The sequence below is a fragment of the Ambystoma mexicanum genome, chromosome 1q (assembly GCF_040938575.1).
Source record: "Ambystoma mexicanum isolate Mex_15411 chromosome 1q, UKY_AmexF1_1, whole genome shotgun sequence".
NCBI lineage: Eukaryota > Metazoa > Chordata > Amphibia > Caudata > Ambystomatidae > Ambystoma > Ambystoma mexicanum.
Window position 1 is genome coordinate 795381509 of NC_090922.1, and position 144179 is coordinate 795525687.

Below are 144179 nucleotides of genomic sequence, written 5' to 3' on the forward strand. Positions count from 1 at the left end.
TTGAAGGCATCGCGCGCCCCCCCATGCATGTGGACGCGCCCCCCAAAGGGGGCGTGCCCCACAGATTGAAGACCTCTGGTCTAAGGTATCTTATCTTGACTTCAAAGTTCAATCACTCATCTGTTGTTTAATTTTGTCTGTGTCGCTTGCCACATACGCTTCATACACTGTTCTCTTGCAACCTTGGCTTCAACACAGACCCGCCTGGTATCAGTCTCTTCAACTCACTGGGTGTGCTGACTTCACTGGCGCTGCTTTGTTGTATGAGCCAGGACAGTAACACAGCAGCAAGCGATTCTCCCCACCTTGACTATCGTTGCAGGAGAGCCCCGGGTACCTCTGACACACAATGCAGGATTCTTCAGACTTGATTCTGGTCTTACGTTTCCTATTCATGAAGGTTCATTCGCATTGTATTAAACTGCTGTAGAGGAGGTCCCAGATATGACCTGCACCCCTGCCCCCCATTGCGAGTTGCCAGGAAGGTACTCGCCGTGGTACGTGATGTATGAGGAGAAAATAAACCAACAGAGAGCCACACTGGGACTCTGCCCCTTGTACGTAAGGAGATCAATACCGGTTGAAGCAGCCATAATGCGACAACCCTGGGAAGCACGATACCCTATCAGACAGCCATACCAGCCACTGATACGGAATGAGGAATACCTGCACACGGTCCACAAGGAGACCCCTAAAGCCATAATGGAAGGCCAATGAAAATAAACCAAGGGCCCGAGCAGCCCCGAGAACAAACAGACGTGGCTACTGAAAGCACGAATGACAGTACCGCAAGGATAATGATAATGGATGCAGGGGAGAGACACTGTTAAAACATAAGAGAATGGTGCCATAAGGCGAGATGGAAGCAACCGCCCTGTTGAATGTGTGTAAATAAGCTTGAAATGCAAGAAGCTAAGAAATCGATACTGCTTGCAATGCCTAGTAGGAGAGTAGAGCAGCAAGCGCCAACCATATATCTACCTCAATACTGCACAATGTATACGTGCGACTCCATTTTGTGAAAGCAGAAATGTACCCAGGCGGCCAAAGGCCTGACAGGCTGAGTTTAGAAACCCAACAAAGACCAGAGAAGGAGCAGAATCTAAACTCAAAAAAGAGAGGCTTATGCCGGGGAGATCGAGGTCAATTAGAGAAGGGGAGGTGAGCATGAGCTCACGAGACTCCAACTACAGAGAATACCAGCCTGCCCGTGAAGGTCAAGATAAGAGAGGCCCATGCAGGTGGCCAAGCGCACACAGAATTAAATGCACAAAAGGTTGGAAGCTGAAGCAGATTCACGGTGAACCAACACGTGACCAGACAGGCGCAAAGATGTACCACAGCCTGATGTCATCCAGAACCAGAGGGTGCCATAACTTTTCCTGATAAGAGACTACAGATCCGAGGCCATACCCAGCCAACTAATTGACACACAGCCCTAAAACACTGATTGATGGAAGGGAAGAAGGGTGAATCTTCGGGCACTAGGCACCTGGGTGTCTACTCTAAAGCTGCTAATTAAAATGGAGATTTACGTTTGGGGGTGTAACTTGCCCAATCACAAGGGACCATGTAATCTAGGGTCCTATAGACACTGTAACCAATGAGACGTCGTACTTGTAGTGACGTCAATCACGTGTGGTGTAGAGTAAAAGGCGTAGATGCCCACCCGATAACAGTTATCCAATCCACTTTCGTTATTTCCATATACAGATATAGCACCTATACTTAAGTTACCTTTCCCAATCAATTGTATTGCATGATGACTTTTTGTAGAATTAGACGTCAATTATGACGGATTTTGCCGATAAAAGAGGCTGTTGGACTAATGTTCAGGGAAGTCGGGGTGAGGCAGGTGATCGCGATGCTGCTGATTCCATTCACTGATGTATGTATCATTAAACAGACTTCCCTTTGCCAATTGATTGAGTCCTGATTATTGGATCTTGCCGGAGTATGTGAATCCTGCACTCTGTCCTCACCTGGTGCAGCTATCTTGTATAACTAGTTTTCGAGGGTGAGTGCTGACCAATGGGCCTGTCAGTAATTTCCTCTCCTCGTCAACACTTGGTAGCGTGAGGATGGTTTCGGCCATCGATTATAGATTATCGATTGATATAGTATAAGACACCTTTAGACCGACGGCACGAAGTAACTCTGGGCCTTCGGTTACATCACAAGTCTATTCGCTATTCCGGCTGAGTAGGCTGAGAAGCTCCCCGTGGACAATGATAGTGTAATCATTCCCAAAAAATCTGCAGTGGGTCTGCCTTTCCAAGCATAACCTTTCTCATTCACACGGGCAGCGGATCGGACGAAAACCATAAAAGCAGGAAGAGGAAGGGGCGGTGATCCTGAAGTTCCAGAGAGGAAAAGAGGCAATCGGTGAGTGAAAACAACTAAAATCGTTACCTTGGCAAATGTCTTATAGGCCTTAGAGTAAGAAGGGGAAAGGTAACAGAGGGTGGTGGAGAAGATTAATACAGTTAAAAGTAGGAAAGACTGTAGAGATATAAAGGGTAAAAACCCAGGCACCTGAAGTAATTGGGAGGAATACTGGGGGGGACCCGAGAAAAAAACTGTAAGGAATACCGGGGGGGCTCCCGAGAAACAAACTGTAAGGAATATCGGGGGGGGGGGCACCTGAGAAAAAAACTGTAAGGAATACCGGGGCGGCACCCGAGAGAAAACTGTAAAATTCGCCTTGTTCCTGCGCTTTAAAGAGTGGTCAGAAGGAACTTGAACCCAGAGCCCACAGAGGGGGGACTTTAGGCTACGATGACGTTTAAAGACTTCATAAAGGGGTTAGTTCAAATCCCATGACGGGATAACAATTAGAAGGCAGGTATACGTATGACCAGCTGGTGTCCGTCTAGTCTGTCAAGCGTCTGTCCTATATGTTCTGTGTATGCTGAATGTGGAATTATTGTGTTATTAATTGATGGCAATGTATTTTTTGCTTTACGCGATTCTATAAATGAGAGGGAATTGCCACTGAATTGATGTGTTTTGAGTAAAACTGTTGGTATAAAATTTTGCTGAAAAATTGGATTGGAGCTCGCGTATGTGGTGCTTACTCATAATAGCGTAACGTTGAAAAACTGTATGAACATTGTTGATGACAACATTAAGGATGGAAGACGTTACCCCACTTGCACACTAATGCAAGCAGTTGCCAAAGCACGCAACAAAATTGAAGAAATATAGCCAGGAGTGGTTTAAGGGCACCGCAAATAAAATGTTTATGCCGTGGCCCCAAAATGGGTCATTGTCAAAGGCTGTTTTACAGCACATGACCACCTTCCTACATGCCACATATAGCGGGAAGAAGCTCAAAAACCCCTTGCTGTTCTTGAGCTTTGGAAAATGTTTGATCAAACAAAAGAAGAAGAACCCCCCACAGACTGGATATTAAATGTATGTACGGAGGAGGGTGAGACGCCTACCACGCCACCTGCCCCGCCGGAACCAGTTGTTGAAGGAAGTAAGTTGGAGGGTCTTTACCCACTAAGAGACCTTAAGGCAGCCACAGGTTATAGCAACCCAGCATATGAGTCACCTGCGTGTAGCAGTGACGAGACGAAAGAGAAGGAACAGGAAATTGACTCGGCCTCCACAGTCCCATGGGGAAAAGAGAGGCGAGGTGAAGAAAGGAAGGACCAGGCACAAACAAGTGCACCTCTAGATAGGGAGAGAGAGGGAAAGAAGCAGAAAGGAACCGACGAGTTAACATGTACAAAGGACGAATGGATTGGAGGGCAGATACTGTTGAAGTTAGATGGAAAAGGAAGTGATGGTGCAAGGCCGAGTGAAGGGTCTGATGAGGCGCAAAGAAAGGAAAGGGAAAAAGAAGTGGACATAAGAAACGAAAGGGCAAGAAAGAAGGATAGGTTGCGGCAAGAACAACTATATCGCGAAGAGCAAGGTATACCGCTCAGTCGCCAAAAGGACAGGCAGAACATGCTTAGGTTAGAGGAAGAGAAGAGAGTGCACGAAAGAAATGTAAAAAAGCGAGAATACGAGGAAAGTAGAAGGGCAAAAGAACATAGAAATGAACGGATGAGGGAAGTAGATAAGGCTAGAGAGGAAGCGAAGAAGCGAAGAGAAATGGATGAGGAAGCAGAGCGTAAACGCAGGCAAAGGGCGCGAGATTTAGAATATTTGCAACGGGAAGTTAAAAAACCCAATCCTGTTATAGACTGGGAAGACATAGAAGAATTCTTTCCTGCAAACAATGCGGTACCAAGTACAAGCGGGACAATTATTGATGATGACTTCGACACCCGAAGCATTGGGGAAGCGATTGATAAAATATATGATGAGATGGGACTGGTACGAATCTCTCAAGAAGGAAGGGAAGATGAGCGCTTAGAGAGCACTCAGTTATATGACACTGAGGATGTCACCGAAGTAGTGAGAGTAGGGGATGTTCCCTAGATAGACTAGAAGATGGGCAGAACGAAGATGATGCAAGAAGTTGTGCAAACTGGGAGTATTCAGAGTCAGACTCCGATGGAGAAGCGGAGGAAGTGATGTATGACGAAGGGAGGTGGTGCAAAACGCGAGTCGAGAGGTATGGTGGTCAGACGCGGGCGAATCCATAAGTAGGACACCGAAGTCCGCTGGACAGTCCAGCCGAGATGAAGACACGCACCCCGGTCAGAGGGGGGCGTCGGCACCTGCCTATACTGATAGATTAAGGGCATTGCCAGGTATATGGCAAGGCGGGAACGCCACCCCGGCGAGAGACCGAGGGGGTATAGAGAAGGGAAAGGAAGATTGTGCATTCCAATTCCCACTGTTAGAAAAGGGGGGAGCAAGACCGCAATATATTCCATGGCCACACATGGACCGAGAGAATCTCAAAAATAAGCTTCCAATGTTGACATCGGGAGCCGGGAAGTGGATACATGAGCTAGAAAAAATGATAGGGGACATCAAGGGTCTCCTAATTGCTATACTCGGAGAAAGAGCAGACGATGTGTGGAAAAGGGCAGGCTACCCTAGGGTAACCATAACTAACACCTCTCATGACGGAGTGCCATTTAATAACTGTAGAGCAGCAGTATGGAAAGCACTGCGTACGCTATATCCAGACACGTCTGATATGGGAGCTATAGTGACTCGAAAAATGAAGGAGTCAGAGGATCCGTTGCTTTATATCCAGAATTTTCAAGACACGTGGGTGCTCGAAACGCATTACGAAATCGATCCCTGTATTCTACCATATATTGTGCCAAGGGTTACCAGAACCGGTGCAAAAACAGCTAAAAAAATTGGTAGGAATAGAAGCTAAACCGTGGGCTGAGATCCAGTTGACAATTGCACATTACTGTAGGCTGTTGCAAGAAAAGAATTGAAAGAAAGAGGCAACGCGTAAGGGAGAAGAGGTGAAACTAGTGCAAAGGAAGCTCTCAAAATATGCTCTCGAGGGAGCCATGCTAACAAGCCCAGCCGAATCAAGTGTACAGCGTGCAGCTAACCCGCCCCAGAGTAATCTGGGTAACGCAGGATATTACCCGAGAGGAAGGGGATTTGGAGGAAGAGGATGGCAGAGCAATCAAGGAGGCTTTAGAAGTAACCAAGGAGGTTTTCAAAAAGTTCAAGGTGGTATAGAGAGCGCACCAATGGTCAGTCCAGCTATGCCAGATGGACAGATGGCCCGACCACCGCCAGTGTGTTGTCTATGTGGAGTGACAGGACATGTGGCGTGCATGTGCAGAAGCCAAGGCATGTGGCAGAACAACCAAGGGATGGGGACAGGCTTGTGAATTAACCTGCTACCCCACAACATGGCAATGCACAAAACTATACCGTGCATCAGCAGGCAGCTGGCTTGCAGCAAGGTGCAAAGCAAGTGGTACAACCACTGAACATGGGGAATGTACCGCAGGGACAACCCCAGCAGACACTGCCACAAGTGGTTCTGGGCACTAATTCAGGTGGAGGAAACCCACAGGTATACAATGGACCGAACCTATATATGAAATAGGACGGCTCACAGGGAACTCTGATGTGTTCTATCCTATCAGTGACACCAGACCCTAACAGGGAACCAAGGGTAAATGTCACCATAGGGGGGAAAGAATATTCCTTCTTAGTTGACATGGGTGGAACGCACTCGTGCATACGAGAAGGCAAGTTCTCCTTGTCCGGCGAGGCAATAGATACCCAGAGTTTTACTGGAGCTCATAGCAGAGTTCTCTTTACTGATGCACTCCCAGTTTCCGTGGGAGAGTGCGACTTGAATGTACCTTTATTGTATTCTCGTCAGTCCCCAGTAAATATCATGGGTCAGGACTTGATGACAAAGTTGAATATGACCATCTCATTCACTGAGGATGGCATAGTGTGCTCCACCCCGGGAATGCATTATTCAAACATGTGCGAAATGATCAGAGCATACTCTGGACGTGCAGCTATGAGAGCTGTACCGCTGGAGCCAGAAGTATTCGCATATGGCGTACGAGTGCTTATGGCGGGATTACCAGGCCTCGCAGACAAAACTATGAGAACTCTGGATGAGTTTCTATTCAGGCCAAGAATACCCATGCACGAAGAGGAGGGACAAGTATTTCCCTTAATGATACACTCTGCCGCAGTGCGAGGCAAAGTGATATTGGTTGAGGGATGTGATGATGAGGGCAGACCTTGGTGTGCGATTATCGCCATCGAAGAAGGGTATCGAGTGACTGACGTCACGATGACGATCTGTTCGAAGAACGCCATGACCTAGAAAAGACACAGGTGGAAGTGAGTCTCATATTTTGGGTCAAAATGATCAGGCGGGACGTACCGCAGAGGATGATGTTAGCATTAGTACATCCAGAATACTTTGATAACGACATGGCCCTGGTGCTGGCCAAGGTATGGACTACAGGGCCCTATGACGTAGGTCTCCTGAAAGGGGCCGGCGAAGTAAAAATTAAACTGAAACCAGGGGCAATTCTGCCATGGGCACGACAGTATTCCATGTCCCGAGAAGCGGATGAAGGGATTGCAAAGACAATCTCTGCCATGATGGAGCAGAGCATCCTTGTGACGTCAGAATCACCTTGCACCTGGCGTCTAATCCAGGATTTACAAACTTTGAACGACATAGTCGAAGCCGAGTTCCCTCTAGTCCTGAATCCATCCACAATTTTCTGCAACATACCCACTGAGGCAAAATACTTCACGGTGATCGATTTGAAAATGCATTTTTCTCGATCCCACTACACCGTGATTCACAATACCTGACGTCATTTACCTTCAGGCAAATGCGCCTGAAAAGTACGAGGTTGCCACAGGGGTATTGCGAGTCTCCATCTATTTTCAACAGAGTCCTGCAAATGGACCTACGCAATATTGCGATGGACAGTGTTGTTTTGCAGTGTGTAGATGACATTCTAATCTACAGCATCACCGAAGAGCAATGCTGACACGACTCAGTCCAGCTATTGACTATATTGGATGAGAAAGGATACAAAGTAGACAAGGACAAGCTGCAGTACTGCCAACAGGAGGTGTTGTACATAGGGCAACTAATCTCACATGAGGGGAAAAATGGAACCCCAGAAAGGGCTGAGGCTATCATGCACACGGCTATGCCACGCACAATAAAGCAAATGCAAAGCTTCTGAGGCTTGTGCAATTATGTCAGAGCATGGGTCTTTGACTACAGCTCATATACCAAGCCCTTGTTACAGGCCCTTAAAAAGGGCCAGGCAACAAGAGAAGAAATTGAATAGAATGAAGAAATGGAGAAGGGGTTTCAGAACTCACAGGGGCAATTTGTGAGCCCCCAGTTCTCGGGATTCCTAATTATGCAGAGGAATTCTATCTGTTCTCTCATACTGATGGCCATTTTATGACAGCAGTGCTCGCGCCGCGAACCTCATTGGGATATGAACCCCTAGCATGTTACATCGGGAGTCTGGACCCGGTCATGAAGGACCACTTCCCATGCGAACAAAATTCAGCTGCCGCCGCGTTCGCCATTGAGAAGGCGTCATCCATTGTGATGGGGTGCTCCATGACATTATATGTTGAGCACTCACTATTCTCCATACTAGAGAAGCCAAAGGGCACGCTGACTTCGCAAAGAGCATCAGCCTACAAGGTGATTATCTCTAATCCATCGATCAAAATAGTGCGATGCAAAATGGTGAACCCTGCTATGTTTATAGCCGAGCCAGTCACAGAGGGAGAACCTGTGCATGACTGTGCAAACTATGAAGAATACTATGATGAGATCCCCAGGGTCAAGGAAAATGCCCTGCCAAATGGAGAGATCGTCTTTATTGACGGGTCATCAAGAATTGACCAAGATGACAGGCAAAGGTATACAGGCATGGGCGTAATCAAACACATGGCGAATGAAGAGTTCCGAGTACTTGTCAGTGCGCAAATACCATCTCACTATTCGGCACAGGCTGCAGAACTAGTGGCACTGATACTCGCCATCGAGAACCATGCAGACCAGGAAGTAACAGTGGACAGCGACTCCGCCTATGTGACGTCAACAGTGCATGCAGGATTAGCGCGCTGGAAGAGGAGGGGCTACCTCCGAGCAGACGGCACGCCAGTGCAACACGCAGCCTTGTTGGACAGGCTGATAAAAGCACTACAGCTCCCAGTCGGCATAGTGGTCGTAAAATGCGCCGCTCATACCAAACGGACAGATTTTGTGTCACATGGAAATCATGAAGCGGACACGGAAGCCAAACATATGGCATCCAAAACTGAAACAATCATGGACGTGGCGGTGGCAAGTACCCATGAACGAATGATGGTAGCACGAACCACTCCAAAAGCCTATAGCAATATGGGGCAATCTCAATTAATGGAGCTCCAGGGGGAGGCACCTCAGGAGGAGAAATATTTATGGAAGCGTCGAGGGTGTTCTTTAAACCCCTCTGACGGATTGTGGAGGCAAGACAGCACTGGTAAACCAGTAATGCCTGTCACCCTTCTAAAAGTAGCACTAGAACAGCTTCACTACCCCATTCATATGTCAAAAGAAAATCTTGCTGCAACGCTCGCGGAAGACTGGTTTATACCAAATTTAGCCGAGCATGTTGCATTCTTTATGGTAAACTACATTATCTGCCAGCAATTCACTTCTGGGCACACATTAAAAGTAGTGAGAGGAGTCATCCCCAGACCAAATGGACCTTTCCAGCACCTACCTATTGATTATGTCGATATGATTCAGGTGTGTAATGGGTACAGGTATCTACTTGTGGTGGTGTGTCCCTTCTCCAGATGGGTAGAAGCAGGCCCCTGTACACACCCTGACTCTGCCTGTGCTGCTAAATTCCTGGTGAGGGAGGTTTTCCTTAGATGGGGGGTGTGCGAGGTAATGAGATCTGATAATGTCTGTAAATGCAGTATTTGAGCAGATTAGCTTGTTGCTTGGTATAAAGCACAAATTCTTATATCACCCAGAGGGAAACGGGATATGTGAACGGATCAACGGCTTGCTTAAGGAAAGGATAGCCAAGTTGAAGCTCACATTAAGAAAGGGATGGATGCACTGCCTACCACTGGCATTGTATGCTCTTCGGAACCAGCCAGGCTCCGACCATCATCTAACGCTGCAGGAAATAGTCACGGGGAGAAGGATGAGGACCCCTCTTACCCCCCGAGACAGAGCTAGATGTGATGCCCAGTCAACTCGGGAGGTTCTGGGAGAGGAGATGAAGGCCTATCTAGATTGTCTCACATCCAGTTCCACCGTCATTTCAGGCCAGCTGCAGCGACAGCAGAAAAGAGACGACACAGCACAAACCACAACAGACAGTGCTGATCCCGGCGCAGCTCAGAGCCCATGCACGCCTTTTGTCTCCCCTGGAGATCGCGTCCTCGTGAAGAACTTCACAAGAAAACGATGGGACGAGCCGAGGTTTAATGGCCCGTTCATCGTAGAGGACTGCACCCTGTCAGCTGTCAAGCTCAAAGGCAGAAGAGCCTGGATCTTCATGAATGATATAAAACTCTTTATAGGAGAGAGCACTCCTACTACATCTACTGCCGAGGAATCCACAGACAACCGGGAAGGAGCGCAGCATGTGCAGACGAGATCTATGGCAAAGAAGACGGACCATGAGCAGACAAGTTAAAAGAATGAGGAGAAAAAAATATAAAAGTGAGACTTTCAAAACAAGACAGTTCTTCAAACCAAGTGAAAGGTGACAAAAGGACAATTAAATGAACATCCAATGTAGCCAACAAAAGAACTTTTTTGAAAATCTTGTCCACGCTGAACCTTTTCTATAGGCATAGAAAAGACAATAAGAAGCAAGCAAACACCCTGTGCAGCCAAAGGTGCAGGGTAAAAGAAGAAAATTGCGTACTCATATCAACAGAAGCGCTAATCGCATGAACATTGAAAGCCACACAAAGCATTTAAAACCTAAGACTCTGATAAGAAGTAAAAGTAAGATCAAGACTTTGTTCATGGACATATGGTTCATCCCAGCAGAAGTCTCAAGTGGGATGTGCTTACATATTTTCAGCTGGTAGCACTGTCCTACCCTTCACTTATAGGCAGAGAAGCCAGCGTTACTGAATTTATTCAAGACCCTGCAAACAAGAAAATAATCCGACAACTACTGACTGTAATAACAGAAACTTTCATTACACGACCTGAACACAGCGGAAAAGACACAGATGCTTCCACCACAAGTAATCATTGACGAGATCACATATACTTTGTTCTTCCGCGAAGAATGTCCAGGACTTATCGGGAGAACTACAGATACATTGACATTCATTAGAGATCCAAAAAACAATTACTTTCTCAACCGAGTGTGGTACAAGCTGAACCACGTGGTTGCAACTCACGCAGCAGGAAAGTGCAAAACTTGTTCGCATCAAAAGAAGGGACTGTGATTAGGACCCAGCAAACGAGGCAAATGTCCCTATCACCTGAGGATACACGGCTGGCACACAACGTTTTATTTCGATTAGTCACAAACTATCCGGAAATGGTGGGGAGACCTGCAGATGTTGACGTCCTCACCTTTCTTAGGAATCCGGCCAACACCCAACACATGGGCGCACTCCTCCAAGGCATCATGCTCCAGGTGGAGCTGTCCAATTTCCAGCGAGAATTCCTGAGGAGATTTCAGTGAAACTAGCCGACGAGGGACAGAACGAAGAAAAAAAAACAACTGATCACACTGCAAGAAAAGCCCTGTGACTTTAGAGCCAAGGAACCAGCACAAATGTCATTAACACCTGAAGACAGTCGTTATGCTTTTCGTGTTTTCTTTCATCTCATTTAAAACTTTCCAGAACTAGTGGGCAGAGCACGCAACATTGATGTGCCTGCCTTTCTTAGTGATCCAGCAAAAAATGCCCAATTGAACAGGCTCCTAAGAGCTATTGCATCACAACTCAGAAGCAACTATGGACTTCCACATCTAAGAAGAGCCTTAGAAGGGGGCGTTCCAACATAACCTTTTTCATCATCCCCAGCCGGGGACAAGGCAAGAAAATAAAAGACACAGTTCTTCATGCTTCCAATATAGGACAGATTGAAAAGAGCAGAAACAAGGATAACTATATCCGTTCTTATTTTTCTTGTTTTGTATTTTCTATTTGTTCATCATTATCGCGCAGGAGAATAAATGGGTGAGAGAGAGACTGTTCATCAACTCGACCTCGAACGACCAAGTGAAAGGAACAGAGACACGAACTTCACTGCCGTGTTTACCTTTTTTAACCTTTTTCTTATTTTTTCCTACCTTTTCATATGTTCACTTTTATTTTTATTTTTATTTTTATTTTTATTTTTTTAATATTTTATGTTGCGTGATTTATAGCGAATCCATCTTTTTATGGTGTCACTGAAAACATTGTCCTGCATATCCTCAGGGCCATGACGAGTTAAAAGAGTGTCCTGGGAATGCGGTTCCCACAACAAATGCAGATGAATGTGCTGTGCTGAAAACGGTAGTCTAACCTTTTTCCATAGTCTAGCAAAGGAACTGTACTCCATACTCAGAGACTATCATCATCACTCGCAAGAGGGGGAACATTGAACAGCACATGTCACTTTAGTATTTGCTGAACTTTGATTTGCTGAACTTTGAACAACGAGATCAGAACGAAGAAAGAAAGAAATAGTGGACTATGGACTTGATTGAAATGGGGGCCCAAAACAGTAACTTAGTCGTGCCACCAGCAGAAGGGCGCCACCGGTTTCCCAGGAGGAGATGCTGTAAACTGTCTTTTAAGGCCGTCATATGTATATGCATTGTGACTATTGTAGTATTTTTATCGTTAACTATTAGAACTGCATTTTTTATCGGTGCACAAAGTGTCCCAATGTCTGTGCATCCACCAAGTAATGAACATCTGGGGCCCACAAATGCACCCAGACCTTATATTGTCATCCCTGTTCCAAGAAAAACTGATGAAAAAGCAAACGATTTACAGTTGAATGTAATCAGCAGTAACACACATACACTTGAAGTAATGAATGGTGAGAAAGGCTGGAGACAGGGTCAGCACGGAATAAATGATAGCATAGCACTGTCCACGGCACGCACCCATACACTGAGTGCACACGAACAAGGGCAAGTGTCAATGGCTATGAAACCGCAGGCCAAACCAACTGAAAGAGAAATCACCTGTGGAACAAGCAGCTCCAGAAAGCAGGGAGCAACATGAGAAACCAAATCGAAGTGAAATAGCAAAATCACTCAATAGAACAGAGGAAGCAATGAAAGAACTCACTGAGAAAACACATGCGGAAGTTGAGTATGTGTTTCCACTCATACTTAGGGCAAAGAAGCTACAGGAGGAGCTGAGCAAGACAACCACCACAACTGTGATAGCGAGCACGCCAGCTCCAATGCCAGAAGTAACTACCGAGCCTACGACACAGCCACGTGTTGGAAGGATAATAAATCACATGCAGTGGGAGGAGGTCTACAAAAGAATGCAGGAGGGAAGGAAAAGAAGTGCAAAACCTCCCCCTATTACTGCAGGGCAGGAAATGAAACCTGCCCCTCCAAGGAGAACGCCCGAGAGTCTGCCTGAACGAAAGAGCAGTACAGACGCATTCAGAGACATAATGATAGCCAACCACAGAAAAACGCTAAGGATCAAGAGAAGTCCATATGAAACCGATGACGAGTTAAAAGACTACTTGGACAGCACGGCCCATCTTGGAAACAACATATGGTACCAGCACATGAAGGAAGTTGGACAAAGGCAATCAGAAGGAGAATGTTTCGTCTGTGCACTCCTGCCGTACAGCATGGGCAATTCCAAAATCTTTGTGGCTGTAGAAATAGATGTCCCCATAGCACACTGCCTTTCACATGTGGCAATGTGTAACACCAGAGGACAATTCATGGGGAGAGACGCCTCGTTGATATGGGCCAACGAAAAGGACTACCCTGATGAAAAACGGATATGTCCAGGACATCAAAACAAGAAATAGGGCGCACACCAAGAATCATGTGATTAGATATGAAAACCCTGACGGCAAGGGATCAGGAATAAGGTGGGAAATAAACTCAAGACTGAATGTCCAAGGGAAAACGGCAGAAGAAGCTCAAATATGGAAGAACCGAGGACACATGCAGATCTGGGGATCAGTAGTCTCCCCAGACAGATGGGAAGAAGGAGTAGTAATCTGCCGAGCTTGGATGGTCCTTGGAGCCTGCAAAGAAGCAATAGAGAACTCACAGAGACTATGCAGACCATTGTGGCCAAAATTGGTAAAGTTGTTGACATGGGTCGAAGACAGAGGAGAACCCTTCCAGATAGTACCGCTGGAAAACCCCAAACTGTGCTTTAGAAGTAATGGCACGAGGAAAATGGGGGAGAATCAAAGCTGCGGGCGAATATACAAAGCCCCAGGGATGTCGCAAGGGACTGCAGTCCTGATGGACCACTATTGGGCATGTGGATCCAAAGCATACATAAGGCTACCGAAGAACTTGGGAGGCATATGCACACTGGTGAACGTACACGTTCCAGCACTAGTGATTCCAAAAAATGAACTGAATTTGGACAGTTTCCCGAAAGCAGACGCTCACCTGAGGAAAAGGAGGTCTGTGGAACTAATGTCAAGGATGAAGAGAGAGAATTACTTCTCTGCCAAATCAGAGGATGCATTTTATGCCATTCCCTACGGACACAGGCTGTTCAGCCTAACCTTATCAGTATTTACAACAATACTCTTGCTGCATATCCAAGTTGGTACAAACACCAAGTGGTTGCAGATAACGCGATGGGAGTTACTGCAGACCATCAACACCACAATAAAAGGATTCAATGCAATCAAAGAAGAGCTGAGAGCAGTCAGACTGATGACCCTCCAGACAGATATGTGCTTGACATGATCACAGCAATGGATGGAGGTGTTTGTGCAAAAATTGGAGAATCATGTTGCACATTTATACCATCACACGATGAAGAAAATGGAACCCTCACAGAGGCCATAGACATGTTAACAACCCTGAAAAACCAGATGACCGATGAGACAGATGAAATGGACGACAACAGCTGGTTTGAGAACCTATTCTCATGGGTCCCGCAATGGATGGCAGATATATTCAAGTTCCTGGGAGCTTTGCTAGCAATGGTGCTGATAGGAGTCTGTGTTATCAAGATAACCATCACACAGTGCCAGAAAACAGCAAAGAAGGCCATTGGGATGAAAATTATGGTCGATGTCGAGCCAGGCTGGAAGCCCAGAGACCTGACAGATGAGGAGATAAAAGACTTTGTGAAGGCCAGTGAATTTGCACCAGAAGGAACAAAATTCACTTATCCCAAGAAACGAAGAAGGTACGAAGGCAAATGGATTTACTGCAGTCCAAATGGACAATGCCAGTTGATGACCTGGAACAAAGATGAGCATGTGAGAACAGCAGGAAGCTTGAAAGGGATGATAAAGATATGGACACCAAAATTGCAAACTTTCACGCCTTCTTATGTAAACCCAGGAGACGATGAGCAAGAAACTGAGGAATCAAAGAAACTGAATATAAAGGAGGAAGTAGGAGTGGTCGATGAACCGACCAGAGGTGGGAGTGTAGAGGCGGTCCCAGATATGACCCGCACCCCTGTCCCGCAGTGCGAGTTGCCAGTAAGGTACTCGCCATGGTACGTGGCGTAAAAGGAGCAAAACAACCAACAGAGAGCCGCACTGGGACTCTGCCCCTTGAACGTAAGGAGATCAATACCGGTTGAAGCAGCCATAACGCGACAACCCTGGGCAGCACGATACCCTATCAGACAGCCATACCAGCCACTGATACGGAATGAGGAATACCTGCACACGGTCCACGAGGAGACCCCTAAAGCCTTAATGGAAGGCCAATGAAAATAAACCAAGGGCCCGAGCAGCCCCGAGAACAAACAGACTTGGCTACTGAAAGCATGAATGCCAGTACTAGTAACCGCAAGGATAATGATAATGGATGCAGGGGAGAGACACTGTTAAAACATAAGAGAATGGTGCCATAAGGCAAGATGGAAGCAACCGCCCTGTTGAATGTGTGTAAATAAGCTTGAAATGCAAGAGGCTAAGAAATCGATACTGCTTTCAGTGCCTAGTAGAAGAGTAGAGCGGCAAGCGCCAACCATATATCTACCTCAATACTGCACAATATACACGTGCGACTCCATTTTGTGAAAGCAGAAATGTACCCAGGCGGCCAAAGGCCTGACAGGCCGAGTTTAGAAACCCAGCAAAGACCAGAGAAGGAGCGGAATCGAAACTCAACAAAGAGAGGCTTATGCCGGAGAGATCGAGGTCAACCAGAGAAGGAGAGGTGAGCATGAGCTCACGAGACTCCAACTAAAGAGAATCCCAGCCCGCGCGAGACGGTCAAGATAAGAGAGGCCCATGCAGGTGGCCAAGCGCACACAGAATTAAATGCACAAAAGGTTGGAAACTGAAGCAGATTCACGGTGAACCAACAGGTGACCAGACAGGCGCGAATATGTACCACTGCCTGATGTCATCCAGAACCAGAGGGTGCATAACTTTTCCTGATAAGAGACTACAGATCTGAGGCCATACCCAGCCAACTAATTGACACACAGCCCTAAAACACTGATTGATGGAAGGGAGGCAGGGTGAATCTTGGGACACTAGGCACCTGGGTGTCTACTCTAAAGCTGCTAATTAAAATGGAGATGTATGTTTAGGGGTGTAACTTGCCCAATCAAAAGGGCCCATGTAATCTAGGGTCCTATAGACACTGTAACCAATGAGACGTCGTACTTGTAGTGATGTCAATCACGTGTGGTGTAGCGGGAAGGGCGTAGACGCCCACCCGATAAGAGCTATCCAATCCACTAGCGTTATTTCCATATACAGATATAGCACCTATACTTAAGTTTCCTTTCCCAACCAATTGTATTGCATGATGATTTTTTTGTAGAATTAGACGTCAATGATGACGGAATTTGCCCATAAAAGAGGCTGTTGGACTAATGTTCGAGGAAGTCGGGGTGAGGCAGGTGATCGTGATGCTGCTGATTTCCATTCACTGATGTATGTATCATTAAACAGACTTCCCTTTGCCAATTTATTGAGTTCTGATTATTGGATCTTGCCGGAGTATTTGAATCCTGCACTCTGTCCTCGCCTGGTGCAGCTATCTTGTATAACTAGTTTTCGAGGGTGAGTGGTGACCAATGGGCCCGTCAGTAATTTCCTCTCCTCGTCAACACTGCCATCTTGGAACTGCTGCTTTCTCGTGTGCTTTGCCTTGCTCATAGTGTGCCCTCGTGCTCCGCCTCTTATCCATGTGGGGAAGTGTAATGGAAGTCAGGTGTGTGTAATGGTCAGTAATTGCCTGACCCTGCCTGACCATTGTATTGGGATATGTCAGGTATACGGCTTGGGTGTTAGTCCATTTTCTCTTGTAGTGGGCCATCCATGAGGAAGCGCTTGTGCAGGGAGAGGGGGGAGGGGCCTGAGCTCCTAAGCATCCTATCTGGCAGGATGGGGCAAAGGCGCTACAGGGAAGGGGATACTGCATCTCACCAACTGGTGTCCCACTCTCACTCCCTGAAGACCCCTCACCCAGATGATCCTCCTGCACTTGTCCACCCCCAGGAACTGGATCCAAAAGTGATAGTCCTGTCCTGGCCAACTGGATGACAGATCCCCGGGGACTAGCGGGTGAGACACCTTCAGGTTTCTCACAGGAAGCAAAGCGGAGATTACGACAAGGCTTAATGTTAGACAGAGGAGGAGAGATACAACAGTGCCTTATGGTGGATAGATTTGTGAACCAGGAGAACACATTTAAATCTGGCCCTGTTTTGCATTGTCAGCCATCCTGCCTAGTGGCGGTACGAGAGAGTAGGAGTGAAGTGAGGGAGTTCAAAGAGAGTCCTGGTAGCGAAGTTAATGAGTTAATGATTTTGTCGAGAGCACAAAAGGCATAGTTGGGGAAACCAAAGAGGATGCTTGCACCGTAGTCCAGTTTAGAGTAGACAAGAGTGGTTAAGGGATGCTTGGAGTTGTTGAAAGGAAGGAGGTGCCTGATTTTCCTAATATTTAGGAGGTTGAGGCGAGCTGCTGTTCCAGTTTTGGAGATAAAAGTAGAGAAGGTATGAGAAGGGTGACAAATGACGCAGAGGCTTCTAGCTGAAGAGTAGGGGAGAGTCTCAGGTAGGAACTTGATAGGCAGATGAAGAGATGAGAGAGAGCTTTTGGCCGGGAAGAAGAGCACCTCTATTTTGGTAGAGTTTAACATCAGAGAGTGCAAAGCCATTCAATATTTAATGGCAGAGACACAGTTGGAAATTTTGCTGGGGAAATCAGAGGAGATTTCAGGAAAAGAAAAGAAAATGTGGGTGTCATCACTGAAGAGTTGGTAAAAGAACCCAAAGGAGGAAATTAGTGCCCCAAGAGCAGAGATGGAGAGTGTAAAGAGGAGTTGACCAAACACAGAGCCTTGTGTAACACCAACAGTTAGAGGGGTGAGTTGAGAGGTTTTGTTGCTCCAGAAGACAGTACATTGGTAAGGTGCAAGGTAGGATTCAATCCAGGCAAGGGCTTGATTGCGAATCCCAAGAAGAGAGAGACTATTAAGCAGATCAGTGTGATCAACAGTGTCAAAGGCAGCAGACAGGTCAAGGAGAATTAAGATAGAGGATAAGTTGGAGTGCTTAGCAGAGGTGATGAAGTTGGACAACTTCATGAGAGCAGTTTCTGTGGAGTGACAGGAGCGGAAACGTGCTTGGAAGGGGGTTGTTGATGCCTAAGAAATTGGTAAGATGGTTGAACACAACCCGTTCGAGCCCTTTAGAATAGTGTGTAAGGAGAGACATGGGGTGAAAGTTTGCTGGTAGGTTCAGGTCAGCCCCTTGCTCTTTTAGGAACGGGATGGCCACGGCTGTTTGGAAAACAGAGTGAGAGCAAGCGAGGCAGAAGGACATGTTGAAGAGTTCAGCCATGTGAGACACTACTAAATGGGCAATAGGCTTAACTAGCTGAGGAACAAGAGGGTCTGATGGGGCACACAATGGGTTATCCTTTATCAGTAGAGATAGCGTCTCATCAGTATTAGTGTGACTAAAGTGGGACGTAGGGGCAGAGGATGATGGTAGAATAGGCAGAGTGTAAACTGTAGGAGGAAGGTCAGGAGTGAGTCTCTAATTTGTGACATTTCTGCAGAAAAGTATTCAGCTAGGTCAATAACTGTGAGATTGGAGTTGATAGACATAGACTTAGGAGGAGTGAGGAGTTAGTTTAGGGTGCTGTGTAGCTGGCATGGATGGTTGGAGTGAGAGTCAATGAGGGTTAAGTAGAATTCACTTTTCGCTCTATCAAGAGTGGACTTGAGAGTGTTCAGGGCAGAGAGGTAGAGTTGCAGGTCTTCATCCGAGTGGGTACACCTCCATTTACGCAGCAGGCAACACATTTGTGTGCAGAGAGAGGGTATGAATGAGGTGGCTTATGGCTGAGGATGCTTAGACTTAGTGGTAAAATTGTAAGCAGTGGGAAGTGAGAGAAGAATGAGTAGTAGGGATTGGAAGCTAAGAAGGCAGTGTTGGTGGGAGAGGCATTGGGTGTGAAGAAGAGGAGTGATAACTGTAGGTCAAAGAGAAAAGTGGAATGGCGGAAGGTTCACATTTCCTTTTAATAATAGGTGAAGCAGGTGGTGAGGAAAGGTCAGACAGTGAAAAGCAGATGGTGGTGGAAACAACTGAGTGATCAGATATGCATGGTGTGACAGTTGTATTAGTGGCTGACAGAGAGGTGGAGATGAATAAGAGATCCAAAGAGTTACCCCCTGCATGGGTAGGTAGGTTATGGATAGAGTGGAGAGTGTGGTCACTAAGAAAATACTGAAGTACAGATTTTGGAGACGTGGTTGGGCAGGGAACGCTAAGGTCTCCCAAGAGAATGAGATGATGTTTAGTGGAAAACGAATCAAGGAGTTGCCAAAGATCATCAAGAATGGTCCAGTGGGACCAGGAGGGAGATCGATGAAGATGATGTGAACTGAGAAAGGTAGAGCAATGGTAGACATGGTGAATTCAAAGGAGGTAGGAGAGGATGCAGCATTGGAGATTTGTGAGGCATTGAGGCGGGAAGAAAGTAGGTGTCTGATGCCTCCACTTCTGCCAGTCAGTCGAGGAGAGTCAATGAAAGATAGTTTGGGGTTGTGTAGGGCTTCCAGAGTGTCAGTGTCACAAGGAGAAATCCAGGTTTCAGTACTAGCAAGAAGGTCTAGGGGAGGAGAGTTGGAGTGAAAGTAGTCAGTGATGAAGGTCGTTTTGTTGCATTGAGGCTGAGCATTCCAGAGTGCAACGTTCAGTTGATGAGGTAAGGAAGAGTATAGAAGTCTCAGAGGAAGAGAGGTGAGGTGGATTGGTGTTTGAGGAGGTATGGTTAGCTTGTCGGTTTTGTTTGTTGGAAGGAGGTGGAAGAGGGATGGAGTAGTGGGAGTTTCCAGTTGTGAGATTTGTTTTTCTCAAAAAACATTTATTTAACATACTGTGGGTACAGAAGAAATAAGGGTGGCAGGCACAGTTCTGGGGATTCTGGCAACAATGGCTTATGTGACACAAATATAATACCTTGTAAAACAAGTCCCAGCTTCCACCCTCCACACCAACAACCATTCACCATCAGATCATAGGGGCTTCCAATAATGAAAAGTCCTGCAGCAAAGGAGGTCTGGAAACAATCGCAGGATAGTTCTCTGCGAAGTCAATAAATGGGCTCCAGAGATATATTTAGATAGGATAGGAGGAAGTTGTAGCATGATTGGTGAACGCGTACAGAGAGGTGAGCGGGAGGAACAGCAGGGGAGCAGAAGCAAATGCTTTATAGGTGAGTAGCACAGTGTGGAGAGGCAGTACAGTAATAAGGAAGCTAGGGCTACTCACAGGTGGAGGTGTATTCAAATAGTTGTTTTAGTGGAGTGTTGGAGTTTGATTTGAATGTTGTGTTTAAGCTGTATGAAGGGCATTTTTGTGGCAACCTTTGTCAAACAGGGGTTAACAGGGTACACCGAATGAAATATAGAAGGATATAGTAGCATCTCTTAGCTATGCCTTCCCTTTGCTCTGGACACCCGGGTGAATGGATGCCCAAAGCACTGTGCTTATATACACAAAGTAACCTCAAAGTTACTTTGTCATCACGGGGGCAGTCCCTAGACTGATCTTTTGGGTCTCCTGACCTCTGCAGGCAGCCTCAGGCGAATGGAAACTGGTGTTGGTGCGAGCTCTGTGTTGCTCCCAGCCCAGCTCAAGCCCATTTCGGAAAAGGAAAGACCTTTCAAAAATGGCAGTTTTAGGGTCAGAGGTCACTGGCCGTCCCTAGATTTATACTGGATGCTTCTCTTGGGTCTCCTGAACTCTGCAGGCAGCCTCAGGCAGATGGAGTTAAGTTAGGAAGTAAAAGAAAATTCCTGCAATTTGACAGGAGAAGAGAAATAGGACAGAAATTAGAAGGGACAATCGGATCAAATGACAGGTACTTGAGAAGTGGAGCAAGCATAGCTGATTAAGGGGCACCCAGAACTATACCTTCTTGCACAGAGGCATCAAGAAGAGTTGTCAGAGATGGGACAATAATGTCATGCACTGTTTAAAAGACAGTAACCATAATGGGATTAGATGGTGTATTAAAGAGACTTTTTCTTTACATCTTAGCGATGGATGGATAGAGAACACTTAACTTGTGTTTCCAACACCAATAGCCATTTATTTGTAACAGTGCTACTCATTTGTTATTTTCACTAAATATACATTTTTCAGAAATATTAAATGTATGTATGACCAACAATTACCTTATTAGACGTTGATTATTCTTCTGCCACCACATTCAAAAATGGCTGCTTGCTTCACCATCTGCTAACTTAGTCAATGTTCAGTACCTACAATATATCAAAAACAAATACATAGATAAAGGCGCCAGCATTGTAAGAAATACTAGTCCTATGCAGTTTCTGAAGATAAGAATAAACCCCTCTTGGGTTCGTCAATATTAATTAGCACACAATAAATGAATTCAAACTAAATAATATGTATACTACCATAACAGCACATTATCATTCTGAATTTATTTTTACATGATAGCAAAAGGCCTCCAGAAACTGTTGCTCAAACAAAATATATAAAAATAGGGCATGAAAGAAAGCTAAAGACGCATTTTTGGAATATAATTGTTAACAGAGGTAAGAAGGTGCCAGTAACAGGGACAGACATCAACTTATTAGAGTGAACAAGGTCCAGAAATATGACCACATATAAAAATTCATTATTTTTAGAAACACAATTTAAAAAAATCTAGAAAACAAGAAACATGGGCAATACAACTGCAAAGCAATTGCTTAATACTACTTACAATGAGTGGCCGGCCAGCACCTGCCAACTCCATATTCCACCATTAGCTGCACTCATTGAATGATACAATACATAGAGCCTATGGTTAACATAGAGATCACTTGATTACATCTGAAGAATTACAAATATCACACAATGAGAGCATTTTGTGAACAACAATATGATAGCAACAATAATACTGGTCGGACGAAATACATGTTTAACAATCCTTTTCGTTCTCAGAATCCCTGCAGGAATCTAACAGAAATGTCAGCTCTTTTTTTTCTCCTCACAGAAACGAAAGAATTTAGCATTTACAATGAAAAATAATGTTCACCTAATTGACAGTTTGTGAACCCCATAAGTGGCTACTGTATTGTATAGAAGTCAATGCCATGTTTACCTGTTTCTGCCTTGAACAAGTTTGCAGTAGTGAAACAAGTTTCCTCTAGGAAAGAAAGTTTTGAATCTCACGATTCAATTAGTCAAGCATGAAAATATTTAGTTTGTATTTCATAGGCATAAAGGGCTTTTTGAAGGTGTCTCAAACAATTTTACAACAGACGATATGGAGGGAAGTTTGTATCTTTACATTTCAATTGGCCAGGCATGAAACCTTTTTCTTTTTCCCTCAACAGCATTAAATTGAGGCTGGTGCAAATCCCAGCACAAGATTTTTTTTTCTAATTTAATGTAATATAAGCACAAGTGGATCTTGGGTCTTCCAGCAGGCCAGTAGAGCAATAATTATAGTAATAAGTAAAGCGTGATAGACATTTTCAGCAAGAAATATTCTTTCCCCCGATATACAGTTGCTACAAACGTCTGTGAAAAACATAAACCTAAGAGATTAGAGCTATTTACCAGCAAAACAGAGACAAATACACTTTTGGCGAAATACACTTTTGCTGAATTTATGGTTTTCGTATTTTCTACCACTTTTCCCCCCACATAAGTGCAGCTGGTAAGCTGGGGTAAGGTATATAGAAGGGGGAGTTGGTAGAAGAGGGTGGTGCGGGGGCCTCTCATGGTGGTGTGGTGGGGGCACTACCCTCCCACCCCCACCTGAGTGGTAAAAAAGTGATACAAATCAGCAAAATAAAATTGGCAAAAGGGTATTTTGGAGAAAGAAAAGCTGTGAGATTCACCCCTCAGGGCAGTACCAGTGATGGAATCAGAAGCAAAGAACCCCCTAAAAAGAACCTTAAGAGGAACATATTATCGACTGGAAAAAGTATTCAAAAATTACTAAATGCATTTGCAGAAACTACTATGCAGAAGTATTTAGAGCAAGACAGTATTGCCAGGGGATAAAGACTTTGGGTCTGATTCCAAGATTACTGCAGTGCTAAACCATCTGTCATTCTTCAGTACTGAATGCTTTATCCCCTCCATCAAATTGAGAGTGTCAGAAGTGAAGCCCTTCATTTCTGGCTGATGGTGTGCGGAGAGGAAGGACTACGTCCACACAAAAGCATGACCTCATGTTGTACTTAGCACATGCAGTAATAACCACATACAATAGTTACAAATTCCCATGGAGCCATATGGGACTCCAAAATGGGAAATAATTGAAGAATCCACATGATTCAGAATCAAACATGTGGAGTGTTCAAATGGCAACATGCTTACCTCATGCGCTAACATCAATGCCGCCAAACTCACGATCAGGCCCTATGTGTTTTCCCAATTTGTTTTTTTAAGACTTTCAATAGGGTACTTCCAATATAAATAAGTCAAATATAAGCACATGCAGTTTGTACATACATTTTCGAGTACTCGGTCCTGTAGTCTCTAAAACAATGTAAGAAATATATTGTGCAGCAACCATACATCAGTTCATGACCTTACAGAGTGATTTCATCCAAACAATATTTCTAAGTAGTCAGCATTCCACTTTAAAACGACTTAATATGTGTGTGCTTAATTCATTTATAGGGTTATGTATCTGGGGGGGAAGCATAATTCATGTATCAAATTTCCCCCAAAAAGTGTGCTTTCAGTCACTTCATCTGAATCCCTCCTGTGCTGCAGGAACCCTATTTCGATTATTGCCCAACCTTTCATTTCAGCATGCCAGTGCTGTGGTGGACCAATACTGACAATAGTGGGGGCAATTACCAATATTCACCTCTTCGCTAATAGACTTTTAGCTCTGGCCAGTCCCAATTGTACAAATCTAAGCAGCCAGTTTTTTTTGTTTTATGAATCCCAAAAAACATGTTTCTGAGTTGTTAAATTTTCTCTTTTTAGTTGCCGTCTCCAACATCTCAGTAACACTATTTCAAAATGTGCAAAATGTAGGACATGTCATGTTATGTTATGTTACGTTACTTTGCATTTATATAGCGCCTTATGTACCATTGGTATGGTCTCAAGGCGCTGGTAGGTTGAACGCCCTCGGGAACTGAAGTTCAAGTCAGTAGAGAGAATAGAGAGAGTCATAAAGGTGCGTGTGAGCACCGGATATGTGTGCAGCTGGTGTGATATTCGTGTGATAGCTGCTTCTTAGCGGTAGGTCTGGTGGTTGAGAGATCAAGAGTATGTGTTAGTTCTGGCAGGTTGTTATCCAGACCGATTCCGGCTGCGTTAGGCCTGAGGAGAACGCCTAGGCTGGAGGGTGTGTTACCAGCAGTGTTTAGTTAGGTTGATGGGGAGTATGAGGCAAATGATGGTATGAGAACAGCTATACCGAATGGGGTCATAGTATCACTGTGTTCTAGTTGAGTGGTGGTGTAAAGAAGAGAGTAAGCGTGGAGATGTGATATGGTGGTTTACCTTAGGTGCTTGAGATCGAGCCCACTCCAATAGTTCCATGTACTCCGACTGTTCCATGCATTACGACCGTTCCATGTACTCCAAGCCATTCCATGCTCACCAAGCCGTTCCATGCACTCTATTTTATGCACTCCAACCATTTTGTGCACCTCAACCATTTTATGCACTTCATATCGTTCCATGCACTCTATCATTTTTGTACAGTGTCCATTCCGTGCTCTCTATCTGTTCCATGCATTCCATCTGTTGCATGAACTTGCTCAGTTCTATGCACACTATCAGTTCGATCAGTTCTATGTGTTCCTTCTGATCGGTGCACTTCGTCCGATCTATGTATGTCATCCCTTCACCATCCGGTCTGCTCCTTTCATTCGTTCTACCCACCTTATCCTTTCTCCATGCATCATCCATCCACATACGTGATCTTCACCCATTCCATCCACTACACCCGTTCCATCCACATCACCGTTCCAACCATATCACCGTTGCAACCACATCACCCGTTCCAACCACATCACCCGTTCATCCACCTACTTCATCCATTCTACCATTTCACCCGTTTCATCCACACTTTTCGTTTTACCTACTACACCTGTTCCACCCACTTTACCCGTTCCATCCACATACTTCACCCGTTCCATCCACATACTTCATGCGTTCCATCCACATATTTCATCCGTTCCACCCAGTTCATCCAATCCAACCAGTTCATCCGTTCCACCCAGTTCATCCGTTCCACCCACATACTTCACCCGTTCCAACCCCATACTTCCTCCGTTCCAAACACATTTTTCACTTGATCCATCCCCTTCACCAGTTCCATCCACATACTTCACCCGTTCCATTCAGCATACTTGACCCATTTTGTCCACATACTTCACCCGTTCCTTCCACATACTTTACCCGTCTCGTCCATATACATCACCCGTTCTTCCAGATCGATCCTCAGTTCCTACCACCCACGTCACCCATTTCTTCCACCTACTACACCCGTTTCTTCCAACCACTTCACCCATTTGCTCCACACTCTACACCCGCTCCGCACTCTACACCCGCTTTGCACCTGCACCATACCCTACATCCACTCAACACCCTACATCGGCTCACCACCACCATGCACTCATCCACTCCACGCACTCATCCGCTCTATGCACTCATCCGCTCTACGCACTCATCCGCTCTACGCGCTTCATCCACTCCACCGACTTCATCCGCTCCACTCACTTCGTTCATTCATCCTGCATTATCGGTTCAGCCCATGTCACTTGTCGCACGCACTCGATCCGTTCCGTGCTCTCCATCTGTCCCAGGCACTACACCCGTCTCATGTACTCGAATCGTCTATTCTGTTCGTTCAGTTTATACCATGCACTCTTACATTAAATGCCATCTCTCTGTGCACTCATCCGTCTCCTGTATTCATCTTTCCATCCTCTTCACTTTATTCCTTTCGTCCATTTTGTTCCTTTCGTCCATTGCAATCATTTCATCCATTTCATTAATTTCAACCTCTTTACATCTATCATACAATTTATGCTTTTTATCCACTTCACTGCTTTGATCCACTTTACTCATTCTATTCTGTTTGTCCTTTTTAGTTTACATTAGAGGTTATTCGTTTTCGATTTCTCGCTTGGATCTTGAAGTTGTATTGTTATTTGTTTTATTGTTTTTTATGATCTAGTAGTTTGGGTTAGTTGAATTGCTATTATCCATTTTATTCCTCTCGTCCACATTGATCCTCTTGTCCATTACATTTATTTCATCCATTTAATTAATTTCAGCCACTTTACTGCTCTCGTACAACTTATTCTTTTTATCCACCTCACAGGTTTGATCCTTTTTACCCATTCTATTTTGTTTGTCCTTTTTAGCTAACCTTAGAGGTTATTAGTTTTCGATTTCTAGCTCGGATCATGATGCTGCATCACTATTTATGATCTAGCATTTGGGCAAAAGTCACTGAGATGCTGTTATCCAGTTTGAGTTAGTTTGAGTTTGGGGTCGGTTTTAGGGGAAGAGACAAGTTTTCAGTAATTTGCGGAAAGACATGAGGTCTTCAGTGAGTCAGATGTAGGAGTGCATTCCACAGCGTGGGGGCCAATGCTGAGAATGATGATCTGCCTAACCTGACTGAGCTTGTTTTTGGTATGACTAGGAGGCCGGCTAAGCTTGATCTTAGAGTATGTGCAGGGTGATAGAGTTTTCGTTTATCTTGAAGATTTAAAGTATGTTTAAATTATTTCTTTAACAACCAAGGGTTAACTATTAGTTCCCTTTACAAATTGCATTAATCTAACAATTGATTTACTACTTTAGAGGAGGCAAGCAGTTGTATTGATCGGGACTCCCTCAGGTCAATACCCAAGTCACAATATAGAGTCCCCTTTGGAGCATATATGAGATGACAATAGAACGTTAAGATCTTCCATTCGAATGTACATCTTAGTGATGGCAAGCCCAGCTCCCTTTGCAGAGCAACAATTGGGAGACAGTTTAGTAAATTAAGAGCCGGCTTCCACATAAGCGCCACTACTCGATGCCAGTCCATTTCAGAGTGCAGCCGAAAATTCTGTTCCATACATTATTGTTGGCACTACCTTGGACTGTAAAAACTGAACATTGGGACAAACGAAAACCTGCAAAATATATTTTTTTCATTTGAATTGCAATTCTTTTCAGCTTTCACATTTATTCTGGACCATGCATTTCTCTTGTTAGGTGTTGCATACAACTCAAATCCCAGGTAAACCAGGTTCGTTCTTGGTATCCGTTTCATTTTGTAACAACCATCTCAAACCTATCGGTTTCAGAGCACACTTTGAGAACCTTAAAGCATTACTTTTTAAACAATTTCAATATTTAAGCAAGCATATTTTTCCAACGCAGCAGCTAATATCTGCAATCTAATCTAGGTCCTGTCTATCAGGAGTACGTCATCCGCATATGTTAAATATGTTAGCCTTATATCACCCAACCTCACTGGGGCAAAATGTACTGTATTCAGATACTTCCCCAAATCCGATAGAAACGAGTTGAACAGGCAGGGGGCCAACACACATCCATGTCTCTGGCTTCTCCAAGTGGAGAATTCCCACTCACAGACCTTTTTGTTCACCCGCACAACAGTCTGTTGTGACCCTAAGTGGGGTCTACAGGTCAAAGGATACGCTGGAGGCCAGGAGTACTTCTTGTTTCTTTAATCAGGTGTCATCAGGAGATTCTTCAGCAGTTACAGGATCAGAGCTGAGCCCACTGGCTCCCACCACCCAGGCTACATAATCTCAACTGTCATCATCAATTGTAGAAGTGGGCTTCAGTGCTATGACACTTTGGGCATTCCCTGCGATTTGAGGAGCCTATGTTCTTGCTGGTGTTCAGTGTAACATACATTCTATGCTCCAGAGTAAGCGGAATCTGTTTCAAACAGTAGTATTCTGAGGTGTAGTTCTTAGAGAGTTGCATGCTTTCCCCGCTCTGGGCATCATTTCACTCTTTGCCAAGGTTGGTCTGCCATTTCATACTACATCGAAGCTGGGGAGCCTGCAAAAGATTCTGATTGCTCTACAGGAAATCCAGTCCAACACACTCAAGCAGCTTTAGACGACTACACAAACTCCAAGGCCCTTTCAGAATTCACATCATATAGATCCTTCATTTCCCTGAATGAATAGTAAGTACCTGATGTCAGAACTGCTGGGACTGGGGGCTGTAGCTCCTGAGATTCTATCAGGGACTACAACCAAAAGATCAGGGGCTATAGCCCTCTTAGCCCCCCCCCTAGCAACGTCCCTGCCTCCCGCACATATATCCATCGTCACTGAGCACCCAACACCCATCCACGTACTGGGATCTGTCTGCCTCATTGATCTAATAAATTCCACAAAGGATCAGATTGAGAAGTTCTTCAAATAAGTCACTGGCCCATTTCTCTTGATACAAACATCATTCCAAATCTTTATGTCACGCTTTATCAAACATGGCATATCAGATTATAAGTGAACAATCCCTTCCATTAAATACTGCCAGCATCAATCATTATTCACTCTTCAAATGAAGACTTTCCCTCTAATAATTTCAGGTGAGACCCACTGTGCTATAAACTGCAGGTACATTGCATATTAATAGTAACATATTTATGGAACATTTACCCCCCCCCCCTCTTAACAATTTCGATATTTCGTTGACAATGCCATTTTGTGCTTCCCATGCCCCCACATCATCATGTTCAGCAGCGACTCAATATTCGCAAACTTATCTGCCAGAACCTACACTGAAGCTCCTGCAAAAGACAGCACACCAGCATAGATAATGGGAGTTTGGACTAGAATGGCAGAGGTCTGTGTAGTCCTTCCACTGTGTCCCCAACAGTCACCCAAACCTGATCATCTGGCTCATGATATGTAGGAATATGTAGGAAAGTTTCTTAATCACCCACATCAGTGGAAACTGGTGCAGCTCAGACTCTGGTATTTCCTGCAACTTACCCAAATCGTAAAGGCACAATTTGCCCCTAATAATGCACAGAAGAGCAGAGTGCCCAAAGTTCTCCCTTAAACTCAGTAACATGGGGACACTTTGCACTGGATCTCTCAGGAAAAGCAACAAATCATTTGCAAATAATGCTTCAATATGCTTGCTGTGTCCTACTTTAATGCCCTAACCTGCTAGTTCCTTCCATAACATGTTAGATAATGGTTCCTTAAACAATGCAGACAGTAATGGAAGCCTTCTTGTTGTATCCACCTTCGAATTTCCCAGTTCTCTGCTATCACTAGTCTCCTATAATTGGCCTAGCAGTCAGTTCGGTATATAGCAGACTCACCCATCTAATTAACTTGGTTGCACAAGGCACTGCTGACATTGTGGGAAAAAGAAGTTCCCATTGTACCAAGTCAAACGTTTTTTCTGTGTATAATGACGCCATGACATAGTGTCATTGCTATCCCTGACTCCTTGATTCACACGTGTGACTTCCCTGGGATTATTAATAAAGCCACACAGATCTCTATGTATATGTGTTATCATGTGTGATGCTGGAAATGCGTTTAGAGGGAAGGGGCCTTGTCGTCCTTGTCCTACCAATTCTCTGTTGCTGTTTTCTTTGTGGTTTCTACACTGGAGCTCAGTTCTCTTGGTAATCACTTTTTACTCGCTGTATATTGCATTAAACTTTACAAATAAAATACTTGACACAGGCCCATCCGAACTGGACATTGTGGGGAAAATGTGTTAAACGTTTCATAACCTATTAACAAAACAAACAAAAATCTGTTCTCACCCTACTCCCATTCCTTTTCCCAAAGAGAAAAATTTGCTTCCATTGAACAAACAGCACGAAAAACTCTGGAACGAATTGCTCCCAACTTGGGCACAAAGCGATGTAAATGTACCTTTTGTTGGTTTGGGGTAACACAGTGCAGTAGTTTTTAAATAATTCGATGGAGAAGGGGGTGTCCCTGGTCACATAATATCTTCCATGGTGCATGGCAGCAGTGTGACTTTTCAGAACTGAACTGAAAAGCTGCATTTATTGTTTCTCTCGATGCTAGCGATTCCAGCGGTAATTCTAAGGGAAGCTGAAAGAGAATACTTTTATTTGGAAGGGGGAATAGCTTGGTTTCACATTAGGATATAGGTGGGGAGGGAAAAAGTACATGTGTAGTCGGAGAGTTTGTGGTGGGATGGGGAGCCTAGCTGTGGCAGAATGTTTTCGTCTTACTGGGGGAATTACTCAGGAATCTCGCGGGAGGCTCAAGGTAGCGTCAGATGCCTTACTTGGAAAAGATAATGCATCACACCAATCGGAGAGTGAAAGAGAGCTATGGGAGAAGGTCAGGGATGACATAGACAAGGGAGGGGATTGGAGGGACCAACAAATGAGAAGGACACATGGTGAGTGCCCGGCGGGACAGGGAAGATTTTTCCAAGCATTGTGCGGTTACCACGGACATCAGCAGGTGGGGAAGTTACACAGGAATTGGCATAATCGGAATAACCATGGGACTGATTTCAGGGATACATTTCTGCTGGAATAAAGGATGCCATTGATGGAGTGGTGCGTTGTGAGTGTGATATATTATTGTGAAGAAAAAAGAAGGGAAGTACGCGGGGATTAACCAGTTTCCTATGGGCATGTGGGGCTTTGCCGTAGTGTGTTTAATCAGCACAAAGGCGCGATTTAAAAAAGGTATTTGCTACAATATGTATAGTGGTCCCAAAGGCCACCGGCTATGGCCCTCTGTCTTCTTTAATGTTTGGGAAACATGGTGAGTGGGCACGGCCATGAACGTAGACCATGGCTGGTGAGCTGTAGGTAGACACGAGAGTGGGGGTATGGACCTCAGCCGGTATGCTGGGGCCACTGACGAGGGCCAAAGGGGATGGCCAGAGGCCTTCCCTCTTTTTAAATCAGTGATGCGAAGGCCATGATTAGTGAACCCAAAATAAATATATAGTATAACTGATCCAGTTTTCAAATTCATTGAAGAAACGTTAGCATCCTTAACTGTTGCAAAACCCACAAGCACATACATGATATCGCCAAAGGGATTCACACTGACATATAAAAGTGACATCATGGGGCCATCAACGAGGGGACGCTGAGTTAAGATGCCCACAACTTTCCACACCAGCAGAATTGCAAGGGTTTTGTTGTGATAAACCAGATCACCTTAACTCTCTCTTATATACATTTGTTTAGATATATTTGTTAGTCCCACTGAATATGCAGTGCCTAGTGGCAGCCCTATTTTCACACCTCTTTTAAAACCTGATTGCTGACTTCTTTAATTGCTTTTACCATGGATCCCAGATGCCTTTTTGTTGATTTAACTTCCTCTCTGAGGGAGTATTTTATTGGACATTTGTCTGTCACTTGATTTCCAGAAGTGTGTTCTGAAATCCCTGTGCGGAAGCGGGCACTGCCAAAAGGCCTATGCTTTGTTCTGTTGAGTCCGTCTCAAAATGGGCCGTTGGTATGTGTGCCAGCAAGCTGTGATGTGGGCAATCGCATTCCATCAACACAATACAATGACAACTGAACACAGAGGGCTCCACAAAATGTAGAACAAGGCAGGGCACAGGTCAATATGTAGCTTCACCGGATCTGCCTCAAAACATCGGACATTTTACTGCGAGTCCCAGAACATCGAATAGTTTTTTTTTTTCTTTTAACCCATTTCCGTGCCAATATATGCAGGGTTAGACCCCCTGGAGCCCCCGACCCATGCATCCTGTCACCTTAATTTAGACCTCAACCCCACCTTCCATCTGTAATTTTGGCAAAATTTGGTGTTAGAAAACCCCATGTTCTGGGATTCTCAGTAAAATGGTTCGATGTTTTGGTACGATAGCGCTTCACCTCAGTTATGGCACTGCTTAACCTTAGAATAGGACACTATGCCAAAGCCTCGATACAGCACTGGCAAAACACATGTCAGCAGTATGGCTGTGCTTAAAATAAAGAATGCTTTGTGCAGGCACTAAATATGGGGCGTCTGGTGATTTTATTTTTGGAACTGCGCAATTCCATGCCCCTGCCCCTTTTGCATTATGTTGAATGAAAGCTTTTTTGTGAACCATGAAGTTAGAATTTTGCACTTTGATCAGGAGTTTCTAACATTTTTTTTTTTTTACAAAAGAGTAAAATCCCGCTTCATTCCCAGAAAAGAGGCCCTGAAAATCATGTAATGCAAAGTTTCTTAGGTGAGGCCAAACTCTTGAGGTCATGGACAGACACAGAACACCGGAAGCACACAGGGAATTTGGAAACGTTAGTGCTGCTCGAACGAAGGGTGGCAAGAACGAAAGGCGCTCTATCTGGGGAGGGGGCAGGCACGTGAAATGAAGTGCTGCTGTGTGACATGTACACAGAAGACGTTCCAGGACCTTTCTCCATCTTGCTGATGGGAGATGAGGATGGGTCAAAGCCGATGCTAAAAACACGAGAAAGCGCCAAGAACGCACAGCGCTCCAAGTTACACCGCATCTCCGAGTGGCCCCAAAACACCGCAGCCTTCTAGACAAGAGAATACTATCTGGGGTTTTTAATATATTTCACCTTATGCTGTATTCCTCTTGCTTATAAGTGCTACAATATTATCAGATAAAAGCAACGACAGTCTCCACAGGGCAGACAAACACACAACACCATATCTTCGGTTGGATGCACAGCACACACGTGTGGAAGTGCGCTGCCCGGTTATAGCTTCAAGCAGGTTGTGAGTGAAAATGATTTGTGTTATGCAGGTCGCTCTTTCAGTAACGTGAATAGAATAGACAATATCAGCAAACAAGACACACATGCCACCGCGCCGCCAAGTGGCCATCCTTGTAAGTTCACCTCCATTTCAAAGCCTCTGAGCAATGTTATTGTTAAATGTTAAATGTTAAAGGTATTTGTAGCGAGCACCGTCACCAACGGAGTTGGTCCCCAGGCGCTCTGGCGGATCTGCAAGCGCGAAGGCGGGAGGGGTTAGTAGGGTGAAGAGGGAATAGGATAGTGAGAGGAGTGGTGTTCTGCTGGCAGGTTCACCTCGGCATTCACCGTGCGCTGAGCTTTGGTGTGAGTATTGGAGCGCTGTCAGTCCTCATGTGCTGTTGGTGCGGTTTATGTGTTGTTGCGGTGTGGTGAATGAAGCGAGTGTGGCTTGCGGTGCGAGAGGTGGTTGTGTTCGTTTTTTGAGTGAGTATGCAGAAAATTGGAGCATTTTATTTTTTTTGGTTAATGGGTTATATGTTTTGCAGCTAATCTTCACTGTTGTGGCTGAATGCCTGGATTTCGGGAATCCTGCATGGTATGAAAACAGCTAGATTTGAGAGTCCTGTATAGTGGGAGAGAGGCCTAAGCCTAACAGAGCAACTGAGTACTTTGCTGGATTGGAGAAACAATTAAACAATTCAGTACAATACTAAACACAGCTAGATTTGAGAGTCCTGTATAGGGTGAGAGAGACCCACACCTGACCGAAATTTAGGTTTTAGTGTAACGCACTCCCTGTTGTAATCTAATGAACTATGTATAGTGTTGTATTCTAATGTACTATGTATAGTGAGGTTGGGTGTCTATTCTCATCCTTGGGTGTCAGAGCAGGAGTTGTCGTCTCCTCTTACCCTTCTATCTATATGAATATGTCTGCCGGAACTTTGGTGTGGTACTGGCCGGGAAGCTGTGGATGAGTAGTCTAAGTGATGCGTGTATAGGAATGAGCTTGAAAGCAGTGAGGAGAGACACAACTGTGACTCTGCGTGACTCACACATTATACGGGGACAACAAAGCACTCAGATGGGCTCCAGAGAAGCTCCAAGTGGATCTGTGATTTCTAGCGCGCCAGGGCTTCGATCTTAGAAGCACGTTGTTTCTTTGCATCCTCTGAACCATGATATGTGCATCATTTTGAGATTTCTCAGCAAGTTAGCATCTTTGTACAAATGAATAAGTGAAGTCTGAACTGGTAGAGAAGTGGCATTATAAAAGCTAGACAATGAAAGGTACATCACAAAACATGCAATTGTACTGGATTTTCACATTGGAAGTATTCATTTGCAGTTAAACACACAAAGTTGCAAAGTTGAAAAGAGAAACAACAGGGTGAAATGCAATAATGTATTAGTCTGTTTGTAGTAGGTGTGGGCAACTTGGAGAAAATAGCCCAAGAGATGTGCCCTAAACCCCTTACATTCTGGCTCAGCTCAGAGTTATAAGGAATACAGTTCTCCAAAACAAAGACTCCAAGGTAGTTGGCTTGATTGTGCAATGCGACCTGCATCATTGCGATGACTTCTGCAAAGTGGAGAAAAGGTGGAAGAAGGAATGCAGGTTCCTACTGCCCAGGAAAAGAATCTGGGGTTCTGCTCTGTTCATAGAACAAAGAGCATGCTTTTCAGACTGACAACATGAGAAAGGAACGCTCTGTGTGGGGAGAAGAGCAAAGGTGAGCGACCGCGCAGCCCTGCACCTTAGAGGTAACATTGATAATGTTACACATTTAGCCATTAGTGTAACACATGTGATCACTGGATTTGCTTTGTAATTTCTCTGCCTCTGTAACCACTGATTGTTGGTGTCCTTCAGACACATAAGCAACACCTGTGATCACAGGATTTGCTTTTTAATTGCCCTGCCCCCCTAACCACTGATTGTTGGTGTCCTTAAGACACATAAGCAACACCTGTGATCACTGGATTGGCTTTGTAATTGCCCTGCCCCTGTAACCACTGATTGTTGGTGTCCTTAAGACACATAAGCAACACCTGTGATCAGTGGAGTTGCTTTGTAATTGCCCTGCCCCTGTAACCACTGATTGTTGGTGTCCTTAAGACACATAAGCAACACCTGTGATCAGTGGATTTGCTCTGTAATTGCCCTGCCCCTGTAACCACTGATTGTTGGTGTCCTTAAGACACATAAGCAACACCTGTGATCACTGGATTTGCTTTGTAATTGCCCTGCCTCTGTAACCACTGATTGTTGGTGTCCTTAAGACCCATACGCTTAACATCTAGGCTTTATGTTACTTCCACACGTGCTTCTACCTCCTCTTGCAGGATTCCTTGCTGATGCTGCATAGGGGTATCACCAGCTTCCAGGGCCCCTTGCCATTGCTTTAGCTCTTCTGTTCTCTGATTAATGATGTCTTACTTATTTATTATTCTACTGAGATCTTTGGGCAGGCTATCTGTATGTTGTAATGCCATCTTCTCGATCAGCTAGACTGCTCTCTGCAAATTTGACCTCGAAGAAAACTACAGTCGAAAGGATTCCCAACCTTAATTTTTCATCTTTCATACAAGTAGTAGTCTGTGCAATGGAGTGTCTGATGGACCCTGTTCTTACCAATTGTCTACTTTTTGTTATTCTATAATTCATCTCATCTTTCCTCACTTCCTCCTCTTGTCTTCCCCATTGCCCGCAGAGAATACATCTAGACAAATCATGGGCTTCATTTATTCCAGAGTTCCAAATCTCTGCTTCAGACATTATAAAAATAGATATTTGACTTTGAATCAAAATCAATAACTGATCAATATTTAAGTAACAGTCTATCTCAGTAACACAATGTTTCCTCTATCTGTCAATGTTATTGAAACAACAATTCTGCAAAAATGCTCAGCACAGATCCAAAAACAAACTTTTTAAAACAAGAAATGTTTTATAAACCTTTATTATATACTGTGTCATTGCATACATAAATGAGTAGCAGAACATATTTGATTAAATAGAAGAAGTACAGAAACCCCTGGCCCCCATCCCCTGCAGGGGATATTTCATCATGTGAACACACATCTGAAGATTCGCTTCCTGAGGTCCACAAATCCGCTCCCATTTCTAATATGACACTGTAAGAACACAAACCATGTAACAGTATTTCTGCAGAACATTATAAAGGCTCTCCATTATGGTTCTATGATGCTCCCATGGCACACACACGGCCAGTAGGTGATACAATCTAAAAGTGAGGTTTTATATTGCGTTTAATTCTGGAGACCAGCCTCCAAGCTTTCAACCTGTGACACTGCATTGTTTTGCTTCCAAGACAAACGTGTTGCCCCTGAGCTTTCCTCCTGGCTCACTCAGTCCGCTTAATTTATTGAAATTTAAACTGGCTACTGCAGATTTGTGCTAAGAGGGCAGATCTGGTGGAGGTGTCAGGGATCATTAGGGTATTTACTGGCTTTAAACTCCGGTACTGGTCTTTAAAATATTTTACCTATTCCTTCCAACATGTCAGCTTGTGGTTAGGAGTGGATGGGTCAAATAATTTCATAAGACAATCCACCCCCCTTCTATGATGTAGCCACTGAAATGTTTGCAACACTCCTTCCCCACATAGAGTTTCCAACAGAATCATCTTTTAGTTTTCACATAAATCCTCAATTGTCCGCTGCCGCATCTTGCTGGCTGGTAAAAGGGAGTCCCAATCTATCTCCTAGCTGTGCCATAACCAGCACTTAATAAAGAGTGGGGGGATAGTTAAATAAAGGCCATTTCCCAGGTGTGCTGGGTTGGTTTTCAGCACTTCAACATGAAAACAGGATGGTTTTTAATACGCAACCGGATTTCATGTCATGGGAGAAAAAGTACTTGTTTTAAGTTAAGCAGAGCTATAATAAAACATTTATTTGGTTCTTATATTGCGCTTCATTCTGGGCTCCAGCTTCTAAGTGCAGTCCTGAGACTGGTAACAAAGCCATGCCGCTCACTTTTCTCTTGTTTAGAACACCAGAGCGTTTCCCCTGAGCAAATAATTTGGGGTCTCTATCACCTGCCAATCTAGACAATTCCCTGGGTTGGGCGGGTGCCTAATCATTACCATTTGGGGAACCCTATGGTATTGGCACCAGTGAGGTAAGGCCCAGCCAACCTTGACTTTGCTTGCTTTAACTACATTTAGTGTACTCCAGTTCCATAGTTACATTTAAATCTACCACAGTGGCATATGTGGCTAGTGTTGGAATAGGAAACATCTCTGACAGACATAAAAGTGTGAGCATCATGTTCATATTTCCTCACATTATCTCCCTCCGTGAGGGAGAGAGGGAGTATGTCCCATCTGCCTCAATCTCTTTTAATTTACTCTATAACTGGCACATAATGAGGAAATAAAAGCCTCAAACCCTTTGATATTTAAGTCTTACTTATTGGAAGTGGAATGAGCCTGTCAAACATGGGGGGACCCTAGTTTCATTCCTAATTGGCACCAACAATGATTAAGTATCGTTCATCCTTTCAATAATCCAGTTTGCCAAGGCACTGCTGCTAAGGGTTCAATAGTGAGAGCGTATAGAAGAAGAAGAGATAATGGGCACCTAAACCCAGTTCATAAACACAAATGAAAAAGGAACATACATAGCCATTTTAAGTACGGAGTCCACCAGAGTATCATATGTGGTTCTAACTAATTATAGAAACTGTCCCACCAGCCCAATCTAATTTAATATCTAAAAAAGAAAGCCCTATTCGACTCTGTCAAAGGTCCTTTTTAGCATCCAGTGACAGCACTAAATGGCCTTCCGGTTCCATCCCTCTTTAGGTGTCAAGTGGGTGATGAACATTGTACACCAAGTGATATCCCTGAAAAGAACTGGTCTGATCTTGAGGTGTAAGGCCCATTAGGACCCTCTCCAATTTTAGTGCCCGGAATTTTGCTAAAACCTTGACATCTGAATTTATTTGGGAAACAGGTCTGGATGAGTTACAAAGAGTGGGTTTCAGGAACAAGACTATACTGTCATCATCAATGTGTTGGTCTTCCTTAAACACCTATTCAAATGTTTGGGCTAACTCCTTCCTTAACATTTTATAGGAGTCTATCGGTAGGCCATCCGGCCTACCTGCCTCCCCTTACCAAGCTTTACAATCATGGTTTTAATATCAGCTATTGTGGTGGAGTTCAGATCATTGAACTCAGGGAGCACCATTTTGGGGTGTTCCACAACTTCCAAAAATGCACTAAGATTAGCACAGCGATGAGAGGGGTATCACTATATCATTTATTGTGAAACCTGGTGAAAAATGCATTAATGCCTATTCCAACTTTCACCAGCAAACCATCATTCCACTTAATTCCCTGAATAACCTACTTTTGTTGACTTAACGGCAACGTGTAGGCCATCCAGCTGGTTGGCCCATCCCCTGCCTCGAAGAAGGACTTTTTACCATCGAGAAGTATTTCATAGGAATATTTTCCATGACCTCTCTAAATTGCATCCTCGCCTATTTTGTCTCCAGCCTTTGGACAATATTGTGTGTTCGTGTTTCTGTTCTAGGGATGCAATTTCAGTTAGCAGGGAGGGTTCATGTGCTCCAAATGGTTTAAATTGTGACTACTTTAGGGACATACATTCCTTTAATGCATCCCAACCTGTGAACGTGGTTATTCCTGGGGCAAAGGTAATTGAACTCATTAACAGTGTCCAGAATACTCCTCCTTAAATTAGCATATTTAAAAACAGCCAAGTACAGGTACCACCTTGGAGGAGGAGAATGTGAAAACAATTGAATGCAGGGGAATAATCTGAACTGTCCACTCAGAAGAGGATGATACTACTGATCACATTTGGTAGGCATAAACACAGATTTAATGTCAAGTGTGTGGTATGCATTTGTGAATAAAATGTACGATTCATTCTGTAGGGTGTATGTCCTACCATATTTCTATCATACCTAGTTTTTCAGTCGGTTCTAACAGTGCACTGGCTGTTTGAGTTAGTCTGGATTGTGATGGCGCAGTGTTTCCAATGATAGATTGAATCACTAATCTGTAAATGCGATATAGTATAAACGTATTCCACATTTCATGAAGAATTTAGTAAAAAGAAGGTTTGTTTCCCACAGCAGCATAAATAAAATATTTTTATGAGTATGAAGTGTCGGTGAAACAAAATGTATCTCCCGTTGAGTTCTGAAATTCCAACTTCCATTATGAAGGGCATGGTTTTTGCTATTAAAATGGCCACCTCCTCTTTTGTGGTGAACATGCTGCATGATAGGATTTCTCCAACCAACCTTTAGTGCTCTTCTGGGTGTCTGAAAAAGGGTTCACGAGTTTCCTGAAGAAATGCACCTTCTACCCTCAAACATCTGAAATGCTGGATGATGCTATGCCTTTTCACTGGGCTGCTTATGCACTTAACATTCCATGTTAGGAATAAATATGCAGCCCTAAGGTGCAATCAGAGCGCTCCAACTGCCCATGTTTGAGGGTGAGCATGGGGTGGACCATGGTCATGGCTGTGTTTAGGAGCAAGACAGCAGTGTCCTGCCAGTACCCGTAAACAGCCATCTCGGGGAAAGGGCATGGGCAAACATTGAACCAAACACAACCATGTAGTCTCTACCAAGGGGAGTGAGGTCATATAGAAAAGGCCTTCAGGGTGAGACTCTTAGAAGGACATGTAATGTGAGAGGAGGTGATCAGAGTCCTCCCTCCATCAATCGACAGGTCACACTCTGTAACCCACCTCTATGCCGTCAATGCTTTAGAGCTCAGCAAGATGAGCCGGATAGTATAAACAATTCTGTCTTAATGGAGATTGGTAAAATTGTCTGGGTCCCCAGTAAATGGTGGCAGCATGTGTCGGAAACATCTTTCAAAACCTTGCTAATTGTGGCTATTGTTCATTGCATTTAAGTCATGCTGTCCCTCATTTGAGATCTAGTCTTTGGCTGTTGTGTGACCTGTGTGGGAATTTCCAGTTGAGATGTTTGGGACAGGGACGATTGCATCCTTTGATTTTGAGCATGCCATGGGTGATTTGCCCCCAACAGTCCAAAAGAGTTCTTCCCTTGGCCTGGCCGTAAACTTGCCAGGGAGGTCGATACAGAGCTCTTCACACTTTAAGTTGATGAGGCTGCCAGTATTTTTAGAGCGGTTTTATATATATATATATATATATATATATATATATATATATATATATATATACATATATATATATACGAAAGAAACAGAATACCAAGCAATGGCCCAACTACTGTAATGTATACACCAATCTCAATTGTACACAACAAACATATGTACCACGCAATGCCTTGAGAAAGCCTGATAAAGGGTGAAACATAAGCATGTCCAACCAACAGGTCTATGTTGGCCCATAGGGAACTGCATCACAGTACCTACTGTTCCTTATGGAACTTCTATTAAATTCCCAAACTTTGTTTATATGGAACAACTAATAAACATTATATTCACAAACAATATTGATTTTCTTACTTCCTAGCGCAGCAATATACCTAACTACCTCAACTTTTGACTAAATAATGAATGTGCCCTGACAACAGAGGTTTACATCAGCGATTTACAGACATATTATCTAACTGAAAAGAGGTATGGATACTACAAAATGAACAAATCCTTCCCATCATAGATATACATGATCAGTTGTTTTCACCTACTTCTGAAGAGTTGTATGTATTTCCAGTGCTAAGTGTCACAGTGTTCAAATGCCAATTGCATTTGTCTCCACACAGACAACTTTGAAATGCACTTAAATCCAAAAGCTGGTATCTATTAATACACTTGCTTCCAATGATTGTCAACAGTAGAGAAGAAAACCTCTCATCAAACTAATTTAATGATTGAATGATGAGTAGATCATGGTCCCAGACTAACAGGTTCATAGGTCACCAGCTCATCTGCACAAGAAGGATATTATTGTGAATGAATAGCTCTCAGGGGCGGAAGACAATTTCCCTGCTTGGTCTGTTTTTCCTGATAAGGGTTCACAAAGTACACCTGCCATTCTATTTCCAGGACCAGGGCCTCTTGTAACGGACAGCGTTAAATAACCATTCCCTTGCAAGAGCCCAAGAGAAATCCCTTTCTTATTCCTATAGCACAAAGGTCTGTTATTTGATTGAATTGGAAAGGCATTTTTTACAACAGATGACTGCATTTGAAAGACAGGCCAATTTGCCTCTCAGGTCGCTTTCTGAAATCTCAGGAGGTAACTATGTATTCATAATTACCACAGTACAGGCAGACAATTGTGTATGTTACCAACAACCCATTAAACATTTGGGGTTTAACATAACTGGGACCCCACCGTCATCAAATCATTCTGCTATTTCCTTGCAAGTCAAATGGACAACTATGTGGCTGGTGATTAACAGATAACCGTTTCATCTCCATTGGAGAATAACATGGTTCAAGCTTTTCTGCCTATCAGGTGAAAACACATAATTCAGTATGTTAAAACTTTAGCCCATGCCAGGCATCTCACTTGTAAAGTACTCTGTGTGCCCAAACCTTGATTAGTTGTATATATACTCATATACACAGAAAATAATCACATTACCTCTTAAGTCCAACTTGCGATACTGATGAGTATGAAATGTTAAAATGTATTTTCATAAAAGGTCACTACGTGAGTTACCATCTTGCCTTATAAAAGATAATTAAGAGTTATTATAGACAAGTCAAACAGTTAACATGATGAAAACGTAAATACCATATGTTAGGTAAGGATGTGATGTTCTACAATTCTGATGAACTTTCCTTAAGTAGTAGCGCAGGGTTAGCCTTGCCCAAAGCAGAGTTCATTGAACTAGTGTTTGATGTTACCTGTTCTGTGGGATTGGGTTTCAAAACTTGGAAGGAAGCGACGGGACAGCCCTTTACTGTGTTACAGACAAGTCTCTGTAGCGTAGCGCCAGTGACGATTTCAAACCCCACCTGGCCCCCGAAGGTGCTGGGCTTCCAGTACTCCGGGGAGCAGATGGCGTTCCCCATGAGTCCCTTCAGTGAAAAGGGGGCGCCTATTTCAACCATTGTTTCTCCAAAGATGCCACCACTGTGTGGCTTCTCAACAAGGATTCCAGGATACAACTCCATGGAGTCGATGTCCCCGTAGAGTTCCTCCAGTTCAGCAGCCATTTCCTTCTCCCCTGAAATGAGAACACGAGAATGTCTAGCACACATCTATCATGAAAAACACATATACACAATTAGAGGCAGGTGAACCCTCTCCTATGCACAGTTTGTTTAGGTAAAAGAGCTTAACAAAGGATGTCAGATTCCCAAATGATCAGAAAATGAAGAGGCAATTATAAGTATTTTGGAGGCATACATTTAGAACAACCATATACTATACTTCCGCCCTAATCACTATCACATTCCAGTGTCCTCAATGGGTTTTCAAGCACACAATCCCCACTTGTTGTGCTTATTTGAAGGCTATACTTTGTCGTGAGGAGGAGGAGGGTCTGGTAGGTCAGATGATAAATGGACATTTCTTGCAACCTGATCACCCGGCGCACTCGCCACCACCCACAATGCCATTTGCTCATGCTGGATCCTGTAAACTACAAGTTCAGGCCAGCATGCTTTATTCAGCCTGGGGGTAATGCCATCCTATTTCTAAGTCTGCAGGAGGGTAAGAGGGCATGGCTCTGCCCCTCAGTTCTTTGATAGCCTTGGTTTAGTAAGATCAAACTCCCAATACATATCTCTGGCCAATGCTAGTCTGTGAGCATTGTCTCAGATAATCACCAATGCAACACTGCATACAGGTTGGCCTTGGTTAGATATAAGACTTTGGTATCTTGTCACTTTGTCACAGCCCGGGGCTGCCACCAGTGGTAAGAGTAAGACTACATTCATGCTAGGTTTTTCAGGAAAGTGTTTCGATCTGCCCTGAGTCCAGCTACTTCTATATCACATAAATGTGCTTTAAAAGCAAATATCTACTCCACCCCCGTATGCAACACCATAAAGGTATCTGAGGCTTGGGTGGACCTGGAACAGCTTCCCCAAGCCTCTATGACTCAGCCGACAGTCCGATCTCATCACTGAACAAGGCGGACTCGGCAGCGCTGCCTCTTACCTGTGAGCTCTTCAAATGACTGAAAAGGCTTGAGCAAGAAGTGCTTGCGATATTGGTTCATGGACTGGTATTTCATCTGCCGGTTCTGTTCTATGGTAGTCACCGCCACTCTCTGTACTGAGACAGGGACATTCCTACCCCCAGCCACCTGTCATAGAGGAGAAAGAGTAAAGAGGAATAAACAGACTGTAGGGATGCAGACAGTAGTATTGCAATTCAAGTGGCACTAAAGCATCTAAGCATCTAAGCATACTAGCTATTGGCTATGTATTAGTTATCATCGGCCCCCACAATCAGAGATAGAAAAGGTCAGTCAATTTACTGCACCTCCAGTTATAAAAAAAACAGAAGCCACAAACATGTTCGAGCCATTTCAAACCATGATTTTGGATAGGATGGGTAGATTGCTCACCCTGCCAGCAGTTTGACGTGAGAAAGATTCCACCATCTGTGATATCCCGTGCTCCACCATGACCGAGTTGTTGAACAAGAAATGCTGGTAGTTGTACTCTTGGCCCTGGATGTGGAAAGTGTCGGGCATGAGCGGATGCCAGTGGTACATGGTGTTGAACTCGGCTGAGATCCTGTTCTGATACTGGAAGCGCTGGTTGAACAGCAGCTCCGGGTCAAACTTCAGCTTGAAATTGTAGCCACTCAGGTGCTGGATGTAATCCTCAATCGCAATCTTGATGGTCTGACCTGTTACCAAAGAGTGTGTTTGATATTGGGAAAAAATTGTGCTGAAGGAGGGCGACCATTTCAAAACGATTGATGACAGTCACTATAGCGAACCCCCATTTTGGATCTATGGACCAAGGATGAGATGCCATTGGGCCTGGCCAATGGAATAGCAACCTCAGTAAGCCTTGATATGAGAGCTTAGTGAGCTAATGGACCTTTGGTAGGGATCGGAGTGTCCCTTTTGCAGCGTAGATTCATATAATACTGTGTCAGCACCAGGTGTCTTCTGTTTACCCTGCAGCTACATGCGCCTATCCAAGCAATTGTAGACCTCTCAAGTAAGGAAATGGTGAGTTTTCTGCCAGTTCCTCCTCTCCTTCAGAGAATACTATTGTCTAGAAATGCAAATGGATGCCAGTGGCGTATCCAGACTCTTTTGACTGGGTTGGCCCAAGCGGGGCACTGACCTATGCAGGGGTGGCATGAAGTATGAGCGCAGACGCACATAATGATCATAGTTTAGGATAATGGGGTGGAACCTGGGGTAGCCAATCAGATTCCAGGGGTAGCACGTGCCACCCCAGGCCACTCCCTTAACACGCCACTGATCAATGCACCCTCCAAAAACTTTATCCAAAGGCTGAGCACTGCGCTGTTTCTTATTCAGCTCAGACACTGAATTCTGCTCTTAAAAATAGCTGCTCCAAATGTTCCATTCAAGGCGTACCCCTTGAACTTGCAAAGTGGCCAATTAATGTGATAGACTAGATTGCTGCTACTGAAATACGTTACTGCTCTGCCCTGACCTGCATGGATATCAATGTGTATTACCGTACTTAAATGAGGATTAAGGAGGAAAGAAGGTACCAAAAGTGTAATATAAAGTTTAAAAACAAGTTTCTGCTCACCAATCAGGATAAGCCTGGTAGTCTGGAATAGGCGCTCATCGTCCCACTCTGGATGCTCCTGCCGGAGGACGTCACACACCCGATTGTGCTCCCGGAGCCAGATGGTGGCATACATCATGAGCCCCGGAACCAGTCCAAAGACCTCCTGCCCAACGGCAAAGCGCATGTTCTCTGGGATATGTGGTGGGTACATCATCTCCGCCTGGCTCTCCTGCACGGTCGGTGGGTACATCTCCCCTTCGATCATCTGCACAAAATTGAGGGAAAAGTTGCATGTGGTCAAAAAGAAGTCCTCAACAAGTGATGATCATCTATTTCATGAATAAGTTAACTGCTTCAAAAATGATATCATCCCGGTTATGAAGAGCTATCTAGTTTATGTCAGATGATTTTGAAATTGATTATGTCTTCTTGTAATCATAAATACACCATGAACTTTAAAAAGTACTCTATCTCTTTAAACACATCAATCAATCCAAATATGTGTCATCTCTTGCAAGACAATAGCATTAACTGCAAAAACATTGTCAAAATCTCGTCTCTTGCCTAGCTAAGCATCTCCCCTCTTCCATAAGTGTCTATGTTCCTGTCCGGGAACATCACGCCTTAGATGAAGATCTTAGATTATTTTGCATAAAAACCTCAGTCCTTGCATAGTATAATCCATTAAGAAATACTGCATCAAAAGCAAGAGTATCATCTCCTAGCAGGACTATAAAAAAAAACATCTGTTTGACAAAGAAGAATAGTTGCCCAGTGGGTTGTGTTAATGTCCCTGCATCACACCACAGGGATGGAAAACGTAGCAGCGAAGCTGAAATATATAAAAAAGCCACAGCTTTTTTCCAAAAGGAGACAACCAAGCTCAAGGGTTGTAGTATTTTTTCTATTTTAAAACACCCCCTTCCATGATATGTATCGGAGTAAGGTGGACAAACACTGCGTTCGGGCTCCTCTTTCAATAAAATCAGTGTAACAGTGGGTCAGCTGAAGGTTCGCGCGTGCAGTAGAAAATGGTTCACACTCCACCTGTTTATCTTTCACCAGATGACCAGAATTAGACGCCGAAGCTCAGCAAGGGGTGAAGTGCAAGGCAAAAACATGGTGCAAGCCTATCTGAGGCAGGTATGTATGTGAGCGTAGGAGCTGGATTCAATGGAGGCAGGCAGTGGCTGCTGGGAGAGTTAGAATTCTTGGATGGCGTCTATTCCCAAGATTACAGACCACAATTAAAGCATTCTGATTGGTTGCCTGGCAGTCTATAATGGCTAAAACAAGGGGGGGTCCTGGGAGTCCCTCTGCTGGACAGTAGTCCCGGTTACGAGAGACTTACCCAGAGTCTTTAACTGACTATCTTTCACAGAGGAGATATGTCCCAAACATATCACTCTTTGTCCTGCCCAGGGGCAGTCCAGCACCGAAATCCAAAACAATTCTCCTCTGAACAAGAGTACCAACAGCAACCCCAGACACGTGTTTCGGTCTGGTTGGACCTCATCAGTAGGGTGGAGCTGTGCCTCTCTAAGAATAGTGAGCAAGGGGTCCACGTCTGGAATATCCTAGTAATTTAGGGTGACACACAAAGTTACTTAAATATGCAAAACACGAGGGGTGTCCTGGGAGTCTGCCAGGTGCTAACTCCAGTTATAAATCCAGGAGGATAGCTCATTGAGCAATGTGTTTGTCTTAGAAGCAAGAAAATGCAGAGCGACACAGGTTCAAATCCCAGTCCCGATATTAAGCACATAGTAAAAGATTTATTAATAAGTTTGAAGGGGTTGGGTTAGGACAAAGAAAAGATAATTTCCCAGTCTAATTGTTCAAAAGCCCAATGTTCCTCTTATCTTCCTCTCATGGTGGATATTGTTATATAAACACAAATAGGCAGCAACAAAACCCAGGGAGCAGGATTCCACAGCAGGTGTCTACCTGATAGTTCAGCTTGCCGTCCTTCATCAGTCGCAGCTTCATCTGTCTGTCAAGAGTCTCGCCGTACACGTGATTTAGGTCAACCTGTCGAAATATTAGTGCAGCAGGTTAAGGCGGGTGTTCTGCTAGACAAATCAGTAATGTAGCAGTGTGTGGAGGAGTAGCAGCTTGCATCCTCATTTCTCCTCATTATGCCTCATTTGTTCTTCCCACTCTAATGCATCCTCCACACTCATCAGATCTCACTCCTCATCGTGTATGTGTGTATGCGCGGGTGTGATAGTCACTGAGAGCATAATATTGGTTCTAAAAGAGATTTATCGCTTCACCTTACGAGTCCACATTCTGGTCCTGGGGACGGTTGTACGAGCAGACGTGGAAGAATGTAAAATGTTTTGGATATACACTGAGACACAATTATATTGAGTAAATCAGGGTAAAGCTGGAGACTGTGCGCTAACAGGAGGCAGTAATTGACTTGATTGGCCTGGCAATCCATAACTGCCTCACATTGAGAGACTGGTAAGATATTACTATGTGGTGATTATTGTGTATTTAAAAATGATTGCCGATCCAATTAAACTCCACTCTTCAAGAAATGTATTCTAGGTGGTATACACCACATAATTGTTGTTGGATCTGAAGACGATCCTGACCATTTTCTGTCTGGAATCGAACATGTCAGACGTTGCGAATGGTCTATGAATTTGAACACTATAATGCAAGACTCCTTGCAGACCCGCTTCTCTTTATTTTAGAATCGAGATGTTCCTCAATGTTTTGTATCCTGTCGTGTTGCAATGCATTTTATTCGTTTTTGCATTGTATTTTAAATTGCAACAGATCACTTTGACATTGTGGTGTCTTTTGATGAAATGATTTCATGCATTTGCATTTGTATGTCTGTATTGTGTATTTGTACTCTAAATAGCACATGGTCACTTTGTTTGCGATTTTGTATGTAATGTTTTATGTTTTTTGAATACATTGATTCATTTCATAGGCGAGAATGAAGCAGTGTCTTAAGGAACATAAGGATTAATTACTTTTTGCTTACTGTTCCAGTGATCAGGTATTTACCCTTAGTGACAGGGCTTTTTCAATTTTACATCACACATTGTTGCCCCACACCTTATATGTTGTTGCCCCACACAGCCCTGTCAGGATAATGCAGGCAGCTCTCTCTTTTTGTCTTGTGAATGCATAACTGCCATCAGATGCTATGAGAATGTTTTACTGATGTCAGCATTTCCCATGTCTGTCTCCTTACCCCATGTCCGAGCCCTTTGGTGAAGGCGGACCCTCTCTTGGTGTCCGTCTTAAAAAACTGGTGGGTGAAGTGCTGGGCGAAGAAGGCGAACATGATGTTGGATCCCTGGGGGTCAGGGATGAACTCCCTCCGGAGCAGGAACTTCTCCACCAAGAGCTTGGCATCGGGTAACTCCTTCTTTCCTGCAATCCAGAGGCGTGGGATTAGTGATCAGTCACGTGCAATGCCGTTCACTCACATCCACGCCGCGCGAGCACATGGTCACAGCACGTGGCTGGTCACAGCCAATTAATGGAGCGCTCCCTCCACGGGGGACCCATCACTAAGTAAAGCCAATTGAATAAGTTAGAGAGAAGATTGCATAATCTTCCAAAAGCCACCGTTTGGCATGTGCTTTAGAGACGGCAGGTGAGCGGGCGAGCTGCAAAGAGGAGCAGGGCCGCCCGAGGACCCCAGTAAGTAAAGTGAAAAGTAGGCCCTTTCATAGTAATGCTAACCATTTACAAACCACAAACCAAGTGGTCCCCAGAACATGGATTCCAATATTATTCTTACGCAACATATGGGCGCTCATTCGATGAAGCTCACAAGAATAAAAAACGGAGTTAGCAGAGCCGAGATTCTAGCCTGTGACCTATAGGCTATGCACAGATTTTTGCAGCAGGCCCTAAACCTTTTGAAATCTATAACAGGCTTAAAAAATATAATTCTCGGCCCGACTGATAGACAATAAAGGAGATATAAAAAAATATAAGGATGCCGTGGACAACCACAGGGCCGCGATTATATATGGGATCACAGCTGCTGGGGTATTGGGACACAGTCCAAAAGGTACACGAGGGAGTTTGCACACAACCCCACCTATAGACAAGCATGCCCATTCCCAGTGGTACCATTACAGTGCTAACCGGATCATGCCAGCTTCGACAGCGGATCCCTTCCTTGCACTGAGAGGCTGGCACGTGAACAGGCGTGAACTTACCGGACACTCCCATTGGAGTCGGGCAGTCGTTTCCCACACGAGGAAGCGTTCGGGTGTAGTAGGACAGGTTGGAGTAAGCTTCCCAGCTCTTGTAACCGTAGTGGCTGTTGTAGGTGGGCGGGCTGTCAATCGGGTGTGACCTGGCTGGACATAGGGAGAGGGAGCAACAACAGCAACAACATTCTGGGTGAGCGTGCAGTAGAAAATGGTTCACACTCCACCGGTTGTAGCCCCGGATAGAAGTTCAGGTGCTTTAACCAAAATGCTACCAAGCCCATAGTGCGACCATTAGCTTAGACCCTGATCTTTTCCAGACCTGGCAACACCCCTGACGCAGGTCACATCCACAGGGTTCTAATAGCAATAATACCAAGTTCAGAAGGCTGCAACGGGTGATAACGGCCCACTGATCGTAGTTGCTTCACTCAGGTCTATTAACTCGGGCCCAGGCCATTACCAACATGTATAGACGTTCGAGTCAGGTCTTGATATCATATGATATGATAGGTTATTTATAACGCACTTAATACCCAGAGGTTTCTAAGCATGAACCCAGGGATCGAACCTGTGGTGCTCCGTGTCGTCTTGCTTCCAAGGCAAGCACGTTGCCCCTGAGCTATCCTCCCGAGACATAAATATACAATTTCTGCTTACAGATGGGCTGAACCTACATCACCCACTCAGGATCTTTCATCCTCGCCTTGCTCAACAGTAAGAAGAACAGTGTACATATGATACCAACAAAACAGAAAGGCCCTCATTCCGAGGTTGGTGGTAGTCATGGCGCTATTTGCGCCATGACTGCCATCAATAACGGGTCCGGCACCGATATAGTTCAATGGGGACTTACCTGTGTAGTCCGACCTTTGCGGGACCGGTAAGTCCCCATTGAAAATGCCATTCCCCATTCCCATTTGCTCAATGGGAATGGGGAGGGCGCAAATAACGGGCTCGCGAATGGCAAGCCCGTTATTTGCGCCCTGGTCCCTTAACGGGTCCCGTCCACAACGGCTGGCCAGACCATTCGTTACTGGTGGGACCCGCTAAAGGACCTTGTAGTAGGGCGGTAAGGGATTACCGGCACCGGTCTCCTTACCGGTGCCCGGTATCCCTTACCGCCAACCTTGGAATGACCCCCAATGTCATTATTATACATGAAACCTGCACAAAAACTGCACAGCATGTTTTATTGCAGATTAGTTGCAGTATCACTACTCGCCATAATAGCTTCTTAAAATTAAGTTTTGATTGCTGCTTTTTGGGTCACAACAGAGCAAAATTCCCCCTTGCACTAGAGCTCTTAATCAAAGGTCTGATTAGATTTCCAGATTCCTTTCTTCTTAACGTCCTGTGACAACTCACATTTATTAGTCGATAATGAGACATTTATGGCATTATGTTCATTTAGTGGACATCTGGAGATTAGTAAACAAGAGCAACTCTGCCTGCTACATATTATTGTAAAACACAAAAATGGTATTTAATTAATAACTGATTAGAATACGCATTTGCAACTCATTGCAAGCTGCACATTTGTGATTGTTTTTCAAACAGATTGTACATATTAAAAATTGGAAGATCTCTTACGTCACCGTAAGTTCTAGACTGTGGGCCTCATTACAAGGTTGGCGGTAGCCATGACGCTATTAGCGCCATGGCTACACCCTTACCGCATGCCGGGTCCGAGGTTCCCAGAATGGGGAATTACTAGGCCATTCCAACCTTGGAGGACCCGGTATTTCCCCATTCAGGGAACCCATCCCCATTCCCATTTGAGGCTCCATAGGGCTCAATAGGAATGGGGACCATGCTTACAACAGGCCCATTGTTAGCATGCTGGTCCTTTAGCGGCTCCCACTAAGGGTGCCTGGAAAAACCAGCCGCCCTTAGTGGGACCTGCTAAAGTACCTCGTAATGCGGCGGTAAGGGGTTCACGGCACTGGCACCATTACCGGCGCTGTTAACCCCTTACCGCCAACCTCGGAATGAGGCCCTATGTATTGAAGGTGACCATGTATCGTATAAAATAAGATACTCCCTTCCATAAGCAAATATTTCAAGGCACCTCAGAGCTCCGCGACCTCATAAAGGAGCTCAGACTTTACCTTGCACACCTATCTGGTCACAAAACCCCTTGGTGAATTGCATTAACCTTACTACATATGTTAGAAAGTACTTTATCATATATATAGCTTCTTGCAGTTTTTGTTCCTCATGCACCTCTAGTGGTGACATCACAATTAACTTATTATATTATAAATGGTTGTAGAATGAGCTAGTGACGCCATTGTGGTGTCAAAGTTCTGCTTCCTATTGCCTTCTCGGTTGTGGACAAAGCAGAACCGAGAATGGAGCGTCATGCAAGGCAGAGCAGAGTGCAGAGTGGAATGGAGGGTACAACAGAGTGAAGAGTGGAATGGAGGGTAGAGCACAGTGCAGAGCGGAATGGAGGGTACAACAGAGTGCAGAGTGGAATGGAGGGTAGCACAGATTACAGAGCGGAATGCAGGGTGGAGCAGAGTGCAGAGCAGAATGTAGGGTGCCATTTTATGAGGGTGAAGAGAGGGTCCCAGAAATTCCCCTCTCATCGCCACATGATGACTGGAAGGGTTAAGAACGCACAAAGCCACTCACTATTTGGACAACCCCCAGGAGCACTAGTGACTGACACATATTCAGAGAGGTATTCCCTCAGACAGCCATTCCAACCTTATCCAGTGAATGTCTTTATGAATACAGGTGCTTCAATGGTATGATATGATATGTTATTTTATTTATATCGCACTCGTACACAGGTGTTTCAGAGCACGACCAGGCGAAGGGAGGGAAACAGGAGAGAAACAAAAACAATGATCTTACTAGGCCCAGTGACATTGAGAACGCACAAGTGCATGGGGAAGGGAAAGGGGGAAAGTGCATGGAAGAGGGGAGAAATTGGAAAGTGCAGAGCATAGGAGAGAACAAAATAAATAATAAGTAAATAAACAAAGTGATAAAACAGTGGTAGTGCAGCCGGTAAGTGGCAAAGTGCTAGGTTATCCAGATAGGGTGTATCTGATACGTGCAGAAGAAGAGTGGGTGGGGGACTATATGGGTACAGAATACAGGCCCCATTGCAAGGGATAGCCTGGAGGCAGTGCAGGAGGGTGGCAGGGTGAGCAGGTACCTGGGCCCCGAAGGACAGAGGGTGGCCAGGCGCACAGTGCAGAGAGAGAAATCAGATCAGCAGGGGAGAAGCGGAGCAAAGGCAGAAGCGAAGAGGAAGGTCTTGAGGAGCTTCCGGAACCGTAGATGGTTCTCCTCAAGTTTCAAGGTGGCAGGGATCCAGTTCCAAAGGGAGGCCCCACCCGAAGACAGAGAACTAACCCCAGCTTGTTTCTTTGAAAAACGACTGACCCTGAGGGAGTTAGAGGTAGAGGTGTGAAGGGCTCGAGAGGGGAGGTATTTACGGAGGGATAGTTGAAGGTATTTTGGCCCCAGGCCCCAGAAAGCCTTGTGGACAATGCAAAGAGTTTTAAATTTAATCCTTGCATCCACTGGGAGCCAATGAAGGAATTTCAGAGCTGATGAGATACGATCCCTGGACTTGAGGCCAAGGACAAGATTGGCAGTTCTCTTCTGGATTAGTTGTAAAGGGCTGAGAGTGGAGGCAGGTAGATTTAGAAATAGACTGTTACAGTAGTACAACCTAGAGAGAATCAGAGCTTGGGAGACAGTGAGCTTCTGAGGGAAGAAGAGGAAAGGAAGAGTACCTCTAAGGAGGTGCAGTAAGAGGTTTGACTTTTTAGAGACGTCAGAGATGTGTGTGGAGAAGGAAAGTGTGGAGTCAAAGATGACGCTGAGGTTCTTAGTTCTGCAGGTAGGCACAGGGGGAGGGCCAAGCGAGGCCGGCCAGAGAGTGAGGGGAAAGGATGGAGAGGGTGCACCAACGAGGAGGATCTCAGTCTTGTTGGCATTTAAACAAAGATCATTGGCGGCACACCAATTTAGAATGGCGATTAGACATAGTGTCTACCACTCCGAACAGCAAATGAGTATGTGTGATAGATATGTGGGGTAGGGCCCAGGTTTTGACACCTGTCTACATCAAAAAGGGGTGACATGTTTGTTGGAATTGTGACTCTTGAGATTTGCAAATGTCCTGTATGATCCCTGTCGGTTTTTGTAACACACAACAGCTCTAACTTGCCCTTGGCTGCGTCCTCTGTTTATTCTGGGGGAAGGGTTGTTGGGCCCTTGGGAGCTGAATGTGTGAGCTTGTATTAACCCCCCAGACCTCTGGCATACCGGGTCCTCTCCAACAAGTTGGTAGCAGAGGATCGGTTGGCTATGCTCGTTCGCATAAAGCCGCCACTCCCGCCACAGCACCTGGATGGCTGCAGGGCACCTCGCGGGACCCGAGACGATGGGGAAGTGCACCCCATACAAAGGGCGTCAGGAGCCAGCTTGGAAATATCCTGCCCATGATCCGTGAGGAGTCCAGCAGACCAGAAGGGTGGCATGGCAGCTTTGAGAGACCCGGTAGCTGAACAGCACCACTGGATCATAGAGTGTAAGTATTGACTCAGCCACACAGCAACTAAGGGGAGCTGGAAAGTAAGGGGGTGGTGCAAGGGTGGTATTGAGCATTGTAAAATATCTCTGAAGTATTGTTGAGCATTGTCTAGTAGTGTTGAGTATTGTCAATCATAGTAGGGAAAGGAGCAGAGGTAGATGTCATTTTTGTGGTTAAGGCACATTCAGTTTTAAGGGAAAAGGTTCTGATGAATAACCTAGATTATTAACTTAAGGGCACAGATAACAGAAGTTCTGTTAATAGAGGACTCCCTGTAGATTGGGCATTTTAGCTCAGGTCATAGATGATGGTATCCCCATGTAAGGTTTAGCAAAGAGAGCTGGCCTAGATTGCGGGAAGGTGTTTGTCTGATTAAGTCTCAAGGAGGCATTTTATTTGCAAGACGATGCTGCAGATACAGATTGAACACAATGAATATTGGTATCCGCTATTAGCAGGCAGGAGTACAGCTGTGGGTTCATGTTGGGTTTTTATAAATGTTTGTGGGTGGGAGCTTAGCATTGTGAGTGGTGTAAGTGATCTTTAGCACTACCTTGTTTAGTGAGGTGGTGACGTCAACCATTAGGTCTGTGCATAGGACTTGGAGAGCACGAGGTGTTGTGGAAGCTGTGTTAAGGTTGGCAGTCGTAGAACTGTAGAAGGGCAGTGCACAGAGCATGCCTGACAAGTTGCTTTGGGGCCAGAGAGGCTCGAGAATAATTGTAAGAACTGTTATTTCATTGTGCTTGTGTAATAACGGAGTGCCGAAAGCCTCAACTTGAGGTCAAGGACGTATAAAAGCAATGTATCTGTCAGGTCCTGAATCTTGATCCGCGGAAGCTGCTGAGCCCCACAGTCCCTTCTGAGTGTGTAGTCTATTGCCGGTTAGAAACAGCAGAAGTCTCAACACCCCCAAGGGAAAGGGAAAAGTGGATAAAATAAGCAACAGAAAACAGGTCGCTCACTCCCTCATCAACCAGCCAAGCTCCACCTGCAGAGGATGACAAAGCAAGAAGTTAAAACCCTCCTGACTGAGACACTCTCTTCCCAATGAACTTCCCTGTATCACTTAATACATGTGTTGTCTTCCTGGATATCTGGAAGACGTAATGTTCAGCAATTCACTTTAGACTTCCTAGTCAATTCAATTATATTCATGTGAAAAATGATGAAGAAGTCTTTATCTTCTGTTAAATACTGCTATTCTATCCAGTACAAATGTTGAACTCAGCAGGTGCCCCTTTAAAAAGTAATTTCCTGTACTTTGGTTCAATTCGAAATTGTTGAAGTACTCAACTATCAGCATTCCAAAAGTCTTAGCTCTTGCTCATGTATACAAACATTCAGTTCAATTCTCCTTTTGAATTTTAACCTTATTTAATCCAACTTCCTTACTCAATTGTCCGGGCATATACTCAGTTTAAAATATTCAATACATGCCCAAATAATAAGAAGCAAACATTGACTCTATTCTCTCACTGAACCCTTACTCACTGAAGTTCAGAAACATAGAATCAAGATGAGTCACTTCTCCTTAACTCATGCGAGCGGCGATCGAACGCTATACACTGGAAGGTTCGCCGCCGCGCATTACCAGGTAAATCCCTTCTTTAAATTGGGAACACTACTCTCGTTATATTGCGCACAGTCAGCATTCAAGTAGTGAAGTGCCGACACGCATGCGTTTCACGGATCGTGATATGAATTCAGGAGCTATCAAACACTACTCCCTTGAGTATGCGCGCTTTCAGCAATTTAAGAAATGATATGCTGAAAACGCATGCGCGACTCTGATAGTGTCTCAGAGACTGAGACTTTGACGCGCTATCCAATGTTCAACTCATACTTAAAACTGAACGTTCGGTTTGCGTATTGAAACAAACACGCTGCAGAAATCCATAACTTTAGTTTCAATGTTCATCAGAAACTAAATGAAAAGGCTCAGTAAGTAATTGAAGTCTAATGTCCAATTCCTAACTAAATACCTAAACTATCCAACTTTTCAAAAGCAAAGAGCTGAACTGAAGAAACTAAACACACTTGCTCTTCAAGATTAGTCTTTTCCAACACAAAAAATATGCGGCGATCCCATCAAATTTCACAGCATGTTGGGCAGATCTGCTTGCTCCAGCTTTCTGCACCAATCAGGACTTAAAATAAAGGTACTAATTGGGAATTACATTAAGTGTTCATGAAACAGGACCTTCCTGTTTAAAGGAGGACAATGAAAGGCAGTTTAGAATTCTCAAACAACCTCCAAGCTGCTGCCACCACCAATCACCTTGTTGCTTACTCCAGTCCAATCAAAACCCAGCTTCCTGTCCTCCATGATGGCCTGGGGAATCCTCCTAAAATGCAATAGGTGTTAAGGCATTTTAAATAGTAAAAACTAAGCTAACCAGTAAAGACTACTGTATCAAAAATATTCTAATGTAAGGAATCAAAAATAAAGACCCATTTATCCCCTCAGGGCCAGGCTAAAAGGATTTTCCTTGTGAAATTTGATGACCAATTCTGGTGCATGTACATCCTCTGCAAACTCCCAAGATCTTTCTTCAGGTCCATATCCCACCGAATCAATAAAATACTGGATTCTTCCTCTTGATAACCTAGAATCTAAAATTGTTTTGACCTCAAATTCCTCAGAATTCCCCTCTGTAAAAATCTCCTGAGGCATCGGACTGAACCTGGTACCCTTGACTACTGGCTTAAGTAAACACACGTGAAACGTGGGATGTACCTTCAAACTGTTTGGCAACTTCACCCTTACAGACACAGGATTGACAATCTTTTCCACCTCAAAAGGACCAACACATTGAGGACTACATTTATTTCAACCCTTAACCTAAGAAATTTGGTGGAAAGACAAACCAAATCCCCAATCTCATTCTCAGGACTGATGTTACGTTTTCTATCAGCAAATTTCTTGTAATTTTGCTTACTCAACTGCAAAGATTTAGATAATTTCTCTAATCCATTTCTAATGGTCTGCAACCTCTCCTCCAAAGCCGGACTGCGAATGTCTTTTTTGAACTAAATCTCTAAGAAAACGAGGGTAAAAACCACTGCTACAAAAGAAGGGTGACATGGACGTGGAATCCTTCCTTGAATTATTATAAGCAAATTCTGCCATTCAGAGTTGATCCACACATCCTCTCTCTTCTTCCCAAAAGCAACGAAGATACTTTTCTAACTCTTGATTGACCCGTTCCACTTGACCTTTGGCTTCAAGATGATATCCAGAGGTTAGTTGAATCTCCATGACAAGCTCCTTGCAAAAGGCCTTCCAAAACTTTAAAATGAACCATGATCCTCGGTCAGAAATTACTTTACAAAGCAATCCGTGCAGTCAAACAACTTCCTGTGAGAATCTGTGTGCCAAAACTGTTGCAGAAGCTTGACCTTTTACTGGAATAAAATGAGCTTCTTTAGATAGCTGATCAACCATCACTAATACAACTAAACAACCATGGTCCATTGGCAGATTGACCAAAAAATCCAGAGAAATAGTATGCCATGGATGAGGAGGTATAGGCAGAGGTTCTAGAAGTCCAACCGGCTTCCCACAAGAACCCGTGACTTTGGCACAAACCTCACAGGTCTTTACATAATTTAATGCATCCACTCTCATGGTTTTCCACCAAAAATGTTGTTGAACTAGATCAAGAGTTTTACGAAAACCCAGATGCCCAACCAGACCAAAGTCATGACATTCTTTCAGCGCTCTTTCCTGTAACTTCTCACTGGGAAGAAATAATCGTACTCCAACATAAGCTAATCCTTCTTCTACCAATCTGGCCGGATCTTAACGTGCCCAATCGTCCATGTCTTCCAGACTTAAAGTTTCTTGAATCACCTTCTTCAAATCTTGATTAGAGGAAAGATTTGCTGAAATGAAATGCTTCTCTGGTATTATTGGCTCAGGATTAATTTCTAACTCCCGCTCACTGCCAAGAAATTGTCTAGACAAAGCATCTGCCTTCCCATTTAACTTTCCAGACCTAAAGGTTACTACAAAGTCAAAATTGGCAAAAAAAACAAAGACCAACAGGTGTTAAGGTTCGTGCAGACTTTAAAAATAACAAGTTCTTGTGGTCAGTGAGCACTGTAACCTTATGCCTGGCCCCCATCAAGTAATGTTGCCACTCTTGAAAATCTGCTTTAACAGCCAACAATTCACGATCCATTGTGGTGTAGTTACATTCAGCTTCCGAAAAACATCTTAGAGAAAAAGGCCACAGGATGTAATCAGGGGCGTAGGAGACCCATGCAATCTGAGGGGGACAGGGGCCACCTTGGGGGCTTTCCTTTTTTAATTAATTTATTGTGTTTTAGTCAAAGAACTCGACTTTTCACAAAATTTAAATAGCAGTATGTATTAAATTACATATATCATCACTGTATAAAACAAGAGAAAAGAAGAAAAGAAAACTGAAGAAAATTAAGAAAAAGAAAAGCAGTTTAGAGTATAAAATCCTCCCAGCGATGGACATTTAGAGAGATCTTTTATAATACTCTCACCTGCGCTTTAAGTACAGATGCTTGATGGATTTTCACCAGCCCATCCTATCCTATTCCACTCGAGCCCTTTACAGCAGTGTATGGGCTGCAATCATACCTCGGCACCAGGGCATTCATTGGATTTACATGGATAGCGGAACAAGTGCTGTTTCGAATCTCAAGGGTCTGCTTTATTTTTTTCTGGGTCACCAAGGGCTTATGGTGGCCGCTATTAAAACTTGTCTACAATGCATTAGTCAGCTGGTAGTGGGTACCAAAAATGCAGTCTTAAAACAAGCCTTGGCAAGGCCAACCATTTGGGCTTTAATGTAGGCGTGGAAAAGGCACTTGCCAAGCACTGCCATAGTGGTATTAGGCCGCCACTGATGGTAGCAGCTTCAAAATGGTGCGAGTACCTGGACATTTAATAGCAGTGCCTGGCAAATGCCCAATACGTATACACAAGCAAACACTTGCCATTGCTGGTTTTCAGCAGGACTTCAGTGAAGGAAATGCATAGTGCTAAAAGAGTGGATGAAGGCATCCCTGGCTAAGACATTTGTATTACACTAGTAGTATGTTCCCAGCTCCAATTAAGTTATTAACTACACAGGGCTTTGTAGTCAACATCCCTAAATCAGTGGCTTTATCTAAACCAGAACTGGCACTTTGCGTGCTCTTTATAGAACATTCTAGTGTTTTTTTAAAAGGAATAGGTTATGGCGTAAAAGGAGTCTGCGGCCCGCGTGGCATCCATCCACCAAAAACCCATGAAAGTTGCTAAAATAGCCCAAATAACATGATGCTGTGTCGCAAGGCAAGATTGCACGCATCCTGGCACCAGCTCCCACTACAGGACAGGTCAGAGGTGAATATATACCTCATTTAAGCTTAGTCCTGACTTCAGACCTAGGCTGCAGGTAGGATTGAGTGAAAAGGGAGTTGATGCAGGAACAGCCTGGTGTGACGGTCTCTTCCTGGAGAGGAACAAGACAGGAGTGCAGATGACACGGGGCAGTGGGAGAGCGTCGAGCCCGAGCTCCCACGTTCCCTCTAATAAATCCTCCCCATGCCGGCCTGCACCTGGGAGAGGGAGGCCACTCTGTGTATTATCAGGCCCAATCAAAGTGCAGACAGGTATGATGTAGTGTATATATCTGCAATTATTTCAACGAACGACTTCTAATCGTCCTCGTGCAGGCCTCGTGAGCATGGATCAAGCGTTAGAAGAAGACTCATTTGTGACTGCACCCTTTTTCTAGGAATATGAGGCGAGACACCATTCTTCCTTGTACAAATCTCCCCTCTGTACCCTTATCTACTCCACATTCTCGTCTGCTGTACACCCTTTTCTCCCAAGTCCCTTCCCTGCACCCCACGCCAAGTCACTCCTCTGACACACTGCCCTCTGCACTTCCTCCTCACTTGTCTGTATTTCTCTCTCATTTGCAAAACCCAAAGCACATCCTATGCCATTTCTGCCCTAAACCACTCTCCCTGTGTTCTGGTCTTTCCTGAACCCCTCTCTCCCCTGCACACACTGGTCAGCCCATGCTGCAAACCATCCCTATCTTTCATCTGCACTCCGTTCTTGTTCCCATCTCTCCCCTCCCTTGCTCCTCTCTTTTTCTGTCCTCTGCACCCTTTCTACCCCTTTTCACTTTGCAGTCCACACTCTACTGCACCCCAGTCCCTCCCTTCCCATTCCCCCATGACCAGCACCCCACAATTCTCATCTACACTTACTCAGCACTTTCTCCTCAGTCTTCATAAAACCCTTGATATCCTAGCTTTCATTTCACAGGTTTTATCTTGCACGCCTTGCATGACCAACCACTCCATATAGCTTCTCAGAAAAAGCTGCAACAGGCATGCCAGATAAATGACCTTAAAAGGGCCCATTGATACCTGCAAGCATTAACCCTTAAGAAATAGTCAGGAGCATGGATATTTGGAAGGGGGGACAGACAGAGAAGTCACTAAATCCACGTACTGCCGAGGTTCTACGCCCAAAATCTGATTGCACTGCGACCACTCAAGTCCGCTGACAGAAGCAGCCATGCTGAATAAAACAGGGTGAAGTTTAGCCAAAACCTACAGAAGGTTTGCACTTGATTTCTTTTTAGAGATGCACAGGATGGGCACCTACAAATGGATTATTTTGGGCAGGGACAGAGTTCAGGTCTGTGCTGGTAGTATTTTGTTTTATGGGATATAATAACACTTTGGTCATAGTGCTTCATGCTAGATGCCTTCAGCTTATAGGCAATGCAATAGCAGGTATTAGCCTCATTTAAACGGTACTGAATTTATAAAAGGCTGCAACTGGGTTTGAACTAGAGAAATGCAGGTAGCCCTCATGTCAGAGACCAAGCTTTAGGTGTGGTACCATCCAAAATTCAAGCAGGTGTGAGTTGGTGGGAAGAGGTGGAGGGGTGTGCCTTAGGTGAGTCCTACTGATATTAGAGTATACATCAAGTGTTTTCCCTTGTCTACCTTAGACATTACTATGGAAAAGAGCACACATCCCACGTAGCGGCGCTTCTTGAGATTGGCTCATCCTCATTTTACTTTATATGGTTTCATGAGGATTTCATATGCTATGTCAGGCTGATATCTCAGGCAATGTCTGCACTTTGCAAGCCAGAGATGGAGGTACAGGGACATCTTGGAGAAAATCCAGTCTTTGACAGATTGTGTGATCCTGGGCGAATTGTGTGACCTCCCCACTGTGCATTTCGTTTCTCTATGTTTACTTGGGATCACCTAGAAGTGACTCTGTTGGCAATGTACACTATAACGAAACGCAGCAATCGTAAATGTTCTAACAGAGTTTTTCGTTGCTCCATGTATGCTAAGCATGTTGAGTGAGTGCCAAGAGGGACACAGTTTCACAGCAATAGATGTCACCTCCAGCTGGGGGACCGGGCCTCATTTTGGGAAGCAGTTATAGATACATTCATAGATTTTGTAATGTTTCTTTGCAGAGAAACGTGTCAGGTGCGGTCAGCTTGATCCAACTCTAAGGAAATAAACTAGAAACAACCTCAAAGTAATCTGACGGTTTAGGGGCACTAGTGTAAGCAGCAAAAATAATCATCATGCACTTCTCCTTAAAAAAGGCAATACATAATATATTAAACAATGTTGTGCCTGGCATTTGGATAGCAACTACATGTACATATCAATACCGGCTCCCATTGTGCACCCTTGATCCTCCACTGTATCAGTGAATGGCCTCCGTATTTTGTTTGTGCAGCCTTGCAAGCCCATGTTGGCCAATGCTTGGAGCTTAAATGTGAGCCCTGGCTGCCCATCAGTAAGGAAGAGCCATTCCAATGTGATGTTCCTCTTTGGCAGGGGCACATTTTCATGAATTGAAAAACCTGAGGGCGGCAGGGCCTCAGGTTTTTCAATTCATGAAAGTGTGCAAACGTCAGATGTACAGTTTCTAAACACGTGCGTCGCATTGCAAACCGATTAGGGCATCCTGGCCTCTTAATGTTTCATCATGAAACATTAAGAGGCCAGGATTCCTGATAAGTTTTGCAACGCGCCACGTGTGCTTTGAAACTGTATACCTGATGTTGACAATGGCACATTCCCTCTAATAAATCCTCCCCATGCCGCCCTGTACCTGGGAGAGGGGGGCCACGCCACTTGACTTACCTTACCTTAGCTGAGGACTCAAGTGGAGGTCGAGTCGCAGTCGAACTAGGAGTCTGTCTCACGCTGTCTCCCTCAATAACACACGCTGTCACAGAGTCACTGGAGCATGTGTCGCTGCCTGGCTTCTCATTCATTCAGGAAAAACAAAGGCTGCGCAGCAGTGCACTGTGCAGGCAGGGCACGTGCAGTTTGTCCCCCGGCCTGGGCACGTTTATTATGCGCAGGTGCGGGCACCGCAAAAGAAGTTGCAGACAGTCTACTTTAACTTTTGCAAGCTGACATCATATTTTACATGCTGCAGATACTTGCCTGGTGTTCCAGGGACATCTAAACCACCTGACCCTTCAAGATGGGCGAATTCAGATGTTGGTAGTGGTGATCCCATTAAAAGCAAATTAGATTACATATATTCTGGTGGTAATGAGGCATTATTAGTCCGCCCACCCTATTAGTGAGGGTGAAGCTGATTCCAAGGAGGGTGGCACCCCTCAAATGAGGTTGATCTGAGAGCTGTGGTGCTTACTTCTGGCGCTTTGCGTAAACACATTTTGGAGAAATGTTTATTATATTTTGACCAGTTTGTCAGGGGCGCAATGAAGCCATTCTAGTCGGCACCATTTGAGAATGCCCTTAAGTACAACCTTGTAGGAAACCTGCAGATGTTAATCTTCCCCATTTCAATGTCTCTCATTTTACTGTTCTAAGCGAGATAAACGGCTCTGTTGGGCACATGTGACATTTTATTGACTCCTCTTCTCTACTGGTCTTTAAGAGGGACCGGTGCTTAGTAATGGACAACTGGGTGCATCGCCTATGTACAACGGCTGCTTTCCACATAGGTTTACGCTTTATAAAACCCATGCATTCACACATTACACAATTCCTTGGCAGACATTTGATGGCCGTCAGAGGAACAGAAGGTTATGTAGGTACAACCAACATGTAACTGCCCCAGCCCTACCACAGTCTCTGAAGTACCAGCATCTATAATACTTCTGGAATATTATAAATCAGTTTTTATTTTACTGCCCGCAGAAAGATACATGGATGCACCCGACCCACCTGACACGTGACTGCCTCTACTCCCCCAGCTCTGCCTTTCAACGACAGCATAAGAAATGCACACATTTCAATTTCATGCGACAACCCCTCCACCTACCAGCGCTGTGCTGTAGTTCCATTATCCCCTCCCCTCCCTTCTCTCTGCCGGCCCTGTATCGCCCCCAGTTTCTATGAGGCAGCGTATGCTGGTTCTCCAAATATTGGACTGAGTATTGTAGAGTGCCAGGAATATACAAGAGCACTAAAATATCGCCACGAGGGGAAGATTTTTTGTTTTGGGACTAGGCTCATATTTCAAGGTGAATAATTTGTTATCAAAATGCTTCACAAAATCTCACAGGAGGCGACACAGAGTGTTGGCATGGTGACTGATGTGTCCAAGAAGGGACAGCAACACTGACACAGTGGCCTGGCAACAAAGAGTGTACCCTGGCATTGACCGGCCAAGGGAGTGGGAGCATCCGTGGCAGTGGCACATGCAGCGCTCCATGTAGAGGTGATGGAGAGCCCGGGGAGGGGCAAGGGTGGCACCACTGCAGTGGAAGGGGGTGGAGCGCACACAGGTGCCACTGTGGCACTGCATACAGCGGGGAGCGGTGGGTGAGTCACCTTGTGTGGCAGTGCATGCATTGTGGCCAAGGGGTGAAGGGAGGAGGCAGGGCCCACAATGGAACATTAGGCTGAAAGGAATCAGAGGGGTGTGTGTTCTGGCATTACATGCACTTGATGGGGGGAGAGAAAGGGTGTGTCTTCACACAGTGCGTGTAGTGGGGTGCAGTGAAATAGAAGGGCTTTGTTTCGTCACTGCATGCAAGTGTTAAAGTGAGCTAGGGTGCGTGGGTTCTGGGGGTGCTTTCTTTGGGTGTTGCATGCATTATGTTGGGGAGCGTGGGTGATCTAACACTGCATGCATTTGGGGAAGAACGTTATATGGTGTGTGTGCTGGCACTGTATGCATTGTGGAAAGAAAGATGGGTTTTGATGGGGCACTGAAAACAGTGGTAAAAATATGGTGTGGTCTGCCACTTACGCGAGCAAGGAAGATAGAGCGAATGTGAATGGGGAGCAGTCAGCAATGCGCCCCCTTCAACAGCCCTTGATCCAGGACTACAGCGACAATGACACCGGATGAAAAGGTGTGTGTGTTCCGGCACTGTGTGTACTGGGCAGCAGGGAGAACACCCGGCGTGCTCTGTTACTGCGGGCAAGGGGCGTGGGCGTTCTGGTCCTGGACCCAGTGAGGTGTTTTATGGCACCGCAGGAATGAGAAACACAAACGTGGCATTGAGGTGAAGGCGCTAGAGCAGGGGTCTCCGACCTTTACGTTTGCTAGAGCTACTTGTAGTGGAGGCCAACAGTGGAGAGCTACTAGCGGGTGATATCGGGGTGGGGATATTTATAAATCTCCGAATTTTTACCAATATATTTTTGGCCTGAATATTTCCCCTCTGTAAAGAGATGGAATAACATATGCCTTCACAATTATATTAAGAACTTCAAAACCTCTTTTTTGCATTATTATTTATTAGTAGCTGTCTCAAAAAGACAGATATTTGTTGGACTACAACACAAATATCTTGTAATTTTTGTGCCCCTTCCTTTGCGTTTTATGCAGGCTTTCTACATGCTAGGCACACTATTGTTTTCCAAATGTGCATCTCACACTTCCATGAAAAAAAAGTAATTTCCAAATTGAAAAATGCTGCTTGCGTTCACTAGTTTTCTTTGAAATGCATTTTTTTGTCAGACACCACACATACAATTTTGTGTGCCCCACTGTGTTTTAGCACAGGTTATATTTATAAAGATGTTATATGCTTGTCAAACTGGTTAATCACAAATAAATGCTTCTGTTGTGCTGACAGCCGTTTTTAGGAAATTAAACAGTGGGTTCATGGGTGCCAACTTTTGATTTTCACTACAGGGGCAGAATTATCCTCACCTCTGCCTTGAATATAAGCAAGCAACCAGCCCAACCCATACCCTGGCCAAACACATTCTATAACACTTTTTTTTATAAGGCATTGCAAAAAGTCATACGATTAACAACCTGTAGTTTTGAATATATAACATCTCAGCATCTGTCTGTCAACCTGCTGAGCTACCCTGGTAGGCTTCTACTGTACAGCGTGTCTATGGATCGCTTAATGTACTAAAGGTGGGTTTACTTGTGTCATGGAAGTGATTTAAATGTGAAATGTACATTGTGGAGTTTGGAAAGAAGCCACATGAAAGAAATTGCACCATTTTTAAAAATTATTTTGAACATTTTCAGGCGAGCGGAGGTGCTACTGTGATATTTTCATTGTGTGGTCACAATGATCGTGCCCCAGCCCCTCTGACATCTCTGGCAAACAAGAGCAGCTTGCTTAAGAAAGACAGTGTCGTGGGGGCGCACATGGCCACCTGTGGTACTACAGGCGGCCTGCAGAAGCAGAACATGATACTGACATCTGTCAGCGTGATTCAAAAGCAGCTCCTCATGGCACAGCAGCCAAGCTCACGCCCGCAATTGGGACAAACAGGGTTCGGATCCTGAACATGGAAAATAGCCACAAAGCACACCATTAAATAATTTAACTAAACAAATTCTGGGGGGGATAAAAGCTATTATATCCCCTCACTTAAAATTGTGGGGGGTTTTGTCCCCCCATCCCCTCCATGTCCTACGCCCATGGATGTAATTGCCCAGTAAGTTCATGTCATTGAGATAGAACAGCCCCCATTGCCAAATTTGAAGCGTCTGCTTCCGCAAAAAATGCCTTAGAGGGGTCTGGATGTCACAAGACTGGTGCCGAAATGAATTTTTCTTTCAGAACTTAAAACGCCTTCTCCGCCTCATCATTCCAACAAAATTTCACCCCCTTCGTCAAAAGCCTGGTAATTGGAGGAATGATCTGAGAGAACCCTTCAATAAATCTTCGGTAGAAATTGACGAAACCGACGAAACTTTGAACCTCCTTAACTCGAGCAGGAGAAGGCCAATCTCTAACCGCTTGCACCTTCCTATCATCCATTTCCAGCCCCGAAGGAGAGATTACAAACCCAAGAAATTCCACCGTCCTGGTAGGAAACTGGCTTTTTTCTAATGTGGCAAACAGATGATGTTCACGTAACTTCTCAAGAATTAACCGTACATGATTTTGATGTTGTTCCTCGTCAGAAGAGACAATCAAAATATCATCAATGTAGACTACCACAAAAATGTCCAGAAACTCTCAAAGTATGTCCTTAATAAAAAACTGGAAAGCAGCCAGAGCATTACACAATCCAAACGGCATTTCCTGATACTCAAAAAGACATAAATGAGCCTTGAATGCTGTTTTCCATTCATCTCCCTCCCTTACTTGAACCAAATGGTAGGCCCCACGAAGATCTAATTTAGAAACAATTGCCGCCCCCTGGATGCGATCTAACATCTCCGAAATCAAAGGCAATGGATACCAATTTCTTATGGTCACTCTGTTCAGGGAACGGTAATCAATACATGTACTCAACTTTCCATTCTTCTTTGGAACAAAAAATAAGGGAGATGCTGCTGGGGACTGGGAATGTCTTCTAAACCCCTAAGCCCAATTTTCTTCCAAATATTCCTTAAAGTACTCATTTTCCTTTTCTGTTAGTGCATACACACGGCTACTGGGTAACATTGCCCCATCCTCCAAATCTATTTTGCAATAATAAGATCTATGTGAAGGCAATTCCCCAACCTCCACCTTGTCAAACAAATCAGCAAAATTGTTGTAACACTCAGGAAGTATTCCAGTTATTGCACCAATAGAATGACCAATACCACCACTATCAGCCAAACTTAAAGTCCTAACTCTGTCCTCATTATCAACACTATCCTTCCAACTTGAGAACAAAGAACAATGATCCTTGCAAAAGGATGAATTGAAATCAACAACTCTTCTACTCCAATCAATAACTGGATTATGAGCAGTTAGCCAGGGCATTCCCAGGATAATTTTCAACTGAGGGGCATCAATCAATTCAAAAATGATTTCCTCCCCATGATTCTCACCAATAAATAAATGTAAAGGAACTGTGTCCTGGGTGATTGGACCTGAGGTTAAATATGACCCATCCACTGCTCTGACTTGCTCTAAAAATTCCTTTTTAACTAAGGAAATTCCCAACGAATTCGCCAACCCTCTGTCCATGAAATCTCCTGTTGCCCCTGAATCAATCATGGCTGGACCCGAAACCTTCAACTTCCCAAGGTGGAACAAGGATACATTGATGGTGATGTGCGGCACAGCTGCCTGAAGAGTGTTGGCAGCAACCTGTGTTCTGGAACCGGATACCTGTGATCTCCTATGAGTATACAGGCAATTACCCAAGAAATGTCTGCTCCTCCCACAGTACAAACATGAATTATTTTGTCTATGCCTATCCTTCTCCTCATGGGATAAGGAACCCCAAACTCTTCTACCAACTTCAACTCCTTTTCCCTTATCATCCTTGTTTACCGACTCCTTAGGTTTGTCAACTCTCTGAACTGCTTTAACCTCACTCCAACCTCTCCTTTGCTCATTTTTTCTCTCGTTTAACCTAAAGTCTACTTGCAAATCTAAATCAATTAGAGCATCACAAGAAGTAGGCTGATCAACAATATTAGCGAGAGCATCCTTTATGTCATCCCTAAACCCTCGATAGAACAACGTAGTTCTTTTTTCTTCTGGCCAATTGTTTTCCAACACTAAAGACTTAAACTGAGTAATATAACTCACCAAATCCCTTCCTCCTTGTCTCAGCTCCAGTAATTCTCCATCAACCTCCAATGAAATCTGTCTTTTTCCAAACAACTTCTTAAACTCCAATTGAAATAAAACTAAATTCTTCAAAATAGGATTCTTTTGACTAACTAAAAACACAGACCAGGCTGCAGCCTCTCCTGACAAATATGAAAGCATGAACGCTACCCTGGCCTCATCAGTTAAAAAACTTCCTGGTCTACACAAAAAATGTAACTCGCATTGAGTTAAGAAAATTTGAAATCGTTTTGGATCCCCGCTAAAATGTTCAGGAGGGGCTAACGGAACTGGAGTTACTGACATATCTAAAGATCTGTCCATCCTAGTACTAAATTCCCTTTACGTTCCCCACGGCTAATATCTGTCCCACTGTCATCCTTTGCATCTCATATATCCATTTCCTCGCACCTGCGGTTAACCAGGGTAGCCTACACCTCAAGTTCTCCTTGTCTATGTGCTTCCATGGTATATATTGAGGTCACCCCCCTCCCTTTTCTAGTAGGGGCAACTGCCAACTGTGTGAACCCGATGTTCCCATTCACCCCTCGTGTCAGTCTAATCTGTCTGTCAGGTCAGCCTGCATCTTTAATGTCAGTGCATGCCTTTGCTGGCTCCCCCTTCTTTCACCCTGGGAGCTCTCTAAGCCTCTGCATGTATGGAATCAGGTCATCCAGGCTGTGCAATGCTTCTCTGGACTGTTGTGATCGATCATCCTTATCACCTCTAGATCCCCCTGTGTCCTTTCCTACTTCACGTGTCATGCTGTTATCTGTGCTTTTATCCATTGACTTATGCTTGGGTGTCCATATCACTGCAAATGTTTTCCGTAAAGCTCAGCCTCGTAGAGGCTGTGTCTCCGCTACGCTTCACTCCAAAGTTATTCAGGTCCTCACTATCCCTCTCCTGCAAGGACACCATATCTATCCTGTCTGATAGAGTGGCTGTCCTGTCCTGTGTGGTAGTGCTGTCTGGCTCCGTTCACCTACCTTCTCCTATTTTGTCCTCTCTCGTGCCCATTGCCCACTTTGTTCTGATATCGCCTATTGCGTGCTCCTCCTCCTCCGTGCATTTGCGCTCCCTTACGAGTTGCTCTAGTTCCCACTTTCTCTGTTCCCTGTTCCCTAAACTTGCTTTGCCTTCTCATCCTCTTCTCATCATCTTTCTATGTCTTCGCGCTGTCTCCTTCGCCTCTCTCACTGCTCCTGCTTTCTCTTCCTCCCTTTGGTTTTTTCTACACGCTCTCTCGCGTCTCTCTTCTTCTTCCTTTTCCTTTTTCTCTACTTCCTCCATTGTCTCTGCCCAGTCTCTTGCTTCACTGCTCCCCTTCAGGCCCTCAATTTCTTTGATCGCTCCCACTGCTTCTCCTGTTGTCTTCCCATCTTTCTTCAGGAGGATCTCAGCTCCTACTTATTTGTTCTAAGCTATGCCCTCTATCCCCTACTTGGTGTTATTCTGCACCTCGCTGCATGCTCTCTTCCTACTGTCAACCTGTCCAGCCCCCTTCTGACCCTCCTCCTTGGTATATGGTGGAGGTTGGAATGTTGGATTTGTGTACCCCTTGGCTGCCTTTAGCTCCCCTATAGGGTATAACCATTGCTCGTCTTCTGTATCCCTTCTTTCTCACTCACAGGAGAAGGTGAGGTAGTGGAAGGTGGGGATGCTGGCCCGGTGTCCCCTGTTTGCTCAGCATCCATTGACACCTCGCTACTCCCCCCTCGTCTTCCTGGAGCACTCTCCAAAGTTCAAATATCGCCATACGATTGGCTAACTTCTTCCCCTTAAAAGTGTCTTGTAAGTGTGTCAATAGTGGTTGCTGGACATTTTTGGAGAAACTTCCGCATTGTGGCCATGGCTTAGTCAATTTACCTTTGGTACTTTTCGTCCATTCCTCGCTATATTTACAAATCTTGTCCTTATAACGTGGAAGGTTCTTACACAAGTGCAGTAGGGGCGTGTCCCCACACACTTCCCTTGATACTGTCAGGTTTCACTGTAGTTGGGGAAGTTATTGGGATAATTTTGTCTTTATTTTTGATTACTTACATTAGAATAAATTTGATACAGTAGTCTTTACTGGTTAGCTTAGTTTTTACTATTTAAAATACCTTAACACTTATTGCATTTTACGAGGATTCTCCAAGCCATCATGGAGGTCAGGAAGCTGGGTTTTGATTGGACTGAAGCAAGCAATAAGGTGATTGGTGGTGGCAGCAGCTTGGAGGCTGTTTGAGAATTCTAAACTGCCTTTCATTGTCCTCCTTTAAACAGGAAGGTCTTGTTTCAGGAACTTTTAATGTAAGTCCCAAATAAAGTTATGGATTTCTGCAGCGTGTTTGTTTCAATACGTAAACTGAACGTTCCGGTTTTAAGTTTGAATTGAACGTCGGATAGCACAGTCACTACCAGAGTCGCACGTGCGTTTTCGGCATATCATTTCTTAAATTGCCGAAAGCGCGCATACTCAAGGGAGTAGTGTTTGATAGCTCCTGAATTCATAACACGATCCGTTAAACGCATGTGTGTCAGCACTTCACTACTTGAATGACGCTTGCGCGCAATATAACGAGAGTAGTGTTCCCGATTTAAAGAAGGGATTTACCCGGCGCATGCGCGGCAGCAAATCTGCCAGTTTATAGCACCCGTTTGCCGTTTGCATGAATTAAAGAAAAGTGACTCATAGTGTTCCCAATTTAAAGAAGGGATTTACCTGGCGCATGCGCGGCGGCGAACCTTCCAGTGTATAGCGTTCGTTCACCTCTCGCATGAGTTAAGGAGAAGTGACTCATCTTAATTCTATGTTTTTGAACCTCAGGGTTCAGTGAGAGATTAAAGTCAACGTTTGCTTCTTATTACTTGGGCATGTAGTGAATATATTAAACTGAGTATATGCCCAGACAATTGAGTAAGGAAGGTGGATTAAATAAGGCTAAAATTCAAAAGGAGAATTGAACTGAATGGTTGTATACACCAAATGAAGTCAGATGGGATGTTTTACGTTTTGTCATGCTATAAACTGGTTAAAAATGGGGTGATCCAGTAATTTAAAAAAAATTATATTAACAATTTTAAATATTAGATAGCATCTTTGGATATTAAAATATTTTCCAATATAAACCTTTTAAAAATCAAAAAATGCCTCCACGCTACTTCATAAATACACCATACACATTAAACTGATAAGACCATTTTATAAAATCACATTAAATCAAAACTTCATGGCAGTTTAAGCAATTTGGGTGTTAAAATCAATGGTTTGAGCCACTAAAAAGGACCGTATCTAGAGTCTTACAGATTGCGATTGAGATTTTCCAATGAGAAAGAGAATACAATCCACCCCAGGCAATGGTAAGAATGGGGATTGTTCTGTCAAGCTTAATCAAGATCAATTTGTTGTATACAGATTGTTCATCACTTTGGGCAGAGAGGTGAGCCCGACAGCTTAATGAACACACATAGTCCGAGGCTCCCCCCTCTCTGGCCTGTTACCTTCAGTTTACTCCTCGTCGTCCTCTCCTCCCTGCCAGGCTGCAAGTCCTTCTGTCCTTCAGTATTACTTAGGTGGCTCGTGACGCTTGTTAGTTGATTTGTAATCCTGGTTAGGGTGGAGGCGATTGAAGGGAGCACAGTGTATACTGTCTATCAGCAGCAATCTCACTAGCAGCTCTGTCCTTTTCCGATAAGGAGCACTGGATAAATTTTGGTCCTGTCACTTGGTCCACCACTGGGACAATGCCCTGGTCTCGTCATCACCCCCTTCGGCGCTAACACCCTGCGGTGCCAACACCGCCCTTACTCACACCGGGCCATGGACATCATATACCAAGGCTTGTGAGGGATGGGAAGAGGGTGTAAGAGGCCAACTGGTTTCTGTCTCTGACTCTTGCACTGTGCACAAATGGAACAAGTTGCAATAAAATCGGCAACATCTCGTGACATGATAGGCCACCAAGACTATCTGCGTAGTAGTTCCAGTGTCTTAGTCTTCCTGGGGTGAACGGCTATGAGTGAATCGTGGCACCATTGCATGACGCTTGTGAGCGGATTTGTAATCCTGGTTAGGGTATAGGCGATTGAAGGGAGCACAGTGTATAACAGTCTATCAGCAGCAATCTGACAAGCAGCCTCTGGGCTTTTGCGATAAGGAGCACTGGATCAAATTGGGTCCAGTCACTTGGTCCACCACTGGGACAATGCCCTGGTCTCGTTGCTCACCCCCTTCGGCGCTAACACCCTGCAGCGCCAACACTGCCCTTACTCGCACCGGGCTTACGCCGCTCCGGGGTGCTGCAGGAAAGTTTAAATGAAAGGGGGTGTGGCCTCAGCAATGAACAGTGAGGAAATCCTCTGCCGTTCCTCACACCCTGCAGTGCCAGCATTGCCCTTACTTGCACCGGGCTTACGCCGCTCCGGGGTGCTGCAGAAAAATTAAATGAAAGGGGGTGTAGCCTCAACAACCAACAGTAAGGAAATCCTCTGCCGTTCCTCACATCCTGCGGCACCAACAATGCCCTTACTCGCACTGGTCTTACGCCCCTCCGGGGTGCTGCAGGAAAGTTTAAATGAAGGGGGCATGGCCTCAGCAACCTACAGTGAGGAAATCCTCTGCCGTTCCTCACACCCTGCAGCACCAACACCGCCCTTACTCGCACCGAGCCATGGATATTATATACCAAGGCTTGTGAGGGATGGGAAGAGGTTATAAGAGGCCTACTAGTTTCTGTCTCTGACTCTTACACTGTGCACAAATGGACAAGTTGCGATATAATCGACAACATCTCATGACCTGGTAGGCCACGAAGACCATCTGCTTTGTAGTTCCAGCATCTTAGTCTTCCCAGGGTAAATGTCTACGAGTGAATCTTGGCACCATTGTATGGCACATAGACGGGACTCGATGTCAGGGATGTATATTTTGTCTTGAATGTAAGGAAACCCATTGATAATATGTGTGTTGATTTCCCCCACTTCTGCAGGATGAGCAAGTACCCTAGAGCGGATATTATCTCTAAGTGACCCATGCGGGGTACAGCCACAAGCCACCTGGTGGGGTAGTAAGAAGGGTTGTGCCATACCCAGCGAGGAACCATCAACCCCCAGGCAAGAGAGGGCATCAGCCTTGGTATGGAGAAATGCAGGTCTGTAAGTAAAAATGAAATCGAAGAGGGAAAAAAATGCCAATGTGTTTGTCCAGCAGATGAACACCTCACTGGTTTCAAAGAAAGCAGATTCCAGTGCTCCGTCAAAACAGTAACCTTATGACGTGCTCCAAACAAATGATGACGCCACTCAGTGAACGCATCCTTGAATGCCAGAAGTTCGTGTTCGGTGACGGTATAGTTCCGTTCTGAAACTGTGAGCTTACACGAATAGAAGGCCATGGGATGGGTAGCACCATACCAGGACACGTTTGGGAAAGGACAGCCCCAACAGCAACATCACAAGCATGTGCTTCCACTATGAATGTTAGCATAGGGTCAGGGTGTTGCAACAGAGGAGCAGAGGTAAATGCTGTTTTAAGACACTCAAAAGCTTCCTGAGCGGTTGGGTTCCACCTTAAAGGCAATTTAAGACTTGTCAGGCTGGTTAAAGGCATAACAATAGAGGAAAAGGAATGAAAAACCTCCTATAAAAATGTGCAAAACCAAAAAAAGACTGTAGGGCTTTTAATGAAGAAGGCACGGGCCCCTCCAGTACGGCCTTCATTTTAGAGTGACACATCTTGACTCCTTTATCACTAATGATGGAGCCCAAGAATTCGATGCCAGTGGTGTGGAAGACACACTTTTCCGCATTGGCATATAAGTGATATTTCCTTAGTCTCTGTAGAAATGAACAGACATGTTTGATGTGTTGTTCGAGAGAATCTGAAAAGATCATGATATTGTCTAGATAGACGACCACATACTCGTCTGCTATGTCCTGAAATATGTCGTTCATGAAGTACTGAAAGGTAGCAGGAGCGTTACATAGCCCAAAAGGCATGACCAGGTATTCGTGAAGGCCATAATGGGTTTTAAATGCGTCTTCCACTCGTCCCCTTTTCAAATCCGTACTAGGTTATAGGCACCTCTCAAATCCAGTTTAGTAGAGATGATAGAGGAACCTAGCTGATCCAACAGGACCGATATAAGTGGCAGCGGATATTGGTTCTTCACACTGTTGGAATTCAAGGATCTGTAATCGACACATGCCCTGAGGTCTCCTTCCTTTTTGGGAACAAAAAATAAGGAAGAAGCAGCGGAAGACCTGGAAGGACGGATAAATCCGTTAGCAGGGGCCGAGTCCAGATATTCTTTGAGAGCCTTGTCTTCCTTTACCATGAGTGAATATACACGCCCAGAAGGAATCTTGGAACCAGGAAGCAGATCAATTGGACAGTCATAAGGCCGGTGAGGAGGTAGTTGTTCGACCCTGCCTTCATCAAACTCATCAATATAATCCCTTTAATGGGCAGGTATTGTGGCGTCAGTAAGCTTAGTTACAACACCGATCGAGGAAACCACGTCAAGTAAAGCCACATAGGGGGAACCAGAAAAAACAATATTAGAACTGAAACACAAATCTTGACAATGTGCTGATAAGAAGGTGACCTCTCAAGTAATCCAGTCTATGTATGGATTATATTGTTGTAGCCATGGAAACCCCAAGATAACTTTGTATTAAGGGGCCATGATGAGATCAAAGTTAGCTTTTCCTGGTGTCCAGAGCTGGTAGTCATCATGATGACTGCGGTTTGTTAGATCACCAACCCTGAAATTAGAGCGGTACCATCGACAGCGGTGAACATTTCAGGCAACGCTTTACGTACAGCAGGTATTTCGATCTGTTGGCCATAGGTGATATCCATATTATTGCCAGTTGCTCCAGAATCTAAGACCACTCAAGTCTGGATATTTAGATTTTCAGTGACATTAAGGAGACAGACAAACAGGTAATAATGTAGCTGAGGACAGGGAGCCCAAAGGGTTAATACTCAACTGAGGAACTCCTACTGAGGTTGACTTTTGGAGTTTCCCGGTTTCCATAATGACTTCTTTGGGTATTTATGCAAAAAATGGTCTGCTGAGCCATAATACATGCATAGATTAGCACATCGTCTACATTCCCTCTCCGCATACGATAAAGGTCCACATACTGCACCGATTTGCATGGGTTCACCTTCCGATGGTGTAGCGGCAGTAGTCTCTAGTGTTTTTGAAGGAACCTGTGGGGCTTTCTTTTTGCCTTTGCGTTCCGCCCCACAAGCATCTATCTGGAGGACCAAATCGAGTAGTTCTGGGTAACCCACAGGCACTACGGGAACTGTGGTGTTGATGTCCTTTAGATCATCTGACAACCCTCTGTAGAAGAACGCTGACTTCTTCTCTTCAGGCCATCCTGTTTCTGCAGCCAACTGGTTGAATTTAGCCAAATAGGTTAGTAAAGGGGCAGTGCCCCGTTTTAGTTCCAGAATCTATAGGTCTGAAGCTTGAGATTTACAGCAGGTGTCAAATACCCGGTTCATGGCGTTGATAAGGGCATCGCAGTCGTTCAACATGTAACTGTTGGATTCTAATAGTGGATTAGCCCAAGCTGCATTGGTACCACCCAAGTATGAAAGAACAAAGGGCTCTTTAGTGGTTGCGTCTGGAAATGAGGCAAGACGACAGAGGAAATGTATTTTACACTGGTTGATAAAGGTACGATACGTTTTCAGATCACCTTGGAACCTTTCAAGAGGTGCCAAAGGAAATTGCGTAGACATTAATACAGGGACTGGATTCTGCTGCTGTAGAGGATACACCAGAGCTGACGCTGCAGCACCTGAGTAATCAGAGTCCCGAGAGGACGGATGTGCCAGTTCTTGTAGAAAATCCATTCTACAGTGAATATCCGACTGTGCCGTGGTCATGTTGGATCGCAGATCAGCAACTAATTGCAATAGGCTGGTCAGAGTATCAGCCAGATCCATTGTTTAAGACTGATTCTGTTATTACTCACACAAGCCGAAAACACAGAAAATCCTCAAGGACCCAGGGAGATCCATTATAGGATGGTAGTAGATCAGCCCACTGTGGGCCTCTTCTGAAACACCACCCCGCCCGATCAAAGAAAATATGGACGGGATAGAGGTTCACCTGGAAGAGCAAAAAATACCACCAGGTATTCACCAGGCTGAAGAGAAATGAGGGACAGTTTTAGTACAGGAGCTGCATAGTGAGGCCGTAAATCAATGAAGTCAATAGGAACTAACCTGAGTATGCTGGAATCTACTTTAAATGGAAAGATAATGTAGAGGTGGCAAAGAACTCCTATCAAGATGATGTTTTTTCGATGGGACTCCTGGATTGGAATGGTAGAACAATGATATGGAGATCGGGAGGAGGCAGGGTAGAAGAAGGGGTAGTTAATATGGTTAGTAAGGACCTGAATTCCCGAACATATGAGGGCGCTATAATGGGAGACAGAGGAGTAGTGAGTTACAGCAAGGCGTCTAATGTTCAAAGCTCTCTGTAAATAGAAAGGTAATAAATCTGTCCAGGGAAAGTCCACTAGGGAATCCATAATGCAAAATGTGTCCAAACCAGTTAATCAGCCAGCAAACAAGTACAAATCATAATACAAAGCAAGGTCGAACAGTATATGGGAGGAAATCTGGAATCAAAGGCATGTCGTAGAAGAGCAGGGGTTGGTAACAAAGAAACAGCAATTCGGGAGCAAGAAACGAATGAGCAAGGAAGTGGGGAACTAACTTCAATCCGAAGCAGTAGCCAAGTGAAATGCATGCATCTTTATGCTTCTGGGCTGAGTGTGTTCAGATGACGTAAGTGTGTGCGCAACGCTGGACTGCATCGTGCAACCATGGCAACAGTAGAGGAGCACAATAGCTTGAGAAAATGGTGCCGCTTGTAGCCGAAGCATTCCTGCAGGCGCCATGGCAATCGCCAGGAGTACTGAATATGCTTTTCGGGCATTTTCCGTTTCAGGAAACGGCAACGATTAGAGCCGAACGGGAACCATGACATATGGCTACCAAGAGCAAGAGTGACAAAGTTTGGAGGATTGGTCGACATGTCAATTGGGGACTGAAGAGAGGGTCCAAGGAATGCCTCCCGTCATCCCCGTGAACATGACGGCCCGAAGAGTCAAGAACGTACAAAGCCACTCACTTTTCAGAAAACCCCCAGGAGCACCAGTGACTGACACGTATGCAGAGTGGTATTCCCTAAAACAGCCCTTCCAACCTTATCCAGTGAATGTCTTTATGGATACAGGTGCTTCAACAGTGGTCATGGACCCAAATGCCATGATGAATGACGTTGACTAAATGCATAGAAACCACTGTGCTGATGTCATTAGTGAGATCACGACATAGCCACATTATTCATGTAGTACACTCAAAACCATGCACAGTTTTACACAAACACTCATATACATGAAGAACATGCTTACACAGTTCTGTAGATAGAGGACAGATACATATACATACTGTAAATGCTTTTATTATTTTCCTCATTAGCTAACTGCAGAAACACTGAACGCAAGGCAATGAAGAGATGCAGAGCAAGCTTGCAGATGCTTATGGCCATTAACCTTATGGAACTGCAGAATCATAAAAGGAGCCTGGCGGGACCAAATAGGACTAACCTATAGAAAATATAGTGGGATATGAGTTTGCAGAAATCATAGTATAAGTGTAATGATAATCACATAAGGCCTCAAACTGCAGACCGGGAGATGAGAGAAAAGCAGAACCAGGCTGCACAAAGCGAAAAGACCAGGGCTCTTAGCCAAGGTCAGAGGCAAGCAGTACATTCCAAACATAAGACGACAGGGAGCCACCTGCAGGAAAACAGAATAAATCCTAATCATTACAGACCAGAAGAGCACAATTCTGTGGTCCTCAACCACGTGATGCAGCCGAGCTAGACAATGGTTATTCACTCGCGGTCGGAAGACGAACAGTTCTCAGCAGCCCAGGCAAAAAGTGAAACATGAACAAGTTAACAATGTTGCAACATGGAGCGCACTCTCATAGGCAAAAGTGGTGTTGCTACCAGATACATTGGCAACACATAGTCATTTCACATCACCTTGAAGAGGTGTACAGAGGGCTGAGAACTGAATGGGGTCCCAGGCCAGAGGAGAACAGTTCCAGACAATCAGGGGACAGAAATCCAGGTGTGGATGGCAGGGGCAAGGGCCAATAGTTATCCTGCAACCCTGCAACATTGTAATAGATAATTTCATGGGGAAGGGGCAGGTCAGCCACCTGACATGAAAGGACCAATAGAGTAAGATGTATAAGGGCAATCCATAGTGTCTAGCACTCCGAGCGCCCAATGAGTACGTATGATAGGTTTGTGGGAGAGGGCCCAGATGCTGACGCCACTCTGCATCAAAAAGGGGTGACATGTTTGTTGCAATTGTGACTCTGGAGATTTGCGAATGTCCTGTTTGATCCCTGTCGGTTTTTGTAATAAACGACAGTTCTAACTTGCCCGTGGCTGAGTCTTCCGTTTATTCTGGGGGAAGGGTTGTTGGGCCCTTGGGAGCTGAATGAGTGAACTCGTAGTAACCCCCCAGACCTCTTGCATAGCATGTTATCTCCAACAAGGGGGTGGAGTGCAAAAGTAAAGTAAGGTGTAAAAACAAGGAGTACGCTGTTTATGCCTTATTTTTAAACTCTGTAGAATTGTCAAAGGAAGTAGGGACAGGAAATGGATTTTGCAGTTCTGCCATGTATTCCTGCCCCCCCCCCAACCTTCAAATGTCTCCCAGGTGTACTCTTAATTCATAACATTTTTTATGCAGGTGAAAAACAAGTGCAGCCTCATTTTCTATGGGGTGGAGAGAGAAATGCACGCTTAAAAGCAAGGTGGAATGCTTTTTACTCCTCCATTTTCCACCGTGCCCACTTTTGCAGCAGTGACAAGGTAGAGGAGGGGCAAAGAGTAGAGCTAAGATCTGCATACGTTTTTCAAGTCGTCATAAAACGAATGGATTCCTACAGAATCTGCCTCGATTTAGCACCTGCTAAAGAGCAGGCAGATTTCATAGGAATCCATTGATAAATACTGCCCGCAACACATCATTCACAGGCCTTTGTTAGAAAAGGACCCCTATGGATTCCTATGGAATCTGCCTTAATTTAGAATCATAGCAAGCCATATTAAATGCCAGCTGCAATGCATAATTTGCTAGATGCATTTACATTTTTTGCAAAGCAGGGAGTAAAATGAAAGAGTGAAGGCGAGTGTGTCTTCTTTTACGCTTTTATTTTGCATTTCATTTTCCAAAAGTGTAAAATTGCATGCACGGGAGCCAACAGCATGTAAGGACTAGCTTTGGCAGTTTCCTGCGTGCAATTTCCACTGGTAACAAAAATACCCCCACAGTGCAAAACACAATGGAAATGTGCAAAAGGTAGGAAAATGAAAGAGACGTAATGAGAGTGTACTTGCCACAATCCTCTGTTACCCGCAAGTCACGGGCTCCCTTCTTACGGCTCACTTGGCTGCATGCAGCAGTGGCTTTTAAGTTTTCCCCATGCGGAGCCCAGCACAGCTAGACTCTGCCAACTGCCCCTTGGCAACCCTGAGTTTATACTTTCCCAGCCAGTCTGACTGAAGAGTTTTTGTACAACACACAGCACATTACCCTGTGGTGCAGTGTCTTATCACCACAGTGTACCCTCTCTGGGCTACCCCCTGAAGTGACACAAGCAGCTTGATTTGCTAAAGCATTTTTCAATGGGAAAGTCCCATTATAAACCGCCTGGTAAATCAGGGCCAAGGTCTTTTGAGGAGCCAGTTGCCCTGTGGCTCTTCTGGTCCTGCTCTGGGTGCAGATCTGCCAAGTCTACCACACCTCGCTGGAGTCTCAGATGGCAGAATCGACGTGTCCCATGTGCTTTTGCCGCCAATTTTTTCATCATCCCTGAATGTTTCTTCTTTGAAGTTTTCCCCATTTTTAAATTCAGTGTGACAGTAAAAAGAGGCGGGCGACTCCTGCATCCCTACTAATACCCAACCCCACTGTTGCCCCTAAAAACATTATCCCGTTTCCCAAATGTACTATCCGTACCATTCCTGTAATTATATATTGTATGTTAATTTCTTGGCAATTAATATTCTGCAGTTTAAAATGTGTACATTGAATATTCTGCAGCGAAATCAATGGGTACCAATGGCCCTAGACATATCAGCGAGTTTCATCCATAGTACGCGTGACCACGTGCAAAGCAGATACTTCTGCCATTACTATAGACCCAGACATTTACATTTAGAATGCTTTCTCAGTCTATAGTATGAAAGACCAAAATGCCAGAGAACAATATTCTGAAAGCGGCACTCTCAAAGATCAGAGACACCGAAACTTCATTTCAGGTCATAAACTGGCCCAAGGGTCATCATATTGGAGTGAGCAATAGCACTCGTTACTTCTGTGTTGGACTAGATCTGTTAGCATCATGGGTGTTGATAACTTTAAGGGTCGCATGACCAGCCTCACAGTTAACTTGACTAGCTTGCCACAGCAGAACCCTAGCACCAAGTGGCACCTTTAGCAGATCGCAGGTATGATCAGTCATGTATGATCATTAGCAACACACTTCCTGAGCCAATTGGTGAAAATTAATCATTGACTTTATTCTTTTGGAGGATACAAAGATTTTTACAAATTAGACTTTGTTCACTTCTGTGCCACAAGAAAACTGACTATAATGCAGGGAAATGGGTGTCAATGGCAAGCAGTAGCCAAACCCAGCATGGTAACCATCGAGAGCAATCTATGGGAGACCTTTATTCACAACCATGCCTGCCTATCACTATGTGGCCCCCCGCATAAGGACCCGGTCATGGGTGCGGAAACCCCTTGCACAGTTCTGCTAGAAAGGGACCTTGTTATGTCAGCCAAAAAAATCCAGAGCTGCTGCTAATGATGGCGGGGCAACCGATGCCATGAAGCCAGTGCCCAATTGGCGAGCTGCTCATGTAGTGAGTCTTTTTAACAAATGCACCTCATGTGGGAATATGCCGGAGACCTGTAGAGCAGTTTTACTATTTTAAGTTACAAAATAGGGCCACTACATGGTCAGTCATCTCATGACCTTACCTCCCTTGGAGGCAACGCTGAGAAGCTCTTCGCTGAGGTTCTACTCACACACCTAGAGGGCAGGACGGCACAGAGCAAACTTTTAGGGGCTGCCAAGGCGGGCATATGAGGGGCCACCAAGGGGGTGCATGAGGGGCTGCCAAGGCTGGTATATGAGGGGCCGCTAAGGGGATTCATGAGGGGCCTTCAAGGCTGGTATATGAGGAGCCGCCAAGGGGGTATGTGAGGGGTCGCCAAGGTGGGCATATGAGGGGCAACCAAGGCTGGTATAGGAGGGGCCTCCAAGGGGGTATTTGAGTGGCTGCCAAGGCAAGCATATGAGGGTCCGTGATCCTCTCCACCTGTAGTCTGGAATATCCCCTAGTTTACCTCCTGGCAAATCATACCAGGGCAAAGGGCAAAACATATCTGTATTTTGACTACTTTCCAATCTTCAATACCATCTCAAGAGAGCCACTGTGTCAGACATTGCAGGACAATGGTATTGATAGGAACCAGGTTAATAAAAGAAAACTATACATTTGAGCAAATGGACTAGGTTTAGTATTCATGGTAAAGGAGCCAGCACGTAAAAGATTTTGCTTATTGTCGTTCTTAAGCAGGTCTGTATGCTGGCTCCATTCCTATTTAATGCGTACATGGCCGATTTGTCAAGGGCTTTGGGGGGGCCACAGATGTGGTCCCTCCTAGAATTAATAATTGCTCATTTCCAGTACTTATGAATGTTGATGACGTTCAAGTCCTGTCGCAGACCCCATTGGGTGCCACAGCGGCCTTCAAAATGCGTACCTGACATCTGATAACGCAGAAAGACCACGACCAAGGTGTTCAAAAGTGGTAACCCTCGCATTAGGCAGAAAGGGGACCTTTATGGCACTTTTCTAGAAAGGGAAAAAGCATTTAAAATACTTGTGCCGGAAGTTTGTCTCACATAACTCTTAGAAATATAATATCAAAAAGACAACTTGTAAGAGTATGCTCTTACCCTTACTGGCTTTGTGATGCTTCATGTATATGACTGGCACGGATCTACAGCTCCAAGATTGCTCTAAAGCCTTAAATGGTTTGCAGCTCTGCGGAATACTTTCCAGCTAAATTCAGATGCGGTTTAAGGTGAAGTTTTGGAGCTTGAAGGGTGTACCCCTGAACACAGCACTGGAGGCGTAATGCTCAGAGCGGGGTCCCTGGAGCCCAACGCAGTGGCCTGTTTACTAATGGCAGCTATTCAGATTGAAGTCATTTAACTCGACTAAAGTAAACCCCAGAAGGAAAATCCTAGTTGAGCCATATTGCTCCTTGAGTAAGCTCAAATGCCTTTTTGAATGTTGAGGACCACACTTGTAGGTAACGCATCTGAGCAGGCAAACTGGAATAACTGGACAGACGAATGCCGCCCCAAGTGGTATTGAAAGGCTTGCTAGACACGCCTGGCTCAAAGATGTACTCAACCAGCCAAGCACTGGTGCAGATACTTGTTGTATGTCTAGAAAATCTACCGGTAAATTGTATCTGAAATGCCATCATCAGGATGAAATGCAATGCTAGCTGGCGGTTGCCCCAGGTGTAAAATACTACAGGCGATCTTTAAAGTTAAGATTAGATCAGATTGTTGGCAAGTATATCGCATTTACAAAGTGTGAGCATTCAGGCAAGCATTGGAGCCAGTGCTAAATGTGTGCAGGTCTTTCCCAGTGCTGGGTGCTGGGATTTATTTTTCGGCACCCAGCACTAGTTACCTCGGTTACATTGCCATGAACAGAATCAGAATATGTCTTGATTAGAAACACTTCTGTTCATATTCTCTTTTTGCCTTTTGAGCCGGCAGCGGAAAGGGTGGGGCTAATAGACGTGGCATCCGACACAAGTGTGCTACAAAATATTTAAGCCCTGGAACGTATTGTTTCACAAAGTCAGCCCTGAATGAAGCACTTGCATAAGTGATGTACCGAAGGGGTTACAAGTAGACCATGGGCAAGCTGGCGTGTGGTGTGTGGGGATCACGCCGATGGAAAATCAGTATTACAGGCAGCAACAGACAACAATGCATATGTGAGGGCAGGCACACGAGGCACTGCATCACATTTTGTTCCACTGTCCATTGTATTGGCTTCGAGGACACGCTATTCGTCCAATCTATTGGGTGTGGACCGCAATTTGCATAGCTATGAAACACAGGCTTGGTTAATGGTAGCAGTGTCGCCTGGCTCTGAAATGTATTAACTTAATCATTCGATAACGTCAAAGGCTGATCAAATGTGATCACTGGAGTATACCTGATCACTATGCTCACAGGTGTAGGCGGCCCCTATGGGCTTGTATTGCGCGTCACTTCCTGCAATATTGCACAGTGCATATAGGGACAGTGTGGACTAGCAATTGAATGTATGGTTTTAGTATTGCAGTGTTGTCCAGGCTCTTTGTAAATATTTCAACAAATGTTAATGTCCGTTGAGGTTTGATAGTTGTAATTTGTATGATAAAGTTGCTGTCTAAACATTTACTGCATTCAATGAAATATAAACATGTATGTTATAATTCTATGAACGTCATACGTTATAGTTTTCTGTAAAAACATCGCTATTTAAAATCAGGGTACCCTGATTTTAGTTGCTCTTTGCATTATAATCCATAATTCACATGTTTGTTAACGGAACACTGATGTCAAATATCAAATGCGGATTTAAAAAGCCTTCATATTAGTGGAGAACAAGCTTTCAGCCTACAACGCAACGGATAGATAAGGGGCCTCATTACGACCCTGGCGGTACGGAGTGAACAGCGCCGTAAAAGGTGCCGGCGCCGTTCACTCCTTACCGCCGCATTACGAGTTCCCCTCGCGGGACACGGTAAGCATGCCTGGGAAAACCAGGCGTGCTTACCGGGTCCCGCGAGGGGAAGAGGGAGCAAACAACGGGCCTTCTCGTAATGGCCCGTTGTTTGCTCCCTCTCCCATTCCCACTCAGCCCTATGGGGGCTGAAATGGGAATGGGAAAGGACCGTGTCCGGGTCCATGGAGGGAGGAATTACCGGGCCTTCCGAACTCGGAATGGCCCGGTAAATCCTCATTCCAAGGACCCGACCCCGAATGAAATGTTAGGTACAGCAAGCTGTTTCCACAAGTTCACATTCGTTCCTTAGCCAGTATGTTGCACAGACCATGCATTGCATTCAAACAGTAAACATATAGGGCCTCATTACGACTAGTACGGAATGGGTTTAATGGAGCCAGTAATGGTGCCGGCACCGTTAAACCCACTCCGCACTATTACGAGGTCCCCTCGCGGGACCCGCTCTGGACATTTGGTTTTTCCAGACGTCCATAGCGGGTTTCGCGAGGGGACCAGGGAGCTGACAACGGGCCCGTAATTAACGCGCCCGTTGTTAGCTCCCTCCGCATTCCCATTGAGCCCTAAGGGGACGGGGCCCGGGTTCCCTGAAGGAGGAAATACCGGGCCCTCCGATGTTGGAATGGCCCGGTATTTCACCATTCAGGGAACCCGCACCCGGACACGATTTTGGAGGCAGCCATGTTGCTAATAGCACCATGGCTACCTCCAAAGTCGTAATGAGGCCCATAGCCTCAATCACCCTCCTTTGCATTTCTGCCACCTTTCATTCCCTGAAAAAGACTCCAAACCTATCAATCTGGGAAGTGAGTAATACATGTCCATCGATTTTCGATTTTGGATCTGACATAAATCAGCCTCTACAGCTCTTAAGCATACATATCGTTTGTACTGTACTCCGCTGATCAATACTCAATAGGGAAGAGGTATCATTGCCCAGGGCCCCCACATTCTTAGGCCAAGGCTATTTAACTGGGAAACATGATCGCATGTTCCCTCCCACTGAGTCGCGCGATCAGGGCTGCACCACTATCCATCAGTTTGCTCCCTAATTGAAAAGCAAATAATACAATGGGAGCAATACCAGTGCTGTCCAGATGGCAGAAACTAAAACTGACCTTCCAGTGTGTGTCAAGCGACTGTATTTCCTTATACCCGCATTCTTCCTCCCCATACAGGATAATAGGGAAAGGTTTGGCCAAGTAGACAGCAATCTGTAAAAGTACTGGAGAGGCGGGCACCAGAGTCACACACATTTCTAGTAATGAACATAATAGAACAAATATATGTATATAATGTTACATATGTATATTTGGACAAAGTGGCAAAATCCACTGGCAGAACACAGTGGTAAGAACTATAATAACACAAGGACCATGGCAACCTCATGTGGTGCCACCTTGTCCCTTGCAGATAAACCTGCTAACTGTTCTTCAATGCGAGCTAACGTGACTTTTTCCTCTTTATCTGTCGGTTCTTAATGTTCTTTTTTTGGGTTTGTTTAACATATGTGAATACTATGTAAATACTGATTATGTAATATGCCAAGGTCCCTAATGAAGGACTTTTAAAGTCTGAAATACATTGGACAACAACCCCATGTTTGTCTCTACATTAAAGATCAGCTTGAAAACCAGAAAATACTTTATAATTTGATGAAAGATTGTTTCATAACATTAAGAAGATTTCAGTACTGATTTATACATTAAGAACAGTTAGAAGGTTTATCTGCAAGGGACAAGGTGGCACCACGGGAGGCTGCCATGGTCCTTGTGTTTATAGATATAGGGGCTCATTACGAGGTTGGCGGTAACCATGCCGCACTTTGCGGCATGGTTACCTCCTTACCGGGTACCGGGTCCGGGTTCCTCAAATGAGGACTTACCGGGCCATTCCAACCTTGGATGACCGGGAATTCCTTATTCGAGGAACACGGACCCGGTACATCCCCATTCCCATTCGAGCCCCCGTAGGGCTCAATGGGAATGGGGAGGGAGCTAACAACGGGCGCAGACTCGTAATAGGGCGGTAAGGGGTTAACGGCACCGACACCATTACCGGCGCCAAAAACCCCTTACCGCCCAGCTCGCAATTACCCCCTTAGACAGTAATTACCACTTTGAACTTTTGGCCCCCGGTTTGTCTATTGACTGGCTGGAAGGCTATGTGCACTATTTACCCTCTTGCAGGAACATGCCCTTTTTTGTGGCTTTCAGGACCTATTTTTGGTAAACATCAACTCCAGTATTTTTATTGTCTCGCCTCTTCCAACTTCTCACACCGCCAATCAACAGAACATACATGATTATTTACCAAACCACATGATCCCTAGAATAATGGCATGTGTACATTTTCCAGGAGGCTATATAGAGCTGCCTTGCCCCATGCTTAGTATAGAGCACACTCCACAGTGAGGATTTCAAAGAGGTGTTGTGCCGAACAACTTATCATACACAGTAAAGAGCCGGTACTAGCCCTGTTGCTATAACTATAAATTCATCAAAGGTAAACATGGAGGAGATAGGAAAGGCTATTGTATACTCCAAATAGAAAGGCAGATGGCATCTCAATCAGCACTAGAAGATTGGATCCAAGATGGTGGATCTCCGTTCTAGCGAGCTCTTTAATGAGATTATACCAGCTGGACAGGCCCCAGCATCTTGGAGGGGACAGAAATCTGTCCAATCCTGTTTACGTCTTCACTGTATGGCACAGACATTCGCAGGCGTTGTTTTGGGGCTTCTGAAACAGCAGGTGGAGGAAGTAAAGGCTGTTCTGATATGCCACGCAGGCTTCCAGGAAGGGACGTCAACTGTTCGCCAGGTTTATGCTCTGGTTTATTTGAGGTAGGGGACATGTTAAATTGCTGTTCTGAAGCATTGATGCTCTCTTTTCACCAGCTGGTCCAGGCGCTGAAAGAAGCTTCAGAGTTTGGGGATTCCAGACCATCTGCTACTAACGGTGCCGTTAGGACACCTGGTGAAGGACCCGTCTGTGGACTGGAGGTGATGGTAGGGGACAGATTGGGGTGGCTCATGGCTCAAAGAAGGAGGTTCTACTTGTCACACTTGTCCTTAGTTTGTGTCTATACAATCCTCTGGATGCTTTGCCTGCTGTTCACTGCCCCCCTCCCCCGCACCTAGACTGCAGTAGAGCCCTATAAGTTGCTTACTACATGCAGTTGTTTGGTTACTTTAGAACAGGAGACTGCAATCTTTGGCTCTCAAGAATGTTGGGACTACAACTCCCATTAGCCTCAGCCTGTGTAGTCAATTGTGAGGGACTATGGGAGACAAAGAGTAACACCTGGAGAGCCACAGGTGGAAGAAGCCTGCTGTAGACCACACCAGTGTGCGTTTGCCCTGCCATCTGGTTCTACTTGATATTTGTTGTAAAAGGAATGACCCAACGATAAACAAGCTATAACAAAAAGCATGTCTTTTAGTAATGATATCACAAATGGTAACGCATATTAGAAATATATAATTGTGATATCAATATGTTGGTATTACACAAAAGTATACACCACATTAAGTACATCTCAAGGATATTGTAAGTTACATTGGAGTTACAGCTGCGACATTGAAGTTACTCACACATCAAGACGTATTGCATGATGGTGCCCTGCACCAGGGGAAAGTTATTGATGATGTTCCAGAAGCCCTTGAAATGGGTGAGGATGTAATGGACGGTTTTGGGACTTGGCTTCAGGGTTCCTTTCAACCAGGTGAAGAATTCCGCTTAAAGGAAGGGGAAAATTGAAAGCGTTAATACTAACAACACATAGTTAAGATTTGGGCCTTTGTAAAAAAAAATACATATATATCTTTCAGACTTACGTTTTGTACAGTTCTCTCCATAAAAGCCTGTCCTTGTGCAATCGCATTCGTAGCGGTCATAGCCCATGGTCATACAAACCCCTCGGTTCTGGCAGGGGTGGGAGCAACATGGACTGGCTGGAAGACAATAGAGTGGCAGGTTAATACTTGTGAAGCCAGCATGGACTGACTGCAAGGCAATAGAGTGGCAGGCATGTCGATACTGGTGAAGTCAGCATGGACTGGCTGCAAGGCAATAGAGTGGCAGGCATGTCCATACTATTGAGGTCAGCATGGACTGGCTGCAAGGCAATAGAGTTGCATGTTACTACTGGTGAATCCAGCATGGACTGGCTGCAAGGCAAAGGTTGGCATGGCAATCCAGTGAAGCCAGCATGGACTGACTGCAAGGCAATAGACCGGCATGTTAATACTTGTCAAGCTAGCATGGACTGACTGCAAAGCAATAGAGTGGCAGGCATGTCCATACTGGTGAGGTCAGCATGGACTGGCTGCAAGGCAATAGAGTGGCAGGCATGTCCATACTGGTGAGGTCAGCATGGACTGGCTGCAAGGCAAAGGTTGGCATGTTAATCCAGTGAACCCAGCATGGACTGACTGCAAGGCAATAGAGTGGTATGTTAATATTGGTGAAGCCAGCATGGACTGGCTGCAATGTAATGGAGTGACATGTTATTACTGGTAAAGGCACAAACAAAAACCTGAGGTCCTCCACTATTATTATTTTTTAGGTATGGAGGATGTGGAGATCTTAGCAGAATAACACAAAAGCTAATCTCCCATACCATATTTTGATATCACAAAGAGATTTATCTCAATTTAGCATCACCCAGGGCGATTTGATTAAAACATTATTGATTTGTATTTTATTTCAATATAGTGCATCGTTACGTGACAACATTGGTCGTACATAAACAATTGAAGTTGCAATCTCATCATATATATTCAATCAGATTCAATCACACCTAATCACATATCCTCGCTCATACTCTGAAGCTACTGAACTCACCAAGCACACATACAACACAAATCACAAAAGAAAAATATGTGCAAAATAGCATAAATGTGCAAATAACGCAATTTAGTGCAAATTAAACAATTCCAAAATCTACAAGCAAGTTGACTGCTATTGATCCAGTCAGGCAACGTTTAATTAAAACACAGTTTGCCTCAAAACAGAGTTTAAGCCTTGGAAGCAGCTCTCATCTGCGTAACTAGGGCTCAGAGGATTAATTAGTAGTGCTTTATATGAACAGATGTTATTTCATGTTGGCCTACTCGAGTTTCGGCTATGGGCCTTGGACATTTAGCAGGCCAAGCCTTCACCAGGGCAGCAGAACTAATTGGATCTGCAAAGTGAGGGCAGTCCTTGTCAGGGTGAACAAAGCACTCCAGTTGTCACATCAACAAGTAGCACAACTGTGCACAGAAATGCCCTGGGCGGGGCCACAGTTGAACGGGAGAACATGATTCATATGCAGAAGCATTAATCAAAGCCTCTATAGAATCTTTTCAGACATTGAACATGGACCTGCATCCCTCTTTGAGGAGGCAGGTCTGCTGTGTTATTTTTGTGCGAAGATTACCCTCAGTTTGCATCTTGCTTCATATGTTCCCTCTAACTCGAAATCTAAATTATGATCTCTCCCATCCAGGCCAATGATGGCTTGACATTTGCATAAGCAGAGCAGTGCTGGCATAGAGTGAATGTAATAGCAGCTATGGGCTCTGCTGCACTGCACTGCGGCGTTCACTCAGCAGTCCACGCTAACGTTCGAGATTACTGGTAAAGCCAGCATGGACCGGTTGCAAAGCAAAGGGTGGTATGCCAATACTGGTGAAGCCAGGGTGGCTGGTAAAGCCAGCATGGACCGGCTGCAAAGCAAAGGGTGGCATGCCAATACTGGTAAAGCCAGCATGGACCGGCTGCAAAGCAAAGGGTGGCATGCAATACTGGTTCAGCCAGCATGGACCGGTTGCAAAGCAAAGAGTGGTATGCAAATACTGGTGAAGCCAGGGTGGCTGGTAAAGCCAGCATGGACCGGCTGCAAAGCAAAGGGTGGCATGCCAATACTGGTAAAGCCAGCATGGACCAGTTGCAAAGGGTGGCATGCCAATACTGGTGAAGCCAGGATGGACTGGCTGCAAGACAATAGATTGGCATGTTCATACTAGTGACGCTAGAAGTGTACAGGGCAATGCTTAGTTACTACGTTCTACACTATATTCGATTTTGCATATGTTCATTCTTATTAACTCCCCTCTTCTACACCTACTTAGCCTTCAATACTGCAAATATATCTTATACCTTATCAGAAATAGTCCTTCTTTGCTTTTGCATACATTCATCTTTCACTTTTGAAGATGTTCTTTGCATTTCCATATACTCATTCCGTTCTTTTGCAGATATGTCCTTCGCTTTTGCACATATTCACCCTTTATTTTCACATATTCATTCTCTATTTTGAACAAGTCTGTTTTTGCTTTCGCCGAGTGTGAGCCTTTTGCTTTTGCACATTTTCACTGTTCACATTTGCACACATTCCGCTTTAAACACATTCTACCTACGATTCAATCACATTCATTCCATCATTTTCACATAGTCGTGCCTTGCACATATTCGCTCTGCTTTGCACTTATTCACGCTTTATTTGCAAAGATTGATAATGTGTTTTTCAAATATTCACTCTTTGCTTCGTGAATGCCCATTTCCTCACAGGCCAGTTTGTTCGGGGTCCATTTGTTCTTTTTTTTTTAAACACATTTCGCCACATATGTAGTTAGGGGATGTGTTGAGGTATTTAGTAAGGTGGGAGGTTGTTGGGGGCGGAGGAGGGGGATCCCCCTGCATAATTTATGTGTGGTGAAATGGGATAAAAAAAACAAAAATTATAACAAATGGGCCGCAAGCAAATTGCTGCGTGGAAACATCGTAGAACCCTTTGCTTTGCACATATTCATTCTGCAATGTACTCTAGACGGCCTACACTCTTATTTTGAAGACCCTTAAAAGACTTTTCAAACTGTGCTTGCACCTACACTGTTGTAGAGGTACGTCATTCAAGTGCCAGGAAATCAGGGCCGTGTAGTACTTTTCACTGGGTAAAAAAGGCCGAATTCATCCAACTTTTTCTTTTTTAGACTTTCTCAACAACAACAACCTAAGTCTGTTAAAAAAAAGTATGTGGCTAAACTTAGTATACGCAGGGTGATTTCAGTTAGATGTCCCAAAATTCGTTTGCTCAATCTGAAGATTGACATTGCAAACATTTTGTAGGAGGTGTGGCCACTTTTCTCTGCGATGCTAACCTTAGAGGGGGGCCACAGGACCCAATTGGGTCCAGAAAATGGACAGTGAATCAAGTCTCCGCAAGAAGACAATGGCATGAGAACAGACTGAGTTCAATTACCCTTAGAAGCAGATTGTACCGCGGTCATTGAGTAGCCTTGAATCGCCTGAACTGACTCAGCCCCAAAGTTACAAGGCAAGGGGAATAAGACACTTTGTGGTGATGTATTTTCTATCTATTGTTTTTGTAAAGCACTACGTGCACGGTTAGTAGCATTTTAGTGCTGAGTGTGAAAGAACCAGGTAAGCATTACAAGGTGTGGAATGTTGGGGTGTGAGGTCATCTGAGTGGGAGTGAGTGTTCCAAGAGTGACAGTTAGTGGAGATCGGGGGCGATGTACTACCCTATCGCTGTTGCCTATAAGCGTGTCTCTTACCTGTTCCGGTATCTTGTGCCTGTAACTACAATACCTACCGGGGTGTTTTTTGGCGTTGCACATGCCAGCGTGCTGGCCTGCGCATAGACCGCCATTCCAGGGTATTTAAGGGGGCAGGGAGTGTTCGGGAGCAAGCGACTGTTAGGATATAGTGTTTGTCATGGTCCCTGCTCCAGAGCTTTCCCTGCTTAGAGTGGTGTTGGTGGTCTGGGTCTTGTAGGTAGGGTCGGGGGATTCTGTTGGGAAGGGGTAGAGGTGTTCCTGGGGCCGGGGATGATTAATAAAAATAAAATAATAATAATAATCTATATAATTAGATATATTTATAGGAGGTGCTGTAGATAAAGCATTGCCCCTCCTACATGCGGGGGACCTGCCTCCAGGCACACCGCAGGTCAGTCACCGTTGCCGTGTATCGGTTCCCATAGGTTTTGTCCACGTGCGTTTGTTGTGGCGGGGGTGTGGCGCACACCGGCCCAGTCAAAGGAGGGAAGCAAGGAGCCGTTTTCTGTCAGAGCCATAGGTCCTGTCGCACGCAAGGCCCCTGCTCTGCCGTTTCAGGCCAATAGGGGGCAGCGCGGTGTGCGCCTTAAAGCAGCATGCTCTTTTCCATTGTTGTCTGAGAGGGAGTTTGTTAACAGCTGTGTCAGGAGTCCAGGCAGCACAAGTTATATTATTTAGGTAAAGGTTATTGCCTGATATATGTGGCAGGACCCTCACGTTGTGTTCCAACTTAACAGGAGTGTGGTTCTCCCACCACTAGGTGGCAGTGCGAATTTGGTGATTCTCTGCATTCCGTGTGCTGGTAGAGGTGGGAGCAACAAGGGTGGAGGGGGGAGCAAAATAAATGATTTAAAAAAATAGTGCAACTTTAATTTAACAAAGCCACTTTGGGGTGGGATAGTTTAGGGGTGCGGATAACGGTATATCTATGTCGGTTAATTAGATCCTTTGGTTGGGGGGTATTGGCAGCGGCATGTAGGGTTTGTAGCGCATTCAGGTGAAAGGGTAGCCAGCAGAAAGCCCCCACCCCCTTCTTCAAGGAGAGCTATATAACTGAGATTGGGGGAATATATATTAGGGATTTCGGCAGAGGCGATTCCAGGGTGTGATTAAGTTTAGCTGGTGGAGCAGTATGGCAGGTCAGGGTTCTGGTGGACGCCCAGGATCTTAGGGAGGTGCTGAGCATTATTAGAAGGGCATCAGAAGCCCAATTGGAGCAGGCAGTGGTGGAAGTTACAGGGGAGAGGGGCCCAGGGAGGGGAGGCCACAGCACAGAGCGTCTTCGGACTGGGCCCCTCACAGCAGTGGTTGCTTGCAGCCCGTCAGCAGGAAAGGGGGAGGTATGGGACAGAAGGGCCAGACAGAGTAGGATGGATGTACCTAGGTGGGCAAGAAGGAGTGGGGGAGCAGATGGTGGGGGGACAGGTATTGGGTCTGGGGCAAAAGGGGCGGTTGAGGCTAATAGCGGAGGAGGAATGGGGCTAGAGGCGGGCACGGGTCAAGGTAGCATTGAGGTTTGGGTCGGTTTGGATTCACGGGACGTGGCGGTGAAGAGTGTGGGTGGTAGGAGGAGGACTCTGTCTCTTTTGGTTAGCGAAGAAAGTGGAAGGTGTGGAACGACCTGGCAAAATAGGATGGTATGCAGAGGATTGGATACGGCCCCCGTGGTTACAGCGGTGGTGAAAGGAGAGGGCTTGAGGGCAGCCCCTTCAGCAGGTGGTAGAGGACAGACTAGAGGGTGCAGTTCAGCCCCTAGCATGGCTGAGCACACAATGGAGGAGTGGTTTACCCTTACCGGCCCTTTCATGGTCGCCCCGCCTCGCAGGGGGTGGAGGGAGGAGGCCGGGTTCGGCCATCAGCAGCATGTTGGGCATTCAATAAAGAAAGTTGCACAAGAGCGGTGTGCAAATTTAGGCCTGAGTGTAGCCGATGCGAAGGATGGCATCTGTTTACACAAGGTTTTCAAACAGGTGACAGAGGAAGGGGGCGGAGGGCAGGGTGAGGAGTTGTGGGGAAAGGCCCATACTCCAGTTAAAGTTGCGGTTTTGGAGAAGTGGCTTGGTTTTACCTGGACAGGGAGGGGGCCAAGATTTTGGGAAGGTTTTCGCAAAAGTTTTAGGTTGGGTTATCAGAGTTCAAGGGTGCGGCAGGTGGTGGAAAATTTGACGTCCACGCAGGAGAATGTGGAAGTGGTGAGAGTGAAGCTGCCCAAAGAAGTGACAGCGGGGAGAGTGGAAGGGCCATTTATGGATCTGTCAGGTGACTTGGTGGTGTCCCCGTTGGGGGTCGTGCCTAAGAAGGTTGCGGGGGAATTCAGACTGATTCACCATTTGTCATGGCCAGAGGGCATGTCAGTGAAAGGCAGTGGGTTTGGTGAGGAAGGAAGGTCGTGGGGCTTTCATGGACAAGTGCAAGATCAAGGCAGCTTTTTCGTTTATCATCAGTGCATCCAGAAGATTTTGGCTGCTGGAGATGCAGTTCGAAGGCCAAACCTGTGTTGACAAAGCGTTGCTTATGGGCTGTGCAATTTCATGTGCATTGTTTGAGTGTTTTAGCTCTTTTTGCAGTGGGTTTTTTACTTACATTTCGGGTTGTAAAGGAGCATTGCATTATTTGGACGATTTTCTATTCATCAGTGAGGCGGGCAAAGAACAGGAATGTCAGAGGATTTTTTGAGACATTGATGCAGGAATTGGGAGTGCCATCGGCGGGTGTTCAAACTGAGGGGCCAGCGGTGGTACTGACTTTTCTGGAGATAGAGTTGTAAAAGGTGGCCATGACCTCACGTTTGCCGCATGAAAAGGTCAGCAAGTTTGTAGGGATTTTTGAGAAGGTGATAGCAGCTCGGAAAATTACACTGATGGACATGCAGAGGTTAGTGGTGCATATCAATTTCGTGTGTCGGGTAGTGGCCATAGGTCGCACTTTCCGTAAAAACATGGCGTGGACTATGGCAAGGGCGAAGTACCCAAATCACAGTGTAAGGTTGTCAGGAGCATTGGGGAGGATTGCAGGTTTTGGCTAAGATTTCTGGGAGAATTTACTGGGGGCAAAAAGGGGCTATATCAGAGGATTTGCGCTGGGGTAAAGGAGCAGAAGAAGAGCTGCACACAAGGGGATACATGGGCAGTGATGCTACATGAAGTGGCAAGTTGGAGGGATTGAACTGCATGGATGGGAGTGCACTGTTGGCCCCTGGTGCAGTGGGGTGGAACAGCGATGAGAAGGAACTGCATGGACAGGGTTGCACGTTTTGGCCTCTGGTGCAGTGGGGTGGAACAGCGATGAGAGGGAACTGCATGGACGGGGGTGCACAGATGGCCCCTGGTTCAGTGGCGGAAACATCAATGATATGGAACATTTGCAAGGGTGAACATCGGTTGCAATGGTATAGAGGAAGGGATGTGGTGTCACAGGGGCAGTGTGCAGTGGGAATTAAATGGTACAGACAGGAGACCCGTGTATGCCAACTGGGAAAGAGGGGGACAGCATGCAAAGAGAGTGGAAGAGAGTAAGGGATGAGGTGGTGGATTTTATGCTGGGGGTATGGACAATGGTTAGTTCAGGGCAACGATAGTGAGGAAATTGGAGGGCATAGCTATTATGGGAAATGGTTTGGGTTTTAAGCCCAGCGGCAGTGAAATGGCACGTAGGATTCTGGAAGGATGGGCAAGGGAAACGGGAAGGGTAAGGATAAGCAGGAGACCAGTTTCAGCATCCCGGTTATTGAAGTTGTCCAAGATCTCGGGTGGGGGTGTGCTGATAATCGTGGGAGAGGGTCATGTTCTTGACCAGATTTATGAAAGGGAAGGGATGTTGTGTGCTTCTGGATAGAGGGGGTAAAGGATTGTGCCTAGTTAGATAGTGAGTATCGCAGCGAGAAACATGTAGGGGAAGAGAGGGTTTGTTGTTCAGCATGGAAAGGTGTCGGTGGTGACGGCAGCTCAAGTTTGAGGGGTCATGAGGAGGGCTCAATGGGCGTTGGGGGAGAGAGCTGAAAAGGTCAGAACTCATTCTTTTAGGATGGGGTCAGGATCAGAAGGTAGTAGGATGGGTCTGTCTGAGGAGAAAGTCAAGGGTTTGGGGCAATGGAAATAGGGAAAATACAAGGGGTACATCAGAGAGCTGGGGAATGGGGTTGGTTATGAGGATAGAGATTGGGGGGATAGAGGGGTTAAGGTAGTTGGTGGACAGAAAACTCATAACAATGTTTCTTTTGCAGATGTGGCACGAAGGAGTGAAAAATGGGCAGAGAAAGATGCAGGAAAAATCATTTTCCTGACACAATTGGAATGTAGCTATAACATTGCTTTAGTGAGGTGATTGGTGATAGGGCGACTTAGGTGAGGCCAACTGCTGCCTATGCTAGGGGGTTTGAGGGAGCGGCATGGGGTTTCGGCTGCAATAATTATGCATGCAAGGGAGAGTGAGCTAGTTAAGGATATAGGGGGGTCACTGCTAAAAAGAGGAAAGGGACCTGAGTTGGATAAGGGAGATAGGACCCAAGGTGGCGCTGGTCTGGACTAAGTTATTGTCAAAAAGAGTATGGAGCAGGGAAAGTGAACGAAGGTGCTGTAGAAAGGACTAAGAAAGGATTAACAGGGAGATGGGGAAGTTTTGCGGATCCTGTGGGGTGCAAATGTTGGGGTACCAGGAAATCATTTATGAGGATTTTTCATTGTTCGAGGGAACGGGGTGCATTTGTCGTCATTGGGGAACATGGGGATATTAACTGGGGGATGTTAGATGGGCGTTCGAGGATATCTTAAGGATTTGGAGGTAGAGTAGAAGTTGGGTAAGAAGGGGGTGGGGCAGAAAGAACACCTCAGGGGAGGGTTTTTCTCGTGCCGGGCACATGGCCCTTTGGAGGAGGGGTGCAGGAAGCACAATGGGGTACTAACGTGGTAAAGGAGGGGGTGGTGCTGTTTGCACAAACTGGCTTTCCCCAGGGTACAAACTAGCGGGAAGAGGTATTGAAGAAGGAGGGGTGTGGCCTCTGGGAGAAGATGGGAGAAAGCAGAATGAGGTTGAGAGGAATTTAATGGAAGGGGAGGGAGCAAGGGACAGGGAGGGAAGAATTTAAATTGATTAATTATTTAATTGTTGGGGAATTGAAATTGTTTTTTTTATTTATTTGTTTGGCAATTGTTAAAATGGATATGTTAGTCTGTAAGGCCAGGGAGCCAGGTTAGTGGTTTTTGTGAGCTGTGGCCTGTCACATTAAAGCAACCTTTTCCACTTAAAAGCGAGTCTGGGTAATTTTGTGCAGTAAGCCCAAAAGAGCCACTGTTGAAGAAAAGACAGATTACGAACATGCAGAGTGTTGTTCAGGAAAGAGCCAGGGCGTTACTGTTTTCCGGAAGTGGAGCCGATCAGGAGAGCATTGGATGGCAAGGGGAAGGGAGTTCCAAAGACACACTGACTGAACTGAAAAGGCTTGCCCGCCGAGTCGCGCATAGTAAAAGGCCTGCCCGCCGAGTCGCGCATAGTAAAAGAGTGGGATAACGAAAAAGGGTTGGTAGAGAGCTAAGGAGTGGGGTGGTTGATACCAAAGGATTTTTAGAAGCAACACACATGGGGCAATGGAATGGCAGTGTTTCTTTGAAACAAGACACAGAGCTGGGAACTTTATGTGTTTGTATCATCTTGGAATGCGCCGCCGCTATACCTTTAGCCTTCTCTCAAAATTCCACCTGGGTGGTTTCAGGTAGCTGAACCCCCGAGGCTCCAATATCAAAAACCCTCCCCAAAGGATTGAAGATGGATAAGAAATGACACCCTCCTGAACTATTTAGGGGGAATGAACTAAAACATTGCCAGGGTTTTTCATTTCCACTTCTCACTTCAGTTTTAGAAACAATGTAATATTTGGCTGTGATATGCCCCCAGATGCACTGAACTATCCTTTAAAATACAGCACAGTGGGTTAATACGCCTGTTTCATATTTTAGTATATAATTTATGGTTAATATCACCCAAATTAACAAAAGTAATTGTTATCGACATGGAATTATGCAGGACATGCAGGGTGAACACATGACGGCAGTTTAGTTCTGTAATATTTTGGGCCTAATGATGGATGCCTATGCTGGCAAACCTTTGTGACACATTAAAATAGAAATGGTTAAGAAAATATAAAAAATTAGTGACAGCTTATTTTTTATAACACAAAAGTTAACAAAGATCGGGAAAGAGACATTTTTCTCAGAAGAAAATAATACATTCACTGGCACTTGCTGCCCACCACCAGAACAACAAGTAAAGTGCCCAGAACATTTCTGAATCAATCGAAATATCGCGTAAATGTTGCTATCCCGGCCACTTTGGAAGAATGATTTCCACGTCATCCTTCTTCCTCGTCACAGTGCTCCAACATGAATGATGTACCCACGACACTCGGGCACCAGTTGCTCCCCTATCAAAATATTTTCTAAACTCCTCCACCGGGGGCTGGGGAATACAACAGGGCATAGGCCCCCTCACAACCTCCTGTTTGGTTCCTATCTCCAGCAGGAGAACAGGTACCGCACAGATCTTCAGATCCCGCTTCCATATAAGCATTACGTTGTTGTTCTATGGTTACCTTATTTTACAGAATTTCAATGGAAAATTGGCAAATTGGGATAAGGTCAGGTACATCAGTTATCCTGCTCTAAGTGCAGTAGGTGTTTGGTATCTCAGCCAGCGATATGGTCTACTCATGGGGTGAGAGAGTGAGAGAGCATGTCGTCCAGAGCACAATCTTATCTAAGGACAAGTCAATTCACTCCTGCAATGGCATACCCAAGACAGGAGAAAGACTTGGTTGGTTCGGTCAACACAATCCTTCAATGTCTATTACAGGAGTGGCAGAGGCATCACCGTGAAGAGCAGACCACAAGTGCAAGAAGTGAACTTCAGATTGAGCTGAAGGTGGAGGAGCTACAGGTTTTAAGGTCATCTAAGAGTGTGTGTGTGTGTGTGTGTGTGTGTGTGTGTGTGTGTGTGTGTGTGTGTGTACGTACGCACGCGCGCGCTTCTGCGCTGCCCTGCACGTTGGCAGAGTTTGACATTTCCCTGAAGTTTATTTAGGTTGTTAGAGGTTAATTCAATATATTTGGCAGCAAAAGTGATTTAATCTAGCAGCCGAAGTGAATTGATCCAGCAGCAAAAAGCATTCATCTGAATACTTAAGACGTTTTCCAACTGCAGACACAAAATATTTAGCAGCAAGATCTAGGAACAAACCAATTAATCTACTAGCTACACAGATTAATGTAGCTGTGCACTGAATTAGATTAGCATAAATGAAGTTACTCTAGCAGCAGAAACAAATTTATTTTGTAGTGTAAAGAAGTTAGTCCAGACGTACAAAGAGTTTTCTAGCTTCTAAGGAACAAGTTTGATAGTGTCATGAAATTAATTTAGCTATACAATGAATGTATCTAGCAGTAAAAAGAAAAATCCAGGCAACAAGCTGAAAATAATCTGCCTGCCCAATGAACAGATCATGTATTGGGAAAGAATGAAATCTAGCACCCAAAGGAACTCATCTAGCTAGGTAGATAGCAAGTGGGATGAACAGCAGAAATAGAGTTCATATAACAGCAGATAGAAGTTAGTCTAGCTTCGAAGAATGAGGCAGTCTTGCTGCAAAATGAAATCAAGGAGAGCGTCTAGCAGCAGCACAATTAGTGAATTTAGCTCCACATAGACATTGTGTGCGCGCAGTATGAGCTAGTCTAGCCACACAACGGAATTTACTGACAGCAGAATGGGTAAATTTAGGGGTGCAATTAAATGCTCTGTCAGCAAAATTAAAATGAATCTAGTTACAGAAGGAAATTCTCTAGCAGCAAAATTAAATGATATAGATATGTAATGCAATTATCTGACGGTGCAATGGGTTCAACTGGCTGGCAAATGAAAATCTTTAGCAGCAAACCGAATGAATCGAGCTACACAAAGCTATTATGTACCTGCAATATAAGTTACTCCACAACGAAATTTTCTGCCATCAGAGTGGTTTAATGTCGATATGCAATTCACAACCAGGGAAGGGCACTCAGCCAATCAGGTGGCTGGAACAGCGGGCGAAATTACACAATCACTGCCCACTGTGCCAACCACCCGATGCCCTTCCCCTCGTGGCGCTTTTTTTCTTTTTTTTTCTAACGCGGAGATGCAACAGGGAGGCTCTCCCTGTTGCCTCCCCACGTTTGATAAACCCAATTTCCCTCCCCCACCTCCAACTTACCTGCAGGAGGAGCATCAGGACCGGAGTGCAAGGCTTTGGACCCTGATGCTCCTTTTGTCTGGCCCCCGCCATCAAAATAGAAAAGGCACTATGTCTCTTTTCAGGTGACAACAGCCATCTTTTAACATGTTTTCAAAGGCCACCGTCATCTGAAAAAGGCGGCCATTTTTTGTTTTATGTTTCCGACGGGAGACGTGGTCACGCTGAGCACATCTCCCAATGGAATAAAACAAAAATACAAAATTATCCACACCCCGGTAAATCTCTGGGGTGCGAATAACTTTCACACCGCGCCGCCGGAGCAGACATGGCGTTTAACGGCCCACAGCCTGAGCTCGGGCTGGCGGGCATTTAAACGCCATGTCCACTCCTGTGGCGGGGTGTGAAAGTTATATTAAGTTCTCTACCAGCAAAATGATTTCCTCCAGAAGTGCAGTGCAGTAACCTGGCGCTAAGACATACCTGCCTAACCTCTGGGTTTAGCCCGGAGACTCAGGGTTTTCACGCTCTTCTCCGGGACTCCAGGGAAGAGCTTGGAGTCTTTGTGTTTTCTGCCGCAGAATCAGGGTTGTGGAGATGGGCAAAGAGCAGGTGGGCCGTGTTTCAAGAGATAGAAATTTGCAACATCCTGTGATTAAAAGCAGCTGCCAGACCCTGTGATTGTGTGGCATTCAGGATGGGGCAATGCCTTGTGATTATCTCTCCACTCATATGGAAAACGGATGCCAGCGACAGACACAACAAAGAGAATTTGACGAGACCCCAGCCCGTTAACTAATCTATCCAGCTTGAACCGCATTGAGTAGAAGGACTAGACGCACCAAGATGAGGACAAGCGCATTGAAATTAGAAGTGAAATGCTGCAAGTGCAGCGACAAACAACGCATACCCAATTTAAAAAATGATATATTGGTCATTTTAAGTGCCAAATATGCAAATGTAATTGTTGTGAAGTGCTTTTCTGTGCATTTATGTTCCCCGTGCTGGTATGTGGAACGGAGGGGGATGTGTTGTGATGTGCATTCTGGGAAAGGAGGGAGATGTGTTGTGAAGTGCTTGTTGGTGTGCGTTAGGCGTTTGTGTATCATTGGAAAGGGAGGTGATGTGTTATGAAGTGCTTGTCTGTGTATGTCAGGGCCTGTGATATCATATGGCATTTTTGGTAGATGAAGGTTCTATCTTGTGTCAGTTGAGCCTGGGTAATGGGACCCAGTGGTTATCCTTTTATGTAGCTTAGTGTGACTATGTAATAAAGTATATGTAAGAAGCTCAAGAAGACCCCTGAAGTCACATTATTACAGTAATTCACTTCAGGGAGACAAAATTAAGATCAGGAGCCTAGGGCGTCCTCTTGCAGCTTCTCGAATGTATGTATTGTAACAATCCCCAATTTCACATTACACCACTCCGTTTGCCCCAGCATTCACAGTGATTCCAATATATAACAAACTACGGCTGGTCCTTAACACAGGGTAGATATGGCTTGGAGAGCAAGTACCTGGCCCCCGCCTTGGGAGGCACCCAACCATGGCTGCCTGTTTCAAAGAAGCCAGTGCTGTTGATCTGCTGCGGCCTGTGTATGTCGTGTGTTCTGCTTGTGCGTGTGTGGAGTAATGTACGGTTGCCAAATACAAAAGGGCACTAAAAAAATGGTAAATGTATTTCTTGAGGGTACAGTTTCATTTGGGGCAGTTTTGTGCACCTAGCCGGCCATACAATCAATATAGTTTAAGGAACTGAAAGGATGAATTTAGTGCAAGTAACTTTCTTTAGGCGAGGCAGCTGTGTGTTGCATAGATTATAATAGAAATAGGGTTTCTAATACTGCAAACGTGTTTCTATGGCGGCTACAACAACTTTTTGACATGTGGGCAGAGCCTTGTACAATTGGGCGGAGTCTTGCGTGGCTATGGGCGGGGCATACAGCTCAGAGTTTTTGATTTTCAGATGAAGGCAGGAATGCACTAAGAGTTAACTACTTACATGATGAAATTCTCTATCAACAAAGGAGAGTAAATCTACCTACAAAAGGATATTGTTTGACAGCAAAAATGAATTACTCTAGATTTGAATTGCCACTTTCTGACAGAATTCAGTAAAAACTAGGAAAAGGTATTGTCTGCTTTACCTGACTGATGATCTGTCTGCTGGGTGAAGGTGTGGCAGGAACAGGGCTTTGGCACCAGGCACACAGGTGTCACTTTTTGCTTTTGCCCATCGCCCGGCTGCCCAGGCAGGCAGCCTTTGGAAGTGCTGATTTGTAGAGTGATGCAGGTTGCGTGACTTTGAGGAACACTAATCAGGGCCGCGCGGGGCAGAGGCAGACAGGGAAAGGAAGGAGGGTGCAAAGGGAGGAAATATGCCCTAAATGTCACAGATCGAATCTGGGCATTATGGCTGCACCGGAAGGTTACTCACCTGCATCTTCCAAGCAGTAATGATGGGGTTAGAGGATGCAGTGGTCTACAGATCTGCCCCTTTTTGCCCTGGTTTTCATGGAAATGCTTTTTGTTGTGACGCTATGGTGCAGGCTTCACGAAGATATGCTACTGTGGCAATGCTGGCATACATTGTAGGGACATGATTCATGAAAATATATTTTGCAGGACAATCATGGTATATTTTATGGGGCATCCCTGATAAAACGAGCTGTGCGGGCCAATGCATGTATTGTGAAGGCATGTATCTTGAAAACATGTTTTACAGGGCAATGCTAAGGGCAGGAAAGTGTAAGAAAATACTCTGGGATTCCACATTAAGAGGTTAGAGGGGAGTGATGGGGTGGGGTTTAGGGTGGATTCTTGGCAATCAAGTGTAAAAAAACCCAGAAATAAAGTAATGTAAAACTGCATTGTATAGCAAGATGTCTTGAAGCATGCACAGATCCCATAATAAACCCATCTGAAATATATATATAAATAGTAATAGTAACATGTTGAGCAAAAGGTGTATGATACAAGCTTTATTTTTGTACATTCTGAATGGTAGTCTATAATGACCTACATGCAAAGTAATTTCCGATTTTTCCACCAATGGCAATGCTGGTTTATGTTGTGGGCAAAGCACCATGAAAATGCGAACACAGTGGACCCTATCCATCAGGACTAGCATTCGTGTGTCGAAACTGGGACAAATGGTAATTGTAGTGGCAATTTCCTGGTTGACCTAGGAGGTCGACACGGCTGTTTTCATTCGCACCACTTCGGTTCTCTTTATACATCAATGGTCTTCTTAGCGCCTTGCTGGACTCTGGTGCAGACGCACCAAAGATCAGCAATCATTTCATACCTGCATTGGTATAGGCTGATGACAGAGTGCTACTGGCAAGAACACCCATGCCCTTCAAACCCTTGTCACAGCATACACCAACTCCATGAGCTCTTTAGAGCTTAAAGTGAATGCGGCAAAAGCAGAAGTAATGCTTTGCCGAGGGAACAGAAGAATAACCATTCATGAGCCGCACTATTTACACAGGAAACAATACAATTCTCTGGCTCTCTGAGTTTGACTATCTGAGTGTACGGCTCAGTACTTGACTCAGTGGAAGTCCTCATCCGGCCAAACAAGAGGCCAAAATGCAACAGTCCATTGGTGGAGTGTCTGGCTTCATGAAGGCGTGTAGGGCTTTCTCGTTGGGATGGCCCCTGAGGTGCATGGAGCCAAAGCAGTGGTGGTTGCAAGATATGGCATGAATTTATGGGGCATGTCAGATCTTTCCAAGCTGTCGATCACTGGAAACATCTTTTTAAAGAAACAAATAGGGCTACCTCATCCAACATCCAATGTTGCAACGCACCTTGAACTGAATTTATGTAAACTGTGTGTATGTATGTTAGAAGATGACCGATCCCTGGAACCGGTTCTGCAGTGGATGCGAATCGGGCAAAATAGCAAGAACAAGCTTACACATTTTACCATTTACTCTCTCATCACAAAATCCCATTACATCAAGGCCCCATGGATTCAGCACATAAACACTTTCCTGCGCAGAACAAGTGCACAGTCACTTTAATATTCCTACCTCGCTTGAGGACCTTCTTTTTACCATGCGTGTAATTAAAGAGGGGGGAGGGGGGACAAGTCCTCCCATAACTTTTGTGGCATGCCTTTTTGTCCCCCCCATCTTTTGGTGGGAGGGCCGGGGGGCTGCATTGTGGCCGCCACATTCATGGATCATGTAATTGGACAGCGCAGGCCTGGTTGAGGTACCCGGCCAGGCTCTCACTGTCTCATGACATAATGCAGAGCTGAGCTCAGCTGCGTGTATGTTTGCTGGAGGGCTGGGCTGCGGGCTGACCCTAGTGAAGGGTCACATTTGGTGTCAGGGGTGTTTTTAGCATTGCAAGAGTGGGGTCTGAGGTGAGCCACAAAATGCAGTGTGTGTAATAGTCTCATTCACACCCCCACCTTTTCTGTTAACATTAGTGGCAGATGGCATTTTTACACATAAAACTGCAGGATCATTGCAGATGCAAGAAACCTATCTATTAGAGCTCCGACCAGGCCCTCAGAGGCAAAACATATGGAAACCTCCTAATTTGCATATGGCTTGCACGTGACTTCACTGAAAAGGACATTGGAAGGAGGAGCATCAGTCTTTGATACTTGAGACACCACGGTAGTGACTTTAGAATAAGTTGCCATAAGTAAGCCAAGTGGCATATAAGTTTGAGGTGCAAAATACCTAAAATGCACTATTGTTATATATGGAGCAACTCTATAGGCATCAGGCTTTTTTATTATAATAGAATGATATAGTAACATACGCTTTGAAGTGAATCAGAATCATGTACAGAACTTCAGATAAGACACAATGGGATTAAATGAATTTCCCAGGATCAAACACTTTGGTTAAATGGTGAAACTGGGATGTGGACAATTTAAGCAACTGTGCACATCTAACGAGGTTTAGTTTATATAGATATTTATTAAGGTTTTTCTTTACATTTCATCTGCTTACATAATTATTTATAGCAGTGCCTTGGAGCAAACCACATTATATAATAAGCTAGCCTTTCAAAGTAGACAAACTGTACAAATATGTTGAGGAATGAGAGTATGGATTTAGTTTTATTCTCCCCATCCTGCATGCAAAGTCACAAAAGTATCATGCACATTAACGTGAGCCTAACAAATCCCACTTGGGTTTTAAAGCCATGGACATTATTTCATAAAGCATGCAACATTTTGCACCCTTCTCACTTCTGCTCACTCCCTCCCATACACATTTCTAAAGGGACAAAAGTCTGTGCTAATAGTCGCCCCTCCCTCCCATCAGCGCCTAATGGCTCACATTCTAATGCTCTGTTGACACAAAGAAACGTGAGGACCCTCTGCATCCCGGAGCTCCTTGGGACATTTTCCTGGCAGCAGGAAACCTCTACCATTTCGGACAGGTTAAGGTGTCCTGCTGCCAGGACAATCACCATGCTGAACAGGAATTGCTCAGCGCACATTGTCCTGCCAGTGGGACACCTTTACCCTTGCGCACCCTCTTTGAGGTGCCAAACGGGAGTGCTGTCCCAATGGCAAATGTCCCGGTCTGGCCTCCCACTCGGTATGCTAGTGCTTGAGGTCATTTGAACACAGAAAAACATACCTTAATTTAAAATGAGTCCGAATGTTGGAAGTAATTAATGATATCAGAATAGGCAACTTAATGCTGTTTTAAAATCTTGCAGGCATCCATTTTGTATTATGTCTATATGCTTGTTTGAGTCAGTGCCCTGGTGGCAAATATCAAACACAAGCTCCCTTCAGCCTGCTTGCAGGCACTCTTTATGCAGAGGAGGCACAGGCTTTTTTACTGTTGTCAATGCAGTGAATTCTAAAGACCAACTGTACTATTATATGTTTCAGAAGACTGGAGTGTCTTTAGAATTGAATTTTAAAGATATGCCACCAGTATTATGAAAGTTATAACAGAGTGTCGGCAATTGACTCCTGTGGTGTAGTAGTTTAGTGTTCTCCCTCAGAGCCACCATTCGCCTTTCCTCCACCCTGCCCCTTTCTTTCAGTTGTCATGTCCCCCCAACATTTTCAGCAAAGTTACTCCAGTGCTTTTTACCAATCTAAAATCTTGCGTTATGTATTTTCTTCAAGTTGAGAGAGAAAGCAACGAGTTAAAGAAGGTCTCCAATCGAACCATTTAATATCATAAGCCAGCATAGTGCAGGACTATTTAGCCTGGATTGATTATAGCAGGAACCGGTCTCCCATTACCAGAGCAAGACGAAACTGCCCACGGTAAGAGCTATAATAGCTGCCTGGTCAGGACACGATGTTAAGACCGGTTGCCCCATCTGTCAGGTGCCAAGGGAAGACTTACTGCACTTTGTATTGCTTTTTTGTAGGGCCGGGAGGATAGCTCAGGGGCAAAGTTTTTTGTCTTGAAAGCAAGACAATGTCAGCGCAACACAGGTTGAAATCCCGGTCTCACGCGTACAAACGGATCTCAGGTATTAAGCGTGCTATAAAAGAGCAATTATAATAGTCATTTGTCCAGTTTACGCTTGTGTCACGAGGAAGACTTTGAAAACAATATTAAGAGAATGTAACCTCTGCCAATGCAGACCTGCATCATGTTCCTTGCTAAAGGAGGAGACTCCACATATTAGATGAGCTTCAATATCCTATCAGCGCATTGCCCTAAAAATAAGAATGTCCTCTAGGAAACAACTCACACTGTAAATCTGTGCTCTTTGCTGTCTCTCTTCAGTTGTAAGCAGGAGCAGTTTGTTTATGTCATAGGGCTTGTCCCGGGGACGTCCTTAGCAATATTACGACTATGATCATCATATATTTGTAACTTAAATTGTTTGCAAATATGGATTCATATTTGTATATCTTTGGATTCTTATCAAACAGTTTTAAATATAGATATATTGTCTGTTTTTTATTAAAGGTTCATTTTAGGATTGTTTGAGGATTGTGTTCTACAGTTGAATAAACATTTGATCGATTGATTGATTGATTGATTGATTGACTGTTGGTGACATCACATCTATTGGGCTATCTCATGAGTTACCCTACAGAACAGTTTGCTAGTTGCATGACTCGTTAACTAATGTTTTGCAAAGATTGTTCAGTAAAATGCCCTTTTCAACCGAATATTCTAAAGATTTTGAATCCTCCCCAGAACCCCGGAATGGTTCATGCTTGGTTGTTAAATGCATTCACATGCGCCACTTAATGGGGAAAAAACAACACTCCTACACTTAAAAAATTCATCAGCCAACACTGATCTACTTCAATAATCAACACAGCAGCTGGCAGCATTCAGGAAAGGAAGTGGTAAATGGGGTAGAGGTGCAAAAAAACATTGCACATAACGCGATCAACCCAGCCAAACTTGAATGTTGTGATTATTGCGAAAATATAAATAGTGTAGTCCACCGTGGCTAAAGTGTGGAAAGGATGGGGATGCGGGGAAGGACGACACATGTGTCGGGATAGGTCACAATTTATAAGAGCAGACACATGTTGTATTAGCACATGGGGATCCATATTGACCTCCCGTCAGACAGAATCTTCAGCGTGAGGTCAATAACTACTGTTATTGACTGTATTCGGAACATTATGACTTTAAAAGCAGACAGGTCAACAGCAACACTATTTCAATCCAAGATGTCGTTCAACAAGACACTTAGTGGGAGGACATTTTTTTCATTGCAACATTCAATTTAACCCACCATACAAAAAAGCTAAAACCTGGCACGATGCTTGCACTTTCCTATAGAGAAATTGTTTGCTTTTACAGCATGGCTAATGCATGCCCATACAACAACCTGTTCCGGTTCAACCATGGTTGCAATTGTAATGCTTAACTTATGAAAACAACCTAGTCAAACACTAAAACACAAAACCTTGGCTTTTCCTAAGGCTGGTCTTGGTCGGCGACACTTATAAATACCTACTATCCTTGAATCCGTCAGATATTTTTATATATATTTCCTAATTATAGTCTGTGGCGTCTCACTGAAGTAGGTGGTGAACAAGCCAAACACCACCAAACTGGAAAGGCAAAAAGAAACTCCCAGAGAAGTGCGCCAAATTGTTGCGTCTTGCAAACCCGCCGAAACACGTGTCACCAGGAAGGGCATCATTTGCACTGAGATCATTCAAATTTGCAAGACACCAACATTTTGCGCAGGTCTCCAGGAGTTTCTTCTTGCCTTCACTATTTATTTATTTATACATTTGTGTAGTGCACAAAAGGCATCGAGGCGCTGTTACTTATGGGGTACTTAGTTACAGGGTACGTACAGCTGGGAAATGCATTTACATGTTGTTCATTGATACATTAGGATACATTGTCAATGTATAAATACATTTTGAAGTTTGTCAAGTGATGCAGGTGATTGTAGGGTGCATCAGACGAAGAGCGTAATTTAGAATTGTATTTACTCACAGTTAAACTAACATGTTTTATTTCACTGCCCAACCCTATAGACCCCAGCAGGGATCCTCATGCTTGTGACAATGACACTAGCTGAACCTATAGCCATGGGCTTGCCTCGGGCCATGGCTTAGGTGCCGGTAATTATAACACGTTAACGACCCTTCACTCGGTCTATAAAGTTATACTAAAATGGACACTCACCTGCTTGGCTAAGAGCCGCTAAAGCGAAGACCAAAGCGCCTGAAAGCAGCATCCCAGCGCCTTTGCGAGCGCGTGTAATCGGGAAGGAAGAAGGCTGCACAAGCGTTGAAGTGAAGGCCTGAGGGTCTCGCTCGGTGCTGCCGCCGTGCTGCGGCCCTGCGCCCCCGCCGCCTGTGCCTCCGCCTGGCGCCCGTGCTGTGATGCTGGCTGGAGGGGCAGGCGTGAGGCTGCTGGGTCTCTGGAGGTAGCGCTCTCTCCTGCCAGGGTTTATATGCACGGCGCACGGTGCCGGTTGATGGAGTGTTTCTTGCCACCCCTCGCCCCCTCCCTTTCCCCACCGCTGCTGCACCCCTGCGTTTTTTTTGTACAGCGGCAGACGCAGGTTTGCTGAAACCTGTAACTGGAGACGGGGAGCAGTGAGCAGCAGGTTTGGATGGTGGGGGGTTTGTGGCCCTATTTGGGGGCCAGTCAGTGTCATAGTATGTGGCCTGCGATGACCTGTGTGGCGGCTCCACTACTTCGACTGTGAGGACCCCAAGCACTGCGTGATAATAAAAATGTAAGGTTTACTTTTAGGTAAAGGTATATGGAAAGGGGATTGGATCATGAAATATGTTTCCACATATTGACGAGTTTATAAATCCTGATTTCAAACAAAGTGGTGCGTTAACATCAAAGAGCGTGTCGTGCCAGGGCCGCCGTCTGCTGAGCAGATGCATTATTTGGCAAGCAGTGCCAGGCTCTCAGCTCCTGCGATACTGCGTGCTTGAGAGGGAGAGAGTTGGGACGGGTACTGGGGGCTTTGGGAGGGTGGCGCTATGCACTTTAATGGAGCAGTCCGGCACTTCTCAGCAGGGATGTTATACCTGTAAGAGGAGAATGCCAGCTCTTCCTGCTAGATATGGCACACATTTAATGGAAGAACACATGCTCTCCTCACTAGATGTGGGATAAGGCTTTCATGGAACATACTGGGTGTCCCCACAAGATCAGCTATACATAGTGGCTCTCATCTCTAGATCTGCTACATATTGCAAGATCTCCTATGGTGGGGATACTGGCTATTCTTCCTAGATCATTTAATGGTGGGGATACTGGCTATTCTGCCTACATCTGCTATACATTTAATGGTGGGGATACTGGCTATTCTGCCTACATCTGCTATACATTTAATGGTGGGGATACTGGCTATTCTTCCTAGATCATTTAATGGTGGGGATACTGGCTATTCTGCCTACATCTGCTATACATTTAATGGTGGGGATACTGGCTATTCTTCCTAGATCTGCTATGCATGTAATGGTGGGTATACTGACTATTTTTCCTAGATCTGCTATGCATGTAATGGCGAGGATACTGGCTATTCTTAGTAGATCTGCTATACATTTAATGGTGGGGATACTGGCTATTCTTACTAGATCTGCTATACATTTAATGGTGGGGATACTGGCTATTCTTCCAAGATCTGCTATGCATGTAATGATGAGGATACTGGCTATTCTTACTAGATCTGCTATACATTGAATGGTGGGGAGACTGGCTATTCTGCCTACATCTGATATACATTTAATGGTGGGGATACTGGCTATTCTTCCTAGATCATTTAATGGTGGGGATACTGGCTATTTTGCCTACATCTGCTATACATTTAATGGTGGGGATACTGGCTATTCTTCCTAGATCTGCTATGCATGTAATGGTGGGTATACTGACTATTTTTCCTAGATCTGCTATGCATGTAATGGCGAGGATACTGGCTATTCTTAGTAGATCTGCTATACATTTAATGGTGGGGATACTGGCTATTCTTACTAGATCTGCTATACATTTAATGGTGGAGATACTGGCTATTCTTCCAAGATCTGCTATGCATGTAATGATGAGGATACTGGCTATTCTTACTAGATCTGCTATACATTGAATGGTGGGGAGACAGGCTATTCTGCCTACATCTGCAATACATTTAATGGTGGGGATACTGGCTATTCTTACTAGATATGCTATACATTTAATGGTGGGGACACTGGCTATTCTTCCTAGATCTTCTATACATTTAATGGTGGGGATACTGGCTATTCTTCCTAGATTTGCTATACATTTAATGGTGGGGATACTGGATATTCTTCCTAGATCTCCTATACATTTAACAGGGGGATATTGGGTATTCTCACTACACCTGCTATATATTTAATAGAAGGATACCAGATGTTCTTTCCAGATCTGCTATACATTTATTGGTGGGGATACTGTCTACTATATTGATTTATTTTATTTTATTTATTGCTTATCTGTAATGTGCACTATGCAGAAAAATTGTGTTTAGAGGCGCATCAAGACAAGCCGGGAGGGAAGGGGTAAGGAAAGGGATCAAAATAAAAACAAAAACGTTCTTAAAAGGTCTTGAAACATTCGGAAACGTGCCAGTGCTATAGCATGAGAGGGGAGAGGGGGAGGAGGGAAAGTGCATGAGGGGGAAGGAGGGAGGAACAAATCAAACATTCTGACTAGGTCGTTAGACAATTTGGACTGTGCAAGTGCTGGAACATAAAGGGGGAGAAGGGGGAAGTAGGGGGAGTGCACGAGGGAGTGCACGATACAAAATGCAGCACAAGTTAAAGAAAGTGCAGGAATAATAAGTAGGCAACGGTAAGGAAAGCAAGAAATGCAATTGAGACAAGCAGGTAAGTGTGCGCAGACTGGAAAAGCCTCGCCTCATGGAAGGAGGGGCTACAGCAGGCATGCAGACAACAATTGAGACAAGCAGGTAAGTGAGCGCAGACTGGAAAAGCCTCGCCTCATGGAATGAGGGGCTACATCAGGCATGCAGACAGCAATTGAGACAAGCTGGTAAGTGAGCGCAGACTGGAAAAGCTTCACCTCATGGAATGAGGGGCTGCATCAGTGATGCAGACAGCAATTGAGACAATCAGGTAAGTGAGCGCAGACTGGAAAAGCCTCGCCTCATGGAAGGAGGGGCTACAGCAGGCATGCACACAGAAATTGAGACAAGCAGGTAAGTGAGCGCAGACTGGAAAAGCCTCGCCTCATGTAATGAGGAGCTACATCAGGCATGCAGACAGCAATTTGAGACAAGCAGGTAAGTGAGTGCAGACTGGAAAAGCTTCACCTCATGGAATGAGGGGCTGCATCAGTGATGCAGACAGCAATTGAGACAAGCAGGTAAGTGAGCGCAGACTGGAAAAGCTTTTCCTCATGGAATGAGGGGCTACATCAGGCATGCAGACAGCAATTGAGACAAGCAGGTAAGTGAGCGCAGACTGGAAAAGCTTTTCCTCATGGAATGAGGGGCTACATCAGGCATGCAGACAGCAATTGAGACAAGCAGGTAAGTGTGTGCAGACTGGAATTGCATCGCCTCATGGAAGGAGGGGCTACAGCAGGCCTGCAGACAGCAATTGAGACAAGTTGGTAAGTGTGTGCAGACTAGAAAAGCCTGGCCTCATGGAATGAGGGGCTGCATTAGGCATGCAGACAGCAATTGAGACAAGCACACAAGTGAGTGCAGACTGGAAAGTATCGCCTCATGGAATGAGGGGCTACATCAGGCATGCAAACAGCAATTTGTGACAAGCAAGTAAGTGAGCACAGACTGGAAAAGCCTCGCCTCATGGAATGATGGGCTACATCAGGCATGCAGAGAGCAATTGAGACAAGCAGGTCATTGGCTGAAACTGGGGAACCTCGTCACAGGCAAGATGGGATGCAACAGGCATACAGATGATAATAAAAACAAAACAGGAGGGTGAAGGTAAATAAAAAAGAAACAGAGGGCAAAGTGCAGAGTCGAGAGAGGAAACTGCAGGAACAATTAAGTAATGATGCAAAGGCAGAAAAGAAAGTAGAAGAGTCAAGAAATTCCAGAAGTCAGGATACAGGAGCAACCATGCACGATATGATGGGAGCAAAAGGGAAGGTTACACCCACAAGTCAGAAGGCTACATGAAATATGCAAGGTTTCAGAGCGAGATCAGGAACAATGCAGACAGCAATTGAGACAAGCAGGTAATCATGTGCAGACTGCAAAAGCCTCGGATCATGGAATGAGGGGCTACATCAGGCATGCAAACAGCAATTTGAGACAAGCAAGTAAGTGAGCACAGACTGGAAAAGCCTCACCTCATGGAATGATGGGCTACATCAGGCATGCAGAGAGCAATTGAGACAAGCAGGTCATTGGCTGAAACTGGGGAACCTCGTCACAGGCAAGATGGGATGCAACAGGCATACAGATGATAATAAAAACAAAACAGGAGGGTGAAGGTAAATAAAAAAGAAACAGAGGGCAAAGTGCAGAGTCGAGAGAGGAAACTGCAGGAACAATTAAGTAATGATGCAAAGGCAGAAAAGAAAGTAGAAGAGTCAAGAAATTCCAGAAGTCAGGATACAGGAGCAACCATGCACGATATGATGGGAGCAAAAGGGAAGGTCACACCCACAAGTCAGAAGGCTACATGAAATATGCAAGGTTTCAGAGCGAGATCAGGAACAATGCAGACAGCAATTGAGACAAGCAGGTAAGCATGTGCAGACTGCAAAAGCCTCGGCTCATGGAATGAGGGGCTACATCAGGCATGTAGACAGCAATTTGAGACAAGTAGGTAAGTGAGCACAGACTGGAAAAGCCTCGCCTCATGGAATGATGGGCTACATCATGCATGCAGACAGCAATTGAGACAAGCAGATCATTGGCTAAAACTGGGGAACCACGTCACAGGCAAGATGGGATGCAACAGGCATACAGATAATAATAAAAACAAAACAGGAGGGTGAAGGTAAATAAAAAAGAGTGGCAAAGTGCAGAGTCGAGAGAGGAAACTGCAGGCACCAGTAAGTAATGAGGCATAGGCAGAAAAGAAACTAGAAGAGTCAAGAAATTCCAGAAGTCAGGATACATGAGCAACCATGCACAATATGATGGGAGCAAAAGGGAAGGTCACACCCACAAGTAAGGGGGCAACATGAAATATGCAAGGTTTCAGAGCGAGATCAGGAACAATGCAACAGGCAACAAGTGTTGGAATTGAAATAATATTATGCCTCCTATCGCAGCAATTGTATGTGTATTGGCCTACGCCAAGTTGTCTAAAATATCATGCGAATAAACTCCGCGGCAAGGTCTTGACCTTAGAGAAAGTAATGTAAGTCGCCATCTTGGATTAAGCCGCCATTTTAGGTTCTCTTGTAATGTGCAAGTCACCCTGAACATCAAAATGGAGGCCGAATGACATTCTGAGTAAGATTCTGGCCGTTGTGACCTCCGTACACACGAATAATTAATATGCCTGCAGGCCACTTGTCGGGGTCGCGAACTGAGACCTTGTCCTATTGCTGACCTATGTGTAAATGCACAACTATATCAGCGAAACTGATCGAAATGCATAAATTATAGGATTGACCTGGCAAGGAACCCAAGGCCCGATCCCAAGAATGGTTAACCCGCGAGAGGGTTGGCCAAGGGCTGGACAAATCATATAAAAGACCCAAGTATTCCAATGTACGCTCTCTCTACTAATGCTTCGGACCTTCGTTGAAGTTCGTTACGTTACTCTGAGAGCCGAATAGCTATCCGTTTGTCAATTGACTTTGGTAACTGTTGTAGCTTTTAAATAAAGCACTTGTATGTTCTTTGTAACCTGTGTTGGTGTGTTTCTTTTAGGCTTCCCGGCCTCATATTATTTTTATGTTTTCACAGTTGGCGCCCGAACAGGGACCCTCAAGATTGATGCCAGATCATTGAAGGTTGACGGAGACTATCAAACCGGGATCGGACGGTGTGATACTGCAGGCCCGACTGAACGAGACGCAATACCTCGGCAGCGCTGCACGATCCGATCCTTGAACGATAGTCATGTGGTCTGACACAGCATCTTGACGAGGGTCCATTTTTGAGGCGGGCAGATTTGTCGAAACCACCGAACACAAAGTAAAATTCGTTAGTTAAGTTCTTTGATAAACCGTACCGTCCTCCTTAGGTTTGGTCAGGTGCAGTCGTGACCCGGCTCTTAATTTAACCCTGACAATTTTAATTTGGCGTATTGTTTCTGCAGACACAATTATTGACCAGGTAACACCAATTTTTTTGTGAAATGCCTGGGAAATTGTCTAGCTGCTTTAGGGCTCTGTTCCGCAGCGATCGACAATCTTTGGAATTTAGCCACCCGGCACCACAGGAGGGGTCACCGGCATGTATTATGTACTGTAAGCATGGCATTGGAAGTATAGTATTTAATGATATTTGGCACAGACAGACCAGACATGCCTCCGAATTTCAGTGGCCAATCAATGGTAGTTTTGAGATCCCCCGTATTGAATACCTAGAATCGGTCTTGCTAAAAAAGAAGGCTAGACCTGCAGCCTTTGATGTTTTGCAGAATTGGAAAAAAGAAGCATTGCAGCAGCTTAAAAGTGAGGATTAACATGCACGCCGTCAGAAAACAAATGCCGAAAAGGCGTTGTTATATGATAAGGAAAAACATTCAGAGTCAGTTAAAAATATGGATAGGGCTTTTTCACTCATAATCCAGAAAATGTATCCCTCTAAAGATTTCCATGTTTCTGAAGAATTTATTGAAAAATTGTTAAACGAACGCAGGCCTGGTGCTTCTGCGCCACCTCTGTATGATCCTCTCGTGGGTGCTCTGCCCATTCCTGCTGTTGTCCCTGCTATTATTCCTGTTCCCCCTGTACAACCTATTGTTCCTATTCCTCTAGCTGTTGTTCCTCCACCTATCGCACCACCCCTTCCTCCCGCGCCGATAGTTGCACCCTTATTGAATTTGCCCACACCTCTGTTCCCGAGTGGTTCCGTATTGACTGAAGTTGATCAAAGTACTGTTTCTGTAGATAAGAAACGGGAATTGTTTGCATGGGCTAAGCACTGTATGGAGAAAGGTGATCAAGTTAATGGTTTTTCCACATTATCTAATTTGAACAGTTTTCCCGAGAAAAATGTTTTTATCGAAGGTTTGGGGACTCATTTATGTGTGATGTGGGGTAGATTACAAAATTCGGATCTCCCACAAGGGGTGAGGGATCTAAATGCTTTAGCACTTTGGAGGGATACAGAGAAGAAAGTACATGGTCATGTTGAAAGATTGCTTGAGTATAGGAGGGACTTTGAAAAGTCACGAGATGAGGATGATGAAGACGACAGTATGTATGTACAGAAACGGTTCCTTCCGTGTCGTAGATCGGCACCTGAGGAAGTACGAATTTGTACTAAAGATGCGGTTCGATGGATCTCGGATTCATCGATTCCGCCAGATGAAGTATATGACACGTATAGTCAGGATACAGTAGAAATGCAAAGGAAGGTGATTCAGGTTCTGGTACAGTACCTGCAGGAAGAATGTATAAGGAAAAAAGGTTAATTGCCCCATAGAGTTATTGGGGATTTGTAAAAGGGCTTTTTCGCCCGACACTTCTTCGACTGCCTTAGCGCTCGACCTGGCTCTGTTGCTTAGTAAGCGGTCGGAGTTACCTATATCTCAGTTGCCTATGAGAGAGGTTCCTCCGACATTTGTCCCAAAGGTTGAGATTCCCGCTAACGCTGGGACTGGTGCACCCGCTGTGGATATCCCGGCGCATTATGTATCGCAATTTGTTCACGTCCCGTTTTCACGACAGGAAGTGAACACAATTAAACAATCAGTTCCTGATATCAGGAAAAACCCGACAGGGTTTTACAAAGAGATAGAGTCCGTTTTGCAGTCCTCTGTGTTCACCTTAAGTGATATTGACTTGCTATTCCCTGTACTCCTACCCATAGATGTATGGAAGCAGGTTCGGACAATAGACGATGTGCCAGGGTTGGGAGATACGTGGGCTAATATGACTAGGGTTGATGGGGAAAGACCAGCTGGTGAGAAACCACCTCAGGTAATACTCACTTTGCCTGATAGAATTGTTGCAAAATTTAAAACTATAATTCCAGAGAAAAGAATTATTTGGGACAAGCTTACGGCCTGTGTTCAAGGAAAAACTGAAGGTGCCACCGAATTCTTTAATAGATTCGAACAGGTATTTTCTGACTTCAGTGGACAGGACTTGGGTACATAGTCTGGGAAAAGGTTGTTTGTGGACAAATTTGTACGTGGATTGTTGCCCGACATCCAGTCACAGATTATGTCCTCTGAGAGCGCTTGGCAGGCAAAATCTCAATCTGAAGTTTTGCACATGGCTCAGTATTATGAGAACCGTGTTAATAATGAAAAGGAGAAAATAGAGAAGAGGAAAGGAGATCTGAAAACTAAAGTATTATTACAACAAATTGTTAGAAACCCCAGAGGAGGTACGACACAGACCAGAGGTCAGTATGTCCCAAAAGGAAACGCTCCTTTGGGTTCTGTGAATATTAATCAATGTGCCTATTGCCGCCAGGAAGGTCATTGGTGAGCACAGTGCCCTGTCCTTCGACAAAGGTCAAACAATGCGTTTGGGAGTATGGGTAGACGACTTAGAGGTCGCCCTAGAGCAGGGGGCCCTGATAGAGGTCAGTTTTTACAAGATCCTCAGCAACCTTTTTCACGGGAAAATCAGACTTCGAGTGTGGACTCGAGGAACATATTTGATCACCCTTCTGCTGCCTACCTTTCTGAAGAGCTTCCTTCCGACGATACTCTATTTCATTAGGACTGGCCGAAGCAGGGTTTGGAACCTTCACCTATTCCCGTTAATAAGAAAGGCCCCTACGTTGAATTATTAGTGGGGAATAGGAAACACCAGTTTTTGATAGACACTGGAGCACAGAAGTGCTCCATTGATCATTCCCGGGTTCCAAACATTCCACTGTCAGGGCAAACAAATGTTTCTGTAGGGTTTTCTGGTATACCAATTGTCTGTCCGGTTTCTTCGCCGGTGTCTGTTTCTTTGGGTCCCTTTACGGACCAATGCCCTTTTCTTCTGACTTCGAACTGTGGAGAGAATTTGCTGGGGTTAAATTTGTTAAAGAAATTGAATGCAGTAATTCATTGTTCCTCTGATGGAGTACGACTGACGGTTTCACCACAGCAACTTCCCAATTCTCAGTTTCTGATTCGACCATTGCCTCCTGAGTTTAGCGTTGTCCCGGAATGTTTATGGGCGGTTGACGACAATGATGTCGGGGTACTACAGATTGAGCCTGTTAAAATAGTTTTGAAACATGAAGTTAACTTACCACGCATTCCGCAGTATAAAATATCAGTTGAGGGCGAGCGTGCTTTGAAGTGCATTGTCTCCGATTTTGTGCATCGTGGGGTGATCGAGGAGATTGCAGGTAGTTTATGTAACAGTCCGATTTTGCCTGTATACAAGAAAGGCGACAATGCAATCCCATACCGGTTCATAATTGATCCTCGTGTTATTAACAGAGTTGTCGCCCCACAATTTCCAATTGTGCCTGATGTAACAACGATACTGACAATGATCCCTGCTACGGCTACGCACTTCAGCGTTGTGGATTTAAAAAATGCTTTCTTTAGCATTCCTATACACAAAGAGAGTAGATATTTGTTTGCGTTCACCTTGGGGGGACGTTCATTTACATTTACTCGGGCACCTCAAGGGTATACTGAAAGTCCAAGCATTTATAGTAGAGCTTTGAAAGAGCAGCTCGACACCCTTGAATTGCCACCTACTTGTACACTGCTTCCGTATGTCGATGATTTGCTTTTAGCTGCAGATTCTGAAAGTACTTGTAAAGAAGGCACTGTACTGTTGCTTGTTCATCTAGCTAAAAATGGTCATAAAGCTTTGCTCAAAAAATTTCAATATTGTTGTCAGGAGGTCGCCTCTTTAGGCACCCTCCTGTCAAAGGAGGGGAGAAGATTGACACCTGAAAGAATAAAACACATTTCTGGCATGTCTGTCCCAAATACACAGAAGGAAGTCAGAGCCTTAATAGGTATGGCTTCTTACTGTAGGTTGTGGATCCCGAACTTTTCACTAGTGATAAAACCAATGTTGGCTTTGACGAAGAAGGGCATTTCTCTGCCACTGCCATGGAAATCGGAACATCAACGATCATTTGAGCTTCTCAAAACCGCGTTATGCTCTGTACCGGTTCTGGGTACTCCAAATTAAGACAAAGCCTTTGTGTTGTTTGTGCATGAATGTGATGGATGTGCTTTGGCTGTGTTAACACAGGAACACGGAGGGAAGAATAGGCCGTGCGGCTACTACTCCTCCGCCCTTGATCCTGTCGCATGCGCTTTGCCAAGATGTTTGCAAGCTGTCGCTGCTGCTGCCGCGTCTGTAAGACAGAGTGAGGGAATGGTCCTAGGCCATGATTTGATTTTGATGGTACCTCACTCTGTAGATATCCTATTGAACAAAACCCAAACGCAACACCTCACCTCTGCACGGCTAACAAGGTATGAATTAATTCTGTTTGCCCCTCACATTCAAATTAAGAGGTGTTGTGTTCTTAATCCGGCTGAACTCCTACCTTTCCCACAAAATACTGTTTGCGGTGACGAAGAATTACATGACTGCCTGTATACCACTGAACAGGAAACGAAGGGCAGGATAGATCTTATAGATACTCCTTTGGACAATGCAGAAGGGGAGCTGTTTTGTGATGGCTCCTGCTTCAAACTTCCAGATGGTACATCTACAGCTGCTTACGCAGTTACTACGTTGAGTACAGTTGTTGAAACTAAGAGAATTTCGTATAACTCTGCGCAGGCCGCAGAGATTATAGCGTTGACCCGAGCTTGTGAACTCTCCAAAGGGCGTATAGTAAACATATATACTGATAGCCAGTACGCCTTTGGGGTGGCTCACAACTTCGGGAGGCTCTGGTTGGAAAGAGGGTTCCTGACCTTGTCAAACTAGAAATTATATCGTGCCTCCTATTGCTAAGAATATATGTATATTGGCCTACGCCAAGCTGCTAACAAGCTGCTTATAAACTACATGTGAATAAACTCGCATTGCAAGGTCCTGACCTTAGAAACCATGTAAACTGTCATTTTGGGTCAAGCCGCCATTTTAGGTTTTCTTGCTCTATAAAGTCACCATGTGAGCTAAAATGGTAGCCTATGTTATTCAGAACAGAACTCGATTGTCATGACCTCTGTACAGCTAATGTATAACTTGCCTGCAGGCCACTTGTTAGGGTCATGAGCTGAGACCTTGTCCTTCTGCTGACCTGTGTGCAATGGATTACCTGTATCACCGAAACTGATCTATAATTGAATGAGAACACCTGCTTAACTACATTGTAATGTTAGGCCTTGAGCATACATTATTACCATTTCTTCTTGTTAATGTATAAACCTAAGATGAACTAGATTTGACCTGGCAAGGGACCCTAGAGCAGTAACTTATTTATGGAATGGTTAACCTGCAGAAAGGCTGGACAACAGGCTGGAGAAATGTATAAAAGCCTGACTGTTTCAATGAATATTTGCACTCACTGAGCACACCGAACCACGCCGGAGTTCGCTGTGTTGTACTGAGGGTCGATAGCTATCTGAATTTTGTTCTGTTTTTTTGTAACTGGATTCAGTATAAAATAAAGTACTTTGTATGTTCCTTTGTAACCTGTGTTTGGTGTGTTTCCTTTTTGGTTACCCTGCCTCATATTATTTCCTTGTTTTCACAACCTCACATGGGACCAAGATCCAGCATGGTCCCCTGATAGTGCAATTGCTCTCGGCACTCTCGCTCCCTAGGCAGTTAGCGATCATGAAGTGTGGAGCACATCGTAAGGTCATAGATGATGTGGGAAAAGGGAAAGCTTTTGCTGACCAGATAGCCAGGCAAACGGCCACAGACCTTAGCACGGACATGTATGCTCAAAGGGAAACGAAAGATGCCTATGTAATGGATGAGGGTATCGGGTCTGTGCGAGATATTCAAACTGATGCCACAATAGAAGAGGCTAAACAGTGGGCCGAAGGAATGGGGAAACTGGATGATGATGGGTGTTGGGTGGATGCATCGGAAGGAAAATGGTTGCTCCCTCATTCATAGGTACTGGCAATGGTTACGATGGCACACGGTCCTACGCATGTGTGTGCTCAGCAGATCACGAAAATGTTAGAACAAGTTTGGGTGAATGACAAAATTCTGAAGACTGCACAACGATATGTTCAGAACTGTATGATTTGCTTACAGCACAATGTGGGGAAGGGGACAGTAACTCCAAGGGGAAGCTTTGGGCCCCCTTCTGTTCCCTTCGAGGTCATCCACTTTGATTTTATTGAGATGGAACGGTGTAACAATCTAAAATATGTTCTTGTGATTATTTGTGTTTTTAGTAAATGGGTCGAGGCTTTCCCCGTTACAGATGCTACTGCTATGACCACTGCAAAGACTATGGTAAAAGAATTCTTTCCACGATTTGGGCTCCCAAGGGTAATTTGGTCAGACAATGGTCCCCATTTTGTTGCAGCAGTAATTTTGCAGATATGCACAGCGTTACATTTTGAGAAACGATTTCACTCAGCTAGACATCCTTAAAGTGCTGGGTTGGTAGAAAGACATAATGGTATCTTAAAGAATAAGCTTGCAAAAACATGTGCCGATACCAAATTGAAATGGCCTGATGCCTTACCTATTGTATTATTAGCCATGCGTACCACACCCCAAACTAAGACTGGGCTGTCTCCATTTGAGGTAGTGATGGGGAGACCTGCTAACATTTGGGGTCTCCCAAAGCCTAAAGCCCTGAGGGAGGTGGAAAATGTATTGCTTGTAGACTACTGCAACCAGTTGACTAAAACATGTATTTCATTTATCATCAGGTTTACTCAGCTTTGCCTGTACGGTTCACGGGCCCAGGACACGATATTCCGCCTGGAAGTTGGGTCCTAGTGAAGGCCTACGAAAGGTCTTCCTGTCTCGCTCCTCGCTGGAGGGGACCCTACCAGGTGCTGTTGGTCACCCGGACAGCAGGGCGGGTGGCTGGGAAAAAACACTGGATCCACGCGACGCATGTCAAGAAACTTCCTCACCCAACACCACACGTTACAGAAGAAGCAGAACCCCTCGCTGATGCTACAATCTCTGATCTTGGAGTAGCAAACAGCGCTGTGAGTGCGTCGGAGAATTTCTCTGAGCCCGTGGAGCTTGGGGAACAGTCCATTTCATCTCCCCACTCTTTTGAAAAGTCACTTCCGGAAAACACTGTTTCAATTTCTGCGACTTCCGTCGCCTCCGATACGTCGCTTCCCTCAGGAAGTGACGACGCCTTATTTTCGGATCAAACAGTTTTGGGTACCACCAGGTACGACCTTCGACGAAGGAAATAGAACTATGGCACGGGTCTTTCCGTGCATTTGGAAAGGAGAAGTGATTGAAAGTTTTCTCTTGTAAAAGAAAGTTCCTTTCGAACAAAAAGGAAAAAAAGGGGATTCTGCTGGCTAGGGTTGGGAAGGACTAAGAAGTCGCGCGACCGTAGTGTCGCCAGCAACGAACATTGGGGCCGTCGATTGAGAAACTGTAATGCCTGCCACCTCCACCGCTGCTCCCCGCACTGGACTTGTAAATAGGGGGGTGACCAACTCGGATAGCGAACAATGTGCCTGGGCCCCGAAAATGTATTGCTGAGTTGTGTTAATGATAATTGGTATTTGTATGATTCCTCTGTAGGACTTTGGTACTTCGAAGAAATTTACCCTCTAAAACCTCTACTGCCAATTGAAATTGTACCTACTGCTTTGACTCCCTCTGTACACCTTCACACTCTGTCACCTAGAGACTCCCAGCATAGACGAAAGAATCATAATAACACTTTAATGATAGTGATGAATGCAACGCATGCCATTTTTAAGAAGAGTAATTGTTGGATTTGCACTCATTTACCGCAACATGGGAACAAGGGCTAGGATGGTATATTCACCCTTTACCTTTAACGACTGCTTGCTATGCCTCTCTTAGAGCACTATTCTTTGGCCGTTGGAATGATAGCATCTCAGGGAACTTTGATGGAACTAATTTAAATGATTTTGAGAAACGTGAATTAACTCCCCTGGGATGCTCGCTTTTTGCAAATAGAAGTAAACCTAATGTTGCTTCTATTAGGCCGTCTGATAAACTATCTGTTCCCTTTCAAACTCTAATTTCCTTTAAAATGGCTCTGATAGGCAATAAGGACGCTGTGCCTCCTTCCTACTCTATAAATCATAGCCCTGATTCAGTCCCCTTTTGTGTACAAAGAAATGGCACTCGGCCAATGGGAGATTTTGAAGGTTGTATGAACATTGTAAATTTGACTGGAGAGAACAGGCCTCTGTATGTAGGGGGGCCTGTTTATTTTGTTTGTGGTAGTTCAGCATTTCCCTGGTTGCCCAAGGATTGGCAGGGAACCTGTTATTTAGGAATCCTGCTACCTGGGGTATTTGTAGCTAGTACATTGGAGGTTTCTAAGGCTCGCCCACGGCGGGACGAGAACGGAGATACCCCTGGGCAAGTATTGGGAGATATAGCAAAGTCAGTTGTGCCCTTTTGGGGACAGATAGCAAACTCTGAAAACATTAGAGGACTAGCAAGAGTACTGGAGAGAACCATCAACCGGACCACGGACATACTCTACAATATGAGACTAGAACAAAAGGCAATAAGATTGGTAGCACTCCAAAATCGGATAGCATTAGATGTCATTCTGGCAGAACGTGGTGGAGTATGCAAATTAGTGGGGTCCGCTTGTTGTGTTTTCGTACCAGATTCCTCGCCGACAATTTTCAAAGCAATACAGAACTTGCATATCCTTAGTTCTGAAGTGCATGTTCCTGTAGGATATTGGAATTTGGGATTCTTTCGATCTTGGGGTTGGAAGGTGCTTTCTGTCATTCTGGTTATTTTGGGGATCCTGCTATTCCTTTGTTGCTGTTTTCAATGCTTACCTAGTATGTGTGTAATGCTAGGGGGATGTTGTGCTCAAGCAGTGAGCACAGTAGGGCACAGAATGTATGCCCCGATACAGCATCTAAAGAGTTTGTGTTACAAGAGGTTCTGATGAACGACCTAATGGCTATAGACATTACAGATAATGATTCAGGATGTATGGATGACAATGCATGGAGTTATTTGCAAAAGTATTAGAAATGATATTAGCACTTGGCATAGGCCAAAAAGAGGGTTTGTCGGAATTGAAATAATACTATGCCTCCTATCGCAGCAATTGTATGTGTATTGGCCTACGCCAAGTTGTCTAAAATATCATGCGAATAAACTCCGCGGCAGGGTCTTGACATTAGAGAAAGTAATGTAAGTCGCCATCTTGGATTAAGCCGCCATTTTAGGTTCTCTTGTAATGTGGAAGTCACCCTGAACATCAAAATGGAGGCCGAATGACATTCTGAGTAAGATTCTGGCCGTTGTGACCTCCGTACACACGAATAATTAATATGCCTGCAGGCCACCTGTCGGGGTCGCAAACTGAGACCTTGTCCTATTGCTGACCTATGTGTAAATGCACAACTATATCAGCGAAACTGATCGAAATGCATAAATTATAGGATTGACCTGGCAAGGAACCCAAGGCCCGATCCCAAGAACGGTTAACCCGCTAGAGGGTTTGCCAAGGGCAGGACAAATTATATAAAAGACCCAAGTATTCCAATGTACGCTCTCTCTACTAATGCATCGAACCTTCGTTGAAGTTCGTTACGTTACTCTGAGAGCCGAATAGCTATCCGTTTGTCAATTGACTTTGGTAACTGTTGTAGCTTTTAAATAAAGCACTTGTATGTTCTTTGTAACCTGTGTTGGTGTGTTTCTTTTGGGCTTCCCGGCCTCATATTATTTTTATGTTTTCACACAGGTAGGTATACATTTCTTGAGGGAACAAGATGTTAGGAGTCCATATGTTTGGCCAAGTCTCAAGGAACAGCATGCAGATTAGTGTCACAGAAGAGAGAGTCAGGCAGAAGTTTAGAAGCAGAAGGATCTGTAGATACCTAGATAAATATATTGCCAATGCTGTGGAGGATCACAACCTCAGACAGGAGAGCGTTCAAGAGCAGTAGCGCTGCAGCAGTGTCTGAGAAGGAAAAGCCAGAGGAAACACCAGTAGCAGTTGTATTAAAAGGGGAGGGAGAACCAGCAGGAGGGCATCCAGCCAGCTTTACCTTAGGTGTAACGAGAAGCAGCAGCGAGGCGCCACATCAGATGATTTGCCAGAGATACTGAGACTGGAGCGGGCACATCCGGGTAGAGAGGAGCAGAGAGTAACGCTGAGCCGCTGGAGGCCCCGGGCAGGCCCAGACAGGATTCCATCGTTCACGGGGTCCTTAACGGAGGCCGGCTCCCCAGCAGTCCCAGGTCTTGAGCGGGAGGCAGCCTACCAGTGGGATCTGGAAGCGCAACAAGGGGCAAGAGCAGCGGCCCATTCCTCACAATGGACAAGGAGTCCGCCATCTATTAGTAGTAGGAGCCCATTCTCCAAAAAAGCACTGCAAGGCCAATGCAGGCCCCCTATGCCCGCCGGCTCCACCCCCCAGGCCCAGGGTGGGATCAGGCCTTGTCGTGCTAGAGCTGGGGGGAGGGACACAGGCACAAAGGATCTTCATATGAGAATGTAAAAGAGGCCCAGACAGGATTGCATCCTTCCTGGTGTCCTTAACGGGGGCCTACTTCGCCTGCCGGCTCCACACCAAACCCAGGTCTTGAGCAGGAGGCAGCCTACCAGAGGCATCTGGAGGCCGGACAAGGGGCAGGGGAAGCAGCCCATTCCTCACTGTAGATGAGGTGTCTGACATTTTGTAGTAGGAGCCGATGCTCTGTAAAAGCATTGCAAGTCCAATGCAGACCCTCAATCCCCACCGGCTCCACCACCCAGGTCCAGGGTGGGATCAGGCCTCGTGGTGGTGGAGCTGGGGAGAGCGGCACAGGCACAAAGAATCTTCAAGTAATCATGTAAAAGAGGTCCAGACAGGATTGCATTCTTCCTGTGGTCCTTGAGGGGGTCTGGCTTTGCCTGCCGGCTCGCCACCAATCCTGGGACTTGAGCTGGAGGCAGCCTACCAGAGGCATCTGGAGGAGGGAGCAGGGGTAGGAGCAGCAGCCCATTCCTCACTGCAGATGAGGCATCTAGTAGGAGCCAATGCTCCAAAAAAGCACTGCAAGGCCAATGCAGGCCCGCGATCCCCACCGGCTTCACCACCCATGTCCAGGGTGGGATCAGGCCTTGTGATGGTGGAGCTGCAGAGAGGGACACAGGCACAATGGATCTTTAAGTGAGAATGTAAAAGAGACCCAGACAAGATTTCATCCTTCCCAGGGTCCTTAACAGGGGCTGGCATTGCCTGCCGGCTTGCCACCAATCCCGGTTTTTGAGCAGGAGGCAGCCTACCAGAGGCATCTGGAGGTGGGACAAGGGGTAGGATCAGCAGCCCATTCCTCACTGCAAACGAGGTTTCAGCCATCTTGTAGTAGGAGCCGGCCAATGCAGGCCACCGATCCCCACCGGCTCCAACACCCAGGCCCAGGGTGGCATCAGGCCTTGTTGTGGTGGACCTAGAGAGAGGGGCAAAGGCACAATGGATCTTCCAATCAGTCTGTAAAATAGGCCCAGATAGGATCGCATATTTCCTGGGTCCTTAACGGGAGCTGGCATTGCCTGCCGGCTCCCCACCAATCTCGGGTCTTGAGCGGGAGGCAGCCTACCAGAGGCATCTAGAGGCGTGACAAGGGGCACGAGCAGCAGCCCATTGCTCACTCTGGATGATGTGTCTGCCGTCTTGTAGTAGGTGACGATGCACCTATACATTCAACAGGGGATACCAGCTGTTCTCACTAGATCTGCAATACATTTAATAGGGGCATTCAGGCTGTTCTTACTTGATGTGTCATACATTCAATGGGTAAAAGTACATGCTTTTGTCCGCTGACTGTTTATGTTATGTTATGTTATGTTATGTTATGTTATGTTATGTTATGTTATGTTATGTTATGTTATGTTAAGGCTTCTTGTAAAGCGCACAGTCGCCCGATGGCATCATGGGGCTGGAGAGATGGATAAAACCCTGACAAACAGCCAGCAACCACCCAACAACTTGATTAGAAGAGATATACCTTTAATAGGATAGCACTGACACCTTTCATTAGGGCTTGTGTATTTTGACATTAACAGTATCAGCATTTCACACTACAATCCACAGACATCTAACTGGAAATTATGAATATGTCCCAGTAAGGCCTCTGTGCCTTATAAAGAGACAGGGATGACACTTCTGGACAGGGTTGCAATCTTTTTAGTGGGAAAACACATGCCCTTGCAATATTTTTAAATGTAAAGTGCCAACACTTCCCAATACTTCTTCAGTACCTTATGATGCGGCCCTAATAGCTCTTATGGACAGGGCTGCAGTACCTTCAATGGGAAACAGCACACCTTTCCCAGCAAAACTGCTATACTTTCAATGGAAAGTGCCAACACTTCCCAAGCAGCGCTTTTATCCCTTTAATGGGATAATGGCATCACTTATCACTAAGGCTACTATATTGTTAAAGTAAAAGTGCATGCACTTCCGCCAGGGCTGGTATTTTTGACTGTGACACTCTCAGCACTACAGGCTCTTTCAGCAGTTCGGTGATATTGCTATTGGTTGAGAGGCGTCCCTTTCCAGCAGTTTTCAGGAGCCACACTGTTATACTTTTAATGGTGCAGTAATACCACTTCCCAGTAGTTTTGTTACATATTTCATGAAGCAGTATCCACATTTTTCTCTGGGGCTACTATACTTTCAATATGACAGTATCAGTATTTCTTAGTAAAGTTGTTTTATTGTTATGGGACTGTCTTTACGATCCTCAACATGGCTGATATGCAACCCATTTAACAACGCTCACACTTCTCAGCTGGGCTGCTATACTGTAAATATGACTGTAGCCACACGTCTTGATGAGGGTGCTATGTGGGGTGCATTTAAAGGCCCTAGACAGAAGCCTCTCTCGCCTGAACAGCAGCATTTAAACACTGCCAACAAAAACAACCTTGCTTTGCTGTTATTTCACCTGAATGACAAGTTATACACTGCAACCAAAAATGGCCTTGCCTTACTTTTATGTCACATGAGGGGCAAGAATTTCAACACTACAACCAAAAACAGCTTTTGCTCTCCCTTGTAAATGAACAGCAGCCCTTTAAACACTGCAAACGAAAAACTGCTTTTCTTTCTTTGTGTTCATGTCAAATTAAACAACCATGTAAAAGGGGGCCTACCCATCATTGTCAATGGACCAACAGCAAATGCAAATTCACCCAAGAAGGAGAAATCAAGGAATCCTGTGACCTGCAAGACAGGATTTTAAAAGCAAAGCAAAAGCCTGCACACGTTTGAAAAGAAATTCGGCTTTAAAAAGCCACAGTGGAAAAAGATAGCTCTGCTCACACAGAGAAATGTCAGGGAAAATATGATGTGGGGGGGTTGACCAAAGAAAATGCATATTATGTTGCAACCCACAAAACTCTAGTCACCTTTGAATAGACCTTTACTACAGGAAAAAAACGTTCTGGCATGAAGGCAGGAAATTCATGATGACAAAGTGCCACTTCCTGCGAGATATCACACATATCCTATAACCATTCCGCAATAAAATGTGATGCTGCTGAAGGCATCATAATTCCCTGCTCAGCAGACAAGAAGGCAGGATCCCAGAGATTTCAAAGAAGGCAACGTGTTGCTAAAGCATGACCATGAGGTGTGAGCCCTTTCTGCACCCACTACAGAGAGCAAACTGCCAATTTCAAAGGGAGCCATAAAAATCTCTGGTCACCGGCTGAGCCCAGAGGAAGACAGATGGCTGTGGGGGATGAAGCGGCCCTCCCACAGGTGGAACAAGAGTCTCCCAAGTGACATTAAAAGGCTGATTTAATTTTAGGTATTTTTCGCAGCAATCAGAATGAGGATTACGCTTGTTTTATGCCATTTTTTCATGTAATTTCCAGGTTTTATTTTCCCCAGGACTTTGGGGACTTTGGGGACAGAAATGGCCATTTAAGACTAGTTTCTGGCTGATTGGTACATGTGACAATTATGAGATTTGATAAAAAGATGGAAAATGAAATTAGGAACATGCTTGATCATTTGCAGATTCATAACTTTTGTACATTTTATGAAAAGGACAAAAATGTGCCAAATGTCCATTCTACATCGTACAGATTTAGTGATTGGCTTACATAATTCCCCATGACCAGCTAAAACCGCATATCTGTTTCATATGGCTGTGGCTAGTATAAGTATGAAGTTATGATACATAACTCATTTTTTGCCAAAAAGGTAACTGAGAACAAAGCAGGGAAAAGGGGAAAGAAAGGGGAAAGACAGATGGTGCTCCAAATCCCTGATCCAATCATGACTGGGGGAGGAGAGACAGAGAGAAACTGTGCAATCCTGGCAGCAGGGATAATTACAGGGTACTCCCCCTAGATTGTAAAGTTAGTGATGTCATTTTTGCTATATAAGGGGGACTGTACTTATATGGCAAAAATGACACAAAACCCGGGAGACAGGAGGGGGACGAAGAGAAGGCTGCTGAACCTTACCATCTTTAAGAGTGCAGTGACCAGACCCCTTGCCCTAGCTGTCCAGAGTGTCCTGAGATCCAGCTGGCTTTCCTAAACCATGGCTTGCTTGGTAAGTAACATATAACCCCAGCCCTACATTGCATAAACTCCGTAATTTTTGTAGTAGTACATGTAATCCAATGCCCCATTGAAAGCCCCAAACTGCCAGTGTAATCCAGTCATCTCCCCCTAGAAGAATCTCTTATTTGCTTGTGTATGTTAGCATATCTCCTTTGAAAAACCTCTCAGTGTCTGTGTAAATCCTTACTATATTTTTCAAGTAAATCAATTAATTCCCCCATTGAAATTCACGGTACAAAATTATTGCAATTCGAAATCAACCATCTTGTTCCTAGTGTTTGCAGTTAATTGTTATAGTCATTGAAGTATTGCCTCAAAAGCATCGGTCTCCACAAAAACCGAATTTTCTGTGTATTGTGTGCATTACCAAACAAATTCCTATCTGCATCTGTCCTATTAAACACAAACTGTGGTTCCCATTGTGAGCAAACCCTTTTGCCTAGAAGTCTACCAGTTATGTGCCTCTGTCCTTGTCACTGAAAACCGATTTTTCTATTGTAAGCTAAACCCCTTTCCTGAGCTGCCTGTCATTGTAAGCCCCAGTATAAACAAATTTCCATTTTCCACTGCATTTACCCTTTGCATTTGCTTTTTCTCAAAACCGATTTTCCCACTTAATTTCTATTTTTGCCCTGGTCTGCTGATTAGTATTCTATAAACTTTCCCTATCTTCTAAGTGCAAGCAATATGCATTTCCTTCTATTCTGTCCCCAAGCAGTTGTGAGTAAGAATCAAAATCCCACTCTGACATTTTTCTCCGAAAGGGGTTTTCCCTTTCTTTGCTGACTTCCCATCTTGAGGTGGTGGACTTTACCCTAAATCCGATTTTTTTCTCTCTATTCCTACTCCTTGCCACTGGCTTCCATTCAAAAGAATCCAGTCTAATTGATGTTTGGGGATGAGTGTTGCATGGGGGAGTGCTAAACCATTTGTGCTATCACTTGGTGGAAAATTGTTCTTTTTCTGTTTTGCCATTAAAGACCTCTGTGAACTGTAATATGATATCTTAACCTAATTTATTTGTGGGGATCATTGCATTTGTGTTGCCACAACATTGGTGGCTGTTGTGAAATTGTTTGATTTTCCTTTTTCATTAACTAATAAATTAATAAATATCTTATTGATACACACCGGCCTGGTTCCTAGTCCATTGCGACACAGGGTGTTTGTGGAGGTTGGGTGCAAGATGGTAGCCAACACAGTATGGTCAACTTAAGTGGTCACTACTCCTGTTTCAGGTTAAGCACTAACAATCCTTGCCTTTCGTTCTGGGCTTCAGGAAGCACAGGGGCACAGATAATGCGCCGTGCCATATCTTAATATAGCGTTAACACCCCGTTCCAAGGGCTGGAAAGGGGGTAATGGCCTGGCAGCCTGAGTTCGCTTGGGGCTATAATGAGGGCACCGGAACGTTACCCCCGTTCCAGCCTTTGGAACAGAGTGTTAACGCTATTAGCACCCCGGGTTACCAAAGCGGTAGTCTGGGCTGTTAAAAAATAAAAGTATTTACGTTCAAAGAACAGGACACATTCATTGAAACAAAATACTGTGCCAAGATGATCACCATACTTATGGAAAGCGGGGCTCCACACAGAGCTCATCTTCCATTTCCATGCCTGCCGCAAACAGAGAAGGAAGTAAGCCGCCGCCACAACAATCAGGTGAGTGGGGTTGGGCTAAGTTTATATAAAAAAAGGCAAAGGGTGGGGAAAAGATGGAGATCCACGCTGGGGAAGACAGCCGTGAAAAGCGGGTTGAGATCATAGATTTCAGCACGCGATCCGCAGAACCTTATTGGCTGCACCCCACACCCCGGATGCTAATGGCCCATATGATCAGAGTGTAAAATTACTACCAGAGGAAGCTCCCAATTTTTGCCATGATGCTAATGCCAAGCAAAATTGGGCTTCCACAGTTGCAAAGTTTCTGTAATACGGCCACAGGGACACATTCACATTTTATATGCTTGAAGCATCGCCTGTCGAATGTGCAGAACGTGCCATCTCCCTCAAAGACTGCACCAACCATAACTTTACCTTACTTTAATAATTTATACTGCGCTGTCAATGGACCCAGAGGCTTATGGGAGCCAAAAGGACATACAAACAAGAAAATTAAAAATCATCAAGAGTGGCAGTGGCAGCTGAAGACTGAAGTGCTAAAAGAATTAATTAAAAAACCATGTCTTGAGTTTCCTTTTAAAGACATCAATGGATTTCATTCCCCTAAGCTCAGTTGGTAGTACATTCCAAATTCTGGGAGCCGCATGCAAGAGGGCCGTTTTACTGGCCTTGAGTGTGTTGAATTTCGGAATATGCAACAAATCGGTATCATTAGACCTTAGGCAGCTGTGATGCCCCTTTTCACTTTTCATTGTGTGTGTTGAGTGGGGCTTGCCAATGTCATCTTGGATCATTACAACACAAATGTCTGTGCAGCTGTTGCACGTAGTGAGGTGCCAATTCATCTAAAATACAGTGTTATTTCACACAGGTCCTCCCTGAGGAGTGGATGCAATGTAAATTGGTCTTATACAGCACAAAGTCTGACATTTTGACAACAGTATTTGTGGATGAGGGTCGCTAAATTCGAGCAATAACCCACCTTAACGGCTCCCTGCACATCTTTTGGCAGAGGCACCCTCCTCATGCCACCCGCAGATTCTGCAATGGCACTGCCCACCGAAGAGACGCTGGGAGGTGGTTTTGGTAATCACCATCACTAAGGTTCGTGCTCTGGTCACTATGTTTCATGTGGGCTATATTTTTTATTAAAAAGACTACAGGCCAGATTTGCTATATTTTTTAACACGGGCAAGTCCCATTGAAAACATGTTTGTAAATCAGACCCTAAGGCTTGATTAGAAACTATCACATGGATTGAATGTTTCTAGTGTCAGTGGGTACAAGACCATTCTCTGAACTGGTGCAAATATAGGACGGGGTACCTGAAATATAAACAACATATAAGATGGAACTGTATTTCCCGAGCATGCAAAGCACCCCCTTTTAGGACCAACAAGAGAAGACCAGTTTCCACCACCAGTTGACAAAAAAGACATCAACCATGAAAAACAGACGGCATCTGAAAAACAGTCAATTGTGAAATATTGATCGCACCCTATCCAGTACCACTAATAACACCTGTAACCTGTTGCACTCATGTGTTGCTATTTGAAGAACATGGCCGTCAATTTTGATCGCAAATACACAATTGCAGTAGCACTCAAATGAGTACAAGTGGTGAGGCAGTTTAGGAGAGTGTAGAAAAGTGGACCATATACCAGGGACGGAACAAACAAAACAAAAGGGGAACAAATAGGTATGAAAGAAAGCAGGTGAACTACAAAGGTAACATTAACCTAAGGGGGCAAGTGCTTCAAACTAAAAAGGAGTACTATTTATATATGCAAAATTACATTAAGTATTACTGGAGGCAGTGGTGGAGCCAGGTAATGAGGATGGGAGAGAGGGCCTTGGGAGCACCCTCTTTAGCAAGTAAGTGAAGTTAAAGCCAAGCTTTGAAGAGATCAACATTTGGGGTGGATTTGATCATTCTGGGCAGTGGGTTCCAGTGAAATGGGGTGAGTAGGGAAAAAGAGCAGAAGCGAGAGAAGGTACAGCACAGGGAGTGTATGGAACACTGAAGTTGAGTGCAGAGGAGGATTAGAGGGAACAAGGTGGTGAGTAACCTGAGATACAATCAGACAGGTACTGAGGGGCAAGACCATTGATAGCTTTGTAGACTTAGAGAGGTGATCCAAGGCTAAAGACAAAGACGTAAAGGTTTGAATGTGCGAGCGAGATAATGTTGCTCAAATTAATTCATAAGTGCATAGTGAAAATCAGAGAAAGTGCAGTCAATGGAAGAGTTATGCATAGGGGAAAGAGCAGGGATGTAATTTGGGGATCACTAGGGCTCGCAGCTGTGACCCCTGCAGTCTCCCTTGCTACCCTTGCTGTCTACCTTGCTACCCCTGGCCACCAAAAAAGAATCCTTTAAAAACAAATGTGTTTTAACTGGCTGCAACCAGTAGCCAGTGGGTCTTTGTCAAGGTCCATTGGGCAGGGGAACATGGTACCATCTCATTTAGTGGTCACAAAACTCAAAGATCTTGGTAATATGGGCCTGTACACACTGATATTAACGCTGCATATGGTGATGAAATGTATATAATATTACAGTGATATTGTAACCATATTGTTCTTAGAGTACTGAGGAACAATGCTATGTAACGCCACTGCCTGTTTTTTCAAGGGGTGAACGGTTGTGTGCCATCACCTCCTGTGATGTCACTGGGGGGGGAGTCAAATGACATCACTTCCTACAGAGCCACAGTATCAGGCACAAGCACCACAAATACCACAGGCACAACAGGGGATACCACCCCAAACACAGCAAGCACCATTGCAAACACAGTAATCACCAATGCAACCACAGCAAGCACTGATGCAGGCTCAGACACCAGCACAATAGAATGCAGTCACACCATGGAATGCAAACATATTGCCACAAGCACCTATACATAGAATAGGGGGTGTGACAGTACTGGGAGGGAATCCATTCACATGTACGGGACTGAATATGTACCCACAATAGGACAACCCACAAAATGACTTGGGCCCTCATTACGACCCTGGCGGGAATCGAAAAACGATGGCGGAAATGCAATACCGCCATCGAATACCGCCCGTTGCGATTATGACCCGTCACCGTAAAGTACGATGCCATTAGCGACACCGTAGTGAACGCCAACGCTAACTGCACCAAGTACGCGCACGCACGCACTGCGAAACCGTAATTACCACCATGGTGCAACGGTACGGGAATTCTGACCCTAGCGGACATGTACCTAACGCCATCAAGAATGGCGGAAAGTACCATTCCGCCATGGTGATAAGTACGGCATCGCAAACCAACCGTAAAAGGCCTTACTGAGTGCCTGTACACCACTCCCTGGCCACATTGCACAACTCCTCGTAGGTGCAATGAAGTCAAACAATGCAACCAGTGAAATGTACAAGTCACCCATGCATGCCAACGAACAAATGAATGTAGGGGCTCCAAGTGCCTTGTGAGTGGCCATCCATATTAGCCATGGCACCATTGCCGTACTGATGCAGCACAGGCATGTGAAGCTCCAAGTACAGCAACATGAACTGAAAACTGAGACAAACAAAAACAGGCCCCCCATCGCTTGACACCAGTGCAAGGCAACATAGAAAGCAGTATCCTGAGTGAGACTGCACCAGCCCTGTACTCCTGCCAGTAAACAAACCAACCAGCAGCATAAGCATGTACCACACAAGTTGGTAGAGTGACTGAGCAGCCAGGCACATCTCAAGAGGGGCCAATGGGAGCAGCAGGGCACAGATGGCACGAATACAGAAGCCATTCCAATGGACATGACCTCAGTCTCCCTCCAAGAAACGCACGCAAACACAGGCACCTGTGACCAGCCATATTCTGAAAATCACATCATTCCACCAATCCACCTGGCTGACCGGCATCTGTTACACAAAAGCCAATCCCCCTCCCATGAGCATGACATCATTAAAACAGTCATAATGGCAGCCCCTATCCCTGACCTTACTGGCCTTCGTAGGCAAACGCGCCCAGTACAGTACCACGCAACTATGCTCAGAAGGCCGAACCCAAAGCAGATCTCCTCACAATACATCGCTCCACAAATAGGAATATGCTACATTACTTGCAAAGAATAGCGCTACAAGGTCAATATCATAATCAAAATTTAATGCACAACAAAATCACCCGGGCCATACAGCTATTAGGTCATGAACTCCAAATCATATCTCATAATTGTGGGCTGCATCCGCAATAAATGACCAGCTTCTTCTTGTGTGACGCCCTGTTCCTCCATGGTACACAGGGGCTACATCCACGTTCAAAAAGGCAACATGGAAGCGCCTAGAACCGCAGGGCCGTCCCATTAGGTAGGCACTAGTCCAGCTGAAAGCTCGAAATGTTGCTCCTAGCCACTAGTACTGCGTAAGGGCATGTGGGCCATTGGCGATCGTCCCATAAGATCGTAATGGTGCTCCACTGATTAACACGAAGCAGCAGGTGTCGGGAGTAAAAGCCATCTGCAGGAGTGGCATACAGATGGCAGCGGCAAAAGGGGAGGAGATACCTGTCACCCAAATGAAACGAAAAAGAATAGTATGGGCATCTGAACTCCATTTGAATTACTCACTTCAAAGATGACACTAAATCCACAGCCATATGCATGCTAGCCCACTCAAAAGGATTATTCGCACCCAATAATCACTTGCGAATCAAAACCATATAAATCGAGGTGAAAACACTATTACAAACGAGTGTTTGTGTGCATGCGTCTGTTGAAACAGAATCCATTAGATGGGATTAGTAACGTGCATAGACACAAGTGTTTGAAGGCGCGTCGAGACAGGGAGGGTTCAACAAGGGCAGATAGACGATGGCCCCACTATGGCAGCCCTGCATCACATAGCGCAGAGGAAGTTGATAGATTCCAAAAACCCATGTACATGGCAGACTCTCTATTAAATCATCTGTCCATGCATCCATACATCATTCCCTCATCCCGGTATAAAAACACCTGATTATTTACTCACATAACATTAGAAATTTCCATTGAATCTGTGCTTAATGCAGTCTGCTAAATCCACTGTGCTCCAGGCCGGAATTCTAGTGTTGTGAAGTAACATGTATTTGGGAACGTCCTGCCTTATCCTCCACTACGCTATTGCGCATCCCATACTATTCATATCAATCATTGCATTCTCGGCATGGCCCCTGTCCCAAGGACATTAAACAATAGAACTTTCTATCTGCAGTCAGACCTGTGGGCGTCTCCTCGCCGCTAGCTGGAAACCGAAAGCGCTGTCCTTCGAATTCCTCATTTGCAACATCACGTCGAAAAGGCATCTGTGACCGCTTGAAATCACAAATCCATCCATTTAGTGCGGCAGTGTGTGAAAATGGCAACTGGCTACACTCAGAAATGGGACGCCCCGCCCGTCGGTGAACCGCGGTACAGCGCTGCATGAGGGTCCACCGTTAATCGAGTACTACATTCCACGGACACTTCACAAGTATGTTCCCGACTGCAAAGATAGTATGTGAAACAATGGGAGCATAGCAGAATTAACATATGAAGCAAAATCTCACTGCCATCGGGATGAAATACATGATTGTAATAGCAAGATGCCATGCGTCGATTTGCAGCGTTGTGTGCGGGACGTGCTCGCCCAAAGGGGATTGCAGCTTGCACAGGTGGAATGAATCACCACAGGTGGAGGCTATACAGCTTGGAAACACATAAATTGCACACCCAACCCCCTCCCACAACCACACCCACTCCAAAATGCTACCGGCAGGACTTGCGATGTTGGCCCTGGGGGACCTGATAGCACTGCAAGTACTCCAACTTCAAGAAGAAGACGAACACCAACTACTACAACAACCGGCCGCACAGAGGAGACGCAGGAGGAGGAGGAGGGCAAGGCAGGGCCAGCAAGGCCCACCAGCACAGCCACTACCACCACGCAGGCAGCCCGCAATCCCACGCCTCCAAGCACATCCGTTCAACCGCACTGATGAGCAGATCCACACCCTCTACCGTTTGGACCGGGACACCATAACCGCCATTGTGGACATGACACACGCTGACCTTGTCAGCATGATAGATAGCCCAACCGCCATCCCACCCCTACTGAAGGTGGTGTCTGTACTCCACTTCCTGGCCACAGGCACCTACCAGCACACAGTCGGACAGTTGCATGGCATTTCACAGCCACTGTTGTCACGGACACTATTGCAAGTGCTCGATGCCCTCCTGAAGCACGCAGACGACTACATCTCTCTACCACGCTCGGAGCAGGAAATTACGAACACAAAAGTGGGATTCCATGCACTTGCCGGCATACCGGGTTGCATTGGTGCCATCGACTGCACCCATGTGGAATTGGTTGTCCCACATGCCATGGAGGCCCAGTACCGCAACCGAAAACAATATCATTCTCTTAATGTACAAATGGTGTGTGACTCAAACAGGATCATTACACATTGTTGTGCCCGATTTCCTGGATCAACCCATGATTCCATGGTCTTACGGAACTCTACAATACCACGCTACATGGAGCGACATGCAGGGAACAGATCCTGGCTACTCGGTGAGTCTCATTTCATGCATGATAATGTGGGGTATGTGATGCGGCAATGACCTGCCAGGAAGGGGGGGGGTGCTTACGTAGCAATGTCATTCCTCAAACATCCTTTATTGTCCACATACAGGTGATGCCGGGTATCCACTGAAGAGATGGCTCCTTACACCACTCCGGAACCCACAGGACCAGCATGAGGAGGACTACAACCATGCCCACTGACGTACCCGTGTAGTCATAGAACAGGCATTCGGCCTACTGAAGGGTCGTTTCCGCTGCCTCAGCAGGTCTGGCGGGGCACTCCTGTACCGCCATGAGAAGGTTGCTAAGATGGTCATGGCATGTGTCATGCTACACAACATGTGCATACGTAGAAATGTGCCCATGCCCCCTGACGCAGAACTGCAAGCACCAGAATATGGTCATGATGTGGGTGGGGATGTGGCAGAACCTCAAGGAGTCCGCGAGGCACAGGAGGGCCGTGAAATTCGTCAGATTATCATAGATTCATGCTTCTAGCACTCACGCCTGGTGGTTGATACATGGACACGGGAGTTGTGGCACTGTGTGTGTCTGGAACATGCACAATATGAACTGTACGCCTATGATGGCCTCGTACACAAAGATCAATGTCCACACATCTCATTGGTTGATTGTGAAATGTTTATAGCAAATGTGAAATTGTGTTACACACCCCATCGACCCGCCACCCAAGTAAGCCCAACACACCCCCTCCACCCTCCTACCTCCCCCCCGAACACCAGTGTCCAAGGATGCTCATTGTCAGTGGGCAGACGCTATTGCAAGCCCCCTCTCCGGGTATCAGGGGCACTCCTGCCTGTGGAGCGCAGGTTCCTCCCAGATCTACGTTGGGGGCTGCCCTGGACGGAACTTGCAACGGATGATGTCTCTGCCTGCTCACGTCCATGCATGTCCCTAAGGGTTTGTGAGAGCTCAATGAGCACACGGCGCACAGCGGCAAGTTCAGCACATACGTCTTTGGACATCGCATGCAGTTCCCCCCTCAGGCTCTCGGTGCTTCTCTCCATTTGTACTCTCAGGCTCTCGGTGCTTCTCTCCATTTGTACTCTCAGGCTCTCGGTGCTTCTCTCCATTTCTGCCCTTAGTGTCTCTGTACATGTGTCTATGGCTGCCTTGGTACCCCCACATTCATCAGCATGGTCCTTGAGGAGCGTGGCCAGTTGCTGCTGTTGCACGATCACCTGGTCGAGGGACTTTTGCCTCTGCTGGGCCATGGCCATTTGCGGTGGTGTCACAGAGGGGCTGATCACCTCATGTTGCCTTGACACAGGGCTTGTGGGGGATGGCCAGTCGTCGTCTTGTGAGTGCCCCTGCGTGGTATCCTCATGTTGTACGGGATGAAACAAACAGGGGGATTGAGACAGGTCATGGATGGATCGTACATCGACATCACCGTTTTCTGTGTCGGAGCATGCTGCCATTAATGCAGTGTCACCTATGGTGCTGCTGCCACCAGAAGCAGTGCCTTCTGTGGCATCCATTGGGGGGGCCTGTGGTGGTGGTGATGTTGTGGCCATGCTGGCTGCTGGGGTGCCTGTTGAAGTCCCCTCCTGTGTGCTGCCACTTGATTTGTGCTGCTGCCGTGTCTTGATGCGTGCAGCTGAGGTGGAGGGTCTTTGGCCGTTGGTCTTGGCCCTCTTTGCAGGTGTGCTGGCAGGGGTGTCCTGGAGCTCGTCGTTAGAATCGGACCCTGTGGTGGAGTAAAGGAGGGCGAGCATTATTAATGGGTCTGTGGAAATTGGAATGGCAATGTATCACATGCATTGGGGTGGTACCTGAGGGTGATTTGGGTCAGGGCCTTGGAGGTGGTTTCATTTTTGTGTGGATTGAGGGTGCAGTTGTATTGCAGCCTGCAGTTAGGGGGTGCCTGCTGCACGTGTAGAGGGTGTTTTTAGGAATTTTAATTATTTATTTATTTAATTTGACTTTTAATGTCCGCTATCAGGCCAATGTAAGTGGACGTTCTCCTGGACATGCGTTTCTGTTGCACTATGTGGACACATGGTACTTCACATGATTGGACATTGTGGTTTTAGCATAGTTTTATTTGGGCCACCTACCTGATTCTTCGGATGTCTGCACTCCTTTCTCCATCCCTCCGACTCCCTCTATGGTCTCCATTCCAATGGTGGAGGCACAGATTTCTTCCCAGGGGGTCAGCTTGATGGGTGATTCTGATCCTCCCCCGGTAGCTGTGGCAATGTTACGGTTGGCGGATAGTATGCTCCGTACGCGTATCCGCAAGTCGTCCCATCGCTTTCCGCATTGCTGTGGGTTGCGGGGTGCGGTCCCCACCGCACTTACCCTCTGTGCCACCAGGGCCCATATGGCCTTCTTGTTCGCAAGTGCCATCCTGGTCATTTGCGTCGAGAAGACGACGGCAGCATTCTCCTGGAGGGTCTCTGTGAGCACCGTGAGTTCCTCATGTGAGAAGTGGACCTGCCGCTTGCGGTCGCATGCTTTTTTCGCTACTTTTCCCATTGTTTTGGTTTCACTAGGGTGGATGACGGGTTGGGATGTCTCTCAGGGTAGTGTTTTTAATGGTTGTGTGAATGTTCTGATTTTATAGGTGTACGGCGTGCTGTTTCCCGTTCCGGGACCATGTTTTTGCTTCCGTTTCCGTATATTTACGGTCACCGTATTTTCCGATTGCCGCTCTTTACGGTGACCGCTATGTCCGGTGGCGGAATTGCACCTAGGTCGCCGTACGACGGCGGTGAGGGGCGTTTTGGGGACATTTCCGCCATCGCGGACTTTGCACTTCCGCCAAGGCGTACTGCTCGTGCCCGATGGGTCAGAATTAGCCGCACTTTACTCTGTCGTGCCATGGCGGAAACGCTATTTACGCTATGGCGGTCAGGTCAGTTGCTTTCCGCCAGGGTCGTAATGAGGGCCTTGATGTTTCCCATCCTATCGATTAGACCAGACCCACAAGAGGAACCAAGGGTTGGAGTGACCAACCTTTTTAGTAGATACGGGAGCTACACGATCTTCTGTTAGAGGGGGAAAATTCCCAATGTCATGTATATCCATGGACGTGCAAGGATTTTCTGGGGCAGTGACAAAGGTTGCTTTTACAGACAGCTTAGCCATAACCATAGGAGAACACGACATGACTATGCTGTCATTATATTTCCGCCAAACACCAGTGAACATATTGGGGAGAGACTTGATTTGTAAATGAAACATGACAATATCATTTACTGACAAGGGGATAATATGCTCCACCCCTGCAATCCACTTTGTGGATGCACAAGAATTCATAACAGCATTCTATGGTCAGAAAGCACCAAGAGAAGGTCCACTGAACCCGTAAGCGTTCCTTCATAAAGTGCACATATTGCTAGCATGGCTTCTGAGAATACAAGACAAAATATTGAGGCTACCCACAGAGTTTTGTTTCACCCAGAAGTACGCCCAGACGTGGCAAAAAGGCAGATAATCAAAATCGAACTATAAGCAGCAATAGTAAGAGAGGACAGAGTAATCATACATGGAATAGATGATGAAGGGGTAAATTGGCGCACAGAAATAGCATTCAACAAAGTACATAGATTGACTGATTTGACAGATGGAGACATTTTTTATAGATGAGGACTCAGATGATGAAGTGATGTTTAGCATCAGTCTCACATATCAGTTAAAAATTGAGGAAAGGAGAACCCCAGAAAATGTAATTAGTAAGGAAGGTACCATCCTTTCTGCAAGAAGATTTGGCATATGCACCAAACTCATTAAGGACCAGTAGTCCATATGATGTTGGAATATTAAAAGAAGTAGGGGCAGTTAAAATTAAACTAAAAAAAGTGGCTATTTTACCATGAATGAAACAATATCCTATGTGAAAGGAAGCTGATGAGGGTATCTATGAAACTATTGCCACCTTAGTGTGACAGGGGATATTGGTGCCTTCAGAATCCACTTGAAACACGGCCATGTAGCCAATAAAAAAGGGTGACAGGAGGGTCATGGGGATTTAAAATGGATACGCCCCCTGAACAATATTGTTGAGGCAGAAGTCCCATAAGTGCCAAATCCAGCCACAATGTTATGCAACATCCTGCCCAAAGCTAAATATTTTAGTGATAAATTCAAGCAATGCTTTCCTTTCAATTCCCTTGCATTCCGATTCTCAATATTTGACTGCATTCACTTACCATGGATTTCAACTGCAACATAGCTGTTTAACCCAGGGTTACTGTGAATCACCCTCAGTCTTCAACAGGGTGTTACAGATAGACTTAGGAATTGTACAACTTGACAGTGCAGTCATCCGATTTGTGGATTACATAATGGTGTGTAGCACCACAGAGGAAGAGTGCACAGTGCAAGAGGGACTCAGTGAAACTGATGACAGTGTTGCCAGACAAAGGGTATAGAGTGGACAAAGAGAAAATACAATATTGCCAGGGAGAGGTCCTATACACAGGTCAGCTAATATTGAAAGAAGGGAGGAATGTGACACCTGATAGAGCAGAAGCAATCATCAAGACATGCAAGCCAGAGACAGTGAGGGAATTACAGCAATTCCTAGGCCTTTGCAATTACTGAAGTGCATGGGGCTTTGACTACAGCACATATGTCAGGCCACTTTTAAAATTACAGAAAGAAGAGCAGAAAGACAAATGTGACATAGCCTGGACAGGTGAGAAGATCGATGAGTTGAAGCTGGCAATGTCACAATCTTAGTTTCGGGCCAAGGAGCTTGGGCTCTCCGGCCCTCGCCACAGTATTGTAACAAGACCTGAAGGGCCCTATTCTGCCCCTCTCGGGTCCCTTGGAGTCAGTCCTGGAGCCGTTGGCATCAGGCTCACATGGCAGGTGCGGTTTTCAATGGGCAATGGACTAACATAGCTGCCCCCACAAGGACCAATGGGAAACTGCAACTAGCAGTCTAGCATCCAGGGCGGGGACCGCGCCGAAGGCACCTGGGACACCTGCTGGGTATTTAAACCACACCCAACTCGAGGCACGCGCTTCGCGTTATTCTGCTCTAGCAGCGTGACGTTCACCGGGTCCTGCTCAGCATCTTGGCCTGCACGGGCGAGAGAAGACGAGAACTACAATCATCCTTACCTGCCCAGCTTCAGCTCCTCCATCATCCGGAGTCTTCTTGGACATCAATATCTTCCTCTAGCAACATCCCTGGAAAGAAGGACGAGAATAAGACATCGAGTAATCTTACTCACCCAACTCTCCTGGAAGGCCATCGTCTCTCGAACATCTTTCATCGGTGACTGGTCCCGTTCGATCACCTCTTCCAGGATTCCTCCCACAACCTGCAAGAAACAACAGCACAGGTTAGCCAACTTTCAAGGACGCTCTCAGCACCGCTCTTTGCGCATCCTTACCTTCTCGAGCTCTGCCTCCAGTATCAGCTTGTTTCCACCATCATTCCTGCACCATCTGCAAGAAAGAAAGAGAAGGTTATTCAGAACATCTACAATTACAGACATTTATTCTTAATACGAAAGACTTACCTGAAAAGTGGAGTCACAGCCAGTCTGGACTCCAGGCCCACGCCAGTGAAGTAACTCGGGGGAACGGTGCCCAGCGACAACGCGCCCCTGCCCAGCACAGCAGGATGGAGAGCGCATCTTAACGAAAACCAAGGTGAGAGAAGTCCCAAGGGGAACCGCAAGGGGAACACTGGGAGGTGGGTCTCGAGGGAAGGAGTAGTAGCTAAAATCCACCTCCTGTCTTCTAGAACTGACCCCTGGCAGCACAAACCCCAGAGAAGGTGCAGTGTGCCCAGAAGCATCCCTGACCAGTCGAGTGGCATCCCTCTGGATACAAGGTGAGCATTACAGGTGATTAGAACATCTCCAGTATTAGGGATCCCTGATTACAATGAAGATGTTTTTCTGTTTTCCCATTCAAATGCAGTAGGTATGACGGCTGCTCTTGCACAGAAAACTACCATGGGACACAAATCACTAGGACTCTATAGTGGGATTTTAGATGCAGTGACGAGAGAACATTACCCATGTGAGCAAGCATTAGCTGCATACGCCTTTGTCATTGAGATATCAGCCATTATAACTATGGGCTGTTCAGTAACATTATATGTTGAGCATGCTCTTTTTGCCATCCTTGAAAAACCCAAAAGCACTGTGACCACACATAGAGCATCAGGCTATGAAGTGATTACATCGAATCCATCAATCAAAATTGTCAGATGTCGCGTAGGAAACCAAGCCAGAAACATAGTTAGCAGAACCAGTGAAGGAGAGAGAGTATGTGCATGGTTGCACCAACTACACTGAATATCATGATGAAGTACCCCATATTAAGGAAAATGCCCTAGGAGGAGGGATAATACGCTTTATTGATGGGTCATCGTCGATCGAACAGAGCACTGACGAGAGGCATATTGGAACAGCAGTGATGAAAGCTAGATAGAATGACAGTTTTGAGATTGTGACAAGCGAAAGACTGCCAGCAGATTTCTCAGTGCAAGTGCAGAGTTGGTAGAATTAATATTAGCATTTGAATCGCATTCCGATGAGGCGGTAACAATGTACTCCGACTCTGCCTACATAACATCAGCACTGCACGCAGGACTGTCACATTGGAAAGGGTGGGGCTTCATACGCGCAGACGGCACACCAGTGCAGCTGCACCATTGTTATACAAGCTCATTGATGCACTTGAACTCGCATAAACAGTGCGCAGCGCACACCAGAAGTGCAGATTTGATTTCTCGCAGCAACAAGGCTGCCAATTTAGAAGCAAAAAGAGCAGCATATAGTGCCAACATAGTTGACATTGCGACTGCACCCAACAAATATACATGTGCATGCAACATGATGTTGAAAGAGGGCTTCAGTACACTACCCATAGCGCACATTATTGAATTACATGGCAGTGCACCACCAGAAGAACAGGAATTATAGAAAAGGAGCGGGTGCTCAATGTCCCCCACAGAAGTGATGTGGTGGCAGGAAAGCACCGGGAAACCTGTGATGTCCCTAGTGCATTTTACACCAGCATTGGAACAACTGCAAAGCACAGCACACATAAGAGAATGCCTTGCAGTACTGATTTTGGAGGAATGGTTTGCTCCCAATTTGAATGAGCATGTTGCTAATTTCGTTAAGTGCTTGATTTGTCAGAAATGTACTGCTGGCCACACCCTGAGAACTGTGAGAGGAGTAATACCGTGTCCTACAGGACCATTCCAGTATTTGCATATCGACTATGTAGATATGCTCCAAATTTGTAACAGCTACAAGTATATGATAGTAGTCATATGCCCCTTTTCCTGATTGATCAAAGCAGGTCCATACACACATCCAGATGCCACATGTGCAGCAAAGTTTCTTGTATGTGAGGTATTTCCAAGGTGGGGAGTGGGCCACGTGTTGCGTTCCGACAATGGACTACACTTTGCAAATTAAATTTTTTAGCACGCCACTATTCACTTCGAAATAAGGCATAAATTCTCATCCGCCAATCACCCACAAGCAAACAGCGTTTGTGAGCACTTCAACTGCCTCTTAAATGAACGAATTGGCCAACTAAAAGAGACTTTAAAAAAGTTGCATTGCCTTCCTCTTGCCCTATTTACCTTACGTAACCAGCCAGGCTCTGACCACCATCTGACTCCACATGAGTGGTAGACGGGACTCAGAATGCAAACTCCCATTGGTCCTCCCACACGGGCTCACACTGACACCGAAAGTGCTGCTACTGTATAAGGGAGGTAAATGCATGATTATTTGACAGCTATAAAGGAATCTCTTAAATGTATGTCTCGATAGGTGCAGACATGGCAGGGTACAGGGTGAAGATGAT

At 45.2% G+C, this 144179-nt stretch overlaps 1 protein-coding gene across 1 annotated transcript; it reads right to left on the reverse strand.

The window, feature by feature from the left end:
* Positions 1 to 6580: 6580 nt before the first annotated feature.
* Positions 6581 to 107654, reverse strand: LOC138558672 (prostaglandin G/H synthase 2-like). Its single transcript, XM_069642674.1, has 11 exons — positions 107577 to 107654; positions 87010 to 87126; positions 86767 to 86910; positions 48687 to 48830; positions 47705 to 47886; positions 46435 to 46518; positions 44506 to 44752; positions 43329 to 43615; positions 42917 to 43064; positions 41721 to 41978; positions 6581 to 6732 (listed from the first exon to the last, which is right to left on the reverse strand). The coding sequence occupies exons 1-11, from the start codon at positions 107626 to 107628 to the stop codon at positions 6581 to 6583; spliced, it is 1815 nt and encodes a 604-aa protein (XP_069498775.1). The 5' UTR covers positions 107629 to 107654.
* Between the last annotated feature and the right edge of the window lie 36525 nt (positions 107655 to 144179).

Bases quoted from the DNA above. Each gene is read 5' to 3' on its own strand.
- LOC138558672 (XM_069642674.1), bottom strand. From the start codon at position 107,628: ATGCTGCTTTCAGGCGCTTTGGTCTTCGCTTTAGCGGCTCTTAGCCAA. The intron at 87,127-107,576 runs GTGAGTGTCCAT...ATTGTCTTCCAG, and splicing joins AGCGGCTCTTAGCCAAGCAG to CCAGTCCATGTTGCTCCCAC. The intron at 47,887-48,686 runs GTAAGTTCACGC...TCTGGATTGCAG, and splicing joins GACTCCAATGGGAGTGTCCG to GAAAGAAGGAGTTACCCGAT.